The following is a 121896-nucleotide window of genomic DNA, read 5'->3' on the forward strand; positions in this document are numbered from 1 at the left end:
ACCGGGAGACGCCGGAAACGGGCGGCGGACACACATACATATATAGAGAGGCAATTAGAGATAAATTATTCATTAAACTGTAGATTGAACGTATATACGTACATATGTCCGGTAATGTATTAAATAATGCGCACCTTGCGTCAACAACGTGAAAAGATGCGAACATTGCGTTCGCGTGATACGCGTTACACGCCGGTCGAACCTGACATGAGTATTGTTGGCCTTTTAATTCGGCCAATTATCGATACACGCTCTCCTTACATACCCGGTATATATACGAGAACGTTAATTAATATAATTTAAACGCCGCGCCGATCTGCTTAGCACGGCGGAAAGATGCGGAAGAGATACGTTTATTATTCTTTAAACGATCGACAATTGTGTGTTACATCTTATGCGAAAACGAATCCTTTTTTTAAAAAAGATATGTAAAGTCGATACTCGCATATATCGAAGTTTATTGTTCAATATTATTATAGAAGCACAAAAAACAAATCTCAAACGCCGTCTGAATCTGCGTTTTGCTTGCAAAATGAAAGAGAAGACGCGATGGCAAACGATGAATTGAGGAACGAGCCACTAAAAAAAACCGTGAGAAAAAAAACAAGCGCAAGAATGCCAAAGACAAAGTCGTCGAGGCAATTCAACATATTAAATGAAACTAAGAAAAGTCTGCTCTCGGAGGGATCTAGACACCCGTTGCCACGAATTCAAAGCCAGATGATGCGTTCGTCAACAATATTAGTGTCAAAAACATTGAATAAAAAAATGTAGAATTCATATATCAAATCATGTACGGTAACATATATATTTGAACTATAATTTAAAATAAACTGTAATTTAATTTAAAAGAGATACACGAGTCAAAATTTAAAACGCAGTGGACTTTGTGCTAGATAGATTTTATTTTAGTAAAATAAATCATCGATTAATATAATTATAATTATTTTATAGAAATTAAACGTATCGTCTGGAATCGAATTAACATACTGAAATTGATCGACCAGAAGGAAGATCGCATAATTCGTTGAATATCATCGCTTTTCCGCGATGCTCATTGGCTGTCAAGATTCGAGTTGCGCGTTATAGGTATTCGTAGCATCGAGAGGCTGTCATTGCGAGAATTAGCAGTTTGATAGTTTGTTCAAAATAAAATTAAATAAAATAATGATATTACTTTTAAATAAAATATTATAATACCAAACTCGATTAATATTTTTGACAGATATCAGCTGATTTCTGTCAAGAAATATTAATCGCGGATAAAATATTATAACATATTATTTAAAACATATTATTTTATTTTATTTTATTTCAAACAAACTGTTAAACTACTAATCCTCGCGATGACAGCCTCTCGATGCTACGAATATAACGCACAATGCAAATCGAAACAGTTAATCAGCATCGGAAAAGATGCAACAATATAATTGCAAGAATCGACTTAACGTGCCTTTTTTAAAAAGGGATGTTATAATATTTTAAATTCGATTAATATTTTTGACAATTATCAGAGCTAATTTTCGTCAAAAAATATTAATCGCAGATAAGATATTATAACATATTATTTAAAACATATGTTACTATTTTAATATTTTCAACATATTATATATACCCCCATTACACCGCTATAGAAATATTATAAAATAAACAATTTCTCACTCACCGATACGTGCAATAGCAGAGTTGTAGTACGCAGCACATTGATCTGAAAACAAAATATTCAAATTATGTTGTATATACATATGCATAAACAATGCAGTTTAGAAAAAATGTTTTATTTTGCATACCTCATAGCTGCCCCGATGTCGTCCGATGCCTCCCCGGGCCTCCTCCTCCTCTCTTGGTCCTTCGTAGCACTCAAGACACTCGCGAAAATACGAATAATCACGATCGCCCGATACTTTACACGGCACTCCCGACACGCGAAACTTTACACGGCACTCCCGACGCGCGACACTTTACGACACTCCCGACACGACGTGTGAATCGCACTGTGTATCGCAATGCTACCTGTAACAAATAAAATACATACATATATTAGAATAATCTTATTTATTTCGCATTATAACATACACAATATAAATATGTAAGCTAGAATTAACGATAGATATATTCACGGATCGCAACACATTCGCGCGCGCAAAAACAGATCAAGTTGGGTTATGTTGGCAAGAGATTTTGCATCCAATTTTTCGCGAAATATGCGTTTCGAACAATTACGACTACATATTAACGTTGAAATTATGATATGCGATTGATAAATATTACAATACAAAGGTTAGAAATCGTTTCTAACGATTATGCTTACTAATTAATCACAGCGGGACGCAGCTCCAACTGCCTGATACTCGCGGCGTTTCGGTAATGGCCGCTATTCGCTACGAACATCGGCAACTTCATTCTAATAGCGCGCGCGCGCGATACTATGAATTAATATTAATAATTAATTAAAACTCGAAGGAGATTTGTTCGAAAAGATATAGCTTTAGAAAGAAAAAATATTAATCGAGAATAAGGTATTACATAACATATTATTTACAACATATTACTATTTTATAACTTTTACCATATTATTATTTTAAAATTTAATTAGCAAATTATAACATACACAATATAAATATAAATATGTAAGCTGTATTTAAGTAGCAAATTTTCGCTTTATTAATATTTTTTGACAGAAATCAGCTGATTAAAGCGTTAATTTGGCAATTAATTTTTAAAATAATAATACGTTATAAAAATTAAAATAATATTTTAAATAATATGTTATAATACTTTAAACTCGATTAATATTTTTGACAGTTATCAGCTGATTTCTGTCAAAAGATATTAATCGAAAATAAGGTATTATAACATATTATTTACAACATATTACTATTTTAATTTTTATAACATTTTTATTTAAAAATTTAATTAATAAATTAACGCTTTAATCAACTGATTTCTGTAAAAAAATATTAATCGAGTTTAAATATACTTTATATTATTTTTTTTTTTAATTCATTTTTTTAATACAAACCCGAAGAATGGCGCGCGCGTAACGCGCACTTGGATTCCAGTTCTAGTATATTTAAAAAAACGATGAATTTGTGTCTTTTTTTTAGGGCTATACACCGCTGCATATCGCCATGCAATTCGGACACGAGAATATATTTAATCTTTTGGTTCAAGTGTACGGTGAGTATACATATACATATACGCTTGAGTTTCTCCTTTTCTCGTTTTTTTAAATCGAATTAGTGAAAATGTCCCTAATTAAAGCAGCGACAAGATTTCACTTATCTTCTTCAAATTAACACACGACGATTTGAATATTTTGTTTACAACATATTACTATTTTAATATTTTTAACATATTATTATTTTAAAATTTAATTAGCAAATTAACGCTTTATTAATACTTTTGACATACATCAGCTGATTAAAGCGTTAATTTGCTAATTAAATTTTAAAATAATATATGTTATAAGAATTAAAATAATAATATGTTTTAAATAATATGTTATAACTTAAACTCGATTAATATTTTTGACAGTTCTCAGCTGATTTCTGTCAAAAAATATTCTGTCAAATAATATGTAACCATTGCTTATAAATGATACTGATTTTATTTAAGAGAACGAGATACAGAACACAGAAAATTGCATCGTGACAATGTCTCGTACATTTTTCACTATGTTTTTTTTGAAAATATATTTTCAGGCGCGAATCAGGACATACGTGACTATAGTGGTAGAAAGGCCAGACAATATCTGGTCTCGCAGGAGGCAGCAGTCAGCCAGGACACGTTCCACAGTGAGTACATTCTATCTTTCTGTTTCTCTCTTTCTCTCTAACAATAAGAAAGAAAACGCGCCACTTAGGGGAACGTGATGCAACTTTTGTAAATAATTCATATAGGGTTGAGTTCTTTCGTGCGCGGATATTTTGAGATGGTCCTCGTAATCTTATCTACGATAGATTAACGTCTGCAAATTCGTGATGCGAATTAGCGGCATTTTCTCTACGAATACTATAAAATCTGTTTGGAAGATTAATCTGTTTGGAACATTAATCGCAAATTTTGTATCATATTGATCTACTTCGCTTTATAAAAACGCTCATCTATCCATCGATCCCTTATCTCGTTTATTTAAGAGAAGATTTCAGCAACAAGTGTTTGACTGATCTTCAGTGAAGACTCTCATACTTTGCTTCTGTATCTTTATTTCTTTATTTTTAAGATATGATTAATTCACAAAAAAGAACGAACAAGACTCAAATAGTTTTTTTAATAAAATAAATTGCTATGTATGTGAAAATTTCTCTTATATATTATATATGTATAATATAAGACGTATTTTTCAAAATATCATTGAATAATTAAAATAAAAATAAAATAAAAATATAATTGGAATTAATAAAATAAAATATTTAAAATTAAAATATGATTAATTCTTCTCAGTGAGATTTTATTATCAAACCACTGCTTATCAGTGACAATACACTGATTTCATTTAAGAGAGTGTATTGACGGAAAAAGAAGATTTCACTAGAAAGTTTTGTAAATTATTCGCGCGTTAGTTCCTTTCCCACATTTTCCAATTTGCGACGAAATTGCAGGAGCAAATTTTTAATTCCTGGGAACATCGAATTCTTCTTTTTTTTTTCACTTATTAACGATTGAGAGATACTGTCCTGTGTATATATACATACGTATACATGTAGAATACAGGCTGCACGAAGAAAGAGTAGTTTGCATAACAAGTAGTTTGAAAACAAAAGACATAATCGTCGCCTGGAAGAGAAAAAAAAAAGTTTTTAAAGAATTCTCCGATTCGCTCTTTCCTCATGCGCCTCGAACTCCGCTCGCGGAGAACCAATTACGCTCTCGAAGTAATATACTGTAATTTACGCCGCCTTGTAAGTGTGTCCCGTCAGAGTTCCGTTGCTTTCCGCCCCGTATATCCCGTGTCGATCATTGTTCAACATTTCTCTCTCCACGCTCGTGTTTCGCGGCATTCGCCTCCTGTCACGCTCCGGCACGATCAGCTGATGGCTATTCCGCTTTTAATCTTACGCAGGGTGTATTCAGGAGGAATGGTCAGCATTCTAGGACATGATTGTACACGTCATTTTAAACGAAAAAGTTCATCTAAACATGTGTCCTATACTCTGGTTATAAAGATACAGCGTGTTCAATCTTAAGAACGAATACATTTATTAACTTATATTGTTAGTAGAATCAAATTCTAATGAAACAATCCCTGTTACCGTAATGGGAATGTAAACATTAGATCATGTTTGATAAGTCGTGTGTTAGTTTGAAACTTTTGATTTCTGGTGTAATTAAAATGTTTCATATTCATTCATGCCAAAATTATTAATTAATTTAAATTATTATTTATTAATTATCAATTATTAAATTTATTGTATGCTTAAATAGGGCATATATTCCCGGGAAAAACTTTGGAAACCTGATATTCTTAGGGAATTTTGTTTTACCTTGAAAAATTAGAGAATTTTCATTGAATTTGATTGAGATTCTCAAGAAATTTTTAAAAAAATTGCCCTTTTGATAATTTAACTCTATGTCTAGCATATCTTTGCAATATTTAAGTTTTTTTTTATGTGTTTTTTAATTGAAGATCCATTTTTCAAGATATCAAGATCTTATGTAAGTTTCATAGAAAATTGTTCAATTTTTTTTTAATAGGTAATATTTAAATAAATTAGTATTCCTTAAGAACATTTGTACTAAATTATTTTTATTTTATATATTTATCTTATATTTTTGCACATATTTTTAGTGTTTAGATATCATGATAAATCGCACTTATTGTCCAAATTAATTTTACAATTAATAAATCAATATTAAATGCTAGAAAAACTGCACTCTTGATAACTTTGGAATCGTATTATATGAATAGAAAACATTAAAAAGCGCATGCAGCAAAGAAACTTATTTTAAAAGGCTGCATCTACAAATTTTCTTATTTTACCTGGAATTTTAAACGAAAATATCTGAAAAATCAGGGAATTCTCAGGGGAATTTTTTACAAAATTTGAGTAGACACCCTGATAAAATTTTATGTAATTATTTTGTAGAAATATATTGTTCTACTAAGTTAATAAATATATTCATTCTTAAAATTGAACACGCTGTATTTTTACAGAATAGGACACATATTTATATGAACTATTTTGTCTAAAATGATGTGTACAATCATGTCCTAGAATATTGATCGATTCTCCTGAAACATCTTATATACGAGAATTGCATGATATCGCATTAGCATTTATACTTGTGAGCTAATACACCGATCTAGACAGATTGAATAATAGATAGATAGACTATTTTTCTCATTTTTCGTTATAACTTCTGCTGTATATATTTAAAAAAAAAAGCTTTGCACGTCTATCTTAGCACACCTTCGTTTTTCTCTCTCTTTCTCTCTCTCACAAGGAGACTTACGGAAGTGTAACTCACCGATTTTAATGAAACTTTGCATACTTGTAGAACATCGAAAAATAATCGACACGTATTTTTTTATTTCGGCAATGGTGCGGGTTTAAGGATAGAAACCACCCTTTGAACGTTAGGGGTGGTCTCCAAGCATAGACAGAAAACAATCATTTAATTTAGAAGAAAAAATACTTCTAGGGAGGTTTTAGTACAGCTGATTCCGAATCTGACGTCAAAATTACAAAATTCAAAATGGCGGATCCAATATGGCGATTACATCTCATGACAAAAGGGTGCTTTTTAAAATAGAAATCAAAAAACTTTTATTTATTAAAAACTTATTTTTTCTTCTAAATTAAATGATTGTTTTCTGTCTATGCTTGGAGACCACCCCTAACGTTCAAAGGGTGGTTTCTATCCTTAAACCCGCACCATTGCCAAAATAAAAAAAATACGTGTCGATTATTTTTCGATGTTCTACAAGTATGCAAAGTTTCATTAAAATCGGTGAGTTACACTTCCGTAAGTCTCCTTGTCAGTATATTATATAATTAACTCTCAGCAGCATGCGACAATACTACGACCGACAATACTGCTCCCTCGGGATTTCTAGGATACCTTTCTGTCGCTTTAGATTTAAGGTACGTAGACCGGTCTGGAAAATATGTGAACGCGTTATATTATATATATATATATATATATATATATATATATATATATATATATATGTATGTATCGCCGGAAAATGGAAATGGTGTTAACGGGCTCTCCTAGGGTGAGTACTTCGGGGTTTCTGGAAGTATTCTTCTGTTGTAGGGATTACTGCTGCCGCTACGCTCAGGCAAGTTCAGAAGCGCATCTCCGCTAAAGTAGTAAAGCGCTTGTGTCGCCAGATTAAAGTACGTAGGCGCACCTCTTAGAGTAACGTATGACTGTCACTTTTCTGCACACACACACACACACGCACACGCACACGCACCTCTCTGACGTGAGTATCTTGAAGTTTCCACGGGCGTCTCCCTGCGCGAACTGTGAGATACGTTCGAGGAGGTCGTTCGCCAAAATAAAAAAAAAAAAAAGAAAAAAGAAAAATGTCGGTTCGAATAAACGAATCTGCGTTTCGCTTCTGGCATTTTGTAAGGAGTCTTTGTCTTCCATTATTTTGTCACGCTAAATATGTCTGAAATGTGTCGAGAAAAATGTGTTAAAATGTTTAGCTTTGATGTACTTATTCTAATAATAATATAATTAATTGTATCGTCCTGCATGAAATATATTTTTTTTTCTTTCTACTCTTTTTAGGTATCACTAAAATTAGGTTCGGTAATAACTACTAAATGATTGAATAAATAAACGTTACAACAATAATTATTGAAAGATTTAATCGAGTGAACGAAGTAAAACTTAATTCAGAGAATTTAAATTTTTAATTGACTCGACTATAAATTTGGTTTGTCCAATTAAACTTTAATGACTGTTACCAAATTTTGTTAGCAAAGAAATAAATGTTTGATAAGTATTAGCAGATATTTGATAACTATTATAAAATATTTAGAGATAATTCGTTCTGGATTTGAACCGTATTTTTTTTTTTAATCACTCATAAAATATTATTTTTATAATCATACAATATTTGAACATTTATTTTTTCCATATTTTATCCATATTTTATTATAAACCAAATTCGTTTATAATTGAATTAAAATAAATATTTAATGTATTAATTATTTAATATTATTAAAACAAATATTTATATATTAAATATGTTAAATATTTAATATTATCAAATTAAATGAGATGCTTATCAAATATTTAATTGAAATCTACAATTGAATGCATTTGGCAACTATATTACCAATCAGTTTTTTTTAGGGTTGGCATGTTTCAAACAATGTGTTTATAAAACTGTTTGATTAAAACTTGTTTAAAACAGTGGACATTGTTTTAAAGAGTTTTTGTATTTTAAACAGTTTTAAACAATAGTTTGAAACTGTTTAAAATATCGCAAGTAAAATATAATTATCAAAAATTAAAATATATTTCCACAGATCAAAGAGTCAAGTGCTGTTTTTTGCTTGTTTAGACCATATTTTTTTGTTTAAAACATATTTTTTTCTTGTTTTACTTAAAAACACATATAAAACAAAAAGCATTGTTTTATACAAAAAATCAATGATTTTTGATTAAAATGAAAAAACAAGTTTTTTGCCAATCCTGGTTTTTTTATAATATAAAATCTCTTTAATTAATATGTAACTTGATATTAATCGGAGGCAAATCTTATTCTTTTTGTACGTATAAAATTTTTGTATTTTGTTTCTTCTTCATCATCGATGTTTTTTTAATCACACGTTTTGTTATGACTATAAAACGCGAATCGTCAAAGAGTGGCAGTTATACATCAAATTTCTGGCGTCGTAGAGAAATAATTGTTGTGTATAACTGGCAATATGTGTATGTGAAGCGAAATTAATCTTCAAACTTTTTCATGTAGCGAGTGACGAAAAAGAGAAAGAAGACATAATAATGATGTATTTTCAATTAAGAGTGATAATAAGACCATTTCGGAACCTCTCGTGATTTATTTGTTATATAAGATACTTTGTTTCACATCACACACCGTTGCTATTATTTGTTATTGTTCTTGTGCGATGCGTTATTGTACGTAAATAAAGCATGTATACACTCAAGCATGAGAAACACACGTGTGTCTCACTCTAGTTTGATTCTCAGCATCACTTGTCGGTTTCATTCGCACACACTGGATTATAATTATTACACTTAGTAACAATGACAGGATGTTATAATAATTCTCGAAAGGGAAAATAAGTTCCATTTTTTAATACTAACTTATTTAACCGTATATATTAATTTCCTTTATCTATAGGAGAGAGTTTTCCTCTCTCTTATCTTCCTATTCCTAACATATTATATAATAGCGCGAATCATATCTCATTAATTATACAAAATAACTCCTCTGTTACGACACGATTAATTGTTAATTGTAGATTTGTTTTATTAATATAAATTACATTATAATCTCGCTTTCCTTTAAAATTTATTTATAAATATAATTAAGCATAATTAATGTGTCTTCTAACACAAAGTCGTATACTAAAAAAGTAGTTTTTTTCTTCTCTCTTTACTTTATTCTTACGTCAATCTCCCAATTTCTTGCTACGTACGAGACCGCAGTTTCAAATGATTTTCTATTTTATTTCAGAGATAAAAGCAAGGAAAAAGCATGCAGGTAAGAAATAATTCCTTTGGTGATCCGAGCATTTTAGTAGAGACTAACTTGGCGTATGAGATAAGCTAAGATTACACATTAACACATCGTAGTGTAGCATAGTATTAATCTCCTTTTCGTCAAATTTATAACTTGAATAATTCTGCTTACGCATAATTGCACAATTATTAGCTTTGTATTCTCGTCATTTTATAGTAGAATTAACATAGAGCAAAGTAAAAATGATAAGAGATATCTCTCTTTCTCCCTGTCACAATCGGCTTCTTCCGCAAAATTATACATTTACTAAGGTGAAGAGTTAACGAGAGAGAACCCCTTAAGCGCCGTAATAGAACGATTTATTGAATATATACAGAGAAAGATCTTGGTTTCCTACGAATTGGCTCGTTGAACGTTCGCGTGAAACGTACGACGGAGGCCTTCAGTCAGTTCCTGGGTGTGGCAACCAGCAGTACGGCTAGCAGCAACAACGAGAAGATTCACAAGTCGTGGGGATCCGCGGATAACGTTCAGGTATATCATTTTCCTGGGTTCTTTAACGCGTCTCACGAGATAATAATATATAATTTCTCCAGTAGAGAAGTTCCTCTGCTGATTGGTATAGAAATTTTCCACAAGATATAGTATATGTATACACACGCAATATGTACAAAAAATTCATTAGGAGTACACTCTCATAATTATATTGATTGATTAATAAGGAAATATTTACGCTCTCTCTCTTGGTTTTTCAAATGCAACACGAAACTCCCCTATCCCGCACTAATCTTATGTGAAATGGATTTCGGTTAAATCAACTAGTTTTTTCATATGTTATTGTAGCTTATGACCTGCTGAACAAAAGATGTAATAGCCTCAAAGCTAAATAATGGATAATTATTGAGTTATAGCTAGTCAAACAGCTCGCAAAACCCGAGTTTTTCATGTTTGACTGACTGTAAATTAGTAACTGTCTATTATTTAGCTTTGAGCCTATTACATTTTTTGTTTAGTAGATCATAAAGGTACAACATATGAGAAAACCAACTGATTTTATCGGGATTTAATTTCATCAGGATTTCATATAAATTCAAAAATTCCACACTAATCCTATATAAAATTGAATCTTAGTAAAATCTGCTAGTTTTTTCATATGTTGTAGCTTATGACCTACTGAACAAAAAATGTAATAGGCTCAAAGCTAAATAATAGACAGTTATTGATTTACAGCCAGTTAAATACGAAAAACTCAAATTCTGCGAGTTGTTTGACTGGCTGTAATTCAATAATTATCCATTATATAGCTTTGAGGCTATTACATCTTTTGTTCAGCTGGTCATAAGTTGCAACATATGAAAAAATCAACTGATTTAACCGAAATCCATTTTACATAAGATTAGGGGTACTTTATAGATTGATAGCATATTATTGTCGTGTAGTATACTATTTTATTCATTTTTCAAGCTCGACCAGAAGCTGATGCCGCCGCCAAAGTACGGGCCCATAAAGAAACGCAAGAGCAGGCGACCGCAAGACTTCGGTTCGTCGCAGGAGCAGCAACAGGCCACCAGTCAGCCGACCACCCCGTTATTGCAGGGCAAGATCAGCCGACCGAACCGGGCTGTCCAGCGTCGACCGACGTCCACGACGTCCGTCGGCTCCATCAGCGCATCCAGCAACGTTCATCAGCAAAACGACTCGGACTCGGACACGGCGTGCGGCTTCGACTCTGCCTGGCGAGGATCCGCGCAGCTGTAATTCCTGACCGCATCGCCTGCGTGATCTTTCGTATGCATAAGGCTTGGCAAGAGGCTTCGAGGAGTCTCAGGAACCTCAGCGATACCTTTGACGACTCTTTTTTTCGTCGCAACATCTAAAGCGAGGATCTATACGAATGGTTTTTTTTATAAATATATAGGACGCGATCCTGGAAACATTTCTTGGCTTTTCTAGCTCTCGAATTATACTCCCCCGGTTATTTTTGTGTTATATTCAATTATTATTATATGACACAATATGTCTCTGATGTAGAGATATTGCGAGTTTGTTTTGTAGATGTAGTTTATTTTTCAAAATTTCATCAGTGATATTTATTTGATGTTTCCTTTAATAAGTTTACTAAGTTAGGTGTATTTTTTATATTTAAGTAGGTAATTTGCAATGATAATTCTCGCGACGTTAAGCTTAGCATTGGTATTCTTAGTATTGGTATTCATTCTTATTTAAGCTAAACTGTGTAATATAAATTTGATTTAAAATATATTTTATATACATCAATATATGAGTGCATTTTATGTATTTATATCAATGTATAAAAATATATTTTTTTTATAGTCGCGCAGAATTTAACCTAAGGAAGGAGGGAATGCTTGATATATTATTGAATACGCTTATCTATTGTAAAGTACATAAATTCGAAAAATAGACTTAAAATTTATGTAGCAAATCTTTTTCATCTTGAGATATGCAATTTCTCACTTTGCCTTCTAACTTTGTCATAGCACATATTATACTGTTCACATCCTGTAAACTAGATTTTTATAACAATGTGTTATTTATTATTAAATTATTATATCAGGAAGAGAAACTGTTTAATACACGCATTTATCTATAAGAAGTGTTAATAATTATATCACAATAAGCATACAGGAATAAATTATTATCTGACCAGATCTATATTATTTATATTTTATTTTTGTAATATGTAATATGTAAGCCAATAAATATATTATATTTAAAAATATATTTAAAAATTTTTGATCTCTATATATATGACCTATGAAAATTAAAATAAATCAATACAGTAACACATAAAACACAATAAGATTAATTTGTTTTTTATATATACTAGAACACTACAAAGCGCGCGCTTCGCGCGCGCCATTTGTTTCCTTCAACTATACAATATAAGCTGCGGTCGAGAATGTGCTACTAATATGGAACAAAGATAGAATGATGTTTCGAATTATTCGTAGCGCATTCTCGACCCACAGCTTGTACGTTAATTACATATTATACAACAATTATAATATTTATCTTTTCATCTTTTGGTACCATGCAGACACCAGCGTACAAATTTTTTAAATATGATAAACATAAAATAAGGATGCGTCGACAGGGTCCGCGTCAAAAAAGTATTAATTTCTAATATTTTAAGACGAGCCAAAAATTCATCGATTATACATTTTAATAGTACATTGATTACAGAATCATTTGGTACCAAATAGACACCAGCGTACAAATTTTTTAACTTGATATACATAAAATAATGTTGCGTCGCATAGGATCAGCGGTAAAATAGTATCGATTTCTAATATTTTAAGACGAGCCAAAAATTCATAGATTATACATTTTAATAGTACATTGATTACAGAATCATTTGGTACCAAACAGACACCAGCGTACAAATTTTTTAACTTGATATACATTAAATAAGGTTGCGTCGCATAGGGTCAGCGGTAAAAAGTATCGATTTCCAATATTTTAAGACGAGCCAAAAATTTATCGATTATACATTTTAATAGTACATTGATTACAGAATCTTTTGGTACCAAGCAGACAACAGCGTACAAACTTTTTCATTTGCTATACATAAATTAAGGATGCGTCGCATAGGGTCAGCGGTAAAAAAGTATCGATTTCTAATATTTTAAGACGAGCCAAAAATTCATAGATTCTACATTTTAATAGTACATTGATTACAGAATCATTTGGTACCAAACAGACACCAGCGTACAAATTTTTTAATATGATATACATTAAATAAGGTTGCGTCGCATAGGGTCAGCGGTAAAGAGTATCGATTTCCAATATTTTAAGACGAGCCAAAAATTCATCGATTATACATTTTAATAGTACATTGATTACAGAATCTTTTGGTACCAAGCAGACAACAGCGTACAAACTTTTTCATTTGCTATACATAAAATAAATATGCGTCGCATAGGGTCCGCGTCAAAAAAGTATGAATTTCTAATATTTTAAGACGAGCCAAAAATTCATCGATTATACATTTTAATAGTATATTGATTACAAAATCTTTTGGTACCAAGCAGACAACAGCGTACAAACTTTTTCATTTGCTATACATAAATTAAGGATGCGTCGCATAGGGTCAGCGGTAAAAAAGTATCGATTTCTAATATTTTAAGACGAGCCAAAAATTCATCGATTATACATTTTAATAGTACATTGATTACAGAATCTTTCTGTACCATGCAGACACCAGCGTACAAATTTTTTAATATGATAAACATAAAATAAATATGCGTCGCATAGGGTCCGCGTCAAAAAAGTATGAATTTCTAATATTTTAAGACGAGCTAAAAATTCATCGATTATACATTTTAATAGCATATTGATTACAGAACCATTCGGTACCAAACAGACACCAGCGTACAAATTTTTTAACTTGATATACATAAAATAATGTTGCGCCGCATAGGGTCAGCGGTAAAAAAGTAACGATTTCTAATATTTTAAGACGAGCCAAAAATTCATCGATTATACATTTTAATAGTACATTGATTATAGAATCATTTGGTACCAAACAGACACCAGCGTACAAATTTTTTAACTAGATATACATAAAATAATGTTGCGTCGCATAGGGTCAGCGGTTAAAAAGTATAGATTTCTAATATTTTAAGACGAGCCAAAAATTCATCGATTATACATTTTAATAGTACATTGATTATAGAATCATGTGATACCAAACAGACACCAGCGTACAAATTTTTTAACTTGATATACATAAAATAATGTTGCGTCGCATAGGGTCAGCGGTAAAAAGTATCGATTTCCAATATTTTAAGACGAGCCAAAAATTTATCGATTATACATTTTAATAGTACATTGATTACAGAATCTTTTGGTACCAAGCAGACAACAGCGTACAAACTTTTTCATTTGCTATACATAAATTAAGGATGCGTCGCATAGGGTCAGCGGTAAAAAAGTATCGATTTCTAATATTTTAAGACGAGCCAAAAATTCATAGATTCTACATTTTAATAGTACATTGATTACAGAATCATTTGGTACCAAACAGACACCAGCGTACAAATTTTTTAATATGATATACATTAAATAAGGTTGCGTCGCATAGGGTCAGCGGTAAAAAGTATCGATTTCCAATATTTTAAGACGAGCCAAAAATTCATCGATTATACATTTTAATAGTACATTGATTACAGAATCTTTTGGTACCAAGCAGACAACAGCGTACAAACTTTTTCATTTGCTATACATAAAATAAATATGCGTCGCATAGGGTCCGCGTCAAAAAAGTATGAATTTCTAATATTTTAAGACGAGCCAAAAATTCATCGATTATACATTTTAATAGTATATTGATTACAAAATCTTTTGGTACCAAGCAGACAACAGCGTACAAACTTTTTCATTTGCTATACATAAATTAAGGATGCGTCGCATAGGGTCAGCGGTAAAAAAGTATCGATTTCTAATATTTTAAGACGAGCCAAAAATTCATCGATTATACATTTTAGTAGTACATTGATCACAGAATCTTTTGGTACCAAGCTGACAACAGCGTACAAACTTTTTCATTTGCTATACATAAATTAAGGATGCGTCGCATAGGGTCAGCGGTAAAAAAGTATCGATTTCTAATATTTTAAGACGAGCCAAAAATTCATCGATTATACATTTTAATTGTACATTGATTACAGAATTATTTGGTACCAAACAGACACCAGCGTACAAATTTTTTAACTTGATATACATTAAATAAGGTTGCGTCGCATAGGGTCAGCGGTAAAAAGTATCGATTTCCAATATTTTAAGACGAGCCAAAAATTTATCGATTATACATTTTAATAGTACATTGATTACAGAATCTTTTGGTACCAAGCAGACAACAGCGTACAAACTTTTTCATTTGCTATACATAAATTAAGGATGCGTCGCATAGGGTCAGCGGTAAAAAAGTATCGATTTCTAATATTTTATGTCAAGCCAAAAATTCATCGATTATACATTTTAATAGTACATTGATTACAGAATCTTTTGGAACCATGCAGACACCAGCGTAGAAATTTTTTAATACGATAAACATAAATTAAGGATGCGTCGCATAGGGTCAGCGGTAAAAAAGTATCGATTTCTAATATTTTAAGACGAGCCAAAAATTCATCGATTATACATTTAAATAGTACATTGATTACAGAATCTTTTGGTACCAAGCAGACAACAGCGTACAAACTTTTTCATTTGCTATACATAAATTAAGGATGCGTCGCATAGGGTCAGCTGTAAAAAAGTATCGATTTCTAATATTTTAAGACGAGCCAAAAATTCATCGATTATACATTTTAATAGTACATTGATTACAGAATCTTTTGGTACCATGCAGACACCAGCGTACAAATTTTTTAATACGATAAACATAAAATAAGGATGCGTCTCACAGGGTCCGCATCAAAAAAGTATTAATTTCTAATATTTTAAGACGAGCCAAAAATTCATCGATTATACATTTTAATAGTACATTGATTACAGAATCATTTGGTACCAAATAGACACCAGCGTACAAATTTTTTAACTTGATATACATAAAATAATGTTGCGTCGCATAGGATCAGCGGTAAAATAGTATCGATTTCTAATATTTTAAGACGAGCCAAAAATTCATAGATTATACATTTTAATAGTACATTGATTACAGAATCATTTGGTACCAAACAGACACCAGCGTACAAATTTTTTAACTTGATATACATTAAATAAGGTTGCGTCGCATAGGGTCAGCGGTAAAAAGTATCGATTTCCAATATTTTAAGACGAGCCAAAAATTTATCGATTATACATTTTAATAGTACATTGATTACAGAATCTTTTGGTACCAAGCAGACAACAGCGTACAAACTTTTTCATTTGCTATACATAAATTAAGGATGCGTCGCATAGGGTCAGCGGTAAAAAAGTATCGATTTCTAATATTTTAAGACGAGCCAAAAATTCGTCGATTATACATTTTAATAGTACATTGATTACAGAATCTTTCTGTACCATGCAGACACCAGCGTACAAATTTTTTAATATGATAAACATAAAATAAATATGCGTCGCATAGGGTCCGCGTCAAAAAAGTATGAATTTCTAATATTTTAAGACGAGCTAAAAATTCATCGATTATACATTTTAATAGCATATTGATTACAGAACCATTCGGTACCAAACAGACACCAGCGTACAAATTTTTTAACTTGATATACATAAAATAATGTTGCGCCGCATAGGGTCAGCGGTAAAAAAGTAACGATTTCTAATATTTTAAGACGAGCCAAAAATTCATCGATTATACATTTTAATAGTACATTGATTATAGAATCATTTGGTACCAAACAGACACCAGCGTACAAATTTTTTAACTAGATATACATAAAATAATGTTGCGTCGCATAGGGTCAGCGGTTAAAAAGTATAGATTTCTAATATTTTAAGACGAGCCAAAAATTCATCGATTATACATTTTAATAGTACATTGATTATAGAATCATGTGATACCAAACAGACACCAGCGTACAAATTTTTTAACTTGATATACATAAAATAATGTTGCGTCGCATAGGGTCAGCGGTAAAAAGTATCGATTTCCAATATTTTAAGACGAGCCAAAAATTTATCGATTATACATTTTAATAGTACATTGATTACAGAATCTTTTGGTACCAAGCAGACAACAGCGTACAAACTTTTTCATTTGCTATACATAAATTAAGGATGCGTCGCATAGGGTCAGCGGTAAAAAAGTATCGATTTCTAATATTTTAAGACGAGCCAAAAATTCATAGATTCTACATTTTAATAGTACATTGATTACAGAATCATTTGGTACCAAACAGACACCAGCGTACAAATTTTTTAATATGATATACATTAAATAAGGTTGCGTCGCATAGGGTCAGCGGTAAAAAGTATCGATTTCCAATATTTTAAGACGAGCCAAAAATTCATCGATTATACATTTTAATAGTACATTGATTACAGAATCTTTTGGTACCAAGCAGACAACAGCGTACAAACTTTTTCATTTGCTATACATAAAATAAATATGCGTCGCATAGGGTCCGCGTCAAAAAAGTATGAATTTCTAATATTTTAAGACGAGCCAAAAATTCATCGATTATACATTTTAATAGTATATTGATTACAAAATCTTTTGGTACCAAGCAGACAACAGCGTACAAACTTTTTCATTTGCTATACATAAATTAAGGATGCGTCGCATAGGGTCAGCGGTAAAAAAGTATCGATTTCTAATATTTTAAGACGAGCCAAAAATTCATCGATTATACATTTTAATAGTACATTGATTACAGAATCTTTCTGTACCATGCAGACACCAGCGTACAAATTTTTTAATATGATAAACATAAAATAAATATGCGTCGCATAGGGTCCGCGTCAAAAAAGTATGAATTTCTAATATTTTAAGACGAGCTAAAAATTCATCGATTATACATTTTAATAGCATATTGATTACAGAACCATTCGGTACCAAACAGACACCAGCGTACAAATTTTTTAACTTGATATACATAAAATAATGTTGCGCCGCATAGGGTCAGCGGTAAAAAAGTAACGATTTCTAATATTTTAAGACGAGCCAAAAATTCATCGATTATACATTTTAATAGTACATTGATTATAGAATCATTTGGTACCAAACAGACACCAGCGTACAAATTTTTTAACTAGATATACATAAAATAATGTTGCGTCGCATAGGGTCAGCGGTTAAAAAGTATAGATTTCTAATATTTTAAGACGAGCCAAAAATTCATCGATTATACATTTTAATAGTACATTGATTATAGAATCATGTGATACCAAACAGACACCAGCGTACAAATTTTTTAACTTGATATACATAAAATAATGTTGCGTCGCATAGGGTCAGCGGTAAAAAGTATCGATTTCCAATATTTTAAGACGAGCCAAAAATTTATCGATTATACATTTTAATAGTACATTGATTACAGAATCTTTTGGTACCAAGCAGACAACAGCGTACAAACTTTTTCATTTGCTATACATAAATTAAGGATGCGTCGCATAGGGTCAGCGGTAAAAAAGTATCGATTTCTAATATTTTAAGACGAGCCAAAAATTCATCGATTATACATTTTAATAGTACATTGATTATAGAATCATTTGGTACCAAACAGACACCAGCGTACAAATTTTTTAACTTGATATACATTAAATAAGGTTGCGTCGCATAGGGTCAGCGGTAAAAAGTATCGATTTCCAATATTTTAAGACGAGCCAAAAATTCATCGATTATACATTTTAATACTACATTGATTACAGAATCTTTTGGTACCAAGCAGACAACAGCGTACAAACTTTTTCATTTGCTATACATAAAATAAATATGCGTCGCATAGGGTCCGCGTCAAAAAAGTATGAAATTCTAATATTTTAAGACGAGTCAAAAATTCATCGATTATACATTTTAATAGTACATTGATTACAAAATCTTTTGGTACCAAGCAGACAACAGCGTACAAACTTTTTCATTTGCTATACATAAATTAAGGATGCGTCGCATAGGGTCAGCGGTAAAAAAGTATCGATTTCTAATATTTTAAGACGAGCCAAAAATTCATCGATTATACATTTTAATAGTACATTGATTACAGAATCTTATGATACCATGCAGACACCAGCGTACAAATTTTTTAATACGATAAACATAAAATAAGGATGCGTCGCACAGGGTCCGCATCAAAAAAGTATTAATTTCTAATATTTTAAGACGAGCCAAAAATTCATCGATTATACATTTTAATAGTACATTGATTACAGAATCTTTTGGTAGCAAGCAGACAACAGCGTACAAACTTTTTCATTTGCTATACATAATTTAAGGATGCGTCGCATAGGGTCAGCGGTAAAAAAGTATCGATTTCTAATATTTTAAGACGAGCCAAAAATTCATCGATTATACATTTTAATAGTACATTGATTATAGAATCATTTGGTACCAAACAGACACCAGCGTACAAATTTTTTAACTTGATATACATAAAATAATGTTGCGTTGCATAGGGTCAGCGGTAAAAAAGTATCGATTTCTAATATTTTTAGACGAGCCAAAAATTCATCGATTATACATTTTAATAGTACATTGATTATAGAATCATTTGGTACCAAACAGACACCAGCGTACAAATTTTTTAACTTGATATACATAAAATAATGTTGCGTCGCATAGGGTCAGCGGTAAAAAAGTACTGATTTCTAATATTTTAAGACGAGCCAAAAATTCATCGATTATACATTTTAATAGTACATTGATTACAGAATCTTTCTGTACCATGCAGACACCAGCGTACAAATTTTTTAATATGATAAACATAAAATAAGGATGCGTCGCACAGGGTCCGCGTCAAAAAAGTATCAATTTCTAATATTTTAAGACGAGCCAAAAATTCATCGATTATACATTTTAATAGTATATTGATTACAAAATCTTTTGGTACCAAGCAGACAACAGCGTACAAACTTTTTCATTTGCTATACATAAATTAAGGATTAGTCGCATAGGGTCAGCGGTAAAAAAGTATCGATTTCTAATATTTTAAGACGAGCCAAAAATTCATCAATTATACATTTTAATAGTACATTGATTACAGAATCTTATGGTACCATGCAGACACCAGCGTACAAATTTTTTAATACGATAAACATAAAATAAGGATGCATCGCACGGGGTCCGTATCAAAAAAGTATTAATTTCTAATATTTTAAGACGAGCCAAAAATTCATCGATTATACATTTTAGTAGTACATTGATCACAGAATCTTTTGGTACCAAGCTGACAACAGCGTACAAACTTTTTCATTTGCTATACATAAATTAAGGATGCGTCGCATAGGGTCAGCGGTAAAAAAGTATCGATTTCTAATATTTTAAGACGAGCCAAAAATTCATCGATTATACATTTTAATTGTACATTGATTACAGAATCATTTGGTACCAAACAGACACCAGCGTACAAATTTTTTAACTTGATATACATTAAATAAGGTTGCGTCGCATAGGGTCAGCGGTAAAAAGTATCGATTTCCAATATTTTAAGACGAGCCAAAAATTTATCGATTATACATTTTAATAGTACATTGATTACAGAATCTGTTGGTACCAAGCAGACAACAGCGTACAAACTTTTTCATTTGCTATACATAAATTAAGGATGCGTCGCATAGGGTCAGCGGTAAAAAAGTATCGATTTCTAATATTTTAAGACGAGCCAAAAATTCATCGATTATACATTTTAGTAGTACATTGATCACAGAATCTTTTGGTACCAAGCTGACAACAGCGTACAAACTTTTTCATTTGCTATACATAAATTAAGGATGCGTCGCATAGGGTCAGCGGTAAAAAAGTATCGATTTCTAATATTTTAAGACGAGCCAAAAATTCATCGATTATACATTTTAATTGTACATTGATTACAGAATTATTTGGTACCAAACAGACACCAGCGTACAAATTTTTTAACTTGATATACATTAAATAAGGTTGCGTCGCATAGGGTCAGCGGTAAAAAGTATCGATTTCCAATATTTTAAGACGAGCCAAAAATTTATCGATTATACATTTTAATAGTACATTGATTACAGAATCTTTTGGTACCAAGCAGACAACAGCGTACAAACTTTTTCATTTGCTATACATAAATTAAGGATGCGTCGCATAGGGTCAGCGGTAAAAAAGTATCGATTTCTAATATTTTATGTCAAGCCAAAAATTCATCGATTATACATTTTAATAGTACATTGATTACAGAATCTTTTGGAACCATGCAGACACCAGCGTAGAAATTTTTTAATACGATAAACATAAATTAAGGATGCGTCGCATAGGGTCAGCGGTAAAAAAGTATCGATTTCTAATATTTTAAGACGAGCCAAAAATTCATCGATTATACATTTAAATAGTACATTGATTACAGAATCTTTTGGTACCAAGCAGACAACAGCGTACAAACTTTTTCATTTGCTATACATAAATTAAGGATGCGTCGCATAGGGTCAGCTGTAAAAAAGTATCGATTTCTAATATTTTAAGACGAGCCAAAAATTCATCGATTATACATTTTAATAGTACATTGATTACAGAATCTTTTGGTACCATGCAGACACCAGCGTACAAATTTTTTAATACGATAAACATAAAATAAGGATGCGTCTCACAGGGTCCGCATCAAAAAAGTATTAATTTCTAATATTTTAAGACGAGCCAAAAATTCATCGATTATACATTTTAATAGTACATTGATTACAGAATCATTTGGTACCAAATAGACACCAGCGTACAAATTTTTTAACTTGATATACATAAAATAATGTTGCGTCGCATAGGATCAGCGGTAAAATAGTATCGATTTCTAATATTTTAAGACGAGCCAAAAATTCATAGATTATACATTTTAATAGTACATTGATTACAGAATCATTTGGTACCAAACAGACACCAGCGTACAAATTTTTTAACTTGATATACATTAAATAAGGTTGCGTCGCATAGGGTCAGCGGTAAAAAGTATCGATTTCCAATATTTTAAGACGAGCCAAAAATTTATCGATTATACATTTTAATAGTACATTGATTACAGAATCTTTTGGTACCAAGCAGACAACAGCGTACAAACTTTTTCATTTGCTATACATAAATTAAGGATGCGTCGCATAGGGTCAGCGGTAAAAAAGTATCGATTTCTAATATTTTAAGACGAGCCAAAAATTCGTCGATTATACATTTTAATAGTACATTGATTACAGAATCTTTCTGTACCATGCAGACACCAGCGTACAAATTTTTTAATATGATAAACATAAAATAAATATGCGTCGCATAGGGTCCGCGTCAAAAAAGTATGAATTTCTAATATTTTAAGACGAGCTAAAAATTCATCGATTATACATTTTAATAGCATATTGATTACAGAACCATTCGGTACCAAACAGACACCAGCGTACAAATTTTTTAACTTGATATACATAAAATAATGTTGCGCCGCATAGGGTCAGCGGTAAAAAAGTAACGATTTCTAATATTTTAAGACGAGCCAAAAATTCATCGATTATACATTTTAATAGTACATTGATTATAGAATCATTTGGTACCAAACAGACACCAGCGTACAAATTTTTTAACTAGATATACATAAAATAATGTTGCGTCGCATAGGGTCAGCGGTTAAAAAGTATAGATTTCTAATATTTTAAGACGAGCCAAAAATTCATCGATTATACATTTTAATAGTACATTGATTATAGAATCATGTGATACCAAACAGACACCAGCGTACAAATTTTTTAACTTGATATACATAAAATAATGTTGCGTCGCATAGGGTCAGCGGTAAAAAGTATCGATTTCCAATATTTTAAGACGAGCCAAAAATTTATCGATTATACATTTTAATAGTACATTGATTACAGAATCTTTTGGTACCAAGCAGACAACAGCGTACAAACTTTTTCATTTGCTATACATAAATTAAGGATGCGTCGCATAGGGTCAGCGGTAAAAAAGTATCGATTTCTAATATTTTAAGACGAGCCAAAAATTCATAGATTCTACATTTTAATAGTACATTGATTACAGAATCATTTGGTACCAAACAGACACCAGCGTACAAATTTTTTAATATGATATACATTAAATAAGGTTGCGTCGCATAGGGTCAGCGGTAAAAAGTATCGATTTCCAATATTTTAAGACGAGCCAAAAATTCATCGATTATACATTTTAATAGTACATTGATTACAGAATCTTTTGGTACCAAGCAGACAACAGCGTACAAACTTTTTCATTTGCTATACATAAAATAAATATGCGTCGCATAGGGTCCGCGTCAAAAAAGTATGAATTTCTAATATTTTAAGACGAGCCAAAAATTCATCGATTATACATTTTAATAGTATATTGATTACAAAATCTTTTGGTACCAAGCAGACAACAGCGTACAAACTTTTTCATTTGCTATACATAAATTAAGGATGCGTCGCATAGGGTCAGCGGTAAAAAAGTATCGATTTCTAATATTTTAAGACGAGCCAAAAATTCATCGATTATACATTTTAATAGTACATTGATTACAGAATCTTTCTGTACCATGCAGACACCAGCGTACAAATTTTTTAATATGATAAACATAAAATAAATATGCGTCGCATAGGGTCCGCGTCAAAAAAGTATGAATTTCTAATATTTTAAGACGAGCTAAAAATTCATCGATTATACATTTTAATAGCATATTGATTACAGAACCATTCGGTACCAAACAGACACCAGCGTACAAATTTTTTAACTTGATATACATAAAATAATGTTGCGCCGCATAGGGTCAGCGGTAAAAAAGTAACGATTTCTAATATTTTAAGACGAGCCAAAAATTCATCGATTATACATTTTAATAGTACATTGATTATAGAATCATTTGGTACCAAACAGACACCAGCGTACAAATTTTTTAACTAGATATACATAAAATAATGTTGCGTCGCATAGGGTCAGCGGTTAAAAAGTATAGATTTCTAATATTTTAAGACGAGCCAAAAATTCATCGATTATACATTTTAATAGTACATTGATTATAGAATCATGTGATACCAAACAGACACCAGCGTACAAATTTTTTAACTTGATATACATAAAATAATGTTGCGTCGCATAGGGTCAGCGGTAAAAAGTATCGATTTCCAATATTTTAAGACGAGCCAAAAATTTATCGATTATACATTTTAATAGTACATTGATTACAGAATCTTTTGGTACCAAGCAGACAACAGCGTACAAACTTTTTCATTTGCTATACATAAATTAAGGATGCGTCGCATAGGGTCAGCGGTAAAAAAGTATCGATTTCTAATATTTTAAGACGAGCCAAAAATTCATCGATTATACATTTTAATAGTACATTGATTATAGAATCATTTGGTACCAAACAGACACCAGCGTACAAATTTTTTAACTTGATATACATTAAATAAGGTTGCGTCGCATAGGGTCAGCGGTAAAAAGTATCGATTTCCAATATTTTAAGACGAGCCAAAAATTCATCGATTATACATTTTAATACTACATTGATTACAGAATCTTTTGGTACCAAGCAGACAACAGCGTACAAACTTTTTCATTTGCTATACATAAAATAAATATGCGTCGCATAGGGTCCGCGTCAAAAAAGTATGAAATTCTAATATTTTAAGACGAGTCAAAAATTCATCGATTATACATTTTAATAGTACATTGATTACAAAATCTTTTGGTACCAAGCAGACAACAGCGTACAAACTTTTTCATTTGCTATACATAAATTAAGGATGCGTCGCATAGGGTCAGCGGTAAAAAAGTATCGATTTCTAATATTTTAAGACGAGCCAAAAATTCATCGATTATACATTTTAATAGTACATTGATTACAGAATCTTATGATACCATGCAGACACCAGCGTACAAATTTTTTAATACGATAAACATAAAATAAGGATGCGTCGCACAGGGTCCGCATCAAAAAAGTATTAATTTCTAATATTTTAAGACGAGCCAAAAATTCATCGATTATACATTTTAATAGTACATTGATTACAGAATCTTTTGGTAGCAAGCAGACAACAGCGTACAAACTTTTTCATTTGCTATACATAATTTAAGGATGCGTCGCATAGGGTCAGCGGTAAAAAAGTATCGATTTCTAATATTTTAAGACGAGCCAAAAATTCATCGATTATACATTTTAATAGTACATTGATTATAGAATCATTTGGTACCAAACAGACACCAGCGTACAAATTTTTTAACTTGATATACATAAAATAATGTTGCGTTGCATAGGGTCAGCGGTAAAAAAGTATCGATTTCTAATATTTTTAGACGAGCCAAAAATTCATCGATTATACATTTTAATAGTACATTGATTATAGAATCATTTGGTACCAAACAGACACCAGCGTACAAATTTTTTAACTTGATATACATAAAATAATGTTGCGTCGCATAGGGTCAGCGGTAAAAAAGTACTGATTTCTAATATTTTAAGACGAGCCAAAAATTCATCGATTATACATTTTAATAGTACATTGATTACAGAATCTTTCTGTACCATGCAGACACCAGCGTACAAATTTTTTAATATGATAAACATAAAATAAGGATGCGTCGCACAGGGTCCGCGTCAAAAAAGTATCAATTTCTAATATTTTAAGACGAGCCAAAAATTCATCGATTATACATTTTAATAGTATATTGATTACAAAATCTTTTGGTACCAAGCAGACAACAGCGTACAAACTTTTTCATTTGCTATACATAAATTAAGGATTAGTCGCATAGGGTCAGCGGTAAAAAAGTATCGATTTCTAATATTTTAAGACGAGCCAAAAATTCATCAATTATACATTTTAATAGTACATTGATTACAGAATCTTATGGTACCATGCAGACACCAGCGTACAAATTTTTTAATACGATAAACATAAAATAAGGATGCATCGCACGGGGTCCGTATCAAAAAAGTATTAATTTCTAATATTTTAAGACGAGCCAAAAATTCATCGATTATACATTTTAGTAGTACATTGATCACAGAATCTTTTGGTACCAAGCTGACAACAGCGTACAAACTTTTTCATTTGCTATACATAAATTAAGGATGCGTCGCATAGGGTCAGCGGTAAAAAAGTATCGATTTCTAATATTTTAAGACGAGCCAAAAATTCATCGATTATACATTTTAATTGTACATTGATTACAGAATCATTTGGTACCAAACAGACACCAGCGTACAAATTTTTTAACTTGATATACATTAAATAAGGTTGCGTCGCATAGGGTCAGCGGTAAAAAGTATCGATTTCCAATATTTTAAGACGAGCCAAAAATTTATCGATTATACATTTTAATAGTACATTGATTACAGAATCTGTTGGTACCAAGCAGACAACAGCGTACAAACTTTTTCATTTGCTATACATAAATTAAGGATGCGTCGCATAGGGTCAGCGGTAAAAAAGTATCGATTTCTAATATTTTAAGACGAGCCAAAAATTCATCGATTATACATTTTAGTAGTACATTGATCACAGAATCTTTTGGTACCAAGCTGACAACAGCGTACAAACTTTTTCATTTGCTATACATAAATTAAGGATGCGTCGCATAGGGTCAGCGGTAAAAAAGTATCGATTTCTAATATTTTAAGACGAGCCAAAAATTCATCGATTATACATTTTAATTGTACATTGATTACAGAATTATTTGGTACCAAACAGACACCAGCGTACAAATTTTTTAACTTGATATACATTAAATAAGGTTGCGTCGCATAGGGTCAGCGGTAAAAAGTATCGATTTCCAATATTTTAAGACGAGCCAAAAATTTATCGATTATACATTTTAATAGTACATTGATTACAGAATCTTTTGGTACCAAGCAGACAACAGCGTACAAACTTTTTCATTTGCTATACATAAATTAAGGATGCGTCGCATAGGGTCAGCGGTAAAAAAGTATCGATTTCTAATATTTTATGTCAAGCCAAAAATTCATCGATTATACATTTTAATAGTACATTGATTACAGAATCTTTTGGAACCATGCAGACACCAGCGTAGAAATTTTTTAATACGATAAACATAAATTAAGGATGCGTCGCATAGGGTCAGCGGTAAAAAAGTATCGATTTCTAATATTTTAAGACGAGCCAAAAATTCATCGATTATACATTTAAATAGTACATTGATTACAGAATCTTTTGGTACCAAGCAGACAACAGCGTACAAACTTTTTCATTTGCTATACATAAATTAAGGATGCGTCGCATAGGGTCAGCTGTAAAAAAGTATCGATTTCTAATATTTTAAGACGAGCCAAAAATTCATCGATTATACATTTTAATAGTACATTGATTACAGAATCTTTTGGTACCATGCAGACACCAGCGTACAAATTTTTTAATACGATAAACATAAAATAAGGATGCGTCTCACAGGGTCCGCATCAAAAAAGTATTAATTTCTAATATTTTAAGACGAGCCAAAAATTCATCGATTATACATTTTAATAGTACATTGATTACAGAATCATTTGGTACCAAATAGACACCAGCGTACAAATTTTTTAACTTGATATACATAAAATAATGTTGCGTCGCATAGGATCAGCGGTAAAATAGTATCGATTTCTAATATTTTAAGACGAGCCAAAAATTCATAGATTATACATTTTAATAGTACATTGATTACAGAATCATTTGGTACCAAACAGACACCAGCGTACAAATTTTTTAACTTGATATACATTAAATAAGGTTGCGTCGCATAGGGTCAGCGGTAAAAAGTATCGATTTCCAATATTTTAAGACGAGCCAAAAATTTATCGATTATACATTTTAATAGTACATTGATTACAGAATCTTTTGGTACCAAGCAGACAACAGCGTACAAACTTTTTCATTTGCTATACATAAATTAAGGATGCGTCGCATAGGGTCAGCGGTAAAAAAGTATCGATTTCTAATATTTTAAGACGAGCCAAAAATTCGTCGATTATACATTTTAATAGTACATTGATTACAGAATCTTTCTGTACCATGCAGACACCAGCGTACAAATTTTTTAATATGATAAACATAAAATAAATATGCGTCGCATAGGGTCCGCGTCAAAAAAGTATGAATTTCTAATATTTTAAGACGAGCTAAAAATTCATCGATTATACATTTTAATAGCATATTGATTACAGAACCATTCGGTACCAAACAGACACCAGCGTACAAATTTTTTAACTTGATATACATAAAATAATGTTGCGCCGCATAGGGTCAGCGGTAAAAAAGTAACGATTTCTAATATTTTAAGACGAGCCAAAAATTCATCGATTATACATTTTAATAGTACATTGATTATAGAATCATTTGGTACCAAACAGACACCAGCGTACAAATTTTTTAACTAGATATACATAAAATAATGTTGCGTCGCATAGGGTCAGCGGTTAAAAAGTATAGATTTCTAATATTTTAAGACGAGCCAAAAATTCATCGATTATACATTTTAATAGTACATTGATTATAGAATCATGTGATACCAAACAGACACCAGCGTACAAATTTTTTAACTTGATATACATAAAATAATGTTGCGTCGCATAGGGTCAGCGGTAAAAAGTATCGATTTCCAATATTTTAAGACGAGCCAAAAATTTATCGATTATACATTTTAATAGTACATTGATTACAGAATCTTTTGGTACCAAGCAGACAACAGCGTACAAACTTTTTCATTTGCTATACATAAATTAAGGATGCGTCGCATAGGGTCAGCGGTAAAAAAGTATCGATTTCTAATATTTTAAGACGAGCCAAAAATTCATAGATTCTACATTTTAATAGTACATTGATTACAGAATCATTTGGTACCAAACAGACACCAGCGTACAAATTTTTTAATATGATATACATTAAATAAGGTTGCGTCGCATAGGGTCAGCGGTAAAAAGTATCGATTTCCAATATTTTAAGACGAGCCAAAAATTCATCGATTATACATTTTAATAGTACATTGATTACAGAATCTTTTGGTACCAAGCAGACAACAGCGTACAAACTTTTTCATTTGCTATACATAAAATAAATATGCGTCGCATAGGGTCCGCGTCAAAAAAGTATGAATTTCTAATATTTTAAGACGAGCCAAAAATTCATCGATTATACATTTTAATAGTATATTGATTACAAAATCTTTTGGTACCAAGCAGACAACAGCGTACAAACTTTTTCATTTGCTATACATAAATTAAGGATGCGTCGCATAGGGTCAGCGGTAAAAAAGTATCGATTTCTAATATTTTAAGACGAGCCAAAAATTCATCGATTATACATTTTAATAGTACATTGATTACAGAATCTTTCTGTACCATGCAGACACCAGCGTACAAATTTTTTAATATGATAAACATAAAATAAATATGCGTCGCATAGGGTCCGCGTCAAAAAAGTATGAATTTCTAATATTTTAAGACGAGCTAAAAATTCATCGATTATACATTTTAATAGCATATTGATTACAGAACCATTCGGTACCAAACAGACACCAGCGTACAAATTTTTTAACTTGATATACATAAAATAATGTTGCGCCGCATAGGGTCAGCGGTAAAAAAGTAACGATTTCTAATATTTTAAGACGAGCCAAAAATTCATCGATTATACATTTTAATAGTACATTGATTATAGAATCATTTGGTACCAAACAGACACCAGCGTACAAATTTTTTAACTAGATATACATAAAATAATGTTGCGTCGCATAGGGTCAGCGGTTAAAAAGTATAGATTTCTAATATTTTAAGACGAGCCAAAAATTCATCGATTATACATTTTAATAGTACATTGATTATAGAATCATGTGATACCAAACAGACACCAGCGTACAAATTTTTTAACTTGATATACATAAAATAATGTTGCGTCGCATAGGGTCAGCGGTAAAAAGTATCGATTTCCAATATTTTAAGACGAGCCAAAAATTTATCGATTATACATTTTAATAGTACATTGATTACAGAATCTTTTGGTACCAAGCAGACAACAGCGTACAAACTTTTTCATTTGCTATACATAAATTAAGGATGCGTCGCATAGGGTCAGCGGTAAAAAAGTATCGATTTCTAATATTTTAAGACGAGCCAAAAATTCATCGATTATACATTTTAATAGTACATTGATTATAGAATCATTTGGTACCAAACAGACACCAGCGTACAAATTTTTTAACTTGATATACATTAAATAAGGTTGCGTCGCATAGGGTCAGCGGTAAAAAGTATCGATTTCCAATATTTTAAGACGAGCCAAAAATTCATCGATTATACATTTTAATACTACATTGATTACAGAATCTTTTGGTACCAAGCAGACAACAGCGTACAAACTTTTTCATTTGCTATACATAAAATAAATATGCGTCGCATAGGGTCCGCGTCAAAAAAGTATGAAATTCTAATATTTTAAGACGAGTCAAAAATTCATCGATTATACATTTTAATAGTACATTGATTACAAAATCTTTTGGTACCAAGCAGACAACAGCGTACAAACTTTTTCATTTGCTATACATAAATTAAGGATGCGTCGCATAGGGTCAGCGGTAAAAAAGTATCGATTTCTAATATTTTAAGACGAGCCAAAAATTCATCGATTATACATTTTAATAGTACATTGATTACAGAATCTTATGATACCATGCAGACACCAGCGTACAAATTTTTTAATACGATAAACATAAAATAAGGATGCGTCGCACAGGGTCCGCATCAAAAAAGTATTAATTTCTAATATTTTAAGACGAGCCAAAAATTCATCGATTATACATTTTAATAGTACATTGATTACAGAATCTTTTGGTAGCAAGCAGACAACAGCGTACAAACTTTTTCATTTGCTATACATAATTTAAGGATGCGTCGCATAGGGTCAGCGGTAAAAAAGTATCGATTTCTAATATTTTAAGACGAGCCAAAAATTCATCGATTATACATTTTAATAGTACATTGATTATAGAATCATTTGGTACCAAACAGACACCAGCGTACAAATTTTTTAACTTGATATACATAAAATAATGTTGCGTTGCATAGGGTCAGCGGTAAAAAAGTATCGATTTCTAATATTTTTAGACGAGCCAAAAATTCATCGATTATACATTTTAATAGTACATTGATTATAGAATCATTTGGTACCAAACAGACACCAGCGTACAAATTTTTTAACTTGATATACATAAAATAATGTTGCGTCGCATAGGGTCAGCGGTAAAAAAGTACTGATTTCTAATATTTTAAGACGAGCCAAAAATTCATCGATTATACATTTTAATAGTACATTGATTACAGAATCTTTCTGTACCATGCAGACACCAGCGTACAAATTTTTTAATATGATAAACATAAAATAAGGATGCGTCGCACAGGGTCCGCGTCAAAAAAGTATCAATTTCTAATATTTTAAGACGAGCCAAAAATTCATCGATTATACATTTTAATAGTATATTGATTACAAAATCTTTTGGTACCAAGCAGACAACAGCGTACAAACTTTTTCATTTGCTATACATAAATTAAGGATTAGTCGCATAGGGTCAGCGGTAAAAAAGTATCGATTTCTAATATTTTAAGACGAGCCAAAAATTCATCGATTATACATTTTAATAGTACATTGATTACAGAATCTTATGGTACCATGCAGACACCAGCGTACAAATTTTTTAATACGATAAACATAAAATAAGGATGCATCGCACGGGGTCCGTATCAAAAAAGTATTAATTTCTAATATTTTAAGACGAGCCAAAAATTCATCGATTATACATTTTAGTAGTACATTGATCACAGAATCTTTTGGTACCAAGCTGACAACAGCGTACAAACTTTTTCATTTGCTATACATAAATTAAGGATGCGTCGCATAGGGTCAGCGGTAAAAAAGTATCGATTTCTAATATTTTAAGACGAGCCAAAAATTCATCGATTATACATTTTAATTGTACATTGATTACAGAATCATTTGGTACCAAACAGACACCAGCGTACAAATTTTTTAACTTGATATACATTAAATAAGGTTGCGTCGCATAGGGTCAGCGGTAAAAAGTATCGATTTCCAATATTTTAAGACGAGCCAAAAATTTATCGATTATACATTTTAATAGTACATTGATTACAGAATCTGTTGGTACCAAGCAGACAACAGCGTACAAACTTTTTCATTTGCTATACATAAATTAAGGATGCGTCGCATAGGGTCAGCGGTAAAAAAGTATCGATTTCTAATATTTTAAGACGAGCCAAAAATTCATCGATTATACATTTTAGTAGTACATTGATCACAGAATCTTTTGGTACCAAGCTGACAACAGCGTACAAACTTTTTCATTTGCTATACATAAATTAAGGATGCGTCGCATAGGGTCAGCGGTAAAAAAGTATCGATTTCTAATATTTTAAGACGAGCCAAAAATTCATCGATTATACATTTTAATTGTACATTGATTACAGAATTATTTGGTACCAAACAGACACCAGCGTACAAATTTTTTAACTTGATATACATTAAATAAGGTTGCGTCGCATAGGGTCAGCGGTAAAAAGTATCGATTTCCAATATTTTAAGACGAGCCAAAAATTTATCGATTATACATTTTAATAGTACATTGATTACAGAATCTTTTGGTACCAAGCAGACAACAGCGTACAAACTTTTTCATTTGCTATACATAAATTAAGGATGCGTCGCATAGGGTCAGCGGTAAAAAAGTATCGATTTCTAATATTTTATGTCAAGCCAAAAATTCATCGATTATACATTTTAATAGTACATTGATTACAGAATCTTTTGGAACCATGCAGACACCAGCGTAGAAATTTTTTAATACGATAAACATAAATTAAGGATGCGTCGCATAGGGTCAGCGGTAAAAAAGTATCGATTTCTAATATTTTAAGACGAGCCAAAAATTCATCGATTATACATTTAAATAGTACATTGATTACAGAATCTTTTGGTACCAAGCAGACAACAGCGTACAAACTTTTTCATTTGCTATACATAAATTAAGGATGCGTCGCATAGGGTCAGCTGTAAAAAAGTATCGATTTCTAATATTTTAAGACGAGCCAAAAATTCATCGATTATACATTTTAATAGTACATTGATTACAGAATCTTTTGGTACCATGCAGACACCAGCGTACAAATTTTTTAATACGATAAACATAAAATAAGGATGCGTCTCACAGGGTCCGCATCAAAAAAGTATTAATTTCTAATATTTTAAGACGAGCCAAAAATTCATCGATTATACATTTTAATAGTACATTGATTACAGAATCATTTGGTACCAAATAGACACCAGCGTACAAATTTTTTAACTTGATATACATAAAATAATGTTGCGTCGCATAGGATCAGCGGTAAAATAGTATCGATTTCTAATATTTTAAGACGAGCCAAAAATTCATAGATTATACATTTTAATAGTACATTGATTACAGAATCATTTGGTACCAAACAGACACCAGCGTACAAATTTTTTAACTTGATATACATTAAATAAGGTTGCGTCGCATAGGGTCAGCGGTAAAAAGTATCGATTTCCAATATTTTAAGACGAGCCAAAAATTTATCGATTATACATTTTAATAGTACATTGATTACAGAATCTTTTGGTACCAAGCAGACAACAGCGTACAAACTTTTTCATTTGCTATACATAAATTAAGGATGCGTCGCATAGGGTCAGCGGTAAAAAAGTATCGATTTCTAATATTTTAAGACGAGCCAAAAATTCGTCGATTATACATTTTAATAGTACATTGATTACAGAATCTTTCTGTACCATGCAGACACCAGCGTACAAATTTTTTAATATGATAAACATAAAATAAATATGCGTCGCATAGGGTCCGCGTCAAAAAAGTATGAATTTCTAATATTTTAAGACGAGCTAAAAATTCATCGATTATACATTTTAATAGCATATTGATTACAGAACCATTCGGTACCAAACAGACACCAGCGTACAAATTTTTTAACTTGATATACATAAAATAATGTTGCGCCGCATAGGGTCAGCGGTAAAAAAGTAACGATTTCTAATATTTTAAGACGAGCCAAAAATTCATCGATTATACATTTTAATAGTACATTGATTATAGAATCATTTGGTACCAAACAGACACCAGCGTACAAATTTTTTAACTAGATATACATAAAATAATGTTGCGTCGCATAGGGTCAGCGGTTAAAAAGTATAGATTTCTAATATTTTAAGACGAGCCAAAAATTCATCGATTATACATTTTAATAGTACATTGATTATAGAATCATGTGATACCAAACAGACACCAGCGTACAAATTTTTTAACTTGATATACATAAAATAATGTTGCGTCGCATAGGGTCAGCGGTAAAACGTATCGATTTCCAATATTTTAAGACGAGCCAAAAATTTATCGATTATACATTTTAATAGTACATTGATTACAGAATCTTTTGGTACCAAGCAGACAACAGCGTACAAACTTTTTCATTTGCTATACATAAATTAAGGATGCGTCGCATAGGGTCAGCGGTAAAAAAGTATCGATTTCTAATATTTTAAGACGAGCCAAAAATTCATAGATTCTACATTTTAATAGTACATTGATTACAGAATCATTTGGTACCAAACAGACACCAGCGTACAAATTTTTTAATATGATATACATTAAATAAGGTTGCGTCGCATAGGGTCAGCGGTAAAAAGTATCGATTTCCAATATTTTAAGACGAGCCAAAAATTCATCGATTATACATTTTAATAGTACATTGATTACAGAATCTTTTGGTACCAAGCAGACAACAGCGTACAAACTTTTTCATTTGCTATACATAAAATAAATATGCGTCGCATAGGGTCCGCGTCAAAAAAGTATGAATTTCTAATATTTTAAGACGAGCCAAAAATTCATCGATTATACATTTTAATAGTATATTGATTACAAAATCTTTTGGTACCAAGCAGACAACAGCGTACAAACTTTTTCATTTGCTATACATAAATTAAGGATGCGTCGCATAGGGTCAGCGGTAAAAAAGTATCGATTTCTAATATTTTAAGACGAGCCAAAAATTCATCGATTATACATTTTAATAGTACATTGATTACAGAATCTTTCTGTACCATGCAGACACCAGCGTACAAATTTTTTAATAGATAAACATAAAATAAATATGCGTCGCATAGGGTCCGCGTCAAAAAAGTATGAATTTCTAATATTTTAAGACGAGCTAAAAATTCATCGATTATACATTTTAATAGCATATTGATTACAGAACCATTCGGTACCAAACAGACACCAGCGTACAAATTTTTTAACTTGATATACATAAAATAATGTTGCGCCGCATAGGGTCAGCGGTAAAAAAGTAACGATTTCTAATATTTTAAGACGAGCCTAAAATTCATCGATTATACATTTTAATTGTACATTGATTACAGAATTATTTGGTACCAAACAGACACCAGCGTACAAATTTTTTAACTTGATATACATTAAATAAGGTTGCGTCGCATAGGGTCAGCGGTAAAAAGTATCGATTTCCAATATTTTAAGACGAGCCAAAAATTCATCGATTATACATTTTAATAGTACATTGATTATAGAATCATGTGATACCAAACAGACACCAGCGTACAAATTTTTTAACTTGATATACATAAAATAATGTTGCGTCGCATAGGGTCAGCGGTAAAAAGTATCGATTTCCAATATTTTAAGACGAGCCAAAAATTTATCGATTATACATTTTAATAATACATTGATTACAGAATCTTTTGGTACCAAGCAGACAACAGCGTACAAACTTTTTCATTTGCTATACATAAATTAAGGATGCGTCGCATAGGGTCAGCGGTAAAAAAGTATCGATTTCTAATATTTTAAGACGAGCCAAAAATTCATAGATTCTACATTTTAATAGTACATTGATTACAGAATCATTTGGTACCAAACAGACACCAGCGTACAAATTTTTTAATATGATATACATTAAATAAGGTTGCGTCGCATAGGGTCAGCGGTAAAAAGTATCGATTTCCAATATTTTAAGACGAGCCAAAAATTCATCGATTATACATTTTAATAGTACATTGATTACAGAATCTTTTGGTACCAAGCAGACAACAGCATACAAACTTTTTCATTTGCTATACATAAAATAAATATGCGTCGCATAGGGTCCGCGTCAAAAAAGTATGAATTTCTAATATTTTAAGACGAGCCAAAAATTCATCGATTATACATTTTAATAGTATATTGATTACAAAATCTTTTGGTACCAAGCAGACAACAGCGTACAAACTTTTTCATTTGCTATACATAAATTAAGGATGCGTCGCATAGGGTCAGCGGTAAAAAAGTATCGATTTCTAATATTTTAAGACGAGCCAAAAATTCATCGATTATACATTTTAATAGTACATTGATTACAGAATCTTATGATACCATGCAGACACCAGCGTACAAATTTTTTAATACGATAAACATAAAATAAGGATGCGTCGCACAGGGTCCGCATCAAAAAAGTATTAATTTCTAATATTTTAAGACGAGCCAAAAATTCATCGATTATACATTTTAATAGTACATTGATTACAGAATCTTTTGGTAGCAAGCAGACAACAGCGTACAAACTTTTTCATTTGCTATACATAATTTAAGGATGCGTCGCATAGGGTCAGCGGTAAAAAAGTATCGATTTCTAATATTTTAAGACGAGCCAAAAATTCATCGATTATACATTTTAATAGTACATTGATTATAGAATCATTTGGTACCAAACAGACACCAGCGTACAAATTTTTTAACTTGATATACATAAAATAATGTTGCGTTGCATAGGGTCAGCGGTAAAAAAGTATCGATTTCTAATATTTTTAGACGAGCCAAAAATTCATCGATTATACATTTTAATTGTACATTGATTATAGAATCATTTGGTACCAAACAGACACCAGCGTACAAATTTTTTAACTTGATATACATAAAATAATGTTGCGTCGCATAGGGTCAGCGGTAAAAAAGTACTGATTTCTAATATTTTAAGACGAGCCAAAAATTCATCGATTATACATTTTAATAGTACATTGATTACAGAATCTTTCTGTACCATGCAGACACCAGCGTACAAATTTTTTAATATGATAAACATAAAATAAGGATGCGTCGCACAGGGTCCGCGTCAAAAAAGTATCAATTTCTAATATTTTAAGACGAGCCAAAAATTCATCGATTATACATTTTAATAGTATATTGATTACAAAATCTTTTGGTACCAAGCAGACAACAGCGTACAAACTTTTTCATTTGCTATACATAAATTAAGGATTAGTCGCATAGGGTCAGCGGTAAAAAAGTATCGATTTCTAATATTTTAAGACGAGCCAAAAATTCATCGATTATACATTTTAATAGTACATTGATTACAGAATCTTATGGTACCATGCAGACACCAGCGTACAAATTTTTTAATACGATAAACAAAAAATAAGGATGCATCGCACGGGGTCCGTATCAAAAAAGTATTAATTTCTAATATTTTAAGACGAGCCAAAAATTCATCGATTATACATTTTAGTAGTACATTGATCACAGAATCTTTTGGTACCAAGCTGACAACAGCGTACAAACTTTTTCATTTGCTATACATAAATTAAGGATGCGTCGCATAGGGTCAGCGGTAAAAAAGTATCGATTTCTAATATTTTAAGACGAGCCAAAAATTCATCGATTATACATTTTAATTGTACATTGATTACAGAATCATTTGGTACCAAACAGACACCAGCGTACAAATTTTTTAACTTGATATACATTAAATAAGGTTGCGTCGCATAGGGTCAGCGGTAAAAAGTATCGATTTCCAATATTTTAAGACGAGCCAAAAATTTATCGATTATACATTTTAATAGTACATTGATTACAGAATCTGTTGGTACCAAGCAGACAACAGCGTACAAACTTTTTCATTTGCTATACATAAATTAAGGATGCGTCGCATAGGGTCAGCGGTAAAAAAGTATCGATTTCTAATATTTTAAGACGAGCCAAAAATTCATCGATTATACATTTTAGTAGTACATTGATCACAGAATCTTTTGGTACCAAGCTGACAACAGCGTACAAACTTTTTCATTTGCTATACATAAATTAAGGATGCGTCGCATAGGGTCAGCGGTAAAAAAGTATCGATTTCTAATATTTTAAGACGAGCCAAAAATTCATCGATTATACATTTTAATAGTACATTGATTACAGAATCATTTGGTACCAAATAGACACCAGCGTACAAATTTTTTAACTTGATATACATAAAATAATGTTGCGTCGCATAGGATCAGCGGTAAAAAAGTATCGATTTCTAATATTTTAAGACGAGCCAAAAATTCATAGATTATACATTTTAATAGTACATTGATTACAGAATCATTTGGTACCAAACAGACACCAGCGTACAAATTTTTTAACTTGATATACATTAAATAAGGTTGCGTCGCATAGGGTCAGCGGTAAAAAGTATCGATTTCCAATATTTTAAGACGAGCCAAAAATTTATCGATTATACATTTTAATAGTACATTGATTACAGAATCTTTTGGTACCAAGCAGACAACAGCGTACAAACTTTTTCATTTGCTATACATAAATTAAGGATGCGTCGCATAGGGTCAGCGGTAAAAAAGTATCGATTTCTAATATTTTATGTCAAGCCAAAAATTCATCGATTATACATTTTAATAGTACATTGATTACAGAATCTTTTGGAACCATGCAGACACCAGCGTAGAAATTTTTTAATACGATAAACATAAATTAAGGATGCGTCGCATAGGGTCAGCGGTAAAAAAGTATCGATTTCTAATATTTTAAGACGAGCCAAAAATTCATCGATTATACATTTTAATAGTACATTGATTACAGAATCTTTTGGTACCAAGCAGCCAACAGCGTACAAACTTTTTCATTTGCTATACATAAATTAAGGATGCGTCGCATAGGGTCAGCGGTAAAAAAGTATCGATTTCTAATATTTTAAGACGAGCCAAAAATTAATCGATTATACATTTTAATAGTACATTGATTACAGAATCTTTCTGTACCATGCAGACACCAGCGTACAAATTTTTTAATATGATAAACATAAAATAAATATGCGTCGCATAGGGTCCGCGTCAAAAAAGTATGAATTTCTAATATTTTAAGACGAGCTAAAAATTCATCGATTATACATTTTAATAGCATATTGATTACAGAACCATTCGGTACCAAACAGACACCAGCGTACAAATTTTTTAACTTGATATACATAAAATAATGTTGCGCCGCATAGGGTCAGCGGTAAAAAAGTAACGATTTCTAATATTTTAAGACGAGCCAAAAATTCATCGATTATACATTTTAATAGTACATTGATTATAGAATCATTTGGTACCAAACAGACACCAGCGTACAAATTTTTTAACTAGATATACATAAAATAATGTTGCGTCGCATAGGGTCAGCGGTTAAAAAGTATCGATTTCTAATATTTTAAGACGAGCCAAAAATTCATCGATTATACATTTTAATAGTACATTGATTATAGAATCTTTTGGTACCAAACAGACACCAGCGTACAAATTTTTTAACTTGATATACATAAAATAATGTTGCGTCGCATAGGGTCAGCGGTAAAAAAGTATCGATTTCTAATATTTTAAGACGAGCCAAAAATTCATCGATTATACATTTTAATAGTACATTGATTACAAAATCTTATGGTACCATGCAGACACCAGCGTACAAATTTTTTAATACGATAAACATAAAATAAGGATGCGTCGCACAGGGTCCGTATCAAAAAAGTATTAATTTCTAATATTTTAAGACGAGCCAAAAATTCATCGATTATACATTTTAGTAGTACATTGATCACAGAATCTTTTGGTACCAAGCTGACAACAGCGTACAAACTTTATCATTTGCTATACATAAATTAAGGATGCGTCGCATAGGGTCAGCGGTAAAAAAGTATCGATTTCTAATATTTTAAGACGAGCCAAAAATTCATAGATTATACATTTTAATAGTACATTGATTACAGAATCTTTTGGTACCATGCAGACACCAGCGTACAAATTTTTTAATATGATATACATAAAATAGGGATGCGTCGCATAGGGTCAGCGACAAAAATGTATCAATTTCTAATATTTTAAGACGAGCCAAAATTTCATCGATTATACATTTTAATAGTACATTGATTACAGAATCATTTGGTACCAAACAGACACCAGCGTACAAATGTTTTAACTTGATATACATAGAATAAGATTGCGTCGCATAGGGTCAACTGTAAAAAAGTATCGATTTCTAATATTTTAAGGCGAGCCAAAAATTCATCGTATATATATTTCAATAGTGTATTGTTTGCAGATTATCTTTGTACCATAAGCATACCAGCGTACTACCTTTTTGGTCTAATATACGTTATATAAATCTGCGCCGTATGGGATTTGCGGCTTAAAAATTTTAATTTTCGATATTTCAAAACGTGCAAAAAATTAATCTTATATACATTTTAACAGTACACTGTCTGCACATTATTACGAATTATGCGTGACTGCATGCATATATCGCGGTAATATATGTCGAAACTCATTTCTACTGCGCATTCGGAATTCGAATTATATCAAGATTATCGAAAAGTGTCGGACGAAATATATTTGTGACTCTAATTAAGAAAATAATTTTTGTTTTAAAAATTATATTTACGAAACCTTAATTGTAAATTTGTATTCATGTCTCACTTCTATTCTTAACTTAATAAATATACTACTTCTTAATTAAATGAATATATTAAAAAATATTAATATAGTAAGGTAATTAAATTTTAAAATAGTAATATGTTATAAAAATTAAAATAGCAATATATTGTAAATAATATGTTGTAATATCTAATCCTCGATTAATATTTTTGTTACAGAAATCAGCTGATTAAAACGTTAATTTGCTAGATAATTTTTAAAATAATAATATGTTATAACATTTAAAATAATATGTTTTAAATAATGTAATATATAATTCCTTAAATTCAATTAATATTTATAATAGCTATCAGCTGATTTCTGTCAAAAAATATTAATCGAGTTTAAGGAATTATATATTATTTTAATTTTTATAACATATTTTTATTTTAAAATTTAATTGGCAATGTAATGCTTTAATCATCTGATTTCTGTAAAAAAATATTAATGAAGTTTAAACAAACTTTATATAAATACATCATACTTTTTTTAATAAAATCAAGGAATGGCATAACGCGCGCTTGTGTTATTCTAGTCTTTTTCTAAAAAAGACATATTAATTCGATTCTCGCAAATATTGTTGCTTCTTTTCCGCAAAAATATTAATCAAAATTTAAAGTATTATAACATATTATTTAAAACATGTCATTATTTTATTTTATTTTATTTTGGACTAACTGTCAAACTGCTAACTGCTAACCCTCACGATGACAGCCTCTTCATGCTACAAATATAACACATAAGGCGAATGTCAAAAATATTAATCAAGTTTAAAGTATTATAACATATTATTTAAAACATATTATTATTTTATTTTATTTTATTTTGGACTAACTGTCAAACTGCTAACTGCTAACCCTCGTGATGACAGCCTTTCGATGCTACGAATATAACACAACGCGAATCGACAGAGAGCCAATCAGCATCGCGGAAAAGCGACAACAATGTCAATAACATGCCTTTTTTAGAAAGGGGATTTAAAATCCATACTTTATTGCCGCGGACGCTATATAACGCAGACTTTCATTATGTGTATTAAACAAAAAAATTTGTAGGCTCAAATCTATTAGATATAAAAGTAATCTGTATATAATATATTAATTAAAAAAACACACGATTAATTTTTGGCTCTGTTTATAATATACAAAATCGATACTTTATTGCCGCGGACCCAATATAGCGCAGATTTATATTATGCGAATTAAACGAAAAAAGTTGTACGCTGTAATCTGTTTGATATAAAAGTAATCTGTATATAGTATACTATTACAAAAAACAAACGATTAATTTTTGGCTCTGTTTATAATATTTAAAATCAATACTTTATTGCAGCGGACGCTTTATAACGCAGAATTTTCTTATGTGTATTAAACGATAAAATTTGTACGCCGTAATCTGTTTGATACGAAAGTTATCTGTATATAATATACTATTTAAAAAAACACACGATTAATTTTTGGCTCTGTTTATAATATATAAAATCGATATTTTATTGCCGCGGACGCTATATAACGCAGACTTTTATTATGTGTATTAAACGAAAAAATGTGTACGCTGTAATCTGTTTGATACGAAAGTAATCTGTATATAATATACTATTCAAAAAAACACACGATTAATTTTTGGCTCTGTTTATAATATTTAAAATCGATACTTTATTGCCGCGGACGCTATATATAGCAGACTTGCATTATGTGTATTAAACAAAAAAATTTGTAGGCTCAAATCTATTAGATATAAAAGTAATCTGTATATAATATATTATTTAAAAAAACACACGATTAATTTTTGGCTTAGTTTAGAGTATTAAAAATCGATACTTTATTGCCGCGGACCCAATATAGCGCAGATTTATATTATGTGTATTAAACGAAAAAATTTGTACGCTGGAATCTGTTATATATGAAAGTAATCTGTATATAACATATTATTTAAAAAAACACACGATTAATTTTTGGCTTAGTTTATAATATTTAAAATCGATACTTTATTGCCGTGGACGCTATATGTATAACGCAGACTTTTATTATGTGTATTAAACGAAAAAATTTGTAGGTTCGAATTTGTTTGGTGTATAAAAGTAATCTGCATACAATGTAGTATTAAAAAAAAACGGACGATAAATTTTTAGCTCAGTTACATATATTAAAAATCGATAGTTTGTAGCCGCAAACCCCACACGGCGCAGACTTATATTATGTATATGATATGAAGGAATTTGCTGGCTCATATTTATTTAATATAAAGAACCAATAATTCATCGCTTGTTTTTTTCGATAGTACATTGTTCGCAGATTATTTTAATACCAATCATATACAAGCGTGCAAATATTTTTATTTAATAGACATAATAAAAGTCTGCGCCTTTAACGCTTTAATTTGCTGATTTATGACAAAAAATGTTAAACAAACTTTATATAAAAATATCATTCTTTTTATATAAAATCTAGGAAATGGCGCGCGCATATCGCGCACTTGTGTTGTTTTAAATTATATATTTTAATATGTTAAACTCGATTAAAATATCTTTGACAGTTATCAGCTGATATCTGTCAAAAAACATTAATTGCAGATAATGCATTATAACATATTATTTACACCATTTTATTATTATTTTAATTTTTATAACATATATTATTACTTTGAAATTTAATTAGCAAATTAACGCTTTAGTAATATTTTATACAGAAATCAGCTGATTAAAGCGTCAATCTGCTAATTACATTTTTTAATTATAATATATATAAGTATATATATAAGTATATTTAATATTTAAAATTAGCGTAATGTGTATGCAGTGTATTCTAGCTGTTCTATTTTATATTTTTTCTTTCTTTTCAATCTTCCACACTCATCTTCTATGCAGTGACATCTTTACATGATTCTATAAATTTTCTCTCTAACTCGGAAGGTATTAATTGTACTCTTCGGATAAATTTTAATTTTTAGTATATGCTTTGAAAGCTAGATGGAATATTGTGGTATGGGATGACGTCATGGGAATGACATGTGTGTCAGCTGTCAGTTTGTATTTTATATTTCTTCGAGTCGCGAGATGAAGCGGGGTGAATGAAAACAAATTTGTTTTCATAGAACGAGAAACGAAATTTCACGCTTATGAAAAAATGTACGATATATGTCATCCTAGTGTGAGTACTTTATTTAAATAACTAAAAAAAAAAAAGAATCTGAGCTTTTGTAAGGATATAAAGAATTCTTATTTTACAATTTTTTTTCCATGCTTACAGTATTATCACTTGTGCAAACTCGGCTGTAACGATCCTGTGAAAACAAGCACCGCCTTTTACGTCTACATCGAACTGTGTGAAGGTATTGTATACAGTTTTGATAACAATGTAGAGAGAGCATACATATATAATTCAGTTGTAAACTTACGTGTGTAATTTATTGCTACGATGACTTGCAGTGAAAAGATTCTGGGATGTCAAATATAAGTATAAGGAGGAACTCGATCTGTTCTATCTCGAGGTGAGAAAAAGGGAGCATTCTCCGCTAGAAATCTATATACCTTGGCCGACCAAGTATAGCATTTCGATTGATAAGATTGAGAAGATGCAACAGGCATTGCAAAATGAACGGTAATTCCAAGATTTTTTTTTTTTTTTTAATAATTTATTTCCATCTGCACATTTATATAAATAACAAATTTATATCCGACAGATTGACATTTGTATTCAAATCTGAGGATAGCAGTAGTGTTTTGTATACAATAAGCGCTGGTCTTGTAAAGCCAGCAACACCAGAAGCAACTAAGCAGTTGAAGGAGAGAGAGGAGAAGAAATATAACTTGGAGACGGAAATCCGAAGGAATACGTCGCATTTATATGAATTAGCAAAAACTATAGTTCATGAAACTAAAGATCAAAATTCTAATTCTGGTTCAGCTGCTGCCGTAGAATCTTCGAATACAGATTCCAGTTTGGAGATATTATGATACTTTTTCTATACGTAATATTGAATTTTAACATAATATATATTTGCTTATTATATTACTGTCTTTACTTAATTGTGATATTGTCATATTTGTAGCTCGTATATAATTAAATTTTTTAATTTCTCTTTCTTTGAGAAACACAAGAGATATATATAGAAAATATATCATTTTCATATTTATATATATATATATATATATATATATATATTCTGTAAAGCATAAACAACAAAATGCGATGATAGAAGAGGGTGTAGATAAAAAATAGATAAAGTATTATTTAGTATTTATTTTTTAAAGTAATTTTCACATATGCGCACGTATAATGCAGATTTTGAGAATACTTCTAAGGATTGCATATAATTGTTCAATAAAGTGATATGTAATAAAAGCTGCCACTGCAAATATATATGCATTGAATAAATTAATTCTTTAAAAAAAAATCTTCATCTCGTGTATTAATTAATTAGACACTACAAAATATACGAGGCACATAATTTTTTCTTTGCTTATTATAAAACTAATGATAAATATAGCAAACAGAATTTATAACTAAACTTATATCTAGTAATGCTATGAAATATTATGTATATATAAAAAATGTGTAGAGAAATAATAATAACCTAATGAAAATTCTTATGAATTAAAAGTAAAAATTATTTACAAAAAAAAAGAAAGACCATATTATATTTTTGTATATATGTACATATTCTGCGTCTTTGAATCATCGCGTTTTTGACCACACATATTCCAAAAGTCCATTAAATGATTTAATTTCTGCAAAGCTGCATATATAATATCAGTGAAAAGTAATTTATTCGTACACACGATGATGTTTTCTTATAACGTATGTTAAGCTACGCTGTAAAATGCAAGTGGATATTTTACTACAACGTAACAGTATTTTCATTTGAAATTGTTTATAAGATTTTCATTTCACTTTTTGGGGCAGTTAAAAGCTGTGTAAAAAAAAAAACGATATTTTATAATGCTACGAGATATAAAAATAATGTACATATGTATTGATAGGTATCTAGATGATCTTACACACTTTTACGAAATTTAAACAATCTTAATTATCAATATAAATTTTTAGAGTTGTTTTAATTGCTTTACAAAAATTAGGCTAATAATCTCTCACATGTGACGTATCTTTGATAATTGTAATCATGCCCTACACCTTTCTTCGCCTATTATTGTTAAATGTGCAAATTTTAGTGAATTCCTTATTTCAAAGTGCCACATAATACATGTGTAAAAAAGATTAGCAATCTTAAAACTTATATATACAATAATAATAGTAATAATAATAGTATAAAAACCAGGCACGTTTTAAGATTCTGTGTATTACTCACATCTTTCCGATTAGCTGCCATTGTTTTATAATAATGTTCAAAGTCGACCATCAATATTTTTATAGAAATCGGAACCATCTCTCCTGTGTATAATAATTATATATAAAATAGATACCAAAAAGTGGTTTATCAATTCACATAACTGCGTAAGGCAACTAGAGAGATTTCGAGAGGTTCTCGAATCTATCACTAGTGATATAGTTAATTTTCGTAAAATGCTTGATATTAAAAAATTTCACAAATAATTCTAACGATTATATATGTACGCCTTGTTGATTTTAAACGAAAGATATTGAACAAATTAAACTTGGTAGATTTCATCGATATAACAATCTGTCCACAACCGCAATATTTGTAATTAATAGAATAAAATAGAATAAATTATAATATATTTTAATAAGGGACATCCCGATTGTATTTAATAAAAATTAAAAAAATAAACTATAATCTTTGAATAAAATTAAATTAGCTACATCGCATGCATAAAAACTACCAAGTTTTATTTGAAACACGTTTTGTCTTATTTTATAAGGTCCGTAATTCAATCTTCAATTTCTCGCACAATTATAAGATAAAAATAAGTGACAAAAATTGAAAAGATTATATATATACAATTATCGCACATTAATATCCAGAGAATTTTCTATCTTATATTGTGTATTAAAAATCGTCCAATTATCATGCAGGTATCTCTTTTAAGAAATGAACAAAGCATACCACGAATTCCATCTAAATTGTGTTAATGTGTATGTGTATGTGTGTGTATGAAAATTCTGGAAATAATTAAATCTCTTATGTAGAATTATTAAATATTAAAATTATCGTATGTCGCGATAATAGCATCTATAAAAAGAAAGAAAAATTTTGCAACAATTTTAAAGAAAAAAATTAATTTACAAGCTTTTTTCACAAATGTAAAATCTAACAACATTACTTCAACATAGTTACAGTTTCCACAAATCATTCTCTACAAAATCAGAAAATCTTTAAAAAAACGTTTAAATATACGCTCATATATCAGAATACGAACTTGTCTTACAATAGTATCTTTCGTGTATTGCAAAGTTAATTAAAATATTGATCGTATAATACTACACTACAATAGCTGAGCTATTAAATATAGAAATATTTTCCAGTATTATTATCTTCGCAAAATATTTGGTTATATATTTATATATACATAATATATATTTAGCACATATGAACTAGTAAAACTATCTTCTTATCTCATAAACTAGAATATGAATGTACATAACTAAAATAACGAAATGTAGCAAATACATATAATTGGATACATGTTAAAAGATTCTTATATACGATATAAACGTGCTGCTTCACACAATGTCATAGAGCTCATATTGTCTAATGTCACCATAATCTTGCACAAAACTAGCTATACGTAAATCAATCAATTTAATTTTCAATTATCATAATGGATAGTATATGATAAGTTTAATTAAAAGATGCGTGAATATTATTCGTATTATGATCATGTTGTATGTATATATTATAGCGCCATTTCAATTTCAATTCTTTATCACATGAGCATGAGCAAGTTTAGCTACATTTTGATTTATTTTACGTTTTCTCTATGAATGTGTTAATTATTATTTGCATTATGATTATTCTTTTTGTTTTTAAAGCTCTACAGGGATATATAAAATCTTTGAGTAATTGCGTAATGTGTGTTACTGTACATAATAATAGTATATATATATATATAGATAACAAAATGTTGAAAATAATAAATCTCTTCGCACTAAAAGACAATGATACATATTTAATGCTAGCGATAGGAGTTTGGAGAGATCACTTCTGTGCAAATGTAATCTAAAATTATTTTCATTTTTTTTCATGCGAAAAAATTTCTTTGTCAAAAAATTGGTAAACTTCATCGCTTTTTCCTTCACTTGACATATTTGATGAAAATTTTTCAATCAGTTTCAATATTGACATATTAAATATGGATATTGACAGCACTATTAAATATCTCGTCGATTGAATAATCATAAACAATAAACTATTCGCATATATAATGTTATTTAATATGAAATTGGAGATTGTGAACTCCAAGTATGTATCATGTACCTATTAAAAGTATATAACTCATAATGGAGAAAACCTGAGATTCGATAAAAAATTTCTCTTGTAAATCTGTTCTACTGCGATCGTTAATATAGTATTAAAAAATAAGAAATATGTATACATGATGAGAGATTTATATATATATATATATGTATTGCTCAGATAAACAAACCGCACTAATGCAGTTGCGCGAAAAATTTCATTTTGTAGTAGTAAAACTTTTTCTTCAATTAGGACATGCTGATAGTTTCGTCAGCTCCGATTAATGGCTAGCACCAATCAGCCATGTAAGTAAAGTCTTTAAACAGGCCTTGCTCTAAATCACTAAGAGGCCGAGGATCTTTCGGAGGTGTCAGTTGTGGCTTCTCGGATGTAAACTCTTCATCGAAATTACTTACATCTTCCACCGAATGCTAATAACAAAGAAATATTTTTAATATATTAATTTAATTAATTTAAGAATTTTATTATTATATACTTTTAATATATTTAATTAATTTAATTAATTTAGGAATTTTATTATATATTTTTAATATATTAATTTAAGAATTTTAAAATTTAATCTCTCTGATCTGATTTTAATTACGCAATCGATATTTAAAACTTAATTCGTACCAACAGAGCGATATTACATTACATATTCAAATTTTATTTGCAGAAATTAAACCGATACTTACGATTACTGGGACGAAGGGTGGTTTCACGCGCCTTAGAAGCAAGTCGTCCCAAGCAATGTGTCTGAAAAATGCTTGTTTCTTGACATCTTCCGCGTCTCTTTCGCTGCTACCTAGTCTCCTGTCTGGATTCTTCCTCAGTAACTGTAATAACAGAATGCGTGGATTAGAGATATGTATTAAAACAAGATAAAAATTGTTTTAAAAAATGCTTACTCTTCTCATGATTGCTATCGCTTCCAAAGAAAGAAATCGTGGATATCGTACTTCATCGTTCACAATGGAATCAAACACTTCTTCCTCGTCGTCACCCGGAAAAGGAGACTGAAAGACGTTTTATTTAGTATTTTATCTGAACATTGAAAGAGAAATAAAGATATAATACATTTTACAAATGATAAAATCTTACCTCTCCAACAAGCATTTCAAAGATCAAGACTCCGAGTCCCCACCAATCTACAGCTCGCGTATAAGAGGTCTCTGTCAAGACTTCGGGCGCTAAGAATTCAGGAGTACCGCAGAAAGTACCTGTCCTATCTCCGTATCCCATGCCTTCCTTACATAGACCGAAATCTGCGATTTTAACGTAACCTTCCGTATCCAATAGCAGATTATCCAATTTCAAGTCTCTGTAAAATCGAAGGATATATTGTAAAAAAAATATATTATCGTATTACTTGCTATTTACCACACGTTACGATAGTAATGAATAAATTGTACCTGTAAATAATGCGATTTTCGTGCAAGTATTGTAATCCTAGAACAACGCAAGCTGAATAAAACACGGCGCGCGGCTCTCCGAAAACATCGGCGTGTATATGCATCATGAGATCACCACCAGCCGCGTATTCCATTACAAAACATACGTGTGCCTGTAAAAAAATTCATTTTTTATTCTATTTATCGTCTTACATCAGCAACATTAGAGAAAAAAAGTATTATCGTCCTTTTTAGCTATATAATATTATATAATATATAATAAATAATATATAATATAATATATGGTATATAATATATAATATATAATATATAATATACATATAATATAATATATGGTATATAATATATAGTATATAACATATAATAAATAATATATAATATATAATAAATAAATTATATAATAATTGTATAATATGTATAATAAATAAATTATATAATAATACCTCAGTTTGAAAGCACGCAAACAGATTCACGAGGAAAGGATGGCGCGTTGTGTTCGCTACTTCGAATATTCTTTTTTCAGACAATAACGACTCCACTTCGTCTCTAGCTATAATATCTCCCTTCTTTAAGGCCTTGATTGCGAAGTACTCTCCTGTGTTTCTGTACTGCGATAATATCACTTTGCCAAAGTGACCACGACCGAGGACAGAGAGCAGCCTAAAGTTCTCCAAGGTCATACCATTGATCTGAGAGTGTCTTCTCGACTCGTAGGCACTATCCCTATACTGAAGGGGTCTGATTGGCAGTTCGTACACAGCCTGAAAGACAAAGATATTTCTTAATGTATGCACAAATGTATGTGTTTCAGCGTTATAAAGTTAGGATAGTTAATAACAATTCCTGTACATATCATATACAAAAAGAATCATGTGTTAGTATGTCATAAAATTAAAACACTTTATACAGAGATATATATTTCAAGTATTATGGCATATGTTACACTGTAATATTTTGATTATTCAATTTTTCATACGAGTTATCAATTATTATATCTATACACATTATATAATTTTATTAATAATAATAATAATATTAATATTAATTAATAACATTATTAATAATAATATTAATATTAATAATAATAATAATAATAATATTAATATTAATAATAATATTAATAATAATAATAATATTAATGTTATTAATAATAATATTAAAAATACTCGCAGAGGCATACATGAACTAAAAGTTTAGTAAAGATTAGTATACATACAAGAGTATAATTGTGTAAAAATAAAAAAAAAAAATAGTCTACAGAGTGAAATAGAAGAAGCATTGAAAAATAAGATGAGAAATTCGTTTCTTCTCCAGTTTACATTACATGCAACATACATATTAAGGCAAGCAAAGCAATGTTGTGTGTACTTGTGGAGGTATGTACCTCATCCTCAGGAAACTCGACGACAGGTTGGGGCGAGGGTGTGCGTGGAGAGGGTGGTGCAATCAGCACAGGGCGGGGCTCTGTCACGAGGGGCCTCAAATTTGCGCCCTGAGGCCCCCCCTTTTCCTCGTTGTGCAGAAAATCAAACTCCCTTAATGCACTCTGTAACTACATTACTACCTTCTTAGCTTACTAATGCTCGATTAAAACCTCGCAGTAAACTTTAGATTGCGCGCTAGAATTGTCTCAAGTGTACACATGCATTACTATATAGCTGATATAATAATTTTGATGTTGAAATGTGTATTTATATTTTGTAAAATTCTGACTACTATCGTTAGGGAGTTTGGGGGAAAATTGTTGCTTTTTCAAAATTGACAGAATGCAAGAAAATAAAGTTGCATTCATTGTGAAGTAATTGATATAAAAAAAACTTATGTGTAATGACTAAAGGATATTCTTTCCAGAAGCAAGTGAGCAAATTTATATAAAACTAATACTACTACTTTTTATATAATTGAAGAAATATATATCTGATAACATGCCGCATCAAGATACATATATAGTGTAAACGCATACATTCATTATAGATTATAATTCTTTAAAAAGTAAATCTATTTTATAATTGGATATACTATACATTTATTTTGTAAACTATTTGGGCCCGTAACCAAGATTCCCAGCCTTGAGATTGTCTCTAATACATATTACTAATAATTATTAAGTTCTTAATGTAGAGTGATAAAAAAATATAAGAAATAATGCCAAATATATAATATAATAAAATAAATTGTATATATGTATTTATAAAATAAAATTGAATTTCATACACATAATATCATGTTGCAAATTTAGAAAAATTACATAATAAAAAAAATTTGTGCTATGAACAGTCTTATATCTTTACATCGCGAAAGCAAAGATTGATAAATACATATAATATGCTAAAGAGCAAATAATATTATCGTACGTGTTTGAGCTTGTTTGATTTAAAAATAATGACAACAGTACGTAAACAGACAAATGTACAAAGAGTGCTTACCTCTTGATCTAATTTAGGATTTGATTTGGTGCTGGTAGGTGCAGGTATAGACGGTTTCTTCGCGACAGTAGGTGGCGGTGGGGGAGGATGCTCCGGAGGACGTGGCAGAGTTGGACTACTACTACTACTACTCGTTGTTGACATTCCTAAAGGCCGCGCGCCGCCCAATCCACCTTTCTCCGGATCAGGCACTTCGCCGGGAGTCTCGGGCTTATCTTCTATGGAGGTATCGAACATAAGTTGCAGCGGTTGCGGTCCTGCGAATGAAATTGCGGACGATATATTTTCGCAAGAATAATCTTGCAAGATTTGCACGCGAGAGACTGACTCGTCTTACCTGTCGGCGGACTTTCCGAGCTTCTCGAATTATTGTGCAACGAAGGCGCCGAACGTTTAAGCAGTCTGCCCCAAGTTGCGACATTTATGTTCATTTGATTCGCTCTTGGAAAATTTTTCACCTGCTGCTTGAAGATCTTCCGTTGACGCTGCAACTTAGGCTTTCGCGATATCATCGGATTCAAGAACTTGATTTCCGCGAACAGGAGGCCCTGCGGTTCCAATTGTAAGGCCATGCCGTGTCGAACATCGTCGATGAACTCCTCTAAACGTAAGAACTTGACCGCGCATAGGGATCTCCAATCTTTCCAGTAGATTCCTATTTCAAGCTCTCTCGATTTGTCTAGTTCGATGGAAAACCTAAAAACGGATACATTACATTATGAAGATCATTAAACGTGATATGATTTCATTATTAAGTATATAAAATTCGCACCTTTGGTCCCAAGCTTGTTGGGAACAGGGACGCCAGCTAGTCTGTCCTACGGTTTGATTATCCAATTTTATAACTGCCATAATGTCATCTGGAAACAACGATAGTCAGTGACGGATTCGAAATAACGCAATTTTTAACATTATTCACAGAATATTTGAAATCTTACTGCTTGTTTCGTCCTTCACGCTGTACGACTTGCTCGAGCTGAGTCCTTTCACACCCTTAACGAAGCTACGTAAATCAGGACTAGCAGGATGTTCCCTCTTTGTCCGGCCAGGCACTTCTTCCGCCAAGTCTTGACATCCCATAAGCCTTACCTGAATCAACATATCGCGGCATTGTGAGAGAAAATCAATTATTGTCACCTATTTCATTGCTTACTTTCTCATTCAACATACCTCTAATTGTCCCGTGACAGCGGCGCATCTCGACACTGAAGCTGGTATAGTGGTTTTACCCTCCAAGGGACCGCGGAACGGTTGTAACGATGTATAAGTAACAGGAACCGGACTGGCTGATTGCACGCTAGCTAATTCTCTCTTTAATTGAGCCGCAGTGCCGCTGTCAGGTGGTAGCTCCTGTCTTCTGAGTTCAAGGGACAGTCTGAGCAGGTCCAATTTTCTACTGGATTCCGCGAGGCTTGCCTGAGCCTATAATGATTAAAATTTATATAACAAAATATCCTTTTATATATAAAATATCTTATTAACATATTTTAATGTGTTGATAGGGAATAATTATATACATGTAGATACACAATCATGATATCCAACATAATTAATATTTATTAACAGCGCAATCGATATATACATCTTTGTTAATTTATATAAATGCTCAATTTCCAGCACAGAATGTGTTTAATAGCTTTTTCGTAATAATTTAGATTTAAAAAAAGCTATAACATACGGAATACTTTGAGAGAAATATAAATTAAACACACAAATCACAATATACAAATTTACAGTATCAGGGTGTTTACTCAAATTTTGTAAAAAAAATTTCCTGAGAATTAACTGATAAAAATAAAAATATAAAACAAAAAGATAAAAATATAAAAAAAAATAATTTATTATAAATGCCTCAAATACTAATTTATTTAAATTATTTATTTAATTTATTAAATAAATAAGGAGTACTAATTTATTTAAATATTATCTATTAAATAAATTGAACAATTTTCTATGAAATTTATAATTTATATAAAATCTTGATACTAAAATTAGATTGTCAATCAAAAAAATCATATAAAATTTTAATAAAAACTTAAATATTGCCAAGATATGTTAGACATATGTTTCTTGAATGCTAAATAAGAACAAAAGGATCATTTTTTTTTTATTCTCTGAATCCCAATCAAATTCCATGAGAACTCCCTGATTTTTGAAGGTTGAACGAAATTCTCTGAGAATACCAAGTTTTCAAGGTTTTTCCCAAAAGTATACACCCTGATAAGTATCCTTCAATAAGCCGTGAACAATGGAACGCAGTTTGCTTTATCGCTTACAAATATCTTACTTAATATAAATAAATAAAATGGAAAGCTCGTGTAAAGAAGCCTCGAAAAAGAATCAATATATTTCAACAGCTAATTGCGAAACGTCAGACGAAATGTCACTCTTTTCGCAACTTGAATACTGGATGACGTTCGAGTTCGCTCAGCGAATAAGCTCGTCCTCTCGCTCCTCCCTCCTCGAAGTATCTTCGACAATGTTCGCACGTGCACGTCGGATTTTTCGACGGACCTATATGATGACCGGGCTTGCGAAACGCGCTGATTACCGTTCCGAATCTCGAAGCCTTTACGATATGATCGGTTCTCCCTCCGTATGGCGCGGCGAAGGGTGACGTCACGCGGGAAGGTATGGTCGAAGGGAGAGGAGACGGGCTCTTGGATCCGAAGGGACCGACGCGATCGCGCAGGACATTCGAATACGGAACGTAGTTGCCAGGTATCGTCGCGTTGGAATCCTTCGTTGGATCCTTGCTAGCCCTTCGCACGATCGAATCTTTCTTAACGAGCGACCTGTCATCGCCAGCTAGGAAGTTCCAGCCGACCGCTTCATCCTCATCCTCGGAATTTTCCCCGGACGACCAACCTATCTCGTGCTTCTCCAAGTACTCCCTCATCTTCCTGTTTTGGAGGAGGTGCTTCCGCTCGATTTGCGGCGACCGCCAGGTCCTCTTCCTCTCGTCGCCCTTCTCCTTCGCCAACATATCCATCCTACGTATCCGATCGCGGTCCGCGGAATTGGCGTATTCGAAGCTGTCGCAGGGTGTTAGGCCGGATTTGCCGTGGATCAGGGACTCGATATCCGAGAACGTGTCCTTCGACGAGGTCATAGTTGTTGAATCGCACGGGGAGAGAGCCGTGCTGGACGAAGCAGTGGAGTCGAGGTCCCGTAGCCCGCTGTACGAGCTGAATCGCGAGGGATAGAGGGAGCTCAGCATCTCGTCGCTGTCGTAGCCTCTCGAGCTGGCCAACGAGGGCATCCTCATCGGCGCGTTTCGAAAGCTGGCGCATCGTCGTTCAGCGCTGCGCTTCAGAAACGCGTTCGCGTCCTGAAATCCCCGCGGCAAGCTGCTCGTCGCCATCTGGCTGTGGTTGACCTTGACGTCCTCGTTCTCGAAAACTGTCATAGGCGTGCCGCGCTCGTCGTCCTCCTCCTCGTTGCTCGTGTTATTATCCGTGCTAGCGTCGTCGTCGGAGCCTGTGCAGTACACGTCGATGTGTACCGTCCGCGGCTTGCGCTTGCCGCTGCTGTCCTCTTTCGCCGAAGAGTCCGACTTTTCCGCGTCGACGGGAGGAACGGAACTGGTGGTTCCAACTGACGCTGGAGGCGATCCAATTTCCTGCTGAAAGATGAGAAGAGACAATCAATCATAAACTACTGATGTATATTCAAGACTGATGAAGGATGACTCACTCACCTCCTTCTTTCTCTGCTCGTTAGACTTCTGGATACCACCAGCGCTCGATCTCCTCCCAACTTTGCCACTCTTCACGGTCGACGAGGAACGCACGGATTCGACGTCGGTGGTTTGCGAAGCCGCGTCCTTGCTGATCGTAGTGGCGGCTACCTGTTGGCTACTCGCGGTGGTCTTTTCCGCGACGCGGGTACAAAAGTGAGTGGTGAAGGCACTAGACGCGCGTCCCTCCGCGCAGTCCTCGCAGACTTCCGGGACCGCGCTGAACTGATGACCGCGTTGTTGATACGAGGAAGGTCTCCTGTGCCAGAAGTCGACGGATTCCGGGGAACTCGCAATCTTCTCGGGATTCGCGGTGGAGAGGACGATCCTGCAGGTGCTCTTGCACCGACGATCGTACTGCTGCGACGGACGTCGCGTAGGTAGGCTGGAATAAGCGCGCGACGACGAGAATCGTTCGCTATTGTAGCCGGAATCGTTGTTGCCCGAGGAGCTCGAGCGCGGTAGAGTGTAGGATCTGTCGTCCGACCTCTGGGACGGCCTCTCGGGCGGCGTGGACGTGAACAGGATGTTCCCCCGTTGAAAGCCGAAGCCGCCCGAGGACGACGGGAACCTGGCGTCGGTGGCACTCGACGTGCTGGACGGCTCGCTCGTGTTCCAGCGACATACCATGCGGATGCCACCCGCGTCCGCGGTTGTAGTAGTGCCTGGTGGCATTTGCACGGTCTCGGAGGTCACCGTGTCCCCGTGACGGATGGTGACTTCGGCGCGGACGAGCCATGGAGGAACCGACTGATCGTTCGCGCCCTGGCTCGCCGAGTTATCCCGACGACTGTACATTTCTGACCTCTCCTCTGCCTCAGCCTTCGCCGCCGAGTCTCTGTCCACCTCGGGACATGGTTGCTCTTCAATGGACTCTGTAATTGCAACAGGGAATCATCCGTCCTCTTCTTCTTGTCCTGCGTCAGGTGACGATGATCCGGTTCCCTCGTCCCTATCCTTCTTCTGCTCATGGATTTGTAGTCTCTCTTTTTGCTGATGATCACGGATGACACTTGAAGCTGCTCATCTGATTACCTCGTCCCATTCTGATATATCGAAGAGAGAGCTTATATAATGATGTCTCTTGAGTCATGTTCGCGCTACAGTTTCGTCCATAGCAGAGTTTTTCCGGGAAGGATGGTAATACTGATGATATTACATATCGCTAGCACTCGATCTATTTTCGGGTTTCCGTATATTCGAGAACTATCATAGCGCGGATAGCTTCTTTTCGCTTCAATGTCGCGAAGTTTCAACGCTGATGCTCGAAAAGAGTTGGATTCGTCGATCTGTCCATCCAACCCTGTCCATCCTTCCTTATATTAGATAATCCAGCCCTCGTGATCTGTCAATTCATCGTTTGCGAGTTACACAATTACTTCCGCAATTGTTCCAACCATCTAATAGCAACCTCTCTCTCTCTTTGTCACTCGTAAGGCAACAAACTGAGCGACGACGAGACGCGTATATAATTAGCACGATATAAATTTGGAGCGCAACGTACAGTCGCACTAAGAATATACCTCTGGAATAAGGCGGCACTTTTCGCCCACCGACGCAATAATAATCGTGCGCAATAACGATGCATGTACAGGAGTCCTCGAGTCGGTCATCGGGTGCCACGAAAATGTGTTACGATAAAATCTCGCTGGTTTGGCTGACAATTCGGTCTCGATGAACGTCGGCGGTCTTCAAGCTGATCTTCGTAGACGCGAAATTATTTCTCGCACCTACAATTTCTCCGAATAATTCACATACTCACATACACACACGTCTAAACGTTCAGGAACCAAACAAGATTCCGACTGTCGCGATAAGTAATGCATTGTTTATGACTCGGTCAGAGACGCATATAGGTCTCCTGACAACTGAAGCCGATTTCGCGAAGCAGACGTCAGTCTTCTTGGAGAAGAGAGTCGGGGGGACATTTGTGGACGGCCCTCTCAGTCTTTGGATCGTAGAATTGATAGGACCGTGATTATCCGAGTGCGTGGTGGATATCTTCCTGGACGAAGAATCCACGTATACCTTCTTCCACGATCGTCTTCTCTCTCTCGCGGTCCACCGGTGCACGCATGTCGTCGGTTTATCGCGGGATACTCTTACTGGATACTGGATAATGATGCCAGTCCTCCTCGAGAGACGGTAACTAAGCGCGACCCGAAAAGGCGTCACGAGATGTACGGCGGGGTGGCGCGGGTAGGACTCTATTTTGAGAGGCGCGTATAGAGTCGCCTCCGACGGGGTCCACATCGACACGTTCTACACTGCCGACATCGCAATCCCGGCTGTCGACGAGAGAAGTCGTACCCGAAGGCGCATCCAGCGAAAAACGCTCTCTCATCGCCGACATCTCGCGCGAAAAAAAGTCTCCAAAGATAATTCAATTATCGTTGAATGACTGGCGAGATAAGTTTTATCTCTCTATTTAATTATACATTTTTAAGTTTGATCATTTTTTTAGAAATTGATATACCTATATATATATAGACTTCTATAAAATTGTCAATTATTAAGTATATATCAAAAATTATTTTTCTTCCCTTTTTTATTACACATATTTCTATATGAAATAAGAAGGGAAAAAAATAATTTTTTGAATTATAATTTGATAATTTATGGAAAATTTATTATGTGTGTATATTATATACATATATATATATATATATATATATATATATATATATATTATGATAGGCGCTATACATATACAAAAATATCACAGTTTTATTCACTAAATCGAAAATTTCTTTTCTCTTTTATTAAGATATATTTTATATATGTATATATATAATTTTTATTAAATTTTTATATATTTATAATTTTATAGAAATTACTATATACATATATATTGTTTTTTTTTATTAATAATTAGTATTCTTTTCTCTTTTATATATGCCATAAAAGAGAAACGAATAATAATTATTATTAATAAAAATATATTATGGTATATAGTGATTTCTATAAAATTGCAAACTTATAATTAACTAAAGAAAAATATTTCCCATACATGAAAATATATATTTTCTACAAAGGAAAATATATATTTTCTCTAAAAATATAAACTTATAATTAACTGGAGAAAAATATTTTCTATATAAAAAAATTTTCTTTTCTTTTATTAAGATGTATTATATACATATATATTTTTTTTCTATAAATATATATATATATAATACATCTTAATAAAAGAAAAGAAAATTTTTTTATATAGAAAATATTTTTCTCCAGTTAATTATAAGTTTATATTTTTAGAGAAAATATATATTTTCCTTTGTAGAAAATATTTTCCTGTATGGGAAATATTTTTCTTTAGTTAATTATAAGTTTGCAATTTTATAGAAATCACTATATACCATAATATATTTTTATTAATAATAATTATTATTCGTTTCTCTTTTATGGCATATATAAAAGAGAAAAGAATACTAATTATTAATAAAAAAAAACAATATATATGTATATAGTAATTTCTATAAAATTATACTTATAATTAACTAAAAACAAAAAGTATCTTCTATATAAATATACATAATTTTCATTTGATGAATAAAACAGCAGGATATTCTCGTACATACATATGTAGTATCCGTCACTTCTTAAAAAACATTAATCTCGCGCTAGAAGCAGCAATTGTCCGCGCATTATAAGATATTTCCACCGAGAGCGGTAAAGTCACAGACAGTTTCCACATTATTATCGTTTCGAAACAGCTGTGTCAGAGAAGTGTGACGTAAATGGCTTCCTTTGGTGCTACATATACGAGCACGTGTGCACGTATTATTATAAAAGCCTTTCGCGGATTGCGATGTCGCGCGCAGAGATCCCGGATTCTTCCGCTTCCGCTTCTTGTTTTCAACGGGCAGCAAAATTGGTAGGAGATTAATCAAACCTACCTCGGTTAAGGCCTTCTTATCAGCGACTCTGGCACTTTGTAGGAGACGTATCACGTTCTTGGCACCTTCCACGACAGCTGCCTCTATTCGTAATCGATGCCGTAGCTCCTCCACCCTCTCCTCCAACGCGAGCTCCAAGCTGGGCTCGTACCTATCTATAAAAGTATTATTACGTTTATTATTTACGTTACACAAATTCGTCGCACGAAATTGCGTTACAGACTACAATAATACTCGTGCAAAGCACGTTCTTTCGTTTGTTCGCGATTATCTTTCTTATATAACGCGTGTATCTACCCACGTATAACTTTGTCGTAGAAAAAATGAGCCATTACGCGCGTAACGAATATATCCTTCCACGAACAAAGCGTTTCCTTCCAAGAAATGTCATATTTACCACGAATGATGAACGTATATATCGCACCATTGTGTACCTTCTACTATTGAATGTACGTGGCATACAAATTCCTGGATGAGATACGAACGCGTATCGCGTATCCTCGAACAGTTTTCATTACCGCGGTAAATGTCAGCTTACTGTTTCTCTCTTTCTCTCGTTGTTCCGCAAACTTCGCATTTTAACAATGAAAATGTATACAGCTTAATTATATGGTCAGTCGAACAATTAGAAAGCGAAGTCGACAATTTGAGATGCGTCCGAGAGATATTTTTCGTGTATTTGAATAAACTTAAATATATTTTTAAGAAAAATCTACGTTGAATAAATAATATCGCAAATTCAATTTGTTTTTTAAATTTATTATATGCATAATATCGGGAAAAAGTTTTGTCAATTATTTTATTTGCAAAAGAAATTTTTTTTAAAACACGTATAAATATTTTCAACTGTTATCTCTTTCTCTCTCACACATTTTCGTTCCGGGCATTAATTATTATTAATAGGGATGGGATCAAATCCAATATATACTTAAAAATCTGTCGAATCCAATAATTAAGTTTCGTTTCCTAGGATTCGAATAATTAATACTCATAAGAAATTATATTTTAGACATTTATACTTTTGCGAAATAATCGAATTTTAGAACAATTATATTCAAATTTTAGATCTACACAAGATTCGAAAAAAATAGTACTTATAAGTACTTTCTATCATGAAGAATCGAATCTTTTACGAATAGTACTCAAATTCTAAGATAAAAAGAATCTATTTATAATACTTGCTACACACATTCACACACGTATATATTCATACTCTTTCCCTCCATCTCACTTACATACCTATGCACCCCATTTTGTCCTAAGTATCTTATAAAAGATTCAAACATTTCCAGGTTCAAATGAACTTGGAAGTACTGCTCTTGTTTTTCCAAATAATTATAGAGAAACCTATCTCGTCGTTCTAATCTACTCCAAAGTAGTATTTTTTCGGAGTAATCATAGTGTTCGAAATCATGTAAAACTTTGAACCTACTTGTAAGATACTTAATCCCATCGTTAATTGTTAATATACAATTATATTATATATTAATATGTAATTATCAATATATTAATAATACTATATATTAATATATAATTATCAATATTAATAATACTATATATTAATATATAATTATCAATATTAATAATACTATATATTAATATATATATAATTATCAATATTAATATTATATATTAAAATATAATTATCTCAATATTAATAATATATTAATATAATATATAATTATTACTATATTAATACATAATTATATTAATATACATATAATTATCAATAATAATATAATATATATATATATAATATATAATATATAATATATCACATGCAATATATTAATAACAATCATCATATGTATATGTACCTTTGTTACTAGTTGCTTCGCCATTCGGTGGCAACGCGTCGCCTCGTTGCTGTTGCTGCCTTGCTTGGCGAACCTTCATTATTCGCATGCGTAGGAACTCGATTTTGGCGCGGGAATCGTCTAGCATTTGCTGAGCCTCCTGTAGCAATTTCTTGTCACGATGGCCGCTCGTTAAACTCTGTATCATATTTTCAGCGCCCTGCTTCACCTGTTGCAAATATAAACGGGAAGAGATTATATACATGTATCATTTTCCATTCTCTATTAAAATTAATATTAATTTATGTTACATCTACGATACATGTAAAAATTTACAAATTTATTTAAAAAAGAGAGAGAGAGAGAGGGAAGGATAATTGAAGACAATTGAAACTTTTGCATTAACACAATTGGAGACAATCAAGACTTTTGCATTAATAAAAAAGGTAAGAATTGAATGCATTATTCAAATTATTATAAATTCTCGCGTGATATAACGAGAGATTATTTTTAATAGGGGAAAAACATTGCGCTGATTCACGCAATTCTGATACAAGAAAAGTGAAAGAGAATTACTAAAGTTCTTTGCGGAAAGCGTCAAACAATTATGCGATAATTCTGAATCATCAAAACGAATTACTGATAATTATTACTAATAGACTATTACAAGGGGACACTCATTGTCTCCTTATCAAGTGTTCTCCGACATCGCGCAACAACTCCTAGAAATATACATGACAATTCTGATATCGCATGATGTCATCATTCGTGTTCACGAAGTGTATTATCACGATCATCAGCAGCTCGCGATCGGGAAATGTTAACGAGAGTTCGAGTTAGGCTCTCTTCTATACCTTCAGTTCGATATTGAGCTGCTTCTCCAAGGACAGAAGCCGAAGATCCGTGAATAGACCTTCCTGACTCGGCGACGAAGGCCCCATCGGTGATAGAGGCGTGTCTGAAACAGAAATAGAAGCGTTCACCAAACGAAAGAATCCGATGATACGGATCTGACGTATATCAGCGACACCCACGTGACGGCTAAAGCAAACGAAAATACATTCTACAAACTTTTCTCCAAACATGCATTTCTATCTTCACGCTTTCTGAGTATTCTTACGGTTATCAGGGTGTCTACTCAAATTTTGTAAAAAATTTCCCTGCACAGTTGGAAAATTTGTGTTTTCTTGTTAAAAACGGTCCCCGTTAAAATTTTTGTGTTAAATTTTTAACACATTCATGTGTTAATTTAACATATTGCTGTTATGTTAATTGGACTCAAATGTTAAATTATTAAAACAACTAAAAAGTGTAAAAATAACACAATGTATATCTATTTTTAATTTTACACAATAAATATGTTCCGTATTATTAGTGACAAGATTTATCTGTTAAAATTTACAGAAAAAAATGTTAATTTTACTTTATAATATAAGTGGGGGTGATAAAATGTAAAATTAACAATTTTTTTAGTTAATTTTTACATTAAAACTATGTTAATTTTACACAAAATTTATTTTAAGTTTATTTGAAGTTTGCATTTATTTTATGTTAAAATATTAACACAATATTCGTGTCACCATTTAACATATCCGTATTATGTTAAATTAACACAAAAATTTCTGTGGACCGTTTGGGACAGGTGATATTTGTTAAATTTAACACAAATTTTTCAACTGTGTGAGAATTCCCTGATCCTCTAGATATTTTCGTTTAAAATTCCAGGTAAAATAAGAAAATTTGTAGATGCAACTTTTAAAATAAGTTTCTTTGCGCTTTCTTGTTAAAAACGGTCCCCGTTAAAACTTTTGTGTTAAATTAACATATTGCTGTTATGTTAATTGAACTCAAATGTTAAATTATTAAAATAACTGAAAAAAAGTGTAAAAATAACACAATGTGTATTTATTTTTAATTTTACACAATAAATATGTTCCGTATTATTAGTGACAAGATTTATCTGTTAAAATTTACAGGAAAAAAATGTGAATTTTACTTTATAATATAAGTGAGAATGATAAAATGCAAAATTAACAATGTTTTTAGTTAATTTTTACATTAAAACTATGTTAATTTAACACAGAATTTATTTTAAGTTTACTTGAAGTTTGCATTTATTTTATGTTAAAATATTAACACAGTATTTGTGTCATCATTTAACATATCCGTATTATGTTAAATTAACACAAAAATTTCTGTGGACCGTTTGGGACATGTGATATTTGTTAAATTTAATACAAATTTTTCAACTGTGAATGTTTTCTATTCATACGCGATTCCAAAGTTATCAAATGCAGTTTTTCTAGCATTTAATATTGATTTATTAATTGTAAAATTAATTTGGACAATAAGTGCAATATATCTAAACACTAAAAAATATATGCAAAAATATAAGATAAATATATAAAACAAAAAATAATTTAGTATAAATGTCTTAAGGAATACTAATTTATTTAAATAAATTATTTATTAATTATTATTGATTTATTTATTAAATAAATAAGGAGTACTAATTTATTGAAATATTACCTATTCGAAAAATTGAACAATTTTCTATGAAACTTACATAAGATCTTGATATTTTGAAAAATAGATCTTCGATTTAAAAAATTACATTTAAAAAAAACTTAAATATTGCAAAGATAGACATGTTTTTTACGTGCTAAATAAGAGTAAAATTATCAAAAGGGCAATTTTTTTTTTAATTTCCTGAGTCCCAATCAAATTCCATGAGAATTCCCTGATTTTTCAAGGTAAAACAAAATTTCCTGAGAATACCAGGTTTTCAAGATTTTTCCCAAAGTATACACCCTAGCATATATACATATATCTTTCTTCTCATATTATTATGATTTTTTCGCATCATCTTTTAGTTAAGCGACTCTCTGTTCCGCCTCGAAGACGCGTGCACGTCTCTCGTATCTCTAGACAATCTCTATGATTTGATAGCTAGATTATTACGTACGACACATATGTTAGAAGGGGATCCTACTTTCCATAACCCAGAGTGCTGACACGTTAACGAGTTGTTCCGACTCCCACGTATTCGAGTGTGGAAAGAAAAAAAAAAGAGAGTGACGTTCCGCTTTGTTTCAGAGAAACGGCACCGTTATAAAATAATTCCCATCTCGCCTCCCCTTTTCGCTCATCTTATTACAATAAACGTCTTCGAGACGTCTTAGAATCTTTCTGGCTCTCGCTCTGCACAAATCGTTATATATGCAAATCAACCCTGCGGCCGCAATTTATATATATACGAGTAATATATACGTAATGTAGCGATATTACACAATGCACAATAAAATGCACATTTATAACTCCGTACACCGGAACACGGTGTGGGAACCCGCAGGTCGTAATTACGGGCGTTATTTCCGCGCCTGCCGGAACTTCCAGCAATTACATTAATCAATGTACCTTACGTAATCGTATCTCTTGTTATACGCGTATATTTTAATCACCTATATATTTGCACAATGTCGTTATTCGTGTCTCTTGGTAAACATGCAATCTTTTTATAGAATAAAAGTTTAAGGCTCCTGGATCCTCGCCGCGGCCATGTTGGATTGTGACGTCAGAGGCGAGAAAATACACGCTGAAAATTCTTGCGTGCCATTTTTAAATAAAAAGATATTTCGATGAAACAACACTACAAATCTCTTTGGCAAACTTATAAAACTGTCCAAAAACTATGCTTTTCCCTTGACAGTTAATAAATAACCGTAAAATGAGTGTAATATCGGACTTTGTCATGTGGAATGACTGCGCATGCGCAAAGACTAGACGGCTTGGACATCATTTTACAGTTGTTGGATTGATTATAAAGGGAAAAAGATAGTTTTCGGACAATTTTACAAGTGTGCCAAAGAATTTTGTAGTATTGTTTTATTAAAATATCTTTTTATTTAAAAATGGCACGCAAGAATTTTTAGCATGTGCTTTCTCGCCTCTGACGTCACGATTCCGACATGGTCGGCGAAAAGTCAGGAGCCTTAACGGGGAAAAAAAATATCAGAGTTCCAAAGATAGAGGTCCAGAGACAACAGAGTCGCTATTTCGAGTCGCTAATTGTACGCAATTTTTTTTTTCAAGAGAGGGAGGAGGGCAATTTACATCATCGTCGCTCATTATTGGTCTACGCATGCGTTCAGTCACGAATTTAGAGCTCGTTAGGGGTCCCCGATGTAGGGCACTTTTTCCTCCATTGAAATGTGCCCCATTATGCTCTCGTACCTGCGAGGAAGCCACCGTAAACACGTGCACGCCACGGTTCCACGATTTCCCTGCATGCACACATACATATGTACACATATAGACACACACACACACACACCACGATAAACGACGCGTAGCGTCCGTTCAACGCCAATGAAACGAACGACGGGAGCAACACGCACATATATCGTATATGCTGTCTATGTACATAGAATTATGTACACGTCGACATGTCCAAATAAGGTCAGGCAAAGGCTGGATACTCGATTTTTCAAGCGAATATTTGAACCCGAGGGGTGTCTCACTCATTAAAAATTTGTACATGTATTGCGAATTACCGAGAATTCTAAGTAATTCCATGTAATGCGCCGTATAATTCTAAGTAATGTGACGAAATGTGTGTAATTATGTTAATTCTTTTTTAAAAATAAAATACAATATTTAAATATTAGTACTGTTTAATTTAGTAAGAAAAATGTAATTAAAATGATTACAAAAAGAAATGTTAAGAAAAATAAATTTGTGAGATATTGTAAATATAGTACCAATGTATTATGCAAAAAATTAAACATTTTTTTTAAATTAATATTGCAAATATTTAGTTGGAACACCTAAATTAAAATATTATGTTATAATAAAGATATAACAAAAAGTTACGTATTCCCAATTATAAGTTTAAAAAATGTCTTGTTTTAAACTTTGTGATTAAAAAATTCAGAAATTTTTTAAAATCAACTTAAAAAACCATTTTTAATACAAATTTCTTTTATATAAACTTGAACACAAAATATAAATAAAATTAGATTAGATCTGGACAAATTAAATATCAAATATTAATAATTTCATAAATTATGATATTTAGTAAGATATATATATTTAAAAAACGTCATAACAGCATCATTTTTACTTTTTAAAACGTTTTAATCTTGTCTGAGTTATTATTGTTTTATACTTGTAAATCAATGCGAAGTAATGTGTAATTCCAGAAAAAATGTACATGTATTGCGACAGTGAGACACTCCTCGTTTGAAACCTTTAGTCAATGCGTGATTTTTCACTACTATCATCAATGTACGGGTACCCGGGTACCAATCATATGTTTTTGACATATTGCACTGTTTGACAATTTCTTTATAACAGCTGCTCTGAGCATCAAACATTCTCTTTTCCATTTTATTTTAGAAGATTTTTCAATACAAAAGCTATTTTGCATTTTGTTTCGGACACATTTTTGACATTTAAAGTTACTAAAATAAAATTTAAAAGGCTCTGTATATAAATACAGAATCAGGTCTAATAAAAAGGGCTAATAAGAGAGCCAAACACAGATATTATTATTATATTATTACAAATTAAGGTATAAAAAGGACTAAAATTATTTTAAAATTCCTCTATATTTTATATGCCAAAATAAATATAGATATTATTGCATTTAATATCTGTGTCTGGCTCTTATTAACCCTTTTTATACCTGAATTTGCATTTATATCAAAGCCTTTTTGAGATTTATTTTTATTATTTTATTATATTATTTATAAAAATAATTAAAGAGCAATTTAAAAACAATTTTGTTGCGCCTAATATCTGTGCCTAACTCTTATAAGCCCTTGTCATACCTGATTTTGTATTTAAAGTAGCTTCAGGTGCCCGGATACCCGTTCATTGACAGAAAGGTTAAACTTCATTAAAAATGTATGCTAAGTTCGCGTTTGACTTGGACATAAACAGTGTCGCCATACGACTAATATGTCTATGACGTTATTTATGTTCGTTTAGCATGAGAGATATAATTGACATATTCCGGGAAGTCCTGCAAATATGCTAGATGAGATATAATTGATACTACAGAAAGAAGAGAGGGAGAGAGAGAGAGTTATACACAGAAAAGAATATCATTTCCAAGAGATACGCGCTATATTTATATTCAACCGTATATAAATATACATCTCTTCTACGAGACACATCCTACAGACAAGAATCTAATTATCGCCGATCGCTCAGAGGACCAAACGCTGACAAACTCCGCTCCTAAATAAATTTTATCCACTTTCTGCGGTATCGTGTTGACAGTTCTCTCTGACAATCGGCGGAATGGCCATTATTCCCGGATCGCGCAAAGGTCGGATGTAACATGGAGAGAAACGAGGAATGCAAACACACATATACGTAACACATCGGGGCTTCATAACACAATGCGGCGAAAAGGACGGGGGTGGAGGCGGAGGTGGCATGAAAGAGTTTGCGGGGACAATGCGGTGAGAATCGAGAGAGAAAGAGAGAGAGAGAGAGAGAGAGCTCTGGCGAAACCGTGTCATTAGCGCAGCTCGGGCGAACACGTGCCCCATTATATCCCCGCGTCGGTGCCCTCGCGGGGGCCGACAAAGGCCTTCCTTGTTTTTGAGATACCACCATCCCCTTCCTCCGGTTCTCTTCTTTCAATCGCTTTCCTCCCCCTTCACCTCTTTTTTTTTCACGCGAAACCAACCGAGAGATTATCGTTTGCGCGCGTTTGAGGGAGAAGGAAAAAAACGGAAGGGGTTGCACATATATAAGGTAACTATGGGAGGCCACTTTTGTCGGTTCAATGACTCGGACGAGTGCGATGCACGCAACTCTTTCAAAGTATGTGTGTGTGTGTGTGTGAGAGAGAGAGAGAGAGAGAGAGAATATCTCGAGACGCGGATAATTGCGTCTTCTCGCTGGCAGCGAAAGTGAAAGAAAAGGACAGCGAAGTGGCAATAGTTATGCAAAACTCATGACTGTCGGGCTATCGAGACGATGCGCAACTAATAGCCAGCAGCAGCTGGCTTTGTCCAAGATTCCGTGTATAATACTTATGTTAGACGAAGGGGTACTTAATACGAACCCCCTGAAAAAAAAATCCATCGGACAAAGAGAACGTAAACTCTCTTTTTGTTTAATTTGCCGGTTAAAAAATCCGACGACGTTAATAAATGCGCGAAGCCGCAAGAGAGCAAAAATTTATATATATATATACGATGATCCCCCGATAATAGCCGGAAATTATATGCGGTTGCACACGTAACCGCAAAACATGCATTGCGCTATCATTGCGCGCGTTTGTCTCTTCTCTCCTCTCTCTCTCTCTTCGGGTTTCATTCATAACTTTGCATCCATGTCAAAGCCTTTACCATCTTTCTCTCTGCGATGCGAGCGTGAGTTAGCGATACGTTCATAAAGCATGAACGCGCATCGTGGGGGGAAAGAGCTCTTGTGCAGTTCGTTAATGCATGTAAGAAGCGATTGTTCGTGTGATGGTTGTCTGCAACCATCCTTATTACGGCATTGATTAAAATAATTACCGTAACTATGCGCGAGAGCGCGCTTTTATTTATAAGTCTAGTAAGTCAGCTCGCATCGAACGTGTGTATATATTATTTTAATGTGACGTCATATAACAAACGTTTATGTTAAATAGACCTTTGTAAGATTCCCATAATTTTTTTTCAAAAAAGTCTAACGTTCTTTCGAATTGTTTCTAGGCAGCGCTTCAATTCTACCGGGAAGAACATCGTAATTTAAATTAATCTTCATTATAATAAACATTTTATTATTAATTTTACTTTTTTAATGCTTGCGTTAAGTAATTCTTTGTAAGAGTCCCGTAATTTTTTTTTTTTTTTTTCGAAAAAATAACATTTTCTAGAGTTGTTTCTAGGCAGCGTTTCAATTTTATAACGAAAAAAAATATTGCAACTTAAATTGAGCTTCATTGAAATAAACATATTATTATATCAATTAATCTTTTTAACGCTTGCGTTAAGTAAATCTTTGTAAGATTCCTATAATTTTTTTTAATTTAATGTTTTCTCGAGTCGTTTCTAGGCAGCGCTTTAATTCTATCGCGAGGAACATAATCGTAATTTAAATTGATCTCCATTAAAATTACCAATTTTATTTTTAATCGCCAAATCTTTATTTCCCGAACATATCGAGAGATTCTAAAAATTTCCGAGACTTATATCGAGATTGCAGAAATGGAGGATATAATAATTTCTCGAATATTACGAAACATATAAGCGCGTACGTTTCTCAAGATACAAAAAATTGCAGTAAATTACAGGATGCAGGAAGGATAGCATTCTTCTCTTTTTTTTCTTTTTTTTTTTAAAGAACAATCGAGTTAAGGATGACGCATCCTCGTCGGTAACTATCATATTTGAAAATATATGATGTACGTAGCAAGAACGCGAGATTTAAGGCTCCTAGCTCCTCGCCGACCATGTCGGAATCGTGACGTCAGAGGCGAGAAATGCTAAAAATTCTTGCGTGCCATTTTTAAATAAAAAGATATTTCAATAAAACAATACTACAAAATTCTTTGGCACACTTGTAAAATTGTCCGAAAACTATCTTTTTCCCTTTATAATCAACCAACAACTGTAAAATGACCGTAATATGAAGTCCAAGCCGTCTGGTCTTTGCGCATGCGCAGTCATTCCACATGACAAAGTCCGATATTACACTCATTTTACGGTTGTTTATTAACCGTCAAGGGAAAAGCATAGTTTTCGGACAATTTTATAAGTGTGCCAAAGAGATTTGTAGTGTTGTTTCATCGAAATATCTTTTTATTTAAAAATGGCACGCAAGAATTTTCAGCGTGTATTTTCTCGCCTCTGACGTCACAATCCAACATGGCCGCGGCGAGGATCCAGGAGCCTTAACACCTTGTGAAGTATCTTTGAAAAAAGGAGAACGTCTCGTTGGTGCTCCGGTAACCTTTGGCGCAGTTTTTTATCGCCCGCGCCGGACAAATTTTAACCATAAATATACCCGGGGCGGCGATTTGCATAAACGGCAAAAGCGCACCGGGGGATTAGCATAACGTCTCGAAAAACCTACCCGGATGGGTAACCTCGGGCGTTCGGCGAAGTAGCAGTTAAGTTATTAGCATAGAGGACCATTGATCGGTCGGCGATCGAGAAAATCGCGGTTTCGATATAGAAAGCGCAGCGTTAAAAAGGGCGGCCGTTAAAGCGAAAATCACTCGAGAGATAAGGATGTATACCGAATAATATCGCACTACCGATCCGTTGCACCCGAGATGCAACGAGGAGATGAATTGGATAATTATCTCCGAGAGAACGATGCTCGTTGTGGTACTTCGTACCCTCGATAATGGTTGATACGGTGAGGAAAGGGAGGAGGAGGGAGCGACTACCGGAACCTATCGGTTATCCGTAATCATTGAATGATCGTAGGCGTCAATTGTCATTCATGAGAAGCGCGAGCGGGAGAAGAGTCAGCATGATAAAGCAGAAGAGATAGCATCGATAAGGACGAATAGAACGAGTTACAAGATGATCAACGAGATCTCAATAAGGTTTATCGATCTAGTAGGAGTTCACTAGTAAATAGAAATTTCCGATTTTTCGAATTAATTAATATTAATTAGGACTCGTTAGGAAAAGTAGAGGGGAGGTCACGATGAGAGAAAAAGGATAAAACCTGCAATTTTTTTTTAATTAAAAAAATGTGCCAAAGTTTACCGGAACAACAAGGCAATTCTTCTTTTGAAGAGTAAATTTTTTTCATTTTTTAATTATTCAAAAAGATGCGTCAAAGGTTATTAGAGCAACAAAACAATTCTCCTTTTAAAAGATAAAACTTGGAAATGTATTTTTAAAATTTTAAATTAATTAATTTTTTAATTAATTTAAAAAATCAAAAGATTATTGGAGCAACAAGGCAATTCTTTTTTGAAATTTATTTTTGATTAAAAGATTTCCAAATTTTATCCTTTTCCACCCATGATGACCCCCCTTAATGCTACTAATTAATCTTAATTATATCAAAAACCAGAAATTTCCATTCACTAGTACAAGTGAATAGCGATTTATATTAGCCTCGAAAACTTGGAGTTTCCACGATAAATTTATCATAAGGCTCCTGGGCGCTCACCGCGGCCATATTGGAATCGTGACGTCAGAGGCGAGAAAACACACGCTATTTTTTTTAGATGCCATTTCTAAATAAAAACATATTTGCATAAAATAACACTTAAGATCTCTTTAATACACTTCTAAAAAACGCCGAAAACTATTCTTTTCCCTTGACAGTCAATCAACAACCCTAAAATGATCGAGATATCAGACTTTGACATGCGGAATGACTGCGCATGTGCAAAGACCAGAAGGACTGGGCCTCATAATATTACATTTTACAGCTGTTGATTGATTATAAAGGGAAAAGGATAGTTTTCGGCGTTTTTTAGAAGTGTATTAAAGAGATCTTAAGTGTTATTTTATGCAAATATGTTTTTATTTAGAAATATGGCATCTAAAAAAAAAATAGCGTGTATTTTCTCGCCTCTGACGTCACGATTCCGACATGGTCGACAAGGTACCAGGAGCCTTAAGTCTATATATATTTGCGTCACAAATATCGCACACGTACGTGTCGAAAAAGATAATATTTCCGAGATTTTTAGACTCCGATTTTCAGATTACCTACAAACCGTCCTAAGGTCAATATACCCTTGATGTGACATAATCAAACGTAATTACTCAGGTGTGGAACGACGGAACGTCGACGAGAACAAACATCGAGATCGTAAAGTCAACGCTCTATACTCTCTCCGTGTAATAAAGATCACAGAAGGCGCACTGATTTGCAATCGGCAAAAAGGGAACTGTCGGCTCGATTAAGACATTTTACGAGCACCGAGATGAAATCTGATAACGATCTCGTTGCTCCAGTTAAACGAGAAGCCTACCTTGTGCAATAGTAGTGCAGCATCCGACAGGCGTTTACGTTGTACAATTTTATTAAGTCTGATATACAGGGTGTCTACTCAAATCTTGTAAAAAATTGCCCTGAGAATTTCTTGATCTTCCAGATTTTGTATTTTCGTTTAAAATTCCAGGTAAAATAAGAAAATTTATAGATAGTTTTTTTAAAATAAGTTTCTTGCATGCGCTTTCTATATAATGTTTTCTATTCATACGATTCCAAAGTTATCAAGAGTGCAGTTTTTCTAGTATTTAATATTGATTTATTAAGTGTAAAATTGATTTAGACAATAACAAAGTGCGATATATCACTATATCTAAACGTTAAAAATATATACAAAAATATAACAAAAATATAAATATAAAACTAAAATAAATAAAAATATATATATAAATATATAAAACAAAAAATAATTTATTATAAATAACGTCTTAAGGGATACTAATTGATTTTAAATAATTATTTTTTAAATTATTATTTATTCGTTTATTAAATTATTAAACAAATGAAATTATTTGACCAAACTGGCAAATAGATATTTTTTATTTAATTGAATAATTTCATTTGTTTCTTTAATTTATCTACTGGCGACTTTAAAGAATTCCAATTATTAATTAAATTATTAAATTACTATTAAATTATTATTATATTATCAATATATTAAATTATTATTTATTTATTTATTAAATAAAAACAAATACTAATTTATTTATACATTATCTATTAAAAAATTGAACAATTTTCTATAAAACTTTTTTTCTATAAATCTTGATACTAAAAATAGATCATCAATAAAAACAAATCATACGAAATTTTAATAAAAATTTAAATATTGCAAAGATATGTTAGACATGTGTTTCTTAAATGCTAAATAAGAGGAAAATTATTAAAGGGACAATTTTTTAAAAAATTCCCTTAAATCTCAATCAAATTCCATGAGAAAATTCTTTGATTTTTCAAAGGAAAATAAAATTTCCTGAGAATACCAGATTTTTCCTGAGAATATACATCCTGATATATATTTGACAACTACGAAATGACCGATTTTAATTCGATTTTAATACACAGTTTTATTGTGTATATATGCACGTAAAGAGGGAGACAAGGGGGAGAGACAAGATATTCTTATAAATTAAACAAGTTCCGACGATCGAGCCTGGCGTTATTATTACGTCACTGATAAATAATTTTATAGTAAGTACGATGTTTTTTTCGCGAGTATCTCGGTCACGGAAGCAAAAATTTCGACGTTGCACAACGGTGGCCAAGAGCTTTAAACGACGACGACCAAGTAACTTATTTAGTTGCAAACTATATACACATGGCCACTTAAAATTTATTAACTCATAAATTCCGGGCCCTCGTACCGTTACGTATATATATGTATGCCTCGTGCATGCATGTTCGATAAACTGCACTTCATAAATTCATGTGGTATATCGCGCGGCCAATAAGCTTGCAATCGATTCGTTTCGTATCTAAATCTAGTGGAAATTCCACGATTGGGCAGCGCCAGTTGGATCGTGATTCATCCGGGATTTCCCCCGCGAGAGGATAAATAATCGAAATAATCTATATACGCAACATTGAGAGGGGGGAGTGCAATATATTTAGCGACTCGACAAAAACTCATATTATATATATTTTATATATATTTTTATAATTTTTATATAAATATATATTTATAATATATATTATACATATTATATATTATATATTTATATTATTATTTATATACATATTATATATTTATATTATTATTTATATACATATTATATATTTATATTATTATTTATATTTATATACATATTTTATAATATATATTTATATATATATTTATATTTTTACATTTATTTATTTATATTTAATTACATATATGTCTGACTGAAACAAATAAAAGTTTCCAACCTTTTTAAAGAATCCTAGCATCTCTTAATTAATGATCAATAATTTCTCCGCAGAATTTCGCCGCATTTTACGCCTCTAATATATATGCATGCGCGATTTCGGCTGTCTCGGGCCCCCGAGACAGGTAGTCCTTAAAAGATGGGACGGGCAGACGGAAGAAGGAGAGAGGAGCTTCCCCGGAGAGCGTCGACGATGGAATGCGAAAGCGTGGGTTTGGTTCGGCCGTAACGCGATCTCGATATACAGCGACTCGCGGCGATGGTGATCGAAAGGAGAGGAAAGGAGAGGTAGGAAGGATCTTGGATGGAGAGCTTCGGGGCCCCGAAGGTGTACGCACGTGTAACGGTACTTGTGCGCGATCGCTCGATCCGATCGGCCTCTCTGGAAGTGGAAGAAAGTGAACGAGCGTCATCGTCGGCGTCTGCTTTGCACCGAGACGCCGAAGAGGAAGGAAAGAGAGGAGCCTGATCGCGGAGACTTTCTCCCGCGAGATCTCCCGAAACCGTATCCTGTCCCGATCGAATCGGTCATCTCGGCTCCTGGCTCCTTTCCGACCATGTCGAAATCGTGACGTCAGAGGCGAGAAAACACACGCTAAAATTTCTTAGATGCCATTTCGAAATAAAAAAATATTTCGATAAAACAGCACTTCAGATGGCTTTAGCACACTCTTAAAAAACCCCGAAAACTATCCTTTCCCCTTTATAATCAATCAACAGCTGTAAAATGTAATATTATGAAGCCCAGTCCGTCTGGTCTTTGCACATGCGCAGTCATTCCGCATGTCAAAGTCTGATATCTCGATCATTTTACAGCTGTTGATTGATTATAAAGGGAAAAGGATAGTTTTCGGGGGTTTTTAAGAGTGTGCTAAAGCCATCTGAAGTGCTGTTTAATCGAAATATCTTTTCATTAAAAAATGGCATCTAAGAATTTTCAGCGTGTGCTTTCTCGCCTCTGACGTCACAATCCAATATGGCCGCGGTGAGCACCCAGAAGCCTTAACGGCAGAAACAAGACTACAAATCAGTGTAGGGATTCTTGTTGTACCGAGGGGGAAATTGAATGAGACACCCACCCACCATTCCCGAGACAGGTTGCTAAGTCCCGAGACCGAATACGACGATGACTATGACTTAACTGGAGTGGATGCAGAAAGCGTCGGGGTCCAGGATATAAATAGCCGCTACCACTTACCGTCAATTCAAAGCGAGAGCAAGACTGTAGTTCCTCTGTACAAACGCGGCGAAAAATTCCTCCTCGAGAATTCATCAAACGACTCTCGGCTCAAGAGTGAACACGCCAGATTAGCCAATTAATTACCAGGGTGCCTAATACTCAAATCTTGTTAAAAAATTCCCTCATCTTCCAGGTATTTTCGTTCAAAATTCCAGGTAAAGTAAGAAAATTTGTATATAGATGCAGATTTTTTAAATAAGTTTCTTTATGCGCTTTCTAATGCGTTTCCTATTCATACGATTGCAAAAAAACAATTATCAAGAGTACAGTTTTTTCTAGCATTTAATGATTCATTAATTGTAAAATTAATTTGGACAATAACAAAGTTTGATATATCACTATATTTAAACGTTAAAAATATATGCAAAAATATAAAAGACAAAAATATAAAACAAATAATTTATTAAAAACATCTTAAGGAATACTAATTTGTTTAAATTAATTATTTATTAAATAAATAAGGAATATTAATTTATTTAAATATTATCTATTAAAAAATTGAACAATTTTCTATGAAACTTACATAAGATCTTGATACTAAAAAGATCGTCAAATAAAGAAATCACATAAAATTTTAATAAAAATTTAACTATTGCAAAGATGTGTTATATGTTTTTTAAATGCTAAATAAGAGTAAAATCATACACAATTTTTTAAAAATACCCTGAATCCTGATCAAATTCCATGAGACTTCCCTGATTTTTCAAGATTGAACGAAATTCCCTGAGAATACCAGGTTTTCAAGATTTTTTCCGGGAGCATATACCCTGATTACGTTATTCGATAAAAAACCAACTGTAGGATAAGGATTTAACCTTCTTCTGTCAAAAATTCATCATTTTTCATCCTTTCATCAATACATGGGTACCAATCATGTGTTTTTTGACACAGTGACACTCTATAACAATTTTTTATAGCACCTCCTGGGCATCGAACATTCTTTATCGTTATATTTTAGGAGATTTCCGAATACAAAAGCTCTTTGTATTTTGTTTTCTCTCGGTGAAGAAAAATTTCGACAGATTTTTACAATATTTAAAAAATTGCTTCATGTACCCAGGTATCCATCATTGACAGAAGGGTTAATTCGATGACAGACAAACAATTTTCCTCGAAATTAATTTCTCCAAATATTCAAGTCGATATGAAATATTCAAAGCCAAATTGTAACAGCGTTAAATAAAATAAGTCGTCGATTAAATTTGTTATTATCAACACGATAGGCGCACGCGAGAGGCGGCCACGACCTCTGATTATAAAGAATTCTGTTAATCGTTCCCAATTTACGTTTCCCGCGGCATCAGGAACGGAGAGGAAGATTTCGAGCCGAGGAAAGTTTTATACAGTCGACACGCACACGCATTTAATTGCCGTTCCTTTGTTGCTCGTCAAAAATTGCTAGCGGCTGCGTGGAATTTAATGACGTTTTAAACCATCGCGCGTGTGTACACACGCTAGATCGAATCGCAAACAACACGGAACTGATCAGCTGATACACAGATCAATGTCACGGAAAGAGAGAGAAAATAACGTTGCTATTTTAAAGCATATATATTATTTTTAACGTGCATGCTATTTTAAATTGTTAATTAATTAATCGATCGATGAAGAGGAAATAAATATATCCCTCGCTACACGGGAGAGAATTTTCTCTTAGAATTTACCCTGAAAATCATGATAATCGTGGGATAATATATGGAAAGAAATTTATGAGAATTTTTATCTGATTAATATTTATCACAATAAAATATAAAAAAAAATTGTGCAAATGGAAATTTGCACATTGCTTCCTCACCATTTTATTTCGCTAATTAAGATGGTTTTTCAATTATGGCTTCCTCATAGAGGAAGCTTAACTGGCACGTTGCTTCTTCACCATTTTATTTTGCTCATTAAGATGGTTTTTCAATTATGGCAGTGTGCAAGTTAAGCTTCCTCTATGAGAAAGCCATAATTAAAAAACCATCTTAATTAGCGAAATAAAATGGTGAGGAAGCAATGTGCAAATTTCCATTTGCACAATTTTTTCCAATACTAGCAAACTCTATATCCTATAATTAAAAAATATTTTCTTAAAAAAATTTTTTTAAAGATTTCCATGCTACTGTGTTCTGAATGTTGTATAATTTGTCAATTTACAATTAAAAGAAATTGACCAATTCTCTCAACAAATTTAATATCAATCATGCTTTAATGATATTTTATATATATTCAGAACTTTCAAAAAATTATTTAATTTTAAAATAATTAAAAATTTTATAAAAAATAAATCATTTTAAAAATTCTCCCCAAATTAAATATTAATCATTCTTTAATGATATTTTCAAAAGTTCGATAAGTTCGATATTTCAAAATTTACGAAAGTTAAAGCATGTACAAACATTTTTTGAAATTGATAATTTTATAAAAAGAAAAAAAACTCACTGATCCTCGTCAAATTAAATAGCAAACATCCTTTAATGATACTCTATTTATGTAAAAAAGTTTATGTAAAAATATTTGTCTGATATCTCAAAATTCACAGAAGATAAAATAACCACATAAATTTTTTTAAAAAATTTTATAAAAACTTTATAAAAAATGAACCCTTTTACCCTTTCCTTGTTAAATTCAATACCAAATATCCTATTGATACTTTATTCATGTAAAAAAAAATTAGTTCAATATCTTAAAATTGATGTTTTATTAATATTTTACTAAACTGCATAATAAAATTAATCAAACATATTTAATATTTTATTGTGAAAGATATTATTATTTTTATTGTGACAAATATTAATCGGTGAAATTCTCATAAAATTCTTTCCATACCATATTGTCCCGCACGATTACCATGATTTTCAGGGTAAATTCTAGGAGAAAATTCTGTGTATATTATTTCAAATTGTTAATTATTCGATCGATGAAGAGGAAATATATCCCTCGCTATATTTATCTTTCTCTCTCTTTCCTTATATTTATCTCGTCTCGACCGTCGTCTCTTTAACTTTAATATATGGATTCGTATCTAACGCACACCGATATATAACGATCGATGAGTCAGAAACGTCATTGCGTCGAAGAGATACGCTCGATTTGTCGACATAATGGCGACACATAGGGCGACTATTAGGCTCCCGGCATGCTTGGACGAGTTTTGTAAACCCGAAGACACCGCCTCGTTAGTGGTTGAAGTTATTAAGTGCTCCCTCGTTAACGACACAGAATGGTAGTTGGCGTAATCAGAGAGAGAAAGAAAGAGAGAGAGAGAGAGAGAGAGAGAGAGAAAGAGAGAGGAACATTGACTATTACATCTATCGATACGATAGATCGATAAATAAACGGTGGGGATATAATATATTGCTACTGTGTAATAGTATAAACGTGAAATTATCGGAAATGACTTTCATGAAAGTGGAAAAAGATTCCTTCGATATATATGATAACACGATGTACGCTTATCGAATATTCCAAAGTGCTTTTTAATTGCTTACAACTTTCTATATTTTACGCTGATTCATATAATAATGCCAGGTAAATGTCTGTTAAGCCGTAAACCGACAAGAAATAAATTTCTCGTCATCTACATCTATGATATTTTCCACGATTCACGTCGCGAGATCGAGATCGAAGATGACGTTTGATTAATAATAATGTGCAGAATTTTTTACTTTTCCATGTATCAATGTATGGGTACCAATCGCGTGTTTCTCGACACATTAAACTGCGATAATTTTTTTAGCAGCTGCCGGGTATCGAACAAATTTTTCCCCGTTATATTTTAAGAGGTTTCCGAATACAGAAGAGCCCCTTTGTATTTTATTTCGGACGGAGAAAAGACACATTTTTAACATTTAAACTTGCCTCGGGCACCGAGTACCCGTTCATTGACAGAAGGACCGAGATCGCTTTCGACAAAAATTGAGGCGAATATACGAAGATGCACGGAAATAAAAAATATTAGTTACCAACAAGATTTTAGATGTCCAATATTTTTAAGGCTCCTGGCTCCTCGCCGACCATGTCGGAATCGTGACGTCAGAGGCGAGAAAGCACATGCTAAAAATTCTTGCGTGTCATTTTTAAATAAAAAGATATTTCAATAAAACAATACTACAAAATTCTTTGGCACACTTGTAAAATTGTCCGAAAACTATCTTTTTCCCTTTATAATCAATCAACAACTGTAAAATGACCATAATATGAAATCCAAGCCGTCTGGTCTTTGCGCATGCGCAGTCATTCCACATGACAAAGTCCGATATTACACTCATTTTACGGTTGTTTATTAACTATCGAGGGAAAAACATAAGTTTTCGGACAATTTTATAAGTGTGCCAAAGAGATTTATAGTGTTGTTTCATCGAAATATCTTTTTATTTAAAAATGGCACGCAAGAACTTTCAGCGTGCATTCTCTCGCCTCTGACGTCACAATCCAACATGGCCGCGGCGAGGATCTAGGAGCCTTAAGCTATAGTTTAGAGAATTCCCCGTTAAATTATAATTGAAAATATTAATTGTTATAGGGTTAAAATTTAAAAAAACATTAGATAGTGGTAATTAAATTTCAGATGTGATGTAGGGACACCTAAAAGTTAGCTAAGGTAGCTAATATATTTTTTTTCCGTGTGATATTTTTTAGCTACAATTTACCAACCTTGACCGTTGGAGTGATTCTGTTGCGGCGATTGAGGCTGGCCCTGCGTCAGTATAATTTGGCTCTCGAGCTGCTGGAGCTCCGCCTGGAGTTCGTTTAACTTGCTGTTCGACTTCTTCACAATCGTCGCGACATCGGAAAGCGCCTTGCGATCGGTCGCGACTTCTCTCAGCTTCTCCGCACCGGCCTTTATCTTCAGTTCCTGCAAAAATTCAGAAATAAAATAATCTCCATTGAAATCAATGTATTATCACTGATAAGCAGTTGTTTTCGATTCTAAGTATAGCATCGCAAGTGAAATTTCATTGAAAGAATCAGTTGTAGTGAAAATGGCTGTTTCAATCAATGATATTTTAAAATTTTAATGTTATATTTCGTATTATAATATTATATACATATAAGATACATTTTTATAATAATATATTTTGTTACAGAAATATCTGAATTTTTATTAGTTGTCTTATTTATTTTTTGTGGGTTTATATAGCTTAAGAATAAAAAAGTGTAATGTATGCAATATAAAAAGCCCCCCTTCCCCATACACATAAACATATCTGGAATAACTAGTATTGACACATAAAAAATAGTAATTTAAAATAAACAAAAGTATATTATAATATTGACATATAAAAAATGACACATAAAAAATAGCAATTTAAAGTAAATAAAAAAACTTTGAAAGCTATATATACATATTACAAATATGTACAATTATGACTGATTTTTCAATTAAATTTTGCCGCTATAATTAATGGGACATAAGATGGAAGAGCAAAATGTGAGCGATTTCGAAGATTAAATCTTTAATCATTGCAGGGTTGGCAAAATTCCGCATTTTTTGGATAAAGTCCATGTCAGCAATAAAAACCGGTATTTTCAAAAACTGATACTTTCTAATAAAAACGATAAAATAAATAAAGATTTTTTTATATCTTCAAAGTTTAAAAAAGTGTATCTCATATATTAATTTGAATTAAAGAAGATTTTATACTTCTCTCGTTTTTTTAACCACACAGTTGGAAAATTTGTGTTTTCTTGTTAAAAACGGTCCCCGTTAAAATTTTTGAGTTAAATATTTAACACATTCATGTGTTAATTTAACATATTGCTGTTATGTTAATTGGACTCAAATGTTAAATTATTAAAACAACTAAAAAAAAGTGTAAAAATAACACAATGTATATCTATTTTTAATTTTACACAATAAATATGTTCCGTATTATTAATGACAAGATTTATCTGTTAAAATTTACAGAAAAAAAATGTTAATTTTACTTTATAATATAAGTGGGGGTGATAAAATGTAAAATTAACCATTTTTTTAGTTAATAAATATGTGGTTTTTAAATCCGGCCTTTTTTAGTTAATTTTTACATTAAAACTATGTTAATTTTACACAAAATTTATTTTAAGTTTATTTGAAGTTTGCATTTATTTTATGTTAAAATATTAACACAATATTCGTGTAACCATTTAACATATCCGTATTATGTTAAATTAACACAAAAATTTCTGTGGACCGTTTGGGACAGGTGATATTTGTTTAATTTAACACAAATTTTTCAACTGTGCATAATTGATAAATATAATTTATTAATTAAAACACATTTTTTTCATAAAATTATATAAATATATTTAATGTAATCATTTTTATAGTTTTTGTCAGTTTATTCCATTGGATAAAAAAAGTCCGAGCCAGTAAAAACCGGAATTTACCACGGTTTTTTCCACTCATTAGACTTTTTCAGCTAATTCGGCTTAAGGCTCCTGGGTGCTCACTGCGGCCATATTGGATTGTGACGTCAGAGGCGAGAAAGCACACGCTGAAAATTCTTAGATGCCATTTTTCAATGAAAAGATATTTCGATTAAACAGCACTTTAGATGGCTTTAGCACACTCTTAAAAAACCCCGAAAACTATCCTTTTCCCTTTATAATCAATCAACAGCTGTAAAATGATCGAGATATCAGACTTTGACATGCGGAATGACTGCGCATGTGCAAAGACCAGACGGACTGAGCTTCATAATATTACATTTTACAGCTGTTGATTGATTATAAAGGGAAAAGGATAGTTTTCGGGATTTTTTAAGAGTGTGCTAAAGGCATCTGAAGTGCTGTTTCATCAAAATATTTTTTTATTTCGAAACGGCAACTAAAAAATTTTACCGTGTGTTTTCTCGCCTCTGACGATTTCGACATGGTCAGCAAGGAGCCAGGAGCCTTAAGAAAGACCCGTGCATCGCAAACCGGAGAGCAGTCATGAATGACGACGGTGCTCGTTTTGGGCGAAAAAGCTGAGCCTCGCGTTCCGCGGAATTTAACTGCATACATTTATTATGCGGTCGGCGCGTTATGCTTCGCTTAAAGCGCATCCATCGTGCCGCTCCTTCGTATAGTAAATGAAACATAAAATTGCACACGTGCCCAATGATACCCTTCGCTATTCTATTACCGTCTGTGTTGCACAGTCGCCGCGAACATTAGCAATGAATCACCCGTGATAGAGTTTTTATTTTCTAATCTGGAGCATGTTACACCACGCGGCATACAATCTCCAACTATTGTATATCAATAATATATCCAGCGAAACAAAAATAATTTTGCTTTGACAATAAATATTTAAGAAGAAAGAACTGTTTATTTCGCTCATCTCTCAAAGAAGAACAAAATAATAGAGGGAAAAATTAAAAAATAAAAAATTGTTTATTTCTCTCATCTCTCAAAGAACAGAAGAATAATAGAAGAACAAATAAAAAAAGAAAAATTGTTTCTCTCATCTCTCAAAGAAGAGTAAAATAATGGAAGGAAAAATAATGAACAAAATAATAGTGCAATCTCCGATAAATGATCGATTTCTGAGACGCTTTATTTTATATGCATCCATTCTGCGGTTGACTCACCGTTTTGCAGCAAATTGCCCTATTAACAAGCGTTTATAAGAAAATGCGCTTGAGAAACCTACACAGTTGAAAAATTTGTGTTTTCTTGTTAAAAACGGTCCCCGTTAAAATTTTTGTGTTAAATATGTAACACATTCATGTGTTAAATTAACATATTGCTGTTGTGTTAATTGAACTCAAATGTTAAATTATTAAAATAACTGAAGAAAAGTGTAAAAATAACACAATGTGTATTTATTTTTAATTTTACACAATAAATATGTTCCGTATTATTAGTGACAAGATTTATCTGTTAAAATTTACAGAAAAAACATGTTAATTTTACTTTATAATATAAGTGGGGATGATAAAATGTAAAATTAACAATGTTTTTAGTTAATTTTTACATGAAAACTATGTTAATTTAACACAAAATTTATTTTAAGTTTACTTGAAGTTTGCATTTATTTTATGTTAAAATATTAATAGAGTATTCGTGTCATCATTTAACATATCCGTATTATGTTAAATTAACACAAAAATTTCTGTGGACCGTTTGGGACATGTGATATTTGTTAAATTTAACACAAATTTTTCAACTGTGTATCGTATCGTGTATATACCGGGTGTCCCATTTTAAAGGACCCACTCAAATATCTCAGATTATCGGCGTCTCCAAGGTCAAGTGAAGGTGAGAATAAATTTTTTAAATGGAAACCCATATTTTTTATTATAACATCTTTTTCTACTAATTAATTTGAACAACTTTTATCTGAAGCATTTTTTTATTTTCTTCAAAATTCACCTTCTCACCTTCAAATTCTCACCTTCACTTGACCTTGGAGATGCCGCCCAAGGTCAAATGAATATTACTATGTTATGTCCCCCTCGAAACCTTACAACTTTTGTAGAAAACCTTTTTCGATTTAACGCAGTGTTTCTGACAATGAGATATTTGAGTGGGTCCTTTAAAATGAGACACCTGGTATATTATTGCATTTGCACATACGAACAGCTCTATTTCGCGGTGGATTCATTAACGGTATTAGACACCGGTTAAAGACGGTTCGTAACGAGTGTCTCGTAAAAGCGCTTAGTAAGTATAGCGGGAGATGAAACAGGAGGAAATAAAGTGAGAGGAAAAAAAAGAGAGAGTGTGAGAGAGAAAGGGAATCGTATCGCCGGACGCGAAACTCGTTTCTATACGCGAGTCGCAGAAATGTTCGGACCACCCTCAAGTTTTCATTCGCAACGTAATTTAAAACGTGCATCCGGAAACCATCGATCACGAAATCTTATTACGCGTACTTGCACCGGATATTAAAACGCGCGAGTATACGCAAAAAGCTCACTCGCGCGTAAAAAACTTCTATTGTCTTCTTGTACAATCTTATAGGAGACGTAAGATTATTGGAGAATCCGTTACCATCGATTATGAAATAACAGGATAAATTTAATATATATCTTAAGAAAAATAAAAATAAAATATAAAATATGTATAATAAATATAAAAAATTGAATATAAAATATAAAAATAAAATATAAAATAATATGTATAATAAATATTTAAAAAATTAATATAAAATATAAAAATAAAATATAAAAATTTATATTTAATATATATATTTTCTTTTCTACGTCTAAGTCTATTATAAATTATCTATTATTCGAGACAAGAAAAAGTAAAAATAGTGAGCGTTTTAAGATCAAACAAGAAGAGATTGATTTAATTAATTTTTAAAATAAAAGAGAAACTAAATACCGATTATTATTTGAGAGAAAAAAAGAGGGGAAAGTAATACACCTAGAATAAATTAGTTCCATAAGGCTATCTTTAGTCTCTCTAGCACGATAGATGTCTACGTCTATTGTAAATTATTTATTATTCGAAACAAAGAGATAAAAATAGTGAACATTTTAAGATTAAACAAAAAGGGATTATCTGAATTAATTTTCAAAATAAAAGAGAAACTAAACACCGATTATTATTTGATTGAGAAGAGAGAGAGAAAAAAAGAGGGAAACAACAGGATAAATTAATTCTATAAGAATTCTATAAAAATCCTTATAGTCTCTCTAGATAAATGTCTACGTTTATTCCAGACAAAAAGAAATAAAAATAGTGAATAAAAATTTTAAAATTAAACAAAGAGATTAATTCAATTAATTTCCAAAATAAAAAAAATTAAATACCGATTATTATTTGAGAGAAAGAGAGAGGGAAAGAGGACACATAGTACATGGAATGGAAGAAAATCGAAAAAGAAACGGTGTTGAAGACCGCAGCTATCGCGTATACACCAGAAAAAGAGAGCTTCGCAGAAGCTGCAGTCGAAGGCGTAAGCGAAACTCGACATACCTTACGTATTTCTCGCCGTATGTGTTCTCGTAGCTCGTCGAGACGAGCCGGCAAGGGCACCTGGTCACTGCCAGCCACTCCATACTTGCTCGACAGTTCGTAAAGAACTGGGTACCTGATGTAATCGCCCTGAAACAGATTCCAAGTTCGACCCCGCATTATTGACGGCTCTGGTGTATCGCGAGCAGGATTTGGGCAAAGCAACGAGTGATAAGGTCGATTAGTTCGTCGAACGATTAATCATTCTCGAGCTAAATCCTTTCTCCGTAATTAAAATGAGATTGTCTTATTCATTTTATTTAAGTAAGTTTAGAAATATAGGAAAGAAAATATATATTTTTTTGTTTTATATTTTATTTTTATTTTTATATTTTGTATTTATTTTTTCATATTTATTATTATATATATTATTTTATATTTTATTTTTATTTTCATATTTTATATTTTATAAAAATATACATTAAATATTTTTTTTCCTATATTTATATTCTCATCCTACATTTATATATTATATTATTTATTATATTATATATTATATATTCTATTATATATTATATATATTGTAATTTATTTATTATAATTTATATATTATATTATAATTTATTATATTATATATTAAATATATTTTTATTTACTTTTTTATATATTCTTATATATTTCTAAACTTAAGTAGAACGAAAACTAAAATATTTCTTATTTCAATTACAAAGAAAGGATTTAATTTAATATATACGTGTACACATATACATATAAATTTTTAATATATTATGTATGAAAAATATATACTAAATATATATTCAATTCACTTTTCATCTACATTATGTGAGAAAGCAAGATTCGTATCAATTGATGATCGATATTACATTACATTCGATCATGTAATCTTTCAACATTACATCTGCGTTAATATTCATCCGTAATAACGATGATTTCGCAATAATGTTGAGATATTCCCAGGCGGAAATTGCGTCGCCGATCAGAGGTACCGCCTAGAAAACGTCGCGGAATAGACCTCTGCTAACCGGAAATCGTCTGGCGCGACGAACATATGTTCTGCCGTGGCCTACTCATGAAAGATATACGTATATAGACTCTAGGCAAGCAACGCACACGCGAGAGGGGAAAGTATCGATCTCTCGTGGTCTCGCAAACGCTGGCGCGAAACAACATCGTCTATTGTGCGCGAAAGAAACGTCGATGATGGGTGTCAATCCACGTTGCGATTCAATTAGTTCGCCCATTTTCCAAACTTATTCAAGGGTAGACTCGATTAAGCTTCTATAAACAGAATCTATTTCGAACGTACAATAAGAGAGAGTCGCGATCAGCGACTCTGCATCTCCGTGGAAAAATTGTCAGCTGATTCCCCGTCTCTCTAACTTACAAGGGACATGTCACAACTGTCCGGAACCGATTTGATTCTTCTTCAAATATGTTGTTAAATACACAAGTCTAAAAGACACGTATTTTTTTATATGTGCGGATATTGAGTTTTAAGGGGTGAAACACCCCTTTAAAGAAAAACGGTATTTTTCTTTAGGATCGAATATCTGGTAAACTAAGAGGTAGAAAAAAAAGACGCACAACAAATTTTAATGGCTTGAAGAGTACTTTAAAGTTATATGAACAAAATTTTTTTATTTTTATCTTTTTTAAAATACCCCCGTCACTTAATTTTTTTTTTCAAAATAAAATTTTGTTCATATAACTTTAAAGTACTCTTCAAGCCATTAAAATTTGTTGTACGTCTTTTTTTTCTACCTCTTATAGTTTACCAGATATTCGATCCTAAAGAAAAATACCGTTTTTCTTTAAAGGGGTGTTTCACCGCTTAAAACTCAATATCCGCACATATAAAAAAATACGTGTCTTTTAGATTTGTGTATTTAACAACATATTTGAAGAAGAAGAATTAAATCGGTTCCGGACAGTTGTGACATGTCCCTTGTTAGTTTGACATTTCTGAAAACGTACCGCGATGCAAGTCCGGAAGTACCTGGAACTGGCTTTGGTGAACGAGATGCATCTGCGCGCGCCTGATTTCTTCTCCGATTTTTTGTCTACGCTGATAAATGACATTTTTATATTCCGCGGAAGAGAGAAACGCGACTTTGCTTTACCCTAAACGAAATGTCCGAAATATCTCTATTAATTGTCGCGATAGCTTGAAATATATTATCGAGATTATGCGCTGTAGAAATAGTCGCCTCACTAATAACACATTATTAAAACACAGGCGTTTAAATTAAAAAATGTCGCGATTAATCCATCACTGAATTACGTACACTATCAGTCCATCGTATGAGCGATAATCTCCAAGTTGCAACCGCGCGAGCAGGATAAAACGTCGACCACCTGTTGCAGGGAAAATCTACGATATCACATCCGCGCGCATATTTTGCACTAAATTGCTATCACACTTGAAACCTATAGGATATAAAAGAGCGGTGCTCTTTTACGCGGGGAGCGCCAAGTCGAATTTGAGAATTCCAACTGACTGAAGAAGAAGACATATAGTGCCAACAACCGTTATCTCTTATCAGCCGTGCCGATAAGCGGCGATACTCGACTGCAAAACCTGCACGCACTTATCGGGTCTTCATGATGCTTATATATAAAGGGGAGACCGAGGTACTTATGAAAACAGCCGATTAATTTCCTCAGCTAACGTGTATCCCAGTTTGATGCAATCGCATCATGCTTAACTTGTGCCGTAAGATTTGTACACTTAAATAAATAAGCACGTACATTACATTAAACTTTATTTGTAAATTTTCGTATTTTTTTAATTTTAATTAGCCACTTTGTGATTTTGATTTTAATTTACTTCGCGAGAAATGTATACGAATTTATATCTTAAATTAATATATATAAAATATAAAAAATATATTAAATATATAACAAATATATATATATATATATATATATATATATATATATACCAGGTGTCCCATTTTAAAGGACCCACTCAAATATCTCATTGTCAGAAACACTGCGTTAAATCGAAAAATGTTTCCTACAAAAGTTGTAGGGTTTCGAGGGGGACATAATATAGTAATATTCATTTGACCTTGGGCGGCGTCTCCAAGGTTAGTGAAGGTTAACCTTAAGTGAAGGTGAGAATGAATTTTGAAGAAAATAAAAAAATGCTTCAGATAAAAGTTGTTCAAATTAATTAGTAGAAAAAGATGTTATAATAAAAAATATGGGTTTCCATTTAAAAAATTTATTCTCACCTTCACTTGACCTTGGAGACGCCGCCCAAGGTCATATGAATATTACTATGTTATGTCCCCTTCGAAACCCTACAACTTTTGTAGGAAACATTTTTCGATTTAACGCAGTGTTTCTGAGATATTTGAGTGGGTCCTTTAAAATGGGACACCCGGTATATATATATATATATATATATATATATATAATTATATATATAAATTTATTATATATTTTTATACAATGTTATATATTTTTTTTATTACAAATATATATTTTATATATATTTTAAATGTATGTCTACAAATATATATTAAACTAATATATAAAATATATATTTATATAAAAATTAATATAATACTTAAGTACAAATTAATTAAAAATATTTTAAATAAATTTATATTAAACCGCTGTCAGCTGTAGCTGGATTATTATGTAACAGCACGTGGTATATTAAGTTTATTTAAATTACACGACCATGTCAAGAATTAATTGCGCGAAATTGCGACATCTCATTTTACAACTCGACTGTGTGTGAAGTTGTAATAATTTGTACAAATTACAGATCGCCAGAGAAAGATAGGAAATGATGAAAAGTCCAACTGTCTTCGCGGAAAGAACGAAAGTACATTAATTTAGGAGAGCTGTGAGACTCTTTCGCGATGGATAAAACTCATGTACGATATATATGTACGAAATACGCCGATGCTAAACACACTGACGCACGATCTATTTTTATATACGTTCTACAATATTTGTGCCATGCACAATAATCCCGGGAGGTCAACAGTCGTCGCGACGTCATACTTCCCTTTTCCCCGGTGATTCGAGTTTTTGCTTTCGGGAGCTTGAGAAATATAAACGAGCAAGTGAGTCTCTGACTCACGCGAGCAAGAGCGAGCTCTGCTCCGAGATGGAGAATTGTTTTTGCTGATGCAAACCTCCCAGGCCAGAACCATTACGTGTGTTGAGCGCAACGTCAAATTTAGAAAACATCATCTCTAACATCTGCGATAGCACATTGAATTATCGATCCATTAATGATCCATTACAACTGCATTACGAGGAAAAAACATTTTAATCTGACACGTATATATAAATTCGCCACGCGAGAGTAGTTTCTCGTAAAAAAAAAGAGACCAAAAAAATTACCTATTACATCTGTGATATTCTTGAGTCTTTTTGATATATTAATGATGCATTTCAACATATTAATAATCCATTACAACTGCATTACAAAAAGAAATTTAATCTGACGTGTATATAAATATGCGAAATTCGCCTGCATCGCAAAATAAACACGAAAAAGTGATATTTTTTGCTTAAAAAAATTTAAACATGACTGTAATTATTACATCCATGATATTCTTGCGTTTTTCGATATATTAATGATCGATCCACATTTCGATATATTTTGATAATCCATTAAAACTGCATAAGAAAAAACATTTTAATCTGACGTATATAAATTCGCCACGCGAGAGTAGTTTCTCGTAAAAAAAAAGAGACCAAAAAAATTACCTATTACATCTGTGATATTCTTGAGTCTTTTTGATATATTAATGATGCATTTCAACATATTAATAATCCATTACAACTGCATTACAAAAAGAAACTTAATCTGACGTGTATATAAATATGCGAAATTCGCCTGCATCGCAAAATAAACACGAAAAAGTGATATTTTTTGCTTAAAAAAATTTAAACATGACTGTAATTATTACACCCATGATATTCTTGCGTTTTTCGATATATTAATGATCGATCCACATTTCGATATATTTTGATAATCCATTAAAACTGCATAAGAAAAAACATTTTAATCTGACACGTATATAAATTCGCCACGCGAGAGTAGTTTCTCGTAAAAAAAAAAAGACCAAAAAAATTACCTATTACATCTGTGATATTCTTGAGTCTTTTTGATATATTAATGATGCATTTCAACATATTAATAATCCATTACAACTGCATTACAAAAAGAAACTTAATCTGACGTATATATAAATATGCGAAATTCGCCTGCATCGCAAAATGAACACGAAAAAGTGATATTTTTTGCTTAAAAAAATTTAAACATGACTGTAATTATTACACCCATGATATTCTTGCGTTTTTCGATATATTAATGATCGATCCACATTTCGATATATTTTGATAATCCATTAAAACTGCATAAGAAAAAACATTTTAATCTGACACGTATATAAATTCGCCACGCGAGAGTAGTTTCTCGTAAAAAAAAAAGACCAAAAAAATTACCTATTACATCTGTGATATTCTTGAGTCTTTTTGATATATTAATGATGCATTTCAACATATTAATAATCCATTACAACTGCATTACAAAAAGAAACTTAATCTGACGTGTATATAAATATGCGAAATTCGCCTGCATCGCAAAATAAACGCGAAAAAGTGATATTTTTTGCTTAAAAAAATTTAAACATAACTGTAATTATTACACCCATGATATTCTTGCGTTTTTCGATATATTAATGATCGATCCACATTTCGATATATTGATAATCCATTAAAACTGCATAAGAAAAAACATTTTAATCTGACACGTATATAAATTCGCCACGCGAGAGTAGTTTCTCGTAAAAAAAAAGACCAAAAAAATTACCTATTACATCTGTGATATTCTTGAGTCTTTTTGATATATTAATGATGCATTTCAACATATTAATAATCCATTACAACTGCATTACAAAAAGAAATTTAATCTGACGTGTATATAAATATGCGAAATTCGCCTGCATCGCAAAATAAACACGAAAAAGTGATATTTTTTGCTTAAAAAAATTTAAACATGACTGTAATTATTACACCCATGATATTCTTGCGTTTTTCGATACATTAATGATCGATCCACATTTCGATATATTGATAATCCATTAAAACTGCATAAGAAAAAACATTTTAATCTGTTACGTATACATAAATATGATTGCGAAATTTGTCTACATCGCAAAATCGACACACGAGAGTGATGTTTTGTTTAAAAAAAATTTTTTTAAACACTGCTAAAATTATTACACCCGTGATATTTATGCGTCTTTTCGATATATTAATAATCGATCCATTTCGACATTTAATGATGCATTACAAGAAATTGCACATTACGAGAAAAAACATTTTAATCTGGAACATACATAAATATGGCTGCAAAATTCGCAAAATTAACACGCGAGAGTGATGTTTTTGTTTAAAAAGAAATTATTAAACACTAAAATTATTACGCGATATTCTTGCAATTTTTTTTCGATATTTCTCGTCAATATTCGTTCTCACAGGATTTGAAAAAGCCAATAATCCGATATCAGATACCAAATTTTTTATCGAAAATGCAACTCGCTTTTATAAATATGAAAGTTCTAGAAGACGAAAAAAAAGAATTTTAAATGATACACAATAACAGAACGTCTACAAATCTTGTAAAAAATTATCTGAAAATTCTCTGATTTTCCTTTTCACTTAAAATTCTAGATAAGATAAAAACATTTATATAGATGTAGCTTTTTAAAATAAAAGTTTTAGGAGACAAAAAAAAGAATTTTAAAAGACACAATAACAGGGTATCTACTCAATCTTGTAAATAATTACCTGAGAATTACCTGAAAATTACCCGATCTTCCAGATATTTTCATCTAAAATTTTAGATAAGATAAAATTCATAGAGCTTTTAAAATATGTTTCTTTATTGTAAGTGCTTTCTAATGTTTTCTATTCATACGATTCTAGTTATCAAGAGTGCAGTTTTTCTAGCATTTAATATTGATTTATTAATTGTAAAATTAATTTAAACAATAAGTGCGATATCACTATATCTAAACACTAAAAATATGTGCAAAAATATAAGATAAATATATAAAACAAAAAATAATTTAGTATAAATGTCTTAAGGAATACTAATTTATTTAAATCATTATTTATTTATTTATTAAATAAATAAAAGGAGTAGCACTAAGTTATTTAAATATTACCTATTTAAAAAATTGAACAATTTTCTATTATATGAATAGAAAACAAAGAAAACGATTATATACGGTTGCTAACTTGACCAATCAGCGAATTATCGATTGCAATAATGATAAGAATAAAATTATCAGACACAATTTTTGAAAAAATTTCCTGAGTCTCAATAAAATTCTATGAGAATTCTCAGATTTTTACAAGGTAAAAAAACCCTTACAATCCCCGATTGTCCCGATTATTCCAGAGAGAAGGCACTCTGGATAAAAATTATTAGACCCGCGATATTTTCGATATTTCCCACCGACATTGTTTCTCGCAGAAAACTAGAAAGAGCGAATAATCCTATATGGAGTCAATCAACGCCGAATTCTTGATCGAAAATGAAACTCGCGGTAAATAAAAACGTGAAAGTTTCGACGAGGATCGGAGCTGAATTCACGCGAATTCTCTCAGTTCTCCGATTCAACGAATTTTATAGATCCGTCGTAACAATTGCCCAATCCTGGCGCGGACAATCTCGATGATCCTCTCACAATCGACACCGGTCTCGTCGGTAAATAACGCTCGCAGGTGTTATATACCGAAGACCGACCGGCGCGAAAGACAGAATCGGGACTTGGTTCACCAGACAACCTGGCCTAACTTTACCTTCTCCTTCTCTCCGCGCGAGTGAAACGATAAGTTGGGAGTGAAAACGGCATCGTTTCGACGAGTTAAAAAACACTGAGCATTCATTCTCAATGATTCCAGATTCAAGATTAATTAAGAGAAATTATTAAAATAAATTAAACATGATTAATTTTCCTCTGAATCCAAATTCATCGTAAATTACAAGTATATAATCTCGAAGAGAGAGAAGCAACCGACAAACCGCGAAGAGCGCAAAGTCAATTAAGCCAAGTAGCCTGTAACTAGGTGTGCTGGTTACATCAACGAGGGAGGAGATTAATTCTCTTTAAGTAAACTAAAAATTTCCCTTCCTGCAAGTAGCAACGATAATTTAGAAAAGCCGAACGGAGTCAATTAATCGGTGTAGGAGACGGGCCCCCCTTTCTGAGGAGGGGGGGGGGGATTAATTCTCTTTAAGTAAATTAAAAATTTCCCTTCCACTGCAAGTAGCAACGATAATTTAGAAAAGCCGAACGAAGTCAATTAATCGGTGTAGGAAACGGGCCCCCCTTTCCGAGGGGGCGGGGGGGATTAATTCTCTTTAAGTAAATTAAAAATTTCCCTTCCTGCAAGTAGCAACGATAATTTAGAAAAGCCGAACGGAGTCAATTAATCGGTGTAGGAGACGGGCCCCCCTTTCCGAGGGGGGGGGGGAGATTAATTCTCTTTAAGTAAATTAAAAATTTCTCTTCCACTGCAAGTAGCAACGATAATTTAGAAAAGCAGAACGGAGTCAATTAATCGGTGTGGGAGACGGGCCCCCCTTTCCGAGGGGGCAGGAGGGGGGAGTAAGAAATTAAATGCATATATCAAGTGTGCGCGATCCGTCACGCTTGGTATCTTGATCGAGAGGCACGAAAACAGATTCCCCGTCATCGCGACGAGGGAAAGCCTGCGAGAGATCCCCCCCCCCCTTGCCCCCCGGCCGCTCCAGGTGCCGCCGTACAAGTGCATGTGCGTCGCGAGCGAGAAAGGTGGGAACCTCTTTTTTTTAAATATTATTTTTTTTCGGAGACCCCGCGGATCCCTCAGGAAAGGTGGCGTCCGGAATAAGAAAGGTATTGTACCGCGCAGGAGCGCGGTTATACCTGAGTTTCGTGAAAAAGGGTGCGCGGAGAGAGAGAGAGTTGCGTGCTTGCGGAGAGTGAGACTCACCTGATAATAGCTCGATTCCGCCATCTTGCTCCCGCACTTCTCTGTACGCTCTCTCGTACACTCGCTCTCCTCTCGCGCGCTTAGGCTCACACGTCGCTCCCCGTCCGCTTTCGTCCTTTGTGCGCGTCGCCGAGAACCGACGTTAGGTGGTGGTCCATGATGCGTTTCGACACTTCGCGGGCCGGATTTTGCACTGTATCCCTATCGCCGCATTTTTTCTCTCGCGTCTGTCTGTCTCCGTTCCGCGTCCGACAACGACGGTGCCGTGACGTGACGTGACGCGCGGCGTCGTCGACACAAGAGGAGTCTCTTTCTCTCTCTCTCTTTCTCTCCGGAGTGCGATGAACGGATGAACCGTCCGCGAGAACTTGAGAACTGTCGTTACAACGTCGTTAATCGACGACGACGAGGATGATGAGGCTGCGCGCACCACTACAGATTACACATAGGCGGATGAATGGAGAGCCGCGCGAACAAAATGCGAACACAACCACATTCCACCGCACCGGACTGACGACTGAGTGAGAACGCCGGGCCAATCGCCGCGCAAGGCGCCGTCGCGGCTGGCGCGTCCCAAGCAACCAATCAGCGCTCGCCGTCGCTCGCGCTCCGGAGTCGCGCGCCAATCGCGAACATTGGCGGCACGGGACGTCAAATTTGATTGTCATATCAAGTTTTTTCCGATGAAAATATATCCTATAAATAAAAAGAAATAATTTGTTATTTGTAAACTTATTATATAGATGTAGATTATTTTTAATTATAAATAATTAGTTATTATTAGTAATAATTAATTATTTCTTATTTAAATTTATCTTAGAATATATTAGATATACATATATTAATAGGTATATGTTGATATAGGTCTATATGCCCTAAGAAATATAAAAATATAAAATTAAATATAAAATATAAAATTATTATATACTATAAATTTATTAATATATTATATATTATATATTAATACATTATAAATTTTTAATATATTATATATATTATAAATTATAAAATTTAATATAAAATTTAATAAAATTTAATTAGATATATAAACTATTTTAAAAATCTATACAAATAAACATTTCTTAAAATAAAATTTCTTAAAAGTATAAAATAATCGTATTGCAGGAATATAGTTGGAAATGCTGCAATTTAAAGACATAAATATGAAAATATATAAAATTAAATTTAATAAAATTTAATTAGAAATATAAAAAATTTTTTTTAAATATACAAAATAACATTTTTTAAAAATATAAAATAATTGTCTTGCAGGGACACGTTGAAAATGCTGCAATTTAAAGATATATCAACATATTTTGCGTTTATAAAGGACTGTTTTTATAACGTTTTATTATCTAATGTACATATATAATAATATATATATATATATATATATATATATATATATATATATATACATATATATCTTTGGAGATTTATACAAAAAAAATATATACAATTATTGAGAAATTAATGTCTGAAGAAGTTCTTCGGGCGTTCTGGAAAAGAGACTGCTAGGATTTTGATACAAATTTTTCGGATTGTGACAGGAATCGTACAATTGCTTGTATATAGCTCCGATTACTTCGAACGATCGTTTCTGAGTAATCGTGCGATGGTTGTTGCTTTGTAACAAACTTATTTGTGGTAGTAACAAGACATCCGGCATCACCAGAAACGCCTCTAATTTATTCTGCGAAGAGGATTAATATATTAATGTCTGCGAGCAATTGTATGTTACTTTACACGATGAATTGAATCAAACTCACAGTGAATTCTTTCACGCTGAGGGCATCCATGCCAGGTATAGATGACAGTGGTCCCTGCTCGCGTCCTTGCAGGATAGTATAAATCGAACCGAGATTCAAGTGTGCAACCAAAGAACTAGCTTGTTCCGATGTAAGTGTGTCGATTTGCGCATCTGATTGTGCCTGAAATCATATTACAACATCAACAATAGCCAAAACTTACAAGCAGATGTCCAATCAAACAATGAAATTAATCTCGATAATATATCTCACAATTATATCTAATCTATGCTATCTTTTAGATAAAAACTAACCAATCACCTGTAACCTTTCTAATCTCTGATCCATGTATTCGTACAATGCTAGCGTCGATTGTATCTGATGCATACAATTGAGAAGATAAACAGCCATATCCACAGTTGGTAATCTGGAGGCTGTTTCGTTAACTTCTTGAAGTAATGGATCGATGATACATGACACAATCTGTCAATCATATGCAAAATAATATATAATAAATGTTGAAACAGAGAAAAAAGTATTTTCGCTGAACATACGTACCTGTAACATGTCTTTTTCCCTGTCCTCAGCTATACTGACGACAGACAATATTTCATTTAGAAGCGACAACAGTCTAGAAACAGATGGAGCAGGGACCAAATCACTTCCGGGAGGTTCCGCACGCTCTCCAAGAGCGATCCTCGTTTCTCTTTGCAATCTGCTCAGAAAACTTTTCTCGCTCAAGGTCAATAAATCTGACAGTGTTTGATCTAAAACACTATCAGGTATGACTTGCTCAATAATAGCGCGGTAAAATCTAATTAAAGTTGTAACTGAATACAATACTGTTGCTGGTGCCTCTGTAGATATAATATGCTCTATTCTCGATTTTAAAGGATGGCACAATCCTTCTGTGATGTTGCTCAATGCTTGTTTCACCTGATCTGACACATCTGCGATGAAACAGTTCGATATTTAAATAATGTTTGACTTGAAAAGAAATAATTACCTACTGTTTAAATTCTTACCTGTCTTATCACAGCCTTTTATCAAGGTAAGAATGTTCTCTTTCTCCACAGGAATTACTTGATGCAACCATGCGAGCATATCACCGATATATCTCTTAGGATCATTAGCGTGCATCTCTATAGGATTAGGTGTTCCACCACCCTCTCCTAATGTTAACGCATTTATAAAAGATCCCACTAAGGCGGTTCTTCTAATTGCACAATATTCATCTAGAATATATCTAAAAATACCCAATATATCAATTGTTTACAATTAATATAATACATATAATACTCAAATATTAATCATCTTACTTGAATAATACTGGTCTATCTTGAAGTTTACTCATAGCCTTAATGAGTAATGGTGCCAAATATTCGTTTTCTATATTTTTACAATGAGTTTGTGTCCATCGATATAGTCTTTCGAGCGCAGCTTCTTGCAATAGCGTCATTCTCTGCATTATATCCAGAGCTAATGTCTGATAGCCAGATTGCATGAGCACTCTACATTTGCCATGAATATCCTGGAATCCCAATAAAATTAAAGTGCCAAGAATAATTATCACTATCAGAAATAAATAACATTTAATGCATTTACCTGCACTTTATTAACTACAGAAAAAAACTCTTCCGTTATGGGCGATTCTCTAGCTGAACCATGCAAATTGGTCAATTCTGACGGAGACAATTGGAAATTTTTTATAAATGCACTCGCAACCTCCTGTTGCATGGACAATACTTGACTGGAAATAAAATCCAACGATAAATATTTTTGACGTTGCAACCATTATCATTAAATATTATTGCTCAGATATATAAGTAATGTTTTCTCACCTTTCATTCTGAAGCTTTGTAGTTTGGTCTATAAGCTGCGACGTTTGTGCTTTTGTAATTTGCAAGCGATTGGTCATAGACTGCACAGCTGTATTCATCGCTAGAACATCTTGATAAACATCATCCAGGGAAGCCTTCACCTCTTTAAAGGCAGCCAGGAATTCTTCATTTATCGCCAGACTCCTTCTCTCTATCTTGCTGCGTAAATTTCGTCGAGAGTTCAATGTGTTCTCGGTGAAAAATGTTGACAGCTCTTTCAAAGCTTCCAAGGTGTCCTAAAATATTTTACACGAAATCAACGTTTTTCCCTTTTATCGCAATTAATCAATTGATACTTAAAAAATCATTAAACTCTTTCTTATCAGTCACTTAATTTCAAAATCCATTTGTTTTTATACAAAATGGAATTTATAAGTAATGATTTATCGCATAAAGTTTTTACCTTATCATGTTCCACTCTGGATTCCAGTAATTTATTGACTCTCCGCACTAAAGCGGAATTAATGTTCTTCTCGCTCATCGCGAAAATTCAGATTTTTAAACTCTCATCGGCAAACGCATATAACCTATATACAGATGTCAAATGGAGGACCATGACAGTTTCAAATGGTACACGTCATCCACATATGACGTGTACAGTCCCTTTCAAAATTTCATGCATGTCAATTGAAACGCAAATTATTTTCTTGACAGATAAAAAATGGACAAAGTTGCGCCTTTAATATCATCGACGTGGACAAAAAAAAAAAGAAAAAATTGTTTTCAACAGATATACGCAACAATTATATATCTTCCGCAGCCAATTGATGTCTCGCTGTCCACTGATAGCTGACACGCGCATGCGCACATGCGAGCTGTCAAAATTGAGGATTACATGTTTTTCATTAATAAACGACGCAAACTCAAATTGTTTGAAATTCGATAGAAAAAAATACATGAATAAGAATATAAACCTGATAGAAAAATTAAAAATGATTTATGTGGAATGATCAGGTGGCTAATAAATAATGTCGATATTCTCGATTCGATAGATCGCGGAGAGAGGAAGAGAGAGAGAGAGAGAGAGAGAGAGAGAGAGAGAGAGAGAGAGAGAGAGAGAGAGAGAGAGAGAGAGAGAGAGAGAGAGAGAGAGAGAGAGAGAGAGAGAGGAGAAAGAGAGAAAGAGAGAGGAGAAAGAGAGAAAGAGAGAGGAGAAAGAGAGAAAGAGAGAGAGACAGCAGACAGAGAGAGAGAGAGAGAGAGAGAGAGAGAGAGAGAGAGAGAGAGAGAGAGAGAGAGAGAGAGAGAGAGAGAGAGAGAGAGAGAGAGAGAGAGTGAGAGAGAGAGAGAGAAAGAAAGGATAGATACGGAGATACCATGCAGTAATTCGATGCGTTTAGTTGCATTTAGTTGTTGCGCGAGTGAGTGTAATTGTTTATTTTCTTCGATGAATTAGGATAGATATGCGCTGGCTAATTCGTCTGTGTACCCTCGCGATTTTGCTGGTGCACAGCATAGATGCGAATAGCGAGGATGTGCCATTAACCAAATTCGGCGCAAAGACTGGGCCGACCTTAAGATTCTTCTACTGGTAAGATTAACGATCCGCTTATTGATTTTTATTTAATAAACGCAACAACATGCAGCTTAAAGACATTCGTTTGTTCTATAAGATAATGGATATGAATGACGATCGTTAGATGTAACAGCGTAGACCTAACAAGATACTTGTTGAGCTGCGTATCATTCTAAAGTGATGATTAATCTACATTTACTGATTAGATTCTCTTATCCTTAATAATTAATTAATAATAATTAATTGTTTTTTTTTTGTTGCAGCTACTCGTGTGGCTATAGAAAAGCCTTCGATCAATATGTGAGTATCCTTAAGCAAAAGTATCCGGAACTTCACGTCGAAGGAGAGAACTTTACTCCGCCAGGTTACAATATGCTAATTGCAAAAGCATTGGTAATTAAATTTATTGCTTTTACGTATAAACGATGCATATCTTCATATATATTATTTTATTATATCTATATGAATTTTTCAGGGAATGCTGAAAATATTGGTAATTGTTCTAATCGTAAGCGGAGTTGACTTTGGTCTGCCCCTAACATCAGCATGGCAGTGGTGTATAAACAATCGTTTTTATTCCTGTGTACTGATTTTCCTGCTCTGCAACGCAATAGAAGGTCAACTGATTTCATCAGGTGCATTTGAAATACATTTTAATGGTAAGCATAAACTACACTTGTTGTTTGTACAATTCTTAGGTTGAATATTTGGTCATTTCATTTCACTATGATGTTTCAGACGTTCCTGTTTGGTCAAAGCTCGAAACCGGCAGGATACCTCAGCCACTCGAATTGTTTCAAATAATTGATTTCCACTTAGATATGCAGTTTTCAGAAATGGATGTCGGAAAGATCAAATTTCAAACATAAGACGTAATTTTATTTTGTATTCGAAAATTAATGTAATTACATACCATGCCACAGGAAGTTTGTTAATGTGATGAAAATATGTACAATATATTTGCTAAGTAAATTCTTTAATGTACATCTCTTATCATAGAATACATTCATCATAGAATAATACCAATAAGAGTATGAAAATATAAATGTAATTGAAATAAAACTGTTACCAAAATTTTTATATAGGATTTTGATAAAGATTTCACATATGTTGTTGTTACAAATTCCCACAGCAGTTTATATTATCTCGTAACAGCATTTTTTCAATATCGCTCGTTTCCTATGTTTAGGCAAGATTTAAGAGCAAGATTTCAAAAATAATATCTCGACGTTGGTTGAGATATTATTTAATTACTTTACTGATTTCATTGATATCAGTTGGATGATCGCTGATTAAAGGACGTGCTTCATATGTACAAATAGTAACGCCATGTTTATGCGCTGGAGCCCATTCCCCTCTCAGACCAATATAGGAAATTTCAATTTGTTCCATATTACTATCGCCAACAAAGTAAAGACTTAGATGCTGTACCGATGAAAACTTTACTGTTCTGTAACAGAATTTATAATTTCTAAGCCTTGTATATAGTTTTAATATCTCATAAGTATTTTGTTCGTAATTACAGTTGTAAAAATTTTATAAATTTCTAAAAAAGATAAATAAATGAGCATGTATACCTCACAGGATATTCGTGTACCCCATATAAATCTGTGACTAACTCAAATTCTTGTTCTGGACTAGTATTTACAGCCTCAAACGTCATGTGCGGTCGATTTTTGTATCTATTGATATATATAAGTTTAGTACAATGTTTTATCCAACTTTTATTTCTTGAATATCTATATAAATATTGTTTTTTTTTTTTGTTTTTATTAATTTATACTTACAGTTTTACTGTTTTGGGCGAATTTTCCTCTGCAATTATAATAAGCCCCTTTAATTTTACATCTCCTGTAAAACTGCAAAAAATCAAGATGTTATATACAAGACATCTTTAATAATAAATATATAAATAAAAATTTGAGTATACCTACGGTATATTAAACAGAAGCTCAGCATCGATGTCACTTTCTACAAACTGAAATAAAATAAAAAGAATTGAAATAGACTTTAAAATATGTGAAACACTTTTCAAAGAAAAAGAAATATTACTACAAAATTTTATAAGAAATATTAAGATATATTTGAGATTTGCTAAAAGATGAAATATACAAAACTTAGAATACCTTTGTTCTATCTAATCTCTCTTCCCATGTTTTAAAGACCTTTACACCGCTACCTTCCTCACTTTCATTTAAGCATTCCACTCGATCTTTATCTATTTTTTCATATAATGTATAACTGACACCTAATTCTGCTGTATCATGTGCACTGCCACAATTGCATCGGTGGTCCATTGTCTGCAGATCCTATCAACAATGAAATAAAAGAATAAGATTATAATAATGAAATAATTTTTTCCCAAATTATATATACACTAAAATAAAAACTTGATTAAATTCAAAGTAGATTGTGTATAACTATATAAATAAATATCTTGTAACATATAAATATGCTGTTTTCACTTTCATATATTACATAGTTCTTATTAATATAAATTCCACACATGCGAAAGATATATTTATTTAAAAAAAAATTACAAATCAATAATTTTTGCTCGTTTCTTTTATATATTACGTTTAAAATGTTCGGTTACCAGTGAAAATGACTGTCAATCTTTGAAATATTTGTCACGTACCTTTATTTAGGAGATGTTTACAAGATATTATGCGGCTGCAACAGGTTAAGTTCACGTGACAAGATCGTTTCAACAATGTAATAATTGCAACAAAGTATAATATTTTATATATGAAAGATATAATGTTCTCTATCAATTGAAAGACACAAAGTCAAGGAAACGTGGAATCTGTCCTGGAGGATTATTTACTACATTGAAGCTCTCCCTCTTCTTTTCGACTTATATACAGGGTGTCCCAGAATGATGGGGACTAAATTCGTGTGCAGATTCCTGGGATCATTTGGAGACGATTTTTCCTCAGCGAAAATGTCGAGGGAGGTCATTATTTTTTGCATGTTTCCAATTTTTGCCATCATGTATCTTTGTAACTAAGCCTTAAATTAAAATTCTATTAAAGTAAACTCTACCTAAAATTAACTGAAAAATGTGAATTTATTATTATTTTATTTCCACAAGTTAGTTTGCGAAAAACCCTTTATTTTCAATCGCTTATAACTCGAAAATTATTGGTGTCTCGACATTTTTGCTGAGGAAAAATCGTCTCCAAATAATCCGAGGAATCTGCACACGAATTTAGTCCCCATCATTCTGGGACACCCTGTATATGTATCTAATCGGTCAGTAAACAAAAATTTCTTTCGACGTGTATTTCAAATTATGTTGCAATTACTCTTACTTTGATTAAATATTTTATAATCTATGAAATTTATTTAAATATCTTATAGATTCTTCGAATGTATTTTTGTAGGAAATATATATTATATACACAATAAAAAATATATATTAAGGCTCCTGGTACCTTGTCGACCATGTCGGAATCGTGACGTCAGAGGCGAGAAAACACACGGTGAGCACCCAGAAATCAAGTATTTTAGTAACATCTCTGTTCGAAAAATCGTCGATATAAAGTTCTAAAGCAAGAGATTGCAGTATGACAGGTAGAAGTAAAACTTCATGATTGAAAAACAGGTGATATTCATTTATAAATTCTATAGCATATATACATCTGTTACTTTGCATACAGTGAATGAAATACAGATAGAGAGTGCAACGTAACATATAAATAAAACAATCTTTGTATGATTTGTGTGTGGAATGGTTGCATAGTCTTGTTTCTATTTATGTTTGTCGACAGCCTCATCGATAATTTTATTAAGTTTCTGATTTTGCCAATCAAGGGTAATATTATCGAGATGGTTATCAAAATCAACCAGATTCCTGTACTCCTCCGCCTTCAGTAACGAATACATAGCATCTGTGTGTGCAACACCTCCTTCATAAATTATACTGTAACAGAATAAACGTGACGTTTTAATATCTGAATAAAATGTATGAGCTTCCAAGAATTAAAATGATATTAAAAATGTATAAATTACTTTGCTTTATCCTTTGGTTTCCATTTTCCATCTACGATCTGCGAAATTCTCAATGGACTAGATCCCATACCTAGAGTCACCTCTCGATTATCCACCTGGGAAAAAGCAATAAGATTTGTAGAAATAGAAATAAAAATATAAAACACGTGTTGATGTAACAATCTTAGTAAACATACCACTATGAGCAATGCGCTATTAAAGTTATCTGCGATTTTATCCGCTACTCTGTGAGCTGGTCTGTCTGTACTGTAGAAAGAACACACAAATGAATCAGTAATAGAATATTAGGCTCAAGAAAAATATCAAGGTACCTTAAATCATTTATATTCTCGTTGGCCAGGTAATAACCTGCCAGGATAAGGCCTTTGCTAGCAGCTAACTGGTCCACCTGCAACATTAAACATCATTGAATGAGATGTCATATTATTACTGCGATTATTCTAAAAGGACAGACTTCAAATAAAAAAAAAAAATAAATAAATTGCTCTCTTATTATGACAGCTCATCATGTGATATAGGTTAGGACATTGCCACGTCCACGACACATATCGATTATGACACCTATCAAGGTATATGAGTCGACTAATACAGTAGGCCATAAAATTTAGCGAAAATAATGATCGCGTCAAGGAGGCTCGTAAAATATTTACCAAAGTAAGCGCTATTTCCGCCATTGGGGAAACATGTGGGCATATATGGAATAAAGGTATCGCGTCCTCGATGTACAGATCCGCCCTGCCGTCCTTGCTCTTTTGTTTGCCGAGCAACAAGCCATTGATCGCGCAATGCGGATATTTGGTTGCGTGTAAAATGATCTTACAATACGCGCGAGGCGAAAAGAAAACATTCGTCATCGTCAAGTGTGCACTGAAAACGCGAGCGGACGCGAGGAGACAGAAGTGCGAATCGGTGCTGCCAACATTGCGGATTGTCAGCTGTCAGGCTGGCGAACACGTGACCCGACGTGACAAACTCCTATAGCGCAACTTTTGTGAATGTACTTTATCAAAATTTTGATGTAATAATCGAAATAATACTCCCGTTTCAAATAGAATCCAGTGTTTGCTGTTATCTAAATGAAATTATCTAGATGAAATTTTGGCATTATCTTATCTTTATATAAATAATAAAAATATATGTATTATTTAAATAATACATATTTTTATTATTTATATAAAGATAAGATGATGCCAAAATTTCATCTAGATAATCATCTATATAATTTTATTTATCAAAATTTTGATGTAATAATCGAAATAATACTCCCGTTTCAAATAGAATCCAGTGTTTGCTGTTATCTAAATAAAATTATATAGATGATTATCTAGATGAAATTTTGGCATCATCTTATCTTTATATAAATAATAAAAATATGTATTATTTATATGTATCTAACAATAAGATGAAAAAAAGTGTTATCTTTACTAAATTATCTAGATGAATGTTCAGATGTTTTTGGTTTAGAGAACTTAAGCGATAAGCGATAAAAATTTATAAATAAATTATATTTTTATATTCTTTTTATAATTTACATTTTTTTTTATAACTGTGTTTACATAAGCGGTCTTAAAAATATTATCCGGAAGTTATCTAGATGAATCGCCATATAATTTTATCTTTTATCTAGATATATTATTTAAAAGAAAATCATCTTCATCTTATTTAAAATGAATTTACATATTTTCATCTCATCTTTATCTAGCTAATTTTAAAATCATCTAAGAACAACACTGAATATATCAATATAAAAATACAGTATATATAATACAATATAATATAATATAAATATCTCACACAGTAATTTACTCATCCTCAAGCGATTCATAAACGGCGCCACGTTACGTCAAAAGAAACTTCAGAGCTGCGTTCGGAATCTGTCCGTCAAAGTGCAAAATTTGACCAATCGGAGACCGAGGATCCCTTTGTCCTGATTGGTCAATCAAGCACTTCGCTCTAGGTGAATCCATTTCCGAACACAATCTAGAGTGTTGCTGCCCTCTGGTGCACTTTCCACTATTCCACTCGTTCGTAGTCAACGTTCACGCTCATTGTCGGTCCGTAAAAGTACGAGTATGTTACGTGAGTATATTAATTTCTGCGTCTTTACGTCTTTAATTATCTTACAAGCACGATCGCGTCGCGTGTACCGACATCGCGGTCGCGATCGCACGCGCGAGATTCATCTCGTCGGCCGCGAATCTCGCTCAACGTTCGTATATTCATTCCTTCTCCCGAAAGCTCGTGACGTCACAGCTCGAGCCGCCGAAAGTTCGTGCACGCGAGTCTACTACGGCGGATCGCGAGAATTATCGGGCGCTTTCGACGCGAAAATTTCCGGGCTTTTCCGACGTTGTCGAGCGCATTCTAAGCGGGCGATTGCGCGTTTCCGGTCGCACTTCCGCATCGTCGTGTCGAAGTATCGTTACGCCACGGACAAAGCTCGTAATTCTCGTAAAAATCGCATCGACTAATACGACAACGATCGCGCGGCCATTTTGTCGACGGTACTTCAATGTTCAATGTCGTACGTTGCTCTCTCGCAAACCGAAAAAGCGGAAGACTCCTGAGTGCGTCGCGGGGAAGTCGTCATCGTCGTTCGGTAAGGCCCTCCGATAAGTGGGCCTTGAAAAAAGCGGCGACGCGAAAACAGAGCTTCGGTTTTATTCGCGCGCGAATGAGCTCTCGCGATTCTCGCGTTTTACCGAAACGCGTCGAAAATGTAATAGCTAAAACCCACGGCGTCGCCGCGCGTCGCGAACGAGAAAAAGTAAGTAACGCGAGTGCAAGTGTTTCGAGGAGGTGCCCGGGGAGGCATCGGGCAACGGCGGAGCAACGATAGGGTAAATATAATTTATATATAATTTATTGAACTTTTCATTTGTTATTTGTGAGATTATCATTCATTTATCTTCGCGGTAATGATCCACATTTTATATTGTTATATAATAATGAAATGATGTAAAATATCATAGATTTTATATTTTGAAATACTTAGAATATTTAATAATAAATATAATAATTTTTAATAAAATTTATAATAAATATTTGTATATATGTGTAAAATACAATTTCTACATTGTATTATATTTCAGAAATATGTAGATATAAATTATTTATGTAATGCGTAACTAGATTCTTTTACTATTAAATATTTTAATTAAAATATTTAAAAAGTAAATTGTAAAATATTTTAGTTTAAATATTTTTTGTAAACATTTCTATCTTTCTTTAAAAAATATTTCTTTGCAAATTGTATAGTTTTTTAAATATCTTAACGAATAAAAAAGTTAACTATGCGCATACCTAATAGAATAATTTTTTGAAATATTAAAATTAATATATATAATATTTATATTTAATTAATTTTTATATATTATATATAATATTATATATATAATAATAATAAAATATTTATAAATTAATTTATAATACCTATTTATAATAAAATTAAAATTAAATTTTCTCTCAAGTTAATTTTAATATTTCAAAAAATGATTTGAAATATTATAAATGATTTAAATATTTTGATAATTGTTTTGTATAATATTTATATGTTTGTATTTTACAGATCAACATTGTCTACAATTCCGTTGTTCATCAATTGGTTCAATTCAAATTGGTGAGTGTTGAATTATTTAAAAAAATTTTAAAATGTATTTGTGAAAATTATATCAGAAATATTTTAATACATATATATAAGATGAAAGAATTAGGAAAAAATCTTTTTTCTCTGAAATTTTAATTAATTAACTTTAATTAATTATCATATAATTTGCCATAATAGATGCATCGGTAAAATTCTTTTTATTCTTATTTTTATTCTTACAAATTGTTTGATATCCAATTGTAAGTTTACTATTTTTTTATTTTTATACTTATTTTACACATTAAAAGAATTGAAATCTCAAATTAATCATATAAAGTTTCAAATTAAGAATATTATATATAAATAGATACATATCACAAATTCATCATCTTAAAATGAATAAACTAAGATAAATTATATATATGTGTTTAATTTTTGAATGTGTATCATAATAGAGATTTTTTTCAACGTACATATGTTAAGTATTGACCGGATGTCGAGATAAACTCAATATAGCACGTTTATAATATTGTGTATTTTTGTGCGTAAAATACGAACCTATAAATTAAAATCCGGTCTCTCTACGGGATGGGGAGGGGGAACGAACCCACTGTAGCTTTTTTCCTTGAGAGTGACAATTTTAATTTACAGATTCGTGTTTTACGCACAAAAATACACAATATTGTAAAGTTTTGGCAAAATGGGAGAGCTCTCTTTCAGAAAAGGAAGAAATCGAGGATAGAGAGATAGAGAATAGTATACTGAGAGAATTTTCTCTGTGTAAGAGAAAGAAATAGATAGTCTGATAAAGAAATAGATTCAAAAGTAGTCATATAAAGTAGAAACTATAATGTTAACGCAAAATATAAGTAAAAAAAAAAAACAGATTTCATAATGTAATTAAAATAGTATAGAAATATAAAAAAATATATAAAATAAATTTTAGGATAAAAGACTAAGAAATATTTTTCAGAGATATAAAAGTTAATAAATGTTTTGATTTAGGAAAAGAAAAAGAGGTGTAACAGTAAGTCCTTAATTAATTAGAAGAATTAATCAGGAATTAATTAATCAATCACAATTAATTAATTAATTAATTATTTTGAATTGACGTTGTTTGTTTGATCAATCAAAAGAAATTTTTTCTTTTTTATCAGTCAGTGAAATTTAGTTTTTATAAGTACTTATAGTGCTAGATCGAAATGCAGTTTCATTAATAATTTTTGCTTATATCCTTAGAAATTTTTACTTAAAATGAGATACCTATATTTTTTCAGATGTTAAAAAAAAAGAAAGCGAAGAATCTAAATGTAAATCATTAGTATGCAAATAAAATAAATGGACTTATGCAAGAAGAAAAATTTAGATTGTTTGAAATAAATTCTTTCATACACACATTATAAATTTACATATTATAAATTCTTTTACACATGAATTGTTTTTCAAAGATTTATTGCAGGAGACATAAAGAAATAAGAAAAATAAAAATAAATGATTCACGTATTTATCCATTCATTAAAATTGAAAAATTATTTGAAAAATATATGCTTTAAACCATCTTTTTTGTAAATTTAAAAAATTAGAATTTTATTTCGGGTTTAAATAAAAAATATATATACTCTTTTCTTTGCTCTTTTAAAAAGATAAATTCTTTATAAATTCTTTCATATATTAATAGCTTTGCAAAAATTTATTTTAGGAGACAAAAAAAAATAAAAAGATTCAAAAGAAATTACATTCTAAATGTAAATGATTATTGTGTGAGCAAAACAAACGAAAGTACTGCAAAAAAAAAGTTTAAATTGTTATAAATTCTTTCATACATGAATAGCTTTTCAAAGATTTATTTCAAGGGACGAAAATAATAAGAAAACGATTATACATATAGTTAATTACTTGTGAAAACTGAAAAATTATTTAAAAAATACTCTTTGAATCATCTTTTTGTAAATTTTAGAAATTAGAATTGTATTTCGGGTTTCCATAAAAAATTTATATTCTCTTCTCTCTATTCTTCCAAGAAGATAAACTCAATTACATGAATGGGTTTGAAAGAAAGGGAGGATTTTGCGAGAAAAAGTACAAAAATATATAGGAAAATTGACGTCACTCTCTGCGATTATATCCTTCATAAATACGATAAACAGTTTTGGAAGAGGATGCGATCGCGGGTCATCCTCGTTATCGGTCATCGTCGCGCGGCGCAGCAACGGCGGACGTCTCCTCGTTCATTGTGATTTTAATAAGCCTTATGTAAATTACAAATGAAATTGTCAGAGGCAGGCCCGCGGTCCATTCTTCGCCGCTGATGGGGACAATTAGAGGAGCTTTGTCCGGCGACCGCGCGTTGTCCGGCTGGCCAGCAACTTGAGTTCTCCAATGAGATGGGACAGAGAAAGAGAGAGAGAGGAGAGGACCACCCGCCAACCCTTGATGTTTGTATCCGCTCCCCGGAACGTTCACTTCCGACTCTCGGAATCGCGCGCCGCCGTGCTTCATTGTGCTCGCTTCCCCGCGATATTCTCGAATCATCGATACAATTAACACTTTGCCGGCTGCGTAGTTACTATTATCATTAGTTAGTTCACATGAGAAGTCATCGGTCAACAAAAACATAATAGTAATATAAGCGAAATAATTGAAACAGAGAAAGTCTTGTGTTTCCTTCAATTATAATTATAATTATCGAAAGAAAATTAATTCCTCCAATAATTGCGACTTTTTTTTGCATGAGAGAGATGCTCTAACAATAAGACGTATAATTCGATTCATATCGTAGAAGCTACAATGTCAAAGTTCAGTTTAACCTTTTGCGGTCCACAATTATGTTCTAGCAGGTCCGATTTTATTTGAATAATTTTATATTACAAAATAAAATAATTCAATACGAAAAATAATATAAAAGTACTTATACAAGAAACATATTTTATTTTACAACTAAGAATTTAATTTAATTTATTTATATACATATAGTTTATATTAATATTTTATTTTATTTTTGTGTTATTGAAATAATAATCAAATAATCAAATAATTTCTAATAATATATTGAAAATAAAATAATTGCAAATAATAAAATAATTATTCAAAGAATTTTATTCACAAAATATGTTAAAGAAAAAAATCAATGCAAAAGCAGCATACCTTTTCTAGAATATAATTATATGACTTTAAACAGTCTCAATGAAAGAAAGTAAAATACGACCAAATAAAGTAAAATATGACAAATACGACCAAAAGATAACTATGCTATTAAAATATAATGGTGATGAAATGCAACAATTCAAATTATTTATTTTTACTATTAATGGGCGTTTTTTAGTAACGAAATAATATGCCATCCATACTTTGCTAATATAATCTGTTATAATAATAACAATATATATTCAGGTGCCTCGATCGCGCATTTATAGACCACACAATACCGAATACTGTATGTACCTGGAAGGCTACACTCGGACCGCGAAAGGTTAAAAGTACTCGTTGACAGAGAAAACGAGAGGATGCTCGTCCACGAGAATTCGCTACGCGAAACGGTTTGAATCCGCAAGAAGGAGGACTCCGCGGCGCGGAATTGTTCTGTCGTAACCCGACGAGAAAGAGAGGGAGGGAAAGAGGGCAGGGGGATACGGCGTCTTCTGGAACGCCGGGACTCAGGGTCGAGAATGCGCCAATAAAGAGGGGGCGGGGGAGGGGGAGGTAGGGAAGAATCGCGGGGTATCGGGACGCGGAGGTTGGAAATCGAACGGAATCACGGAGGCTGGAGGTCGTGGCGGAGGTTCGGGAGAGGGGGGCGAAGAGAGAGAGAGAGAGAGAGAGAGAGATAAGTTTTTACGGTAGGGTTACTAACTTACGGACTCGGCATTGTCGAGTTCCCGCCGACGCGAGGACAATGCGCCTTCGGAACACAATGCTTCACTCTGGAAATCTGAAGGCAGTCTTGACTACCAACCTGCAACCACCCCCATACCGCCTCCCTATGTGCTGCTCCCCTCGGTCCCTCTCTTTCTCTTGCCCCCTCTTCCCCCCCCATTCCTTTTCGATCTGCGTCTACCAATACTCGCTTCTTCGACACATACCCCCCTTTTGCCCCCTATAACCACCCCCTCAATTGCCGACCGCGCCGTTCTTCTGTGGTCCTCGTCGTTGCTTTCCCATTCTTTTGGCCTTACACCCTTTCGCCCCCTTCTCCAACCCCTTCCTAAATTCTTTTCCAGTTACAGTTTCGACGATCTTCAAGTTCACGTTCATTAATTCGCAAGTTTGACAGAGAGATTTTGCTTTTTGCAGGGAGAAATTTGGGAAAATTATGTGTCCAGGTCCTTTTAGCGCGGCACATTTAACTTTATACGAATTCATTGTATATAGATACGTACTTGTGTGCGCGACGCATACACATTTATACATTTTACACACATTTATTGTAATACAAAATATAAAAGGCGCGGAAACAAGGGTGGCGAGATTTCGAAAGAGGAGGGAATAAAACGGGAGAGGAAGGGGAGGAGGGAAAGAGACATGTACGAGCGTATTTCAATCGCTCTTAGCTTTTCTCTTTAGGCGGGCTCTGCCCGTTTCTTTTGCCCCACAAAAGCTACATTGTTTCGCCCACCGCTCTTCGCAACAGAATGCAGGAACGCTGCTGGAAACGGCTTCTCTTTTCGCTAGAGAGACGCGACGACCGCTAGCGTCGACAATCAGACGCGAAAGACGTAGACGCATCCGATGCATATACATATATGTATGTATATATATATGTATACGTATAGAGACGGCATTTGTCAGTGCAGCAATTCTTTCTGATGTGTTCCGCCGCTTGCCTTTCCATCCGGCATTTATTGTTACTATTTACACTTCCCTTCCAAATATTAATCTTAAATTAATTCATAAAATATTCTTAAATATAAACTTAAATATAAATCTAATACTTAAAAAAAACATATATTATAATAAAATATATTTTTTTTATTAAATAAAATTATCAAATTCATAAATAAAATTACAAAAATAAATTTTATCATATAAAATTTAAAATTTTCCTATATTATATATGTATATAATATGTCATTACCAAATATTCGTACAATTAAAATCAACAATGATAAACCTAAAACTCTTCTATAGACACGTCGCGATACTTTTGTACATCTTTTCTGTATTTTCGAACCGCATATAAACGAGACATTCAAGGTAAAAGTCTCTCTGAAACAAGAGAACCCGAAGGCTGGTTTTTCGATCATATGTGGCTTAAACTACTAGTTTAACGAAACGTTCCTTAATCTATAAATCATATGTTACTCGTTTTTCCATTTTACGTTGAGGACAGATCAGTTAAATCTTGGTTAAACTTAAGTTGGCAAGTTTACTTGCGCAGACGCGATGCAAACAAAACGTCATTAAACTAACTAAAATTTAATTTAATTAAAGCAAAAAATTAAACTTAATTCAGAAACAATGTTTTTTAGAGCATAAATTAAAAGTCGAGAAATTAAGAAAAGAAAAAAATATTAGAGCATGAACTCGAATCTAAGAGAAAAGAGGGTTGGATTATAAAAATTAATATAATAAAATTTTTATTTTATTATAAAAAATTTATATTTTTTCACAAAAAAGTTTATTTGCTTATTAAAATATTATTTGCGTTTCTTAAAGATTTGATTAAATTTTTGTTTTGAAAACTTCTTTCATTAGCATTATTGCATACAAATACAAAGATATAAATAATATAAAGATTTCTCTATCTCAATTATGAATTTTAAAATTAATTAATTAAAAATTAATCGAAATCTTGTAATAAAGTCTTTTATTTTTTATTAAAAAAACCGGCCTTTATAAATCCATAATTTGCGTTTCAATTTGTTGGTACAATTTTGCTCTAAATGCTTTGAGAATATTACTTGAAGTATCTTACATAATATTTCTCAATGCTTTCTTAAGTTTATAGGAATCATTTTCGAAAGATAATGAAAATCATTTGCTTATTAAAATATTATTTGCGTTTCTTAAAGATTTGATTAAATTTTTGTTTTGAAAACTTCTTTCATTAGCATTATTGCATACAAATACAAAGATATAAATAATATAGAAATTTCTCTATCTCAATTATAAATTTTAAAATTAATTAATTAAAAATTAATCGAAATCTTGTAATAAAGTTTTATTTTTTATTAAAAAAATCGGCCTTTATAAATCCATAATTCGCGTTTCAATTTGTTGGTACAATTTTGCTCTAAATGCTTTGAGAATATTACTTGAAGTATCTTACATAATATTTCTCAATGCTTTCTTAAGTTTATAGGAATCATTTTCGAAAAATAATGAAAATCATTTGCTTATTAAAATATTATTTGCGTTTCTTAAAGATTTGATTAAATTTTTGTTTTGAAAATTTCTTTTATTAGCATTATTTCATACAAATACAAAGATATAAATAATATAGAAATTTCTCTATCTCAATTATAAATTTTAAAATTAATTAATTAAAAATTAATCGAAATCTTGTAATAAAGTTTTATTTTTTATTAAAAAAATCGGCCTTTATAAATCCATAATTCGCGTTTCAATTTGTTGGTACAATTTTGCTCTAAATGCTTTGAGAATATTACTTGAAGTATCTTACATAATATTTCTCAATGCTTTCTTCAGTTTATAGGAATCATTTTCGAAAGATAATGAAAATCGATCAATCTATTTCTAAATTTTGATAAAAAAACACAACACCTATATTGTAATAAAATAACAACCATTTCTTTCAACGGGATAACTTATACATATAAGAGACGTGCGGCGCTAATTTTATAAGATATATTTTAATTTTTCCTGATGTCTCTCTCTCTATCTCTCGACGCTCTCGTATTAGATCTCTCACAGAAATGCTCATCACTTTCCCTCAAAAGGTTTTCTTCTCAGAGAGAGCGCATCCCTCTTTTTTCCTCTCGTCATCCCCTCTCGTTCTCTTTCTGCCTATCTTACTATCTGTCTCTCCTTTTTTTCGCAATGTCGCTCGCTCCCGCTCTTTCTTAACTCTTTCATCCCCCTCATCCACCCTCCTCTCCTCGCGACAACATTCTTTTCAGTATTCACTGTGCAGTTTCTTGTACCGATACTTCCTTCTTTCATCGTCGCGTTATTCAAGCTTTTGATGCCGCGGCGACAAAGCTCTTTACTTCTTTCCGCGAACGAATGAAAGCAAGGAACGTTGGCGATATATATATATATATATATATATATATATATATTTTATATATATGCATATACATATATACTATATACATATAAACCCTCTTGAATATACGTGTATTAGTATAGGCGTGTATTTGCGATAATGTAGCACGTAGATGAAAGAGCGTACGCAAAATCGGCCTTGAAAATTTCACGTACCTGAAATATTTATCCCCTGGAAGAAAAAGAATTTTTACTTCTCGATTTGATTCTTTCTCTCCGATTTAATTACATATTTTCGCGATAAAATATGTAATATGCGTAAATTTTGAGAATTTTTTAGTATATTTTTAATATCAAGCGCGCGAAGAATCTTCAATTATCTGTTAACATTTTTATTGCGATTAATTCAATAAATGCACAGTTAATTACATTTGCAGTGTTATTTACAGGAAGATTATAGAGACTCGAATGAAAAGATAACTGCGATTAATTTCTTCCGCTCGCGCAAAAGGTCACGAACTATCTCCGTAGAAAGGTTCAGGTCCTTCCTGAGGGAATAACGACATTAAAGGAAGTCGCTCGATCGAGTATGATGATTTGTTTTATACATTTAATTGTTTGAATTTTTTGTAACAATGCGCATTCTCGTCAATTTTTTTTATTTAAAGCATGATAGTCCAGAAAGCTACTCTATTATCGAAAAAATACACTCAACACTTGTTATAAGTACATATAATTAATAATTAATTTTATTATATATTACATTTAATTTTATTAATTATATATTTAATTTATAATATTATAAATAAATATTATAAATTAATTTTATTAATTATATATTAATTTATAATATTATAAATAATTATAAATTAATTTCATTAATATAATTAAAATTATATTCTAATATAAAAGTTATATTTTAATATACTTAAAATTATTTGTGAGGACTTATAAAAGATGTAGGACGAGGATGCGCGAATTTATACACGTAAATTTTTTGCTATATATGTTGAGGATGCCCAAAGGAAGGACTGAAACGTTCAAAATAAGTATATAGATGAATTTAAAAATAATTTTATGGCACCCCTAATATCTGCGCCTAGCCCTTTTCATATCTGAATTTGTATTTATATATCAGAGCTTTTTATTATTTTACATATGATTAAATTATCGGAAGAGATACCTCTCTCTCTCGAATCAGATCGTACTAAAGGAGGGACGGTATAAAGGGTTAATGAATGATGGCGACTGATTCGTGAGTAAAGATGCCGCACACGTGATATCGGAATACCGGAGTATTCGAGAATGACAGATAATGCGCGGGGGAAGAGGAAGCGGGAAGTGGCGAAGAAGCGTTGTGGAGAAAGGGGTTGAAAAGGGCGGAGAGGAGGGAGGGAGGGAGGGCAGATTGGTGGCAAAGGGTGAAGCGGGAGAATACAGTGGTGTCCCTGTCCACGAGCAACTCGCTCTATTCGCTCGCTCGCTCGCTCGCCAGCAGCATCATCATAAGACCTCTTTGTCCTCCGGCAATTTCAGCGGCATTGTCACCGTCAACAATGTCCACTTGACATTCTCCTTCTCGCTCCCACACATTGTTAACCCATCCCACCGCTCTCTCTTTCAATCATAAAGCTCATCGTAGACGGACCCGTTCACGTGGTAGCTCCGCTTTGCCGCGTCGTCGTCGTGGATGCACCTTAACCGTCTCCCTTTTTGTTATCCAGATGCGCGATGATTAAAAGCGCCTGGAGGTTTGAGGTCATCGGGTCTCTCTCTCTCTCTCTCTCTCTCTCTCGACTTGACTCGTCTGTTATAAAGTGTCGATCGTCGAACGCGTTTTTACACAAGCGATTCGATTTAATTAAGGGAATATTCTATGTGAGAGGATACGATGAAAATAATATATATATATATGAGATATTAAATGTATAAATAATATATATATGAGATAAAAGCTTCTCATATTTAATGCATTAATAATGTTTTCGACCACATCTCTCGCGTTCATCAGGATAACAATTGGTCACTCAAAGAAACATCAGAAAAAATATTAGGTAACTAAATTCTTCACAGTAGTCTTCTCTCTCTCTCTCTTTCTCTCTCTCTCTCTCTCTCTCTCTCTCTCTCTCTCTCTCTCTCTCTCTCTCTCTCTCTCTCTCTCTCTCTCTGCTTTGTTTTATCTTATGTTCGCATTTTTCGCAAATCTTGCTCGCTCCTCTCTTTTTTCCTCTCTTCTTTTCTCTCTTTCTCGTTGAAGCCATCATCCATTGTCCACATTGTTACGCGATAGCGTCTCTTTCTTCTCCTCATTGTTTTCACGCATTGACGGTGGGTCGTGCGTTGGATTCTTTTTGTTTGTCAGCAACTTATAATTATCTCATTGCCAAGCGCCAACTTCTTTTTGTTTGGGAAAATCCAAATGAGAGATTTGAATAAAAAATATTTACACAGGATGTCCGGATAATCGCCCCATCCATTGAGATGTCTCTTCTCGTCACGCACTTGTACTCGAACGAATTGACTTTTTTTAAATTAATTAACTTCTTTAATTAATTATTGCGAAGATCGCAAAACGATATAAGACTTTCCTTCGTTTGACCCGCTCTATCTGCACACGAGAGGCGATTATCACCGGACACTCTGTATATTTTAAATTTTAAATTATATAAATATTTCAAAATATAGAGATTAATTATTTTTGACAATTAACGTATCATGGACCCTTGTCCTTATTTTATTTATTGATCCTGTGATTCGATTATTTTACTGCGCGTTCTCAAATTAAATTACATTTAAATCGTCAAAAAATTAAAAACGCTAAACCACTGGAAATATATTTGACTAAATATCTTTTTGTAATTATTGACCGTAAAGATTGCAACGAAATGATAATTTATAATTTAGATTTATCAGTCACTTTGATTCTTACTTAATTAAATGAATAAATTACGCGAAAAATGCGTTTGAAAACCTATCATTGCGATATATATAATTACACATTAATTGTAGAAATCACTTATTTATTAATCATATTATCGTAACAAATAGTTTTTTCGATATTGATCGCATTTGGAAAAGGAATTTGGAATGTCTCGCATTATATTTTTTTTCCTATTCAAGCATCGGCGCGTGAATGATAATAAAACCGAAGTACGTCAACAATCGCGCGCTAGACCAAGGTCGAATAACATCTTATTGATAATTCGGCCCAGAAATATTTTACGCACTATGACATATATACATATACAAAAATCGTTCATAAAGTTCGTACTTTTAAAGGAAAGGTTTACAAGGAAAAGAATAAAGTGATTGAAACTGTGCGCATATTAGTCTTTTTCTATAATGAATTTTGCAAAATTCACATTTCCATTTTATTAAAAATTAATAAAATTTATAAGAAGTTTATTAATTTATAAAATCAATTTTTATAAAATTATAACATATATTAATTTTCAAAAATTTTATGCACAGTTTCAACCACATCATTCTTTTCCTTATAAGCAAACGAACTTTATGAACTTTATGAACGACCTACGCATATATGTAATAAAGTGCTATATAATAAAAAGATATAAGTTTCCTATATTTTTCGTATTACTATACGCAATACATTTGAAACTCGTCTGAAGAATCTGAGAAAAGCCATTATACAAAAGTGCTTGCAGGGTGTAACAATACTTAAAGAATACGCGCAAGCGAGCTTCGTAGCGCAGTCGATAGCACAATGTACACACACGCACGCACACCTACGCCCGCGTGCGCGCGTATTTCGTGAAAGTGGACGCGTTTTACTTATGGCACGCATTGTTCTATTGTGCCTGAGAGATGAGCGCATTACTGTCCGTTGTCCCCTTTCCGAGCAACCCTGGGACACAATGTCGCGCCGCGCGCCGTCGTTAATCAGGCATCGTTCCTGCGAACAGCCACATAGTAATTCGCGGGGTTTATGGTCGCCCGAGCGCGCGCGTTTATATTCGCAACTTTCGCTATAGCCGGGAAATACCGGCGACCATTCTGGGGTATTGTGCTTCGTTGCTTGTTGAAATTTTATAAAAAGAAAGACTTTTTTCCCTCCCTTATATCTTAGCGATTAAAGAGGCAAATCGACCAACTCTTTCGCCAATAACGTCCGCGATCATGAATTATAAAAAACAAGTCCGGCGCGGAAGGGTAATTTTTTGCCAAAAGTTGTTAAAAAAATTATCACGAACCGATCGCGGCGAGTAATCGATATCAGTGATGTAAGGAACCCTTCTTTCCTGATGTGCGATAATGGGCAAAGCGTGATAGGAGACATAAATAGATAGATAGAAAGAGAGAGTAGCAGGTGAGGAAGATGTAGAGGAAGAAAAAGAGGAAGAAGGCGACGAAGAAACTGGAGAAAAGAGGATCTCGTGCGTGTAAAGCAAGCTTGGTGCGTGTGTATTTGTGAACGGTCCAGGAGTAGGAGGTAAAGTGTTCGCGACGAATCTACGGAATGGGGTGGAAGCACAATGCTCCAACAATGACGCTATTGTGGAAACGAATAACACATACTCTTGCGCTTTACCCTGTGCTTCGTCGAGTGTAAGCCGTATAGCTGAATCAAATGAATAAGAGAATACCATCGCTAAGACACAGTTCCGACTGCTGACATCGAAAGGAAAGTAGTCTAAAAAGGGGATGAAAATTGTCCGAATGAGATACGAATAACGCATTTACTTTATAATAAAATAAAGGTATCTTCTCTGCGAGGTTCACTCTTTTCCCTCCGTGTATTATGTTGTCTTAATATTTTATATTTTATATCTATTTTCAATTACATAGGTCTGATTTTGCGACCTAGAAATGAAGAGTAGTGTCAGGGTTTAGAAAAAAATAAAGTTAAAATCTCCAAAAAATGCGTTTTTGACCATTTTTGAAAATTTTTAGCTGACGAACTTGATGTACAAGAGACTTCGGAAAGGGCTTAAATAAAACATTGTATTTTAATATAAAAATATTGTACCTTTTATCGCAGATAGGAGTGAAACAGTAAAAATTTCAATCATATAGATTCAATACACATATGAGATTGAAATGTCGCACAATTCAAAATATTGTTTTCACAAATTGTTTAAACAATAATTGTTTACCCAAGTTAAATAAATAATTTTTTACAAAATATGATCATTCTTATTCATTAAATTCACTATTAGCAATAATCTTGCTGTCGGACTACATAAGGCATTCGTTCTACTTGACACAGTGCGACTCCACTATAAAATAAAGCGTGCTTAAGGTTCGATGTACCGGTACAAGATTCGATATTTTTATATTAAAGTACAATGTTCAAGCTTTCATTTGAACCCTTTCCAAAGTCTCTTGCTTGTCGGGTTTGCCTGCCATGGATTTTCAAACATGATGAAAAACGCATCTTTTGGAGAGTTTGAAATCCCTCATTTCTCGAAAATCTGACGTGATAAGTTACTTTGTCTTGCGGATTCGGCGTACAAAAAACTATACTAGAAACTATTCTTCTTTTCCAGACCGCAGAAAAAAAATGTAAAATTATGCAGATCTATTATTATCAATATTCTTTTTACAATTCAGTCAAATTCTCTCTAATTTCGAAATCATATTTTACACTCATTTGTACACCGTAAAAAAAGTATACGAATTCGGAAAATAAAAGATGGACTCTGGAGGGTTAATTTGCGAATGGTGGGAGCGATGGGCTTAATATGCGACAGGAGCAGAAATGAATCGAGGCGAAAGTGAGAGCACCTAGTTTATCGTGTGCGCATAAATAGCGTGTTTGAGACTCGTTGGAACAACTTCGTCCGAGAATTCGCGCTGTAGGACGCAAGTAGTAGAGAGTGAGAGAGAGGGGGGGGGGTGGTGAAGAGGATGAAATATATATATATATATATATATATATATATATACGTAGGCAGATTTAATTAGCATGGATCGGCGGAAGCCCTCGGGGTAACCCGGGGACGGAGCTGGGCAGTTGGAGCGTTAAAGTTAAATGACGGTTGGCGGTTGCTTATTCTTCCCGGCAACTGATGCTTGATAATCTGCGAAATCTCCTTGCCGACTCTCAATTCTGCTCGATAGTTCGCTGCCTGCGCAGGCCAATTCCCTCAATGGAACGAGTCAGCCAGCCACGGGTTGACTGCCTTAATTGTAGTCGCTGCGTCTCTTCTCGAACGGTTTCCTCTTTCTCTTTCTTTCTTTTTTCTTTTTTTTTTTTTAATTGTCACTGTACCGTGTTAGACTCGTTTTTTTTCCAGGCTCTCTCGGAAATTTTGCGGAATATTTGGGAGGGATTTCCTCGAATCTTTCCGTATACGCGTTTCGTAATAAATATACCAGGTGTCCCATTTTAAAGGACCCACTCAAATATCTCATTGTCAGAAACACTGCGTTAAATCGAAAAATGTTTCCTACAAAAGTTGTAGGGTTTCGAGGGGGGCATAATATAGTAATATTCATTTGACCTTGGGCGGCGTCTCCAAGGTTAATGAAGGTGAGAATGAATTTTGAAGAAAATAAAAAAATGCTTCAGATAAAAGTTGTTCAAATTAATTAGTAGAAAAAGATGTTATAATAAAAAATATGGGTTTCCATTTAAAAAATTTATTCTCACCTTCACTTGATCTTGGAGACGCCGCCCAAGGTCATATGAATATTACTATGTTATGTCCCCCTCGAAACCCTATAACTTTTGTAACATTTTTTGATTTAACGAAGTGCTTCTGAGATATTTGAGTGGGTCCTTTAAAATGGGACACTCGGTATATACGATGGATATAAATGTACGACTGGATGTGTGATTTGCACGGATTTTATTATTATAAATTTTTATAATTATAAGCAAATATTACCTATATATCATACGCATAAAATATATTTTTATAGAAACACGTTTCCCCCTCCCTGCAGTAAAGCATCTGTTTCTCATGTCCCGTTGAGATCTCTTCCGACGTGCCATTTTTCTCGCATCTCATAATTTGTTTATTTAAATTTACGACACTCGTTTATTTATGCGATCTTGCGTGTGATTTGTGTATACTGTTGCGCGTGGATTTCACGGAACATTCGGTAAAAATAATCGTCAAGTAATCGCGCGAGATCCTACATTAACCCATTCTATTCTGTGTATCTCTCTCTCTCTCTCTCTTTCTCTTCCTTTCTTTCTCTTCCCTTCCCATCCTCTGGTCCTCTCCCACTCTTTTCAACCCTCCCGACACTCGTCC

At 32.5% G+C, this 121896-nt stretch overlaps 8 protein-coding genes across 14 annotated transcripts; 3 read left to right on the forward strand and 5 right to left on the reverse strand.

Annotated features, from left to right (window-relative positions):
* The first annotated feature begins 3108 nt into the window (after positions 1–3108).
* LOC145948959 (uncharacterized) lies at positions 3109–12386 on the forward strand. 3 transcript variants are annotated; one of them, XM_083058590.1, is made up of 7 exons: positions 3165–3180; positions 3705–3797; positions 7013–7088; positions 7264–7288; positions 9671–9697; positions 10053–10210; positions 11141–12386. In XM_083058590.1, exons 3-7 carry the CDS (start codon positions 7014–7016, stop codon positions 11432–11434), a joined length of 579 nt encoding a protein of 192 aa, XP_082914716.1. In that variant the 5' UTR covers positions 3165–3180; positions 3705–3797; position 7013; the 3' UTR covers positions 11435–12386. The 3 variants fall into 3 exon arrangements, with proteins under 3 accessions (XP_082914715.1, XP_082914716.1, XP_082914717.1); XM_083058591.1 differs by lacking the exon at positions 3165–3180 and having other exon boundaries at positions 7010–7088; XM_083058589.1 differs by lacking the exons at positions 7013–7088; positions 7264–7288 and having other exon boundaries at positions 3109–3180; positions 11141–12382.
* A 31713-nt stretch (positions 12387–44099) lies between these two features.
* On the forward strand, positions 44100–45461 carry LOC145933207 (tRNA-splicing endonuclease subunit Sen15). Its single transcript, XM_083032759.1, has 4 exons — positions 44100–44256; positions 44356–44437; positions 44535–44706; positions 44789–45461. The coding sequence occupies exons 1-4, from the start codon at positions 44233–44235 to the stop codon at positions 45060–45062; spliced, it is 552 nt and encodes a 183-aa protein (XP_082888885.1). The 5' UTR covers positions 44100–44232; the 3' UTR covers positions 45063–45461.
* A 649-nt stretch (positions 45462–46110) lies between these two features.
* On the reverse strand, positions 46111–95292 carry Pkn (serine/threonine-protein kinase N). 3 transcript variants are annotated; one of them, XM_083032755.1, is made up of 18 exons: positions 94766–95292; positions 85748–85876; positions 80507–80708; positions 62605–62708; positions 61772–61979; positions 59955–60109; positions 53490–53741; positions 53258–53408; positions 53092–53179; positions 52657–53015; positions 52320–52576; positions 51278–51445; positions 50337–50654; positions 49894–50045; positions 49583–49802; positions 49390–49497; positions 49177–49317; positions 46111–48912 (listed from the first exon to the last, which is right to left on the reverse strand). In XM_083032755.1, the coding sequence occupies exons 1-18, from the start codon at positions 94787–94789 to the stop codon at positions 48769–48771; spliced, it is 3180 nt and encodes a 1059-aa protein (XP_082888881.1). In that variant the 5' UTR covers positions 94790–95292; the 3' UTR covers positions 46111–48768. The 3 variants fall into 3 exon arrangements, with proteins under 3 accessions (XP_082888881.1, XP_082888879.1, XP_082888882.1); XM_083032753.1 differs by lacking the exon at positions 94766–95292 and adding an exon at positions 87722–88004; XM_083032756.1 differs by lacking the exons at positions 51278–51445; positions 94766–95292 and adding an exon at positions 87722–88004.
* Positions 53783–58601, reverse strand: LOC145933206 (uncharacterized). 2 transcript variants are annotated; one of them, XM_083032758.1, is made up of 2 exons: positions 56020–58601; positions 53783–55941 (listed from the first exon to the last, which is right to left on the reverse strand). In XM_083032758.1, the coding sequence occupies exons 1-2, from the start codon at positions 56854–56856 to the stop codon at positions 54703–54705; spliced, it is 2076 nt and encodes a 691-aa protein (XP_082888884.1). In that variant the 5' UTR covers positions 56857–58601; the 3' UTR covers positions 53783–54702. The 2 variants fall into 2 exon arrangements, with proteins under 2 accessions (XP_082888884.1, XP_082888883.1); XM_083032757.1 differs by having other exon boundaries at positions 53786–55944; positions 56020–58599.
* An 854-nt stretch (positions 95293–96146) lies between the features above and the next one.
* On the reverse strand, positions 96147–99166 carry Cog6 (conserved oligomeric Golgi complex subunit 6). Of its 2 annotated transcripts, XM_083058792.1 has the most exons (9): positions 98797–99163; positions 98355–98629; positions 98119–98263; positions 97833–98044; positions 97539–97759; positions 97072–97463; positions 96835–96996; positions 96535–96696; positions 96147–96458 (listed from the first exon to the last, which is right to left on the reverse strand). In XM_083058792.1, exons 1-9 carry the CDS (start codon positions 98872–98874, stop codon positions 96225–96227), a joined length of 1881 nt encoding a protein of 626 aa, XP_082914918.1. In that variant the 5' UTR covers positions 98875–99163; the 3' UTR covers positions 96147–96224. The 2 variants fall into 2 exon arrangements, with proteins under 2 accessions (XP_082914918.1, XP_082914919.1); XM_083058793.1 differs by lacking the exon at positions 96147–96458 and having other exon boundaries at positions 96828–96996; positions 98797–99166.
* Positions 99167–99669: 503 nt separating this feature from the next.
* On the forward strand, positions 99670–100989 carry Selt (selenoprotein T). Its single transcript, XM_083058496.1, has 4 exons — positions 99670–99924; positions 100173–100302; positions 100385–100568; positions 100648–100989. Exons 1-4 carry the CDS (start codon positions 99797–99799, stop codon positions 100776–100778), a joined length of 573 nt encoding a protein of 190 aa, XP_082914622.1. The 5' UTR covers positions 99670–99796; the 3' UTR covers positions 100779–100989.
* Positions 100990–101003: 14 nt separating this feature from the next.
* Positions 101004–102976, reverse strand: LOC145948911 (PITH domain-containing protein 1). Its single transcript, XM_083058495.1, has 6 exons — positions 102548–102976; positions 102036–102218; positions 101844–101887; positions 101697–101768; positions 101487–101591; positions 101004–101359 (listed from the first exon to the last, which is right to left on the reverse strand). Exons 2-6 carry the CDS (start codon positions 102204–102206, stop codon positions 101152–101154), a joined length of 600 nt encoding a protein of 199 aa, XP_082914621.1. The 5' UTR covers positions 102207–102218; positions 102548–102976; the 3' UTR covers positions 101004–101151.
* Positions 102977–103505: 529 nt separating this feature from the next.
* Emc8-9 (ER membrane protein complex subunit 8/9) lies at positions 103506–104829 on the reverse strand. Its single transcript, XM_083058494.1, has 5 exons — positions 104574–104829; positions 104235–104311; positions 104100–104169; positions 103924–104018; positions 103506–103834 (listed from the first exon to the last, which is right to left on the reverse strand). The coding sequence occupies exons 1-5, from the start codon at positions 104775–104777 to the stop codon at positions 103663–103665; spliced, it is 618 nt and encodes a 205-aa protein (XP_082914620.1). The 5' UTR covers positions 104778–104829; the 3' UTR covers positions 103506–103662.
* Positions 104830–121896: the final 17067 nt, after the last annotated feature.

The sequence above is a fragment of the Prenolepis imparis genome, unplaced genomic scaffold (assembly GCF_030444845.1).
Source record: "Prenolepis imparis isolate NDT839.2.m4 unplaced genomic scaffold, iyPreImpa1.0 SCAF_2, whole genome shotgun sequence".
Lineage (NCBI taxonomy): Eukaryota > Metazoa > Arthropoda > Insecta > Hymenoptera > Formicidae > Prenolepis > Prenolepis imparis.

Coding starts and splice junctions, on each gene's coding strand:
- LOC145948959 (XM_083058589.1), top strand. CDS start 3,132: ATGCAATTCGGACACGAGAATATATTTAATCTTTTGGTTCAAGTGTAC. Junction 3,798..9,670: donor CAGCCAGGACACGTTCCACA/GTGAGTACATTC, acceptor ATTTTATTTCAG/AGATAAAAGCAAGGAAAAAG. Junction 9,698..10,052: donor AGCAAGGAAAAAGCATGCAG/GTAAGAAATAAT, acceptor GAATATATACAG/AGAAAGATCTTGGTTTCCTA.
- LOC145933207 (XM_083032759.1), top strand. CDS start 44,233: ATGTACGATATATGTCATCCTAGT. Junction 44,257..44,355: donor ACGATATATGTCATCCTAGT/GTGAGTACTTTA, acceptor CCATGCTTACAG/TATTATCACTTGTGCAAACT. Junction 44,438..44,534: donor CTACATCGAACTGTGTGAAG/GTATTGTATACA, acceptor GATGACTTGCAG/TGAAAAGATTCTGGGATGTC.
- LOC145933206 (XM_083032757.1), bottom strand. CDS start 56,856: ATGTACAGTCGTCGGGATAACTCGGCGAGCCAGGGCGCGAACGATCAG. Junction 55,945..56,019: donor ACGAGCAGAGAAAGAAGGAG/GTGAGTGAGTCA, acceptor CTCATCTTTCAG/CAGGAAATTGGATCGCCTCC.
- Pkn (XM_083032753.1), bottom strand. CDS start 87,826: ATGTCATTTATCAGCGTAGACAAAAAATCGGAGAAGAAATCAGGCGCG. Junction 80,709..85,747: donor TACGGCGAGAAATACGTAAG/GTATGTCGAGTT, acceptor GAATTTTTGCAG/GAACTGAAGATAAAGGCCGG. Junction 51,446..52,319: donor ATCCTAAATTAGATCAAGAG/GTAAGCACTCTT, acceptor GTAGTAATGTAG/TTACAGAGTGCATTAAGGGA.
- Cog6 (XM_083058792.1), bottom strand. CDS start 98,874: ATGAGCGAGAAGAACATTAATTCCGCTTTAGTGCGGAGAGTCAATAAA. Junction 97,464..97,538: donor AAAAGGCTGTGATAAGACAG/GTAAGAATTTAA, acceptor GTTTCATCGCAG/ATGTGTCAGATCAGGTGAAA. Junction 96,697..96,834: donor AGAGATTAGAAAGGTTACAG/GTGATTGGTTAG, acceptor ATATGATTTCAG/GCACAATCAGATGCGCAAAT.
- Selt (XM_083058496.1), top strand. CDS start 99,797: ATGCGCTGGCTAATTCGTCTGTGTACCCTCGCGATTTTGCTGGTGCAC. Junction 99,925..100,172: donor ACCTTAAGATTCTTCTACTG/GTAAGATTAACG, acceptor TTTTTGTTGCAG/CTACTCGTGTGGCTATAGAA. Junction 100,569..100,647: donor ATTTGAAATACATTTTAATG/GTAAGCATAAAC, acceptor ATGATGTTTCAG/ACGTTCCTGTTTGGTCAAAG.
- LOC145948911 (XM_083058495.1), bottom strand. CDS start 102,206: ATGGACCACCGATGCAATTGTGGCAGTGCACATGATACAGCAGAATTA. Junction 101,769..101,843: donor GAGCTTCTGTTTAATATACC/GTAGGTATACTC, acceptor GATTTTTTGCAG/TTTTACAGGAGATGTAAAAT. Junction 101,592..101,696: donor TCGCCCAAAACAGTAAAACT/GTAAGTATAAAT, acceptor ATATATCAATAG/ATACAAAAATCGACCGCACA.
- Emc8-9 (XM_083058494.1), bottom strand. CDS start 104,777: ATGACGAATGTTTTCTTTTCGCCTCGCGCGTATTGTAAGATCATTTTA. Junction 104,312..104,573: donor CGGAAATAGCGCTTACTTTG/GTAAATATTTTA, acceptor TTAATGTTGCAG/GTGGACCAGTTAGCTGCTAG. Junction 104,170..104,234: donor GAGAATATAAATGATTTAAG/GTACCTTGATAT, acceptor TTCTTTCTACAG/TACAGACAGACCAGCTCACA.